At 42.3% G+C, this 120,923-nt stretch overlaps 1 protein-coding gene across 1 annotated transcript; it reads left to right on the top strand.

Moving 5' to 3' along the window:
* Positions 1-30,160: 30,160 nt before the first annotated feature.
* CAST (calpastatin) lies at positions 30,161-119,737 on the top strand (the record flags this gene model as incomplete). The annotated part of the gene is given in 32 exon segments (NM_001009788.1): positions 30,161-30,216; positions 63,901-63,960; positions 71,054-71,119; positions 71,850-71,891; positions 73,265-73,321; positions 73,718-73,831; positions 75,266-75,352; positions 79,198-79,266; positions 80,571-80,669; positions 82,178-82,258; positions 83,827-83,865; positions 84,346-84,438; positions 84,911-85,000; positions 86,036-86,137; positions 90,008-90,091; positions 91,023-91,070; positions 93,391-93,479; positions 93,482-93,486; positions 95,557-95,652; positions 100,830-100,833; positions 100,835-100,931; positions 101,375-101,458; positions 104,029-104,079; positions 104,253-104,324; positions 105,448-105,546; positions 107,141-107,245; positions 109,819-109,911; positions 111,959-112,050; positions 113,366-113,388; positions 113,391-113,437; positions 118,468-118,533; positions 119,567-119,737. Coding segments are annotated over 30 exon segments (2,100 nt in total), but the record flags the coding sequence as incomplete, so codon positions are not given.
* Positions 119,738-120,923: the final 1,186 nt, after the last annotated feature.

Below are 120,923 nucleotides of genomic sequence, written 5' to 3' on the forward strand. Positions count from 1 at the left end.
TTTCTTGGAGGGCAGGTAAGATGGTCTGGTATTTCCAGCTCTTTGATACGCTGTCTAGGTTTGTCATAGCTTTTCTTCCATGGAGCAACCCACAGCTAAATGAAGGCTTTTTGACCCTTAGGAAGCACCCCTACCCCACCATCCCCAGCAAGCCTTTGTCTCTGTATGCAGCAGGAGGGAGTTAAGCAGTGTGCACCAGGCTCCAGAGGGCCCTGGGATCACGTTTCATTACTTCATTGATTTTGCCACAGCTGTCACTGGACATGCAAACGTTGATCTCCATCAGCATTCCCCAAATTGCAGAAGGAAGACCTTCCAGCTGTTTTCACATAAGCTTTATTATTTTCTTAAACAGGTTTATTTGGATATAATTCATAATTTACCCTTTAAAACATACAATTTGGTATTTTAAATATTTTATTATTTTAATATTTATTATTGAAAGTGAAAGTTGCTCAGTCATGTCCAACTCTTTTCAACCCCATGGGCTATATGGAATTCTCCAGCCCCAAATACTGGAGTGTGTAGCCTTTCCCTTCTCCAGGGGATCTTCCCCACCCAGGGATTGAACCTAGGTCTCCTGCATTGCTGGCAGATTCTTCACCAGCCGAGCCACAAGGGAAGCCCCATTTTATTAACTCAATATTATTATTATTTTTAGTATTGAGTACAGAGTTGTCCAAGCATCACTTTGAGGTCATTTTAGAATGTTTTTGTTACCCCCTAAATGAAACTCAGTATCTTTTTTTTGAGGTTTAAGTCTAACAGAGGCATTTCAGAAGCACACTATCTTTTGATGCTCTTTCAGAGCTGAGCTTAGGCTTGCAAAAGCTCAGGTTTTGTCTGTCTTCCTTCTCTTCTAATATGTGTAGAAGTTTGAGCTTCAGCTCATCCTGTGACGTATACCCTTGTCTCTGAGTGTGTCAGGGTGTATCTGGGTAGCACTGGGGAGGTGGCCCCAAATGCTGCAGAGCCAAAGCCTGCCGCTGGCATACGTCCTTAGCTGGGTGGGAGCACAGTGCCAAGCTTCATGGCTTCTTGCTCCTGTTGATTTCCTGGCATGTTTGTGAGATTGCTAGGGCAGAAAACTGGATGCATATTAATGCTGTCTTCTAGAGTGAGGACAAAGGACAGCTATGCTTACCAAATATATAGCAATGCCAGGAAGTGGAAACAGGTTGGAAAATTATCTTTGAAGCAGGACCAAAAAGCCCTTCAGCTGATATTTTCTCTGCCTCTAAACTTCTCTCTTGTTCTCTCATGTGTTTTCATCTTAGCTCCTGGCTTCCAGGGCCTTATCCTCCTAGTGAAATGTCTCCTGCTTTAGGGCTGGCATCCTGCACTTCCTGTCTTTGCTCTTGTCCAGCTCCTAAAACATCCTAAAACAGGATGACACTTTGGTATTGTGTGTCTGATTAATTTCATAAAAAAAAGAACAGTTTTAGAATAGGAAGGTTTTATTGGGTTTTGTTGATTTTTTTGAGTTGTTTTCCTTTTAGAGCATTGGGTTGAGACTTTCTTGATGGGCATCAAAAGTTTTCAGCTAGCTGCTAACTAGCCCAGTCTCTGGCCTCCACAGTATAATCCACGCATGTAGCTGACATGCAGTGTGACTGAGGAGGAGCTCACGTTTCACATCCTATTTCTTTATCAATAAAATAAGCTGCCAGTTCTGTCCCTAGAGTTTTTTTTACTGCTATGGAAGTCAGGGAGACCACAGAGAGGAAATGCCCTGCGCTGGGCTCACAAAGTAGATGCTTAGAACATGTTAGTTTCTTTCCACTCTTAGAGAAAAGTCCTTCCTGGATATTTCAGGTTTGTGGTTCAGTTCCTGACTCCTTCCCTTTTCCATGTTTCTCTCAGCTCATCCCAAACCATCAACTACATGTAGTGAAAGCAGACAAAGGTTTCTTTCTTCACTCTTTGAGACACTTGCTGCAGTTTCCTAAGCTGAATCAAATCTGAAGTGTGTAATTTCCAAACATTTATTCCATCAGCAGAATGGAAAGAATGTGGAAAGTACACAGTTATTCCATGAATGTAGAAATCAGGCACTTTGAATCTCTTTCAATGAAAAGATATAACTGATGTTGTATCATTAATGAGCTACTGAATGGACTTCCCTGGTGACTCAGATGGTAAAGAATCCACCTGCAGTGTGGGAGACCTGGGTTCCATCCCTGGGTTGGGAAGATCCCCTGAAGGAGGGCATGGCAACCCACTCCAGTATTCTGGCCTGGAGAACTCCCATGGACAGAGGAGCCTGATGGGCTACAGTCCTTCGGATTGCAAAGAGTTGCACACGTCTTAGCGACTAAGCATAGCACAGCACCAGCTACTGAATATGAATAAGCGCCAAGAAATGGTGAGGGCAGTGATTCACCACTTATAAAGTTTCCATTTACTGGAAATTGAATGGCATTAGGTAATTCTTATTAATTCTGTTAGAGTTTTGTTAGAGTGAGGATGTATTGTAATTATAGAGGAAAAAGTCCTCAGTTTAAGGACATGCTTGATAAAATGTTTAGGGGTAAAGTCTCAGGATATCTACAGTTTACTTTCAAATGCTGGTACATATGCAAATATATGTAGATTATGTGTCCATAATATATGATGAGATATCAGTATATGGCAACAGTAGTTAATAGTTGTTGACTCTCAGTGGTGGGACTATGGATATTCATTGTATTTTTCTTTCAACTTTTCTGTATGTTAGAAAATTTTTATAATAAAAAGCCAGGTTAAAAAAACTGGAAAAAGTATAATCCTGATAGTTACTAAAAAATGTTGTCATTTCACTATGTGATCTTTTATTTATATTATTATACTTACTCTATTGAGAGCAAATATTTCTTTTAAAGTTAAAAAATGACAATTTTTATAGTACATAATTTTTATAATTTGTCATTACAATTCAACATTTTAAAAAGCATTTGTGTTTTTAAAACCTCATTTTGTAAAACATATATTTATAATAGACATTTTAAGCAAAAAAAAAGCATTTGTTTTATATATATATCCCTCTCAAACTATTATTTGGAAACTATGTAATTGTGAGGGATTTTGAGCATTTCAGTGGAAGCAAGTAACTGATGATGTTGGTTAATCTGGAGGACTGCAATTTTGAAATACCAGGGAATCAACTTTATAAATGTTTTATAGTAAGATATCTATCTACCTTTATTTTAAAGAGAAAACCGTAGGGTTTACCGTACGGTATGTTTACCGTAGGGTAAATCATAATGTATGTTTGCCACCTGAGCAAGAAGCAAAGTGGGACCTTGTGCAGAGCCTGGAGCCTTGCCCAAGACAAGAGCGAGTTGTAGGTCTGTATTCTCGTTTCTAAAATGGGACTTCACACGTGGTGCTAGTGCAAAGAATCCGCCTGCCAATGCAGAAAACTCAAGAGATGCGGGTTCAGTCCCTGGGTCGGGAAGACCCCCTGGAGGAGGAAACGGCAACCCACTCCAGTATTCTTGCCTGAAGAATCCCATGGAGAGAGGAGCCTGGTGGGCTACAGTCCATGGGGTTGCGTGGGCAGGACACACCTTAGTGACTAAGCCACCACCACCTCCTCTGTCCATGAAGTTTCCCAGGCACTAATACTGGAGTGGGTTGCCATTTCCTTCTCCAGGGGTGGGCAAACTCTTGACTAGGTCATCTGGGTGAAACAAGCCCTGTAGAGAGCTTCATTCACCAAGCTACTGCAGTCTGCCTGCTTTTCTGTGGGCAGAAATTCATGAGAGGTTTCTGTTTGGGGAAAAGTTTTCCATTGGTGAAAGTGATTTCTTTCTAGTTTTTATACAAAGAACTACTGAAAGATTTCACACACATGTCTAATATTGCTTAGCCTTTTTATTTTACAAAAATATCTGTTGATATGATTTAAAGAAACATTATCTTGTTTCATTTATTATAGTATGTGTGGTGTAGTTGCTAAGTCATGTCCAACTCTTGTGATCCCATGGAGTGTAGCCTGCCAGGCTCCTCTGTCCATGAGATTTTCCAAGCAAGGATACTGGAGTGGGTTGCCATTTCTTTCTCCAGGGGATGTTTCCAACCCAGGGATCAAACCCAGGTCTACTGCACTGCAGGCAGATTCTTTACGGACTGAGCCACAGGGGAAGCTCTTATCATAGTATAGAGACAATAGATTTACAGTCAGAAAACCAGCTTTGCAAGCTTTTCTCATTTACTAGGTATATGTCTTTGTGAAAAGCACATCACATGACTTTTATTCTTAATTATTTTAATCCATGAAATCACGTGAGCATCTTTTTTTTGTCTCAGATAAAAATGTATATGAAAGTGCCTTGTAAGTAATAAAAAATGGTAAACATTATTATTATTTTTACTATTATTGTCATTCTTTTTCATTTGAATAACAAGTGACCTGCATATCCAGGTTTGATTCCACTGTAGGGAACATGATCGGGTTTTATGTTTCAGTTTAACTAAAGATGACTGGGCTAAGACCCAATAGTGAGCTTTTCATTTTCTTATATTTAGGTTCCTTTTCCCACTTTCTTGCATATCCCACTTGTACAAGAAATAAAACAATTCTTTGTCCTTAATTTTCAGGAACATGAAATATTTTCATTTATCAAAAAAATTCAAGAATGGGAACTCCCCTGTTCATCCCGTGGTTGGGAGTCTGTCTTCCAGTGCAGGGGGTGAGGGTTTGATCCCTGATGGGGACACTAAGATCCCATATGCCATGGGGCAACTAAGCCCCACACCAGCAACTAGAGAGGCCACACACCTCACCTGAGACCCAGTGCCACCAAAAATAAATAAAATAAATATTTTTTAAAAAATTCAATAATCTTCATGGCTTCTTTTATCAAACCAAATAGCATGTAAACTACTTGAAGCTTTTATATACCACATAAAAATACTTCCTTGCCAGTGCAGGAGACGTCAGAGAAAGATGTGAATTGGCTCCCTGGGTTGGGAAGAGCCCCTGGAGGAGGGCATGGCAACCCACTCCAGTGTTCTTGCCTGGAGAATCCCATGGACAGAGGCCTGGCAGGCTGCAGTCCATGGGGTTGCAGAGTCAGACATGACTGAAGCAACCTAACATGCATGCAAAAATACTTCCATTCATTACCAGTGTCCTAGTGAGAAAAACAGTTCTGATTCAGGACATAATGAAATTCTAAAGCCATAAGTAATGAGCGTTGGAGGTATGGTCTTCCCAATGCACGCTTTTATCTTTCTGTGTTGGTAAATAAACAGACAGAACTCCAGAGAATTTCCTCCCTTGAGTTCATGCTGAACTGAGGCTTAAGTAATGGCTTCGGCTCAACATGGTCCTCAGACATCTCATCTCCATGAGGAACCAGATGTAGCCTATGCTGGCAATTTGGGCTTTGAAATTCCAGGAGGCATTTTGTAGGAGACGAGATGCCGGCTTGGCACCACCATCAGATCTGTGTCTGGTTAATTACAGACTTACTTTCTGCATCCTAAATAAATGTCTGTAGCTTCCCTTTATTTTTGAAGGCCACCTATGTCGATGGAGAATTATTAACAGTTCTCAGGAGGAAGATTAAAGGTGTCCTTTTTTATAGTCTGTATATTTAGCTCTTTGGGATTAAAGTCACTATTATATTATGTTGTATCACCTCCCCCTATTAAACGTTATCTCTTTTAATATTTTTACAGCATGTCAGTAGAAGAACCAGTAGATCGCCTTCCAAGTCAGGAGAAAAGAAAGGATCAGATGAGGTAATTTCTACAATACTGAATTTTCATTTTCTCTTGTTTTTAAATTGTGAATTCTATCGTGAAATAAATAATGAGGTAGCAAATATCTCCTATTAAAATGTTTGCAAATTTAGTTTTAACTAAGAGCTGCTTCAATGCTGTAAGAGGAAATCATTAAAAATAAATAAAGTGTTCCTCAGAGAAGAACTATTTCCTCCAGAAATAGTTTTTATTTAGGAGTAGAACTCAGTTATTTAGGGTGTTGTCTTTATAGGAATTGGTGAATCTTAACTGTTTTTCTTTTTTTTTGAACAAAAACATACAGAAGGGAAGCCAAATGCTACTGTTGAAAAGGAAATCTTTTTTTATGAGAGTCATCGCGAAAGGAGAACAGTGATAACCTAGATTAAACCAGTCATTCAGGTTCATAAATAAAAGGGAGAGAAAAGGACTATTTTTATTTGGTTCCATCCTGTGGAAATACTAGTGAAAGCAAGCCTCACTTTGAGATGGGTTGTCTTTGAGTCCGTGAATTTCTCCTTTCACTGAATGATACCCCATTATGTTCACCATCAGCATCATCTGGTCTCCATGGAAGGGTCATGTGAAAGTTCTAGCCTCTGAGAGGCTCCTAGGCTTGCTTCCTTTTGTTGCTTTTTACGTTTTAAATCTCAGTGGAATATTCATCTTCACTCAGTAGAAATAATTACCATCATTCACCCCAGTTTGTAAAAGAGCCAGGTCCTGAAAGGTACCTGGAAATTTAAAAAGCATAAAGTAACCATTTTGGGTTTCCTCTCTTATTAGCATGCTTCCAAAAATCTAGCTTCTCTTTCTGCTTATTTTCTGCAGTTTTGAAATATTCCATATATTTCCGTATATTCAGTATGAAGGGGGCCATTATGACTAGAACTTGCTATGAATTCTGCATGAAGGTTTATAGTCCTCAGCTGTCTACTGTTGTTTACATTACCAACACCCAAGTCAATATAATTTAGATTATTTCTTACCATGCAAACCTGCAGTGAATAGTTTTGTTTCCATGGAAGAAAATTTTCTTTACAAAGTAAAAATAAACTTTTATTAAGGTTTTATCCTGGCTCTTAGTTAAATTATTTAAACTTTTTTTCCATGGGAATAAGCCAACTTTTACTAGCATGAAGATCTATGTACCTAACATCACTCAGTTCCCCTATCAATCCTACTCTTTAAATATATTCCCAGATAAATTATCTACCAAATAGGTTTCCTGTTGAATAAAGAGACAACTATAGTGTCTCTTTATTGTCCAGATCAGGAAATAATGTTTTTAGATGTTATTCTTTATGTTAATATTAATCAAGTTGAAAACATTTGCACAAGAAAGGAAAATCTTCCAGTTCAATCAAGTGACTGGATAGTGACCTAGTTCTAAGAATCCTAGATCTTAGAGGATTATTCTCAACAATTACGTTTTTATGTGGAAGCTTAAATATTATGTCTTGAGTGTACAGATATCATTGGTTAAGGCAGCAGCTGCTCACCCAGTGTTAGATCTCTTCTGATATCTGGACTATAAAATGCCTCATTTTCATTTTTATAAAGGGCTTGGGAAAATTGATAAGGAGTCCTGTTATCAGGACAACCAGAGTAGAATTCGAGACTTCTGTGTCTGTGTGATGACTGTGCTTGCAGTTCTTTGAAAGTGAAAGGCTAAGCTTCCATCTCAGGAGAAGAACGAAAGAATTTTTCTTTTTTTTTAATCAGCAGTTCAAGCAAGTCTGACTTTGTTTCATAACACATCTGGGAAATTCAGATTCACAGCTCTTGCGTTTGTGCCAGAACCTGGTCATCTGGGTCTGTTCTGCTCCACCCCAGCTGGCTGACAGAGAGGAGAGCCAGGCTTTGCCCTGCTCCCGTGACATAAATCACTGCAGAGGTTCAGATAGCCTGAGACTGAGGACTGCTTATTATCTCGCCAAATTCTGCCCATATCTATTTGATAGGGTGGACGGATGTGTAGGTGGAATCATCTAGTGGTCTAGTTATATTTCCAATGTGGTCTGTCTCCAAGGAGTCTCTCATTCTTTATGTCATGGATAACATATTATGGCCCTGGAGACAATTCAAGGAAATCTGTTGGGCATTATTTTTACTCTGCATTTGTGATTATAAAACCATGTGCAGTCTGGACTTGTCATCTGCCCTGCCTACCACCCACAACCAGTTACTATCCTCTTCAGATTACTAGAGAAAGATTTCCTAAAACTGATTCTTTCTCACAAATGCTTTCTTATCTACTGTTCTGTTGAACAAGAAGTAAGATTAAGAAGCTTATTGGGGGGTTTTGGTTATCCATTTTCAAACTAGCATCTACCTCCAAAGGGTAAATAGCTTGTTGTCCCCAAGCATATGCAAACATACTGATTAAGCTTCCAAGGACTAACCCAGGCCTTTGAAACAAAGTCAGTTTGAAAATGTGCTTTCTCTGCTCAGGGGTACTTCTTCAGTGCCTTTCATTTGGAGATGCAAGAAAAAGGGTGAAAGAGAAGGGCTTCGGGAAGATTTAACCAGGATTGAAAATGATTAGATTTAGACAAGAACCATTATGATATTGTCATAGATAAAAATACCTGGGGATGAATGCAGCTGTGTGAATTTCAGAGTTCTTTCTCTCCTGCTACCATTAACGGTTTTTACTTATCTTGAATATGACCCCTATACACCCACTAAGTGATCCTAGGATGTCTGCAGTTATTTAAATAGACTCTTGCAACTAAAATATCATTTGTCATGTTGCATTTGTAATATAAATGCTTGAGGATGGAGTTGAGTAAGTTTCTTTGAAAATGTATGTTTTGTTTTCTGTGACAATCATTAAGAACCTAAGTCCTTCTCAGATGTAGCGGAACTGTAAGACCAAAAGTTGAATGGACTTAAAAAAAACAAAGATAAAATGACTACAGAGTAGGAAAGAGAAAAATGAAAACATTTGGCAGCACCTTTAAATACAGTGGAACAAAGTAGTCTTTCCAAACCTGCAATCAAATCTATTTAAAGTGTTTGACTGACACATCTGGCCACCCTGGGGAAGTGTGAGCATCTTAGCAGCATATTTCCGTGACGTCCTGAGAAACAGAATTTAAGACAAGTGATGCGCATGATCTCACAGAGCCTGTTTTAGGGACTTCAGATTTAATAATGGATATATTTTTATGGGTAAAGAAAGGGAGATGTATAGAGTCGAGATTGTGCCTTAAAGGTATTTGATAAATTCTGTTTACCATAACAGCTTTCGTGGTATTCTTTCCCTCAGTGTGTTTACCTCTCCTCCTTCTAAAGTCCATGAATTACTCCAACATTTTAAAATTTCTAACATATTTTTTCTCTTGATGAGATTAGTCTTTTTTCATCACAAAAGTAATATGTACTTGTGAAAAGCAAAAGTGATTTACCCAGTCTTACCACTTAAGTTGTAACTGCTGCTACAAAATTTTGTGTGTACTCTCAAATCATCATGATAATATAATATGTTCATAGTTATTGTATATACTGATTTTTGTAGCTTTTTAATAATGATGCAGCTCTTATGTATCATTATTGAAACATTTCAATATGTTTTTTCTAAAGAAAATTTGGAAAGTATCAACAATTTTAAAGAAAAAACACTGCATCTAGAATTCCAGCCCCTCGAGAGATGGCCACTATTTCCATCTTTGAGTCCCTTCCTTCATCTTTTTTCTGTGTGTGTTAGTGTTAGTCACTTAGTCTTGTCCTGCTCTTTGCGATCCCATGGACCACAGTCCACCGGGTTCCTCTGTCCATTGAATTCTCCAGGCAGGAATACCGGGATGGGTAACCATTCCCTTCTCCAGGGGATCTTCCTGACCCAGGGATCTAACCTGGGTCTCTTGCATTACAGGCAGATTCTTTACCATCTGAGGCACCAGGGAAGCCATATTTTATGTTAAAGCTGAAATAACAAAGGAACATTACTAGACTAAAAGGGCCTAGACTAAAGATGATAAACAGTGTGCTTTGTGATAGATAAATACTTTCCAATTGAAAGGAGTCATCGTTGTGTGTGGCTTTTAAATACATGGGGTTTTCCAGGTGGCGCTAGTGGTAAGAACCTGCCTGCCAAAGCAGGAGATGTAAGAGATGCTGGTCCCACCCCTGAGTACGGGATAATCCCATCCCTGGAGAAGGATGGCAACCCACTTCAGTGTTCTTGCCTGGAGGATTCCACGGACACAGAGCCCAGAGAGGAGCCTGGTGGTCTACAACCCATGAGGTCGCAGAGTCGGACACAACTGAGCGACTAACACTTCCACTTTTAAATACATAGAAAATCATATTTAAGTACCTTGGCATTTCATATAGTATTTAATCTGGTTATTATTTTGTGCTGTGTGTTTGAGAGGAAAACATGTTTCTTGTTAACAAGTTTTCTGGGACAGTGTTCCCGCCAGCAAGTGATAAAGCCGTCCTTAGCAAATTCTGGAAGAGTGCCACAGCAAATGTTATTTTAAGGGGTGTTAAGTCATTACAATCTCTTGTCCACTTTAATTGTGGGGACTTGATTGTGCTGGACAAGTTCATGTCCCAGTGCCAAGAAGGAGGCAACACTGAAAAGGTGCCCCAAGGGCAGTCCCCATCTGTCTTACCTGGAGATCCAGAACTCTGCTGGATGTCCGATTTGAAAGGCTAAACTCACTAAACTCACTAGACTTCGCTGGTGGCTCAGACGGTAAAGTGTCTGTCTACAATGCGGGAAACCTAGGTTTTATCCCTGGGTCGGGAAGATTCCCTGGAGAAGGAAATGGCAACCCACTGCAGTACTCTTGCCTGGAAAATCCCATGGACGGAGGAGCTTGGTGCAGGCCACTGTCCATGGGGTCGCAAAGAGTTGGGCATGACTGAGTGACTTCACTTCACTTCAAACTCACTAAGGGAAGTTCCAAAATCCTTTTCAATTGCAGTTTCCAATTTTTTTTTTTAATTCTAAATTTTGATTTTTTTTCCCATTAACTAGAATATCTTTAAGATAATTTATTTTTCAGTGAAGACACATGGATGGTGATTTTCTGCATCTGTGTGGATCTAAGCATGCTTTTCTGCTGGCCTCACACAAGATGCTACTACAAAATTGTACGTTTTGGGGTAACAGTTCTGTTCCCTTAAAATTTTCTACCTGTTGCTCCATAGTTTTCTGACTTTTTGTGCTATAGAAAAGATGTCTGAGGGAGCCTAATTGTTATTTATTTTTAGAAGACTTGTTTTTCCTGCTTCGGTGTATTTGTGATTTCTTTTTCTTTTATTCTTACAGTTTTAAAAAATTGCCAGGATGTGCCTACATGTGTGTTTTTCTATTAATTTTTTTCTAGAATGTCTATTATGCAATTATTGGTGTTATTTCAGTTTCTTTTTAAACATACATGTAGTTGTGAGATCAGACACTCATTAGTCACCTGCCTCAGTTTTCTCTTTGACCTTTACCTTTGTGTTCTGCGAGAGTTTCTGAAGTTTATCCCCCATATTTTTATTTCTGCCATCTAAATTCTGCTCCTTGAAACTTCCAATACAGGTTTAAATTTTGCCTTTTCCCCTGTTGCATTGTACCCCTCTCCAATCCAATCTTCCTGCATCTCTCTCTCTGTTTCACTCTGTTGTTTTCCCATCTCCATCTTCTCTCCATCTGTGGCTCTCTACCCAGGCTTCATGGGGGCATTGCCATCTCGTTTCCTATTAAGGATGCAGACAGTCTTCTTTTCTGAAATTTTCTTCTTGTAGTGTATCATTTTATGAGATTTACCATCTCAGTCTTCAGGAAAATGGCGTCTTTCTTGACAGTTTTCCTTTGGTTTTTCATCTTCTCACTTATCTGATTAAATGTCTTTTTTTGGAACTCAGGCAAGGCCTAGGAGGCCAAAGTTTTCCTGCAAACCAGAGGCAGGTGGAGGATGTGGTGAGGGGGTGGGAAGTGGTCTTTCCCGGGAAGCCTCCACAGGGTCCTGCTCAGTGACCGTCAGGGTGAAGATTTTACTCCAGTTTTGGCAATTCCCTGACTTCCTTTGTTGTTGAGTCAATTCCAGCCTCTTCTGTGAGAAGATGAGTAGAACCTGCTGTTGAGATTATTTTGTAGTAGAATTCCTGGGGTGGTCTCCTAATGACTCTCTTTCACGTCTTGAATCCAGTCTCCCCTTTTCTAGCCTCCTTTGGGTATAACCTGTGAAGTAGGCCTTCATTGCAGACTCTGTTCTGTTTATTAACTGTGAGTAGCTCCTCATGAGTTTCAACAGAAGGGCTTGAGGTTTAGGATGTCGGGAGCATTCCGTGTCTCCTCTTTTCTGCAGTTTCTCTGAGTGGTTTCCGGTGCGTGTGCCTCGTTCTGTGCGTATGTCGTCATGACGTACTTTAGGTACTGCTTGCCTTTCAGCGACTGATACTTGTTTACGTAGGTAATAAGAGTTTGCATTTTCTTATGTGGAGCCTGCCATATGGGTCTTCGAGAGCCATCTATGGATTTAAGTTCAAAACCTACGGTTAGAATACCAGCTATTATGTAGCCATTCAAACAGCCTGTTTATCTGAAGACATGTTTTCAGGTTGAATTCTGAGAAAAACGCAGGGACTTTCTCAAATTCAAGACAAAAACTCTTTGCCATCTTGAGACCACGGTGAGAGCATCTTCTTTCTCATGTGCCGTGGGAGCATTGAAAAGCCACACTCCCCACCCAGTTAGCCTGCCCCCAGTCCACGGTGCCCACAGAGGGAGCATGTTGTAGTTGCTGAGAGCAGGCCCTGGAGTCCCAGTGTGTGGACTTGTCCCCAGCTCTGCAGCTTCCTAGCTGGGTGTTCTTAGGCAGATTACTTCGCCTCCCTAACGGTACCTTTCTCATGTGTCCATGGAGACAGTGATAGGTTCTACATGAGTTAATGTGAAGATCAATGAGACCAAGCAAATGGAGTGTCTAGAACAGTGCCTGGGACATGTGACGGTGTTAGCTGCTATTATTATTATTATTACTACTGTTATTACTTTTACTAGCCAATGAGGAGAACTTGTTTGCCAATAAAGGTAAGCCCCTTATTGCTTTAGAGCCAGGACTCAAAGTCTTTTGTTGACTATATATGGCCAAGCCTTTCCCATTAAAAAAGGAAGGAAGTTTGGTAGTTCATTAAGCTTAGTAGTCTTTTTTTGTTTCAAAACAACTCTGTTAACACCCAGAAATATATGCCAGTTGCTAGAAAATACAGTCCCTCTGTAACCAAGAACATGAAAATAATTTGCTGTTAAATTAAGAATCTGTGATATACAAAATGTTATATAAGTAGTAGGGAGTGACTAATAAAAATAGTTATTATTATTATTGCACTTCAGAGTAATGAGCCTAACTGCATAAGATCTTAGGTCCCAGCAAAATTGTCTCTGAAGACTGTACCTTATAGCATAGGAAATTAGAATCAAAGTTAAAAAAATATCAAAGGAATTGAACAGAAGTTAAATTTCTTGACTTTAGAATAGATCTTAAGTCCTGGAAACCCAAGGGACAAAATCAATTAAATATTAATCCTGAAATATCCTGTTTTAACATTTATATTTTTTTCAGTCTTCTCTCTAAGCTTTATTAGCTTCTAAAAGATAATGGAATGACTGATTCAGAAGGGAGGATGACCTAAAATTGTGCCCATAGCAATAAACCTTTATCATTTAAGGACTGAATATGTATGATTCTTGTCATAAAGTCAGTAATATTTTATCATATACCAATGTACATAATAACTTGTTAAGACCTTCCCAAAACAGCTCATTTGTGAAGTCAGAACCTCTTAGTAAGTTGACATAATAAATTAGTCTATTTCAATCGGCATTATTCCAGAACGCTTAGTAAATGTGTAGAGCACTGTTCCTTTCAGTTCAGTCGCTCAGTCGTGTCCGACTCTTTTCGACCCCATGGACTGCAGCACGCCAGGCCTCCCTGTCCATCACCAACTCCCGGAGTTTACCCAAACTCATGTCCATTGAGTTGGTGATGCCATCCAACCAACTCATCCTCTGTCATCCCCTTCTCCTCCCACCTTCAATCTTTCCCAGCATCAGGGTCTTTTCAAATGAGTCAATTCTTCTCATCAGGTGGCCAACGTATTGGAGTTTCAGCTTCAGCATCAGTCCTTCCAGTGAACACTCAGGACTGATCTCCTTTAGGATTGACTGTTGGACTCCTTGCAGTCCAAGGGACTCTCAAGAGTCTTCTCCAACACTGCAGTTCAAAAGCATCAATTTGTTAGTATCATAAAAATTTATTTTAAATTTTGTTCCTCATCTCCTAGGACATTACATGAGATTATGCAGTATTTCTCAAGTTTAAGCATGCCTATGAGTCACCTGGAGACAGTATGAAATATTGAGACTCGGGGGCCCAGATCAGGGTGCAATCAGGCTTTCAGTATTTTTCCCAGTCATCTCAGGTGACTCTTTCGATGGTGGTCTTCTGAGCACATTTCGAGTAACACAGATGATTCTTACAGAGCTCATAATGCAGTTCCTGGAAAATATAAGCTTTTCTTCCTTTTTTTCCTTTCTCATTTCCTTTTCTTTTTAAAATGCCTGCCCACCCCACCCCATCCCTCAGCCATCTCCTGTCTCCATGTCCTGGGGACAGCGTGGCTCCGAAGCACACTGAGGGTACTGGTTTCAAGGAGTCATTGGACCACAAAGGAGGCTTTGGTTGCCGGGAGAAATGCAGAAATGCAAACTCTATTTCTTCCTACTTCTCCTAGGACCTCGTACCTTAACTCTTCCCTCATTCCTTCTGTTGTTGTTGAGTCACCCATTCTTTTCTTTCTTTTTAGTCCTTATTTAATGACTCCTCTTTAGACGATGTTTCAGTTTCGTCTTCCTCATCATGAACTATTTTAAAATATTTCTTTTGAAGCTGCTCAAGCTCCCATTCCATCTTCCTTTTTAACCCTCACTGCCAAAATTCTTGGTTGAAATTATTGAAGAAGAGAATGGGGAGAAAGAAGAGAGAAACTAAAAGCAGATGTTAATAAATGGCTGCCTGAAGGAGGTAGGAAGGAGACACCAGTGAACGAGTCAAAGAAGCAGCAAAAAGGGGTAGGGGAGCCTGGGGGTTGCCGGGTCACGGGTGGGAAGGCTGCATGGAGCGTCTAGGCCGGGGATAGACCCGGCACTGGGGGCTGAGGGAGCTTTCTTGTTTGGAGACTGGGATATCGTCATTCATTTGAGAGCTGTTTCTGTTATGAGCCAGAGGCTGCTGAGTCAGTGGAGATTCTGCACCGATGACTCTTTTCTTCCAGTGTACGTGCATTTATAGTGAGAATCAGATAAAACAAAAAGCTTAAATCAGTGTTTATTTACACAGAAAGAGATAAGTGTTGCCATGTATCACATGGTACAGATTTCTTGGATTGCTTGCCAGGTGTTTATAGGTAAATGGATTCTTTTATCGATTGACCAATATCAAATAAGAAAGACATTATTTGGGAAGAGCTCAGGGATGAATTTTGCACATGTTTATCTTAATCATTAGGACTGTGGACTTCGTGGCTGGTTTTTCACATTAAGGTGGGCACCCCTGTTCTCTTTCTTTTTCAAATCAAGTCTCTGATTCCTAAGCGGTCTAATTTGAGCTCAAGGTACGTAATGTTTGGACTTCAGCACCTTCCAGAAATATATCACTCTGAAGTCTGCAAAATACAGTTTCAAAGAAAACACTTTTCTTACAGGAAACAGAGAGCTAAAGTGATCTCATGTTGGCATTCCAATTTTGGTTTCACTTAGTGCTTGGAGTAAAATGCAATTTTGTTTCTTTTTTTTTTTCTGCTTACCTTCTTAAAACACTGAGTTTACTCAGTAAAGTCTGAAACCATGCATCTATTTCCTTGAAAAATGAAAGTTGACAAGAAAGTTGAATGACTAATTTTTAAAATAATGCATTTAAAAACTAATGAAGATTCCTTCTACCAGCTATATGATGAGAGGTTGCTGAACTATTTGTTAGATAGGATCTGGTGATACCTGCCTAACTTTAAAAATAGGATTCAGGGGACACCCAGTGGTTAAAAGGAGGAAATTTCTCCTGAGGTGCAGTGTTCAGTTGGAATAAGTATTTCTGGTCTCAGCAGTCAAAATATTGATACATTGATGATTTTGTCTTTCTGAATGAGCATATGTTAGCTGTATGTGTGCGCTTTAAGAAAGGGCCTTGGTTTTGACATTTATATGAATTTTCTTCAAGTATTTGAAAACTTACAAATTATAAGGTTAGAAATATTAGAAATATGATTAAACTTTTCTTTTAATGAAGACATAATAATATTAAGAAATGAGAAATAAGCAACCTAGGGTCATAAATAAGAAAAACAATTAAATTTTTTTGACCCAGAAATTCCACTTCTAGAAATTTGTTTCAAATACGTAATCAGAGGTGTGCTTGATGCCTGGGTACCAAAATACTCACCATCGCTTTACGTATAGTAATAACAAACTAGAGAAACAAACATACAGCTTTAATGAACTGGTGAAGTTAACAGCACAAAAATAGTGAGTAAAGCATCTTTAACACCATGCTTTCAAGAACATTTAACAATGGAGGAAAATGTTTATGACAGGTAAAAAAATGACGATGAGAGACCAGTAATTCCATATATTTAACAAATTATGTACATTTTGTATTTGCATAAAAATAGAAAAATGAATGTGGTTGTCTTGAGTGGCAAGATTTTGAGTACTTTATATTCTCTTCTTTATACTTTTCTCTTTATTCTAAACTTTTTTTTTTTTCATTAGAGGGAGAAGAATAATAAACTGCATAGATAATAAAAGGATAATGGAAGAAAGTGTTGTAACAATGATCAAAGCTAAACCTGTGAATCTATCTGCTTAGACCTTAAAGGGAGAAATGTTTTATGTGCCTTTTTCCTTTGGAACCTTCAAGAGATGTTTCCAGAGTAAAGCTGCTGCTGCCACCCTTTGTGTGTGTGTGTGTGTGTGTGTGTGTGTGCACGCGCACATGTGTGTACACATGTGTTTGGCTAGGAGGGCACTTCTTATATATGGACAGAGCATCAGGATTTAAGCACTAAGGCTGCATGGAGGGCAGGGATTGTTAATTATTTTTAGTTTATGGTCCTTTTGAAATCCAATGAAAACTAATTGTTTCCTCTGAAAATGACACATTTTTATGAATAAAAGAATTTTTTTTTAAGTGACATAAAACTTACATAGGTTCAGAGATACACACCATCGCTACTTGGGACAGGGGGAGGAATCTTATTGAGTAGCTATGTTTGGGAGGTATCATCTAATATTTTCCCAGTTGGATTAGTGTTGATGTCTGAAATTCCACCAGTAGCAACTTCCTTAACCTCTGAATTAAGGATTGCCCTCCTGTGCCTCCTTTTTTAAATTGTAGGTATTTGTAGGAGGGATAATATATTAATTATTAACATCTCAGTGAGAAGTAGTTTAATAAGAGAGAAAGCAAATTATGTAAGCACTATCTTTATAGACTTGATAATGGTAGTAAAGAACTAGTGATCATTTGATACTGAACATATGTAGCGGTTACACACACACATACACACACATACTCCTTACAACAACCCCCATTCTCCTAATGAGAAAACTGAGGCACAACTTGATTAAATAACCTGTCCAAGGCCACACATTTATATAATAGTGGACCCCAGGATGGAGCTCATTTTCCAGAGTCTATACTCTTAACTAGTATCCAAAACTGTTTATAAAGTTATCTATTTAAAAAATTCTACCTAATGCCAACTCCATAGACTTTCTTAAGGCTGTTGTCAGTTTTTGTAACTCACTTCCCTGACTCTTTATTGCCGTCTTCCTTCCTCATGCCCTTTTTTTACTCGAAAGATCTTTAAGCAAGGTTAAATCATTCCATTCCCTTGGCTCTAAAATGTAAGGGAGTGTAAGGACAGCTGCGCCCTGCTGGTGGGTAGGAAGTGGGGCCCCAGGGAAACTGAGCCCCAGCCCAAGTAGAGTGGGAGAAGAATGCATCCTCCCACCCCCCGTCACTGCGGCCACCTCAGATGGAGAGGCCTGAGCTAGACCACCCCGACGCCTTCTGCCTGGAGACCATGAATGGCGCTGAGGGATCAGGAAACGAACTCCATGGTGGCCACCATAACGTGCGTTACTAAGACTGTTGTGGACGGGATGATTCATTCAGTGAGTAAATTTCTGTGTAATAGGTTATGAGCTAATCTTAGGGTTTATCATTGTGACCTATTTAGCAGTGTTTCGCAGGGGACTAACATAGCCTATTTACTGAGCTGAGTTATAGTGTTTCTGTAGTGAAAGCAATTTGTATTTGTCCATAGACTACTTACAACCATGGTGTAAAAGAACATTTGTGAATAAAAGTCACAGCCTTATAATTGCTAGTATTGGGGAATCTGTCTCTCCTTGGAAAGAATCTTTTTCTAGATACTATTTTCCAATAAATCATGTGTTTTCATGTGGAAACACAATATTTGCTTTTCATTTTATGGGATGACTTAACTAATGGAACTGACTTGTCAACAAATATGTCAAAACATTTTAATGAGTGTCCTTATCCTGAAAAATACTACATTTCATCAAGCCTAAGACACCACTGATCTAAAAATGCACTGATTAGAAAATGCTAAGAAAGAAAGATAACTATCAATTAATCTCTGACCAAAGCTTTATATTGATTTTAAGATGCATCAGTATGCAATAGGAAAGAAAATGGTGACTTAAAATCATTAAAACAAAATTCAGTAGTAACTTGAAAACTTATGTATTTACAATGTTCATTGTTCAAATAATTCTGAAACTAATTTCACTTTTGCATTCAGGACACAAAACTGTTTCATATCCCCCTTCAATATTTTTTTCATTAAAATCACGATTTTTCATTTTGATAGCCTTCCCATATTTATCAGATATGAATCTGATTAACTTCCAGTAGTTTCAAACACTTAAAATTGACATTCAGAGGATAAATATTTGTTTTGCTTTTAAGGATAATCAGATAATGTGTTGCAGACCATTCAACATACAGGATTTTTAAAACAGCTTAAGCAATTATTTGAGTATTCCAGCTACCAAGGGGCTTCCCTGGTGGCTCAGTGATTAAAAAAAAAAATCTGTCTGCCATTGTTGGAGATGCATGTTTGATCCCTGGATCAGGAAGATGCCCTAGAGAAGGAAATGGTAACCCACTCCAGTATTCTTGCGTGGGAAATCTCATGACAGAGGAGCCTGGTGAGCTACATTCTATGGGATTGTAAAGAGTCAGACACGACTTAGCAACTGAGCACGCAGGCATACCAGCTACCAAGTTAAACCTTTGAGGGCTTTCAGTGTTCATTTAATGCAAAAGTTTTTGGGTAATTGTGTGCTCACAAATCCCATCAAATATAGCATCTGATCTGTTACTTAAGAAATTGTTGCAAGCTGAAGAATCCCTAGTCTGCTTCCTCTGGAGGGCTGTAACTTTGGGGGAAAGGTAGACAAGCTCCCTTCTCACCCTTTGGGGTGAAGAGGAGAATCACTGGAACTCTGTGACACCTTCACAGCAGTGGACGGCACCATGACTTAGCTGGGGCAGAAGAAAACCTCTCACCCTTGGGTTGACTCCATTATCTCTTGAATCTTTGGGGGACGGGAGTCTAAAACCCAGCTTGCTCCTTCATACCCAACTCATCACTCTTAATAGGTATTTACTGAGCTTTTTGTGAGTTTATATTTTCATGCAGTTCGGAAATGTTTGACTATTATTTCTTCAAGTATTTTGTTTTGTCTCCTCATCTCTGTCTTCTTTGGAGGCTGTGGCTGTGCGTGCATTAGCGGCGTGGGATTGCCCCACAACCCAGCGATGCTCTGTTGTCTGTCCTCTAGGCCTTCACTCTCCGTTTCATTTTGGGTTGTTTCTATTGCCATGTCTCCACGTTCAGTAACCTTTTCTTCTGCAATGTCTCATCAGCTCTTAATCACAGTGTATTTTTCATCTCACTTTTTTTTTTTTTTGGCCACGTGAAATCTTAGTTCTCTGACCAGGAATTGAACCTATGTCCCCTGTAATGGAAGTAGAGGGTCTTAACCACTGAATCACTAGGGAAGTCCCTGGGTGGTTTTATTAAGATACTTGCTATTTTTCTCCTAAACATACTTTTAGAAAGCTATTCATTTTGAAGTAATTATAGACTGCCAGAAAATTGCAAAGATAATACAGCTGGTGCGACATCCCATTCACCCCGTTTCCCCACTGGTTACATGGTCTACAACTAAAATATGATATCAAGACTAGGAAACTTGTATATAGTCTATGCCATTTTATTACCTGTAGATTCACGTAGCCAGCCCTGCAATCAAGATACTAAGCTTCTTGCACATTATAGTTTTCCTGTGTATGGAAAAGCCCAAAGTTGCATTTTTCTGCTTCTAGGTATGCCTTGTAATTTTTTATTAGATGACAAACAGATGTGATTTTTATATTGTGGGAGTGCTTTTTGTTACTGTTGCTTTAAGTTTTCTGGAGCTTGGTTCTGGAACATAGTTAAGTTACTGGAGACACTTTGATCACTTTGACACTTTGGGATTTGCTTTTAACCTTTGTTTGGCTGGACCAGAGCAGCTTTTAGAGGAGGAGCCTTTTTCTTCTTCATTCCCTACCCAGTGGTTCTGACTGCTGGCAACACGTCCTGGTCCTGGCCCGCGGGAAACCCTTTGATTCTGTCTCTGCTCCTTCCTTCTGGGTCTTCTTTCCCCACATTCGGGCTCTCCTCACATGCACATCTCTGGAGCTAACTTTTGCAGCTCTCCTCTCTGGTGCCCTTCCCTTGACCTTTGAACTCCCAACTTCATCTCCTCAGCCCAGACAGACAGACAGCCACCGCATGATCCAACCACTGGAAGCTCCGCGGGCAGTAGACGGTGGCAATCACAGGATGTCCCTGGTTTGTTTCCCTTGCTGGGGGACCCTGTCCTTGCTGACTGGTATCCAGCATCTGGAAACTGCTGTAGCATATGGTGGTCTAGGGTTTTCTTTAGTTATTTAAGGCAGAAACACTCCTTCCTTTTTCATCTCAATTTGCTTACATAAGACTGTCACCAGTGTAAAAGGGAAGCAAACCTGTGTTTGCCAGGAGGCTGTGGCCCAGCTTACAAACCGAAGTTCCTTCTTTTACTGTGAAGGGATTTGAGTTGTGACAGTTTTCTCATTTATATGCCTGGTCACTGACTTGCTTCTTTGTTCATTTAGCAATGAGCTTGAGTGTTCTGCAAGTATTTTACTAATATTGAAATGTGCCACAAAGGCTGTTGAAATCGCCTATCCCATATCCTGTCTTGACACCCTGTAGTACCTCAGAAGGAGCCTTGCCACTCCCAGAAACACTGAGGTCATGTTTATTCCTGCGGATCTTGATGACCCTGGATCACCTGCCCACACACACACTCACACACCGTGTGACCCTGTCAACACCTGGGAGGCCTAAGAGAGCCAGGTCCAGAGGGGCCGTCATCTTTGACGACTGATGCACGAACACCAGGACTTGCTGCTCTGGCTCTGGCAGGCCACACTCATCCGGGAAGCCTTTCAGCATTGACCCAGAAGTGGTCCCAGGTTCCCCAAGGCTGGCAGTTATCGGTCTTGCCAGGTGGCGCTAGTGGTAAAGAACCCGCCTACAATGCTGGAGGCTTAAGAGACATGAGTTCAGTCCCTGGGTCGGGAGGATCCCCTGGAGGAGGGCATGGAACCCACTTCAGTATTCTTGGCCTGGAGAATCCCATGGCCAGAGGGGCCTGGTGGGCTAGTCCATGGGGTCACAGAGAGTCAGACACGACTGAAGTGACTTACCGTGCACAGCAGTTATTGAGTAATCGCAGTATCTCTGAGTGTGGGCTAAGATGCATTGCATATATAATTTAATATCATCTCCAGAGTTCCTGTAAGACCAGTCACAGGACATGTTCTCACCAGTCAGAATCGCTGGGTACAGTACTCACTGTATTGAAAAAAAATTAGTTCTGCTCTGAAGGCTGCTCTTGTTCAACCTAACAAAGCTTAAAAGCAAACCTCAAAAGGATCAAATTGTTTCCAGGTAATAGAATCATGACCAGTCCTAAAAAAAAAAAAAAAATCACTTTCTTTTCAATGAAAAAACAATTATTTTTCTATTATATAAATGGGCTTCCCTGGTGGCTCAGATGATAGAAAATCCGCCTACGATGTGGGAGACCTGAGTTCGATCCCTGGGTTGGGAAGATCCCTTGAAGGAGAGCATGGCAACCCACTCCAGTATTCTTGCCTGGAGAATCTCCATGGACAGAGGAGCCTGGTGGGACATGACTGAGTGACTAAGCACATGTATTATATAAATAACAAAGCTCAAAAAAAATTATCAGCAGCCACTAAGACCCATTATGATTTAAAATTAGATGCACAGGGGTTGCCCTGTGTTGATGAGTCTGTCCCACTGCCACTGGTTCAAGGCCTTGGGCCTCTCTCTCCCCCAGAGCAGGGATTTCTAACCTGTGAGCCACAGACTTCAGGCCACACTTCATCTCATACAGTCCTCTCAGTCTCTCTCTGAGATACAAGTAGGCTTCTTTTCATTGCTCAGGTAAGAAAGTGAGTGTTTCAGTTCAGTTCAGTTCAGTTCGGTCGCTCAGTCATGTCCGACTCTTTGCAACCCCATGAATCGCAGCACACCAGGTCTCCCTGTCCATCACCAACTCCCGGAATTCACTCAGACTCACGTCCATTGAGTCAGTGATGCCATCCGGCCATTAGAAGTGCTCATAAACTTGACCGAGGTCTCACAGCTGGCATTTGGTTGCAGCCAGGATTTTCCTGCCAACATGTATCAAACAGCAGGACCATTATTCTAGAGGATTTCGCACTTTTCTATGTAGAGTCATCAGGTCTCAGGCTGGCATGAGGCCTCACTTAAGGGGCCTTTCCTGAGATTTTAGAAGATAGTGACGCAGCAGCTTTGCCTGCCTCTCGGAATTTCATTGTTACTTTGAAAACTTGAATTCTTACTTTGAGACTTGAGTTCCGATTCATTCAATACCCAACCCATTCAATACTCAACTTTTGTTATGAACCACAACAGACATCCAAGAAAGGCATGCTGTTAATTCCTCTCATGTCCTCCTGCAACAGCGGATAGGACGGATATAATCTATGCGTTCTTTATCCATTCTGTCTGCTCAAGATGAGGTGCCCGTTTTATGGGTCTCCTGGCCAGCAGACTCTGAACTTCTTTTGAGATGGGAGAGGCAGCTTCTAGCAGGAGGTATGGATTCATGGTCCGTGGAAACAGGGCCTATGTCTTCTCAGGAGTCTGCACCTGAGCAGGAAAAAAATCACACAAATTCCCTGTAAATGGACCGGACCTGATGTCCTGGAGTCAGAGTCCAATAGAGGCAGATCTGGTATGGATGGTGACACTTCTGTCAACTGTTTTTAAGACTGAGGCCCTATGACAGGCTGGCCTGCCAGGAAGAGTGACTCAGCCACAGACGAGGGGCAGACCGTTCCTGACCGTTTCCTTTCTATAAAACTTAAGTAAAACAGAGACGTGCTCATAAATGTTAGGAGGAATGCGGTTGAATGGCAAGCGAAAATCTGTTCAGTGGCCTCGAAGAAAAATTAGTTGAACTCAAACTTTGAATTATCCTGGTACTGGTGTTCTCATGTAACAGCTTAATTGTTTAGAGACCAGAGCGTGTCTGTGTGTTAAGACAAAGGCAGAATCCTATGGGAGTGAGCTTGTTCTGAGTTTTCCCTTACTGTGAGTAAATGAATTCCATTCTTTCTGAGGGTAGACCCAGCCCTGTCAGAGCTGTGAATGTGCAGACCTAGCTGGGTGAGATACGTGTCCAAGCCAGAGTGGGATTTCTAAGGACTGATGCTGATGGTGAGGGGGTTAGAGGGAGTGAGGGTGAGGAAGACTGCCCAAGATAAGTTCACGGTGATGTGAAGCCAAGGGACTTTTAGAACTTTTCCCATGGAGACAAGAAAGACTCCCAAGGACTAGATGGTAGGTACCCAGAGAAGGCAGGAAGCCAGCCGAGGCTGGAAGAAACTGGTGATCCCAGCCCACCCGACTGTGGGTCGGTCATGAACCCACATCCCTTCGGACTAAGCATCTTGATTCAGCATCCTGTATCACCGTGTTCCATGTATGCCGGTGCCCACCTTGCTTCAGCGGCAGTGACTTCTTTCTGTTCCTCCAGCTTGCTAAACCCAGCCCAGGACCTTTATCCGTGCCTCCCTTCCCCCATGCCACACTTTATGCCTGATTTATTTATAGTCAGATCTCAGTCAAATATCACTTCTTTGTCTATCCTGTCTGAAGGAACCCTCAGCCAGCTACTCTCTGTTACATGACCCTGTTTTATTATCCTTACAACACTCTTCACTCTCTGAAACCATCTTGGTTTTCATTGACTTATTTAGAGTCTGAGTCCTCTTACTGGAATATAAGCAGAACAGGAGTAAGACCTGATTTTGTTCAATTGGTCATTATATCACCACTGCCTAGAATAGGACCAGGCTTCTAGCCAGGGTTCAGTAAACGTCCAGTGAGTAAAGGATGGTGGTAGTGGGTGGTTTAGTCGCTAAGTTGTATCCAAGGCTTGGGACCCCATGGACTGTAGCCTGCCAGGCTCCTCTGTCCGTGGGATTCTCCAGGCAAGAATAGTGGAGTAGGTTGCCATTTCCTTCCTTCTCCAGAAGGTCTTCCTGACCCAGGAATGGAACTTGGGTCTCCTGCATTGCAGACAGATTCTTTACCGAATGAGCTATAAGGGAAGCCCGGAGTAAAGGGATGCGTGAGTCAAATACAGAGAGAACTATGCCATGTATCAGCCGAAACAATGCGTAACAATACAAATCTGAGAATAAGGGGTCCGTGTGTGCTGTGGTATACGTGTGCATATCTAAGCTTTTGTGCTGTGTTTCAAGTGCCTGACATTATTAAGAGCTCTATAAATATTACATAATGGAAGATCTTTTTTTTTTTTTTTTACAAATTCTACTCCTGTTTGAGCTAAACTAAATTGGTCCTTTGTAAACTAGGTAATTCAGTTGTCTCAAAGAACAAAGCAAGGTCATACCCACAGGAAAGCTGAGATATCCATCCTCTGTTGAGTTAAAAGATACTGAATTTAATAATAATTTTTAAATTACCCTTTAAAGTAAACGTTAAGTTTATATACAGGTAAAATAAAAATCATTATGTATGTTAAATTTTTTTAAAAAAACCCCATGTGTATTAAGTTATTTTTAACTTAGTGGTCTCATGACTCAGCCAAAAGTTTTTAATTTCTGTGGGCAAATCTTAGCTAACGGGTGGAGTAGAAGTCATTTACAGATAAATCTGCGTCTGGTATGTGCATTCTCGTGAGAATTGGAGCTGCAGTTAGTGCAGGATTGCAGTGTGACCTTCCCTGATTACAGCTGGGACCACAAGTTAATAGCTGGAGCAGTGGACAGTGATTGGACTTTTCCAGGCTTCAGTCTCCTCACTGGAAATGAGGAGGTTGAAATGGAAAATGAAACAATAATGAACAGCCCCAATGCTATATGCTTGTCTTCATTTCTTATATCCAGTGCCTTACACGGAATCCGTGTTATGCACTATGATTATCAGAAGCTATTTGTTTAGCTTATATTTTGAAAAGAGACTTGTGATATGGATAAAATTTAGGCCATCCCCTCCTTTTACCATCTCCCATATCACACCCAAAGTACTAACTTTTTAGTGAAAGTGTTAGTCGCTCAGACGTTTCCACCCCTTTGCAGCTCCATGGACTGTAGCCTGCTTGGCTCCTCTGTCCCTGGTATTGTCCAGGCAAAAATACTGGAGTTGGTAGCCATTCCCTTCTCCAGGGGATCTTCTCCACCCAGGGATCAAACCCAGGGTCTCCTGCATTGCAGGCAGATTCTTTATCATCTGAGCCACCAGGGAAGCCCTCTTTAATTTCTGTCACATTTATCTAGGATTTTTTTCTTCCTCTGGTTGATGGTAGTGCTTGAATGCTTGGGAGAGACTATTTAGTTTACAGGTGATACTTTGGAGCCTGGGGCCCCTGCAGAGGCCTCTGGAGACCCTCAGACACCTGTTAAAACGTGTCCACCCTGTTGATTCAGTGGGCACCCTGCAGGGCTCTGAGAATGGCCAACCAGTGGACACATAACTATTGGACTTTGAGGACAGCAAGCTGAGTTTCATCTTTTCCGCTTGCTAAGACAGTATTTGCTCTGAAGGGAAACAAGGCTTCAGCTCAAACTTCAGCTCAAATTGTGGCAGACCGTTTCACAAAGTTAAACAATACAAATTTTGCTGAATATCTTCTAAATGTTAAAGAATTCAACCAAATTCTTCTCAATTATATATTTTTCAAAAAGTGTCCAAAGTTGTAAGTGGAAATGTAACTCTTTACGGTGTTATATATTACCTAATCCACATGATAACCCCTCCTATGTATTCAATACTTATAGTACATGCTTCATGTTTTATAGATACTGGATCATAATCTCACCATGTTGCATTATAAACTTTATATGCTTTCTTCTCTGAAATACATAAGTAAAACTCATAAGTAAAAGATACAAGATATCAAGTCCTTGTGCAGAAAGCAACTGTATGTTTCATCTTCCCGCCTTGTTTATTATCCTTTGTCACTTCAGTAGTTATAAGCCACTGCCGCTGCTAAGTCGCTTCAGTCGTGTCCGACTCTGTGTGACCACATAGACGGCAGCCCACGAGGCTCCCCTGTCCCCGGGATTCTCCAGGCAAGAACACTGGAGTGGGTTGCCATTTCCTTCTCCAATGCATGAAAGTAAAAAGTGAAAGTGAAGTCGCTCAGTCGTGTCCAACTTTTAGCAACCCCATGGACTGCAGCCCACCAGGCTCCTCTGTCCATGGGATTTTCCAGGCAAGAGTACTGGAGTGGAGTGTCATTGCCTTCTCCAAGTAGTTATATAAGAAAATACAAAAAAAAAAAAAAAAACCACCAAAAAAAACCACAAGGAAGCACTCTTAACCCCACTATCAGAAAATAACCCCATATGAACTTCAGAGATCATACTATACATGTTAATTTATAATGTGGCTTTTCTTTATGTAAAATATAAGTTCAATATTTTCACTTAATGCAGTGTTCTTCTAAACATGATCTTTAAACAACCACATGACATTTCATCCTGTAGCTGTTCATAGCATGACCTCTTATGTGGGAGACAGTGTAGGTAGGTGACAGAATAAGGTCTGAAACAGACATCTTGCTTTTTATGAGCTGTGACCACGGCCAAGTTATATACTCACCCCATTCCTCCATCTCCTTACCCATAAAATGGGGATAACAATAGTAACAGCTTTATATTGTGTAATTTTAAGATTAACTAACTTGTTACACATGATACATGTTACATATTATATCATGTTATACATGTTATATGATGTTATACACGTTACACATGATGATGCTTAGAGCACTTACAATAGTACTGTAATATATTGTATCATTAGAGCATTATTTTATTATCTATAATTCAATTATCCTGATAGAACAATTACCTGATACATGGTAAGAACTCAATGTGCAGTGAAAATGAAATGAAAGTCGCTCGGTTGTGTCTGACTCTTTAAGACCCCAAAAATAAAGTCTGACACTGTTTCCACTGTTTCCCCATCTATTTCCCATGAAGTGATGGGGCCAGATGCCATGATCTTCATTTTCTGAATGTTGAGCTTTAAGCCAACTTTTTCACTCTCCTCTTTCACTTTCATCAACAGGCTTTTTAGTTCCTCTTCACTTTCTGCCATAAGGGTGGTGTCATCTGCATATCTGAGGTTATTGATATTTCTCCCAGCAATCTTGATTCCAGCTTGTGCTTCTTCCAGCCCAGCGTTTCTCATGATCTACTCGGGATAGAAGTTAAATAAGCAGGGTGACAATATACAGCCTTGATGTACTCCTTTTCCTATTTGGAACCAGTCTGTTGTTCCATGCCAGTTCTAACTGTTGCTTCCTGACCTGCATATACGTTTCTCAAGAGGCAGGTCAGGTGGTCTGGTATTCCCATCTGTTTCAGAATTTTCCACAGTTTATTGTGATCCACACAGTCAAAGGTTTTGGTGTAGTCAATGAAGCAGAAATAGATGTTTTTCTGGAATTCTCTTGCTTTTTTGATGGTCAAGTGGATGTTGGCACTTTGATCTCTGGTTCCTCTGCCTTTTCTAAGACCAACTTGAACATCTGGAAGTTCACGGTTCACGTATTGCTGAAGCCTGGCTTGGAGAATTTTGAGCATTACTTTACTAGCGTGTGAGGTGAGTGCAATTGTGTGGTAGTTTGAGCATTCTGTGGCATTGCTTTTCTTTGGCATTGGAATGAAAACTGACCTTTTCCAGTCCTGTGGCCACTGCTGAGTTTTCCAAATTTGCTGGCATATTGAGTGCAGCACTTTCACAGCATTATCTTTCAGGATTTGAAATAGCTCAACTGGAATTTCATCACCTCCACTAGCTTTGTTCGTAGTGATGCTTTCTAAGGCCCACTTGACTTCACATTCCAGGATTTCTGGCTCTAGGTGAGTGATCACACCATCGTGATTATCTTGGTCATGAAGATCTTTTTTGTACAGTTCTTCTGTGTATTTTTGCCACCTCTTCTTAATATCTTCTGCTTCTGTTAGGTCCATACCATTTCTGTCCTTTATCGAGCCCATCTTTGCATGAAATGTTCCCTTGGTGTCTCTAATTTTCTTGAAGAAAATTCTGCTGTTTTTCTCTAGTTCTTTGCATTGATCACTGAGGAAGGCTTTCTTATCTCTTCTTGCTATTCTTTGGAACCCTGCATTCAGATGCTTGTATCTTTCCTTTTGTCCTTTGCTTTTTGCTTCTCTTCTTTTCACAGCTATTTGTAAGGCCTCCCCAGACAGCCATTTTGCTTTTTTGCATTTCTTTTCCATGGGGATGGTCTTGATCCCTATCTCCTGTACAGTGTCACGAACCTCATTCCATAGTTCATCAGGCACTCTATCTATCAAATCTAGGCCCTTAAATCTATTTGTCACTTCCACTGAATAATCATAAGGGATTTGACTGAGGTCATACCTGAGTGGTCTAGTGGTTTTCCCTACTTTCTTCAATTTTATTATGAATTTGGTAATAAGGAGTTCATGATCTGAGCCACAGTCAGCTCCTGGTCTTGTTTTTGTTGACTGTATAGAGCTTCTCCATCTTTAGCTGCAAAGAATATAATCGATCTGATTTCGGTGTTGACCATCTGGTGATGTCCATGTGCAGAGTCTCGGGCTTCCCTTGTGGCTCAGTCAGTCAGTCAGTCAGTATGATTAGATTGACTAAGGCACAAGGGAAGCCCAAGAATACTGGAGTGGGCAGCCTATCCCTTCTCCAGCGGATCTTCCCAACCCACTAATTGAACCAGGGTCTCCTGCATTGCAGGCGGATTCTTTACCAACTGAGCTATCAGGGAAGCCCAGTAACTCAATAAACATTCATTATTATTCATCATCGTATTCTAACTTCAAAAAACACTATAGGTAATAAAGAACTCAGTAAACATTCATTATTACCCGTATTGTTTTTTGCCTTTTGGAGTCAGAATACTGTGATGAATATCTGTGAAGAAAAAAAGGCTTTTGCTCTTATACTATTATTTCCCTGAGATAAGTTTCTTAGACATAGGATTGCATCTTTGATCCTTGCTGCTGAGTCACCCTCTGCAGGCTGGCTAACGCCTGCTCTGCAGCGCTCAGGGTAAGAGAGAAAGAACGCACCCTGTCCCAGTGAGTGATGCTGTTCTGGGAATGCATGGTGGTGGAAAATGGCACCTCTCCATGTGAGGAGTTTGGCCGTTTTCCAAAACCATTGACTACTGACCAATTGCAATGTATTCAATGCGCTCTTTCTTTTTAATATTTATATAGTCTTCAGGCTAACATAGGAGAAGGCAATGGCAACCCACTCCAGTACTCTTGCCTGGAGAATCCCATGGGCAGAGGAGCCTGGTAGGCTGCAGTCCATGGGGTCGCTAGGAGTCAGACACGACTGAGTGACTTCACTTTCACTTTTCACTTTCATGCATTGGAGAAGGAAAAGGCAACCCACTCCAGTGTTCTTGCCTGGAGAATCCCAGGGATGGGGAAGCTTGATGGGCTGCCATCTATTGGGTCGCACAGAGTTGGACACAACTGAAGTGACTTAGCAGCAGGCTAAGATATAAAAAATAAAACACTTGTTTCACTTTTTGTGTGCTTAGCATTGAGTATATTAGTCTGAATTTTGCTTGAAAAGATATTTGTATTGATAGAAAAATTTGCGCTTGACCACATTGTTAAGGTATCTTCCCCCACTGAAGCTAATATTTTCTTTTTTTTTTTTTTTTTCCAGAAAAAAGCAACAAGCCTTGGGAGCAGTCAGCTCTCCAGAACTCAGGCTGGTGAAAAAGCCCCGGTCACCAAGGTCAGTTATTTCCTGGACATGAAAAGACACCTACTTTACAGATGTATCACTAGTGGGTGGGACTTGTAGGGAAAGCAAACTTGTCAAATATATCACTGAAAATCGAACAAAGTATCATTTCTGGGCTGGTGGGGGAGGTACAAAGCAACAGGCATGACATTTCTTAATAAGGACTTGATGACTTAAGACCTAATAAAAACATTTGTTTATTATTCTTACTGGCATCTAAAAGTGTCCAAAAATATTAATCATTATTTTAAATGTTTATAAATATTTGATTTTTGCACATACTATGAAATATAGTCTTTCTACTTCTTCAGAAAATAATTCAAATTATCTTTATGAGTATTAAGCATAGCAGGCTCTTGCTAAATGTGCTGTATAATTATCTTATGTAATCTGTCACAACCTTATAATTATTATTCCTTTATACTCAAGGAAACCTGGGGTCAGAGAGGTTAAGTAACCTTGACAATATCACAAAGCCAGTGAGATGGAGGTCGGGTTCAAACCCAGGCTTCCAGTTCACAAAAGATCCTGGACCTTTTAAAGTCTGACCAAGCCTTCTTTGGTAGTATAACACTACCAAATTTTGCAGCTTATCAAAACCACTGAAATTTCATCTTTCAAGATAAGCTGTAACTATAATTTAAGCTAGTAGTTTTCAATATATAAAGTAGCTATGCTCCTTCCGCTTTAGCTGGTGATCTTCCAGTATGTCCAGGATTATCCAGACCTTAACCTGTTTCAGGATTGCCTATATGACTATTGAAAATAAGCATTTTTTTTTTTTTCCATTGGAACTGGTAGCTTTCCTGTGAAGGGCTGTGGACTTCCTCATTCATGTATGTTGCTTGCTTGGTGAAGGGTTCATATTTTAGAGCCTCCTAGAGCCTCAGCTGCTGTCCAGACCCCTTACAAGTACCCAAAATAAAACCCAGCTGAGACATGAGAAGAGGCTGCCAGGGTATCTCTGCTGCCATTGCCCTTGTTAGTCCTCAAACTCTCTTGTTTGGAGGTCTCCAACTAAAATATATTTTCTGGACATGTCCTATCTTTTGTAATATTATGACTTTTATTTAACTTGCACTTAAATTATGCCTCTAAAAATTCAAAGCTTCATCAGTTCAGTCGCTCAATCGTGTCCGACTCTTGGTGACCCCATGGACTGCAGCACGCCAGGCCTCCCTGTCCATCACCAACTCCCAGAGTTCACTCAAACTCACGTCCATCGAGTTGGTGATGCCATCCAAACATCTCATCCTCTGCCGTGCCCTTCTCCTCCCGTCTTCAATCTTTCCCAGCATGAGGGTCTTTTCCAGTGAAAAGACCGGTTCTTTGCATCAGGTGGCCAAAGCTTCATTAGCCAGACCTCAGTCTGAGGAGATTTTTAGTGAATGATTTGTACGTGGTTTCCAGAGTTGTCGTTACCTAAACTCTTGGAGTGTCAGTACACTCTCCAGATCTCCTGCCTGGGAAGGGCCTTTACTCATTTCATTCATTCAAACTCTTGGAGGGTCAGTACATGTGGAAAATCACACTTAGGTATTTTTGTTTTGTTTTTTCCCGATCCACCCCCCACCCACCGCCCCCCGCCCCGAATTTAGTGGTAAGAAGCAGTCCCTTTTACATCTTTTCTCTACCCAGGAGTATCATCCACTCATTTCTAGGTAGAATTCTCGTAAAGAATTTGGCAATTCTCCTCAAACCTTGCCCCTGCCTCAGGAAGCTGTGGGAGGGAGCTTAGCTGGGAGGTAGAGAATTTAGCCACACAGTGACTGATTTAGTATTTACTGGCAAACTTGTAATTCTCTCCTTGGCTTCTCCAATCCCACTCTTCTATTGTTCTATATCACTGTGGTTTCCTGACTGGAGTTCCTTCACCAATTTCCTGAATATTGTTTTTTCCAGGATTTAATTCTTCATTCCTTCCTTTTTATATCTTTAACTCTTACAGAGTATTAGAAATATACATATATATACTTATATATGTATACATATATATACATATATGTATACATACATATACATATATACTGAGATATGTGCATACATATACATTTTATATATATATATATACACACACCCTTAGTTTTTTAACTTTGTCTTTTGATAACAGATTGAAAGTCCTTAGTATCATCATCACTTAAAAATGACCATTCCTATGCATCATTTAATATCGTTTGTGACCCCCTAAAGCCTTTTATTACACAGTAAATTATCACAACACACAGGCAAATGATATTCTCCCAAAATATAACAAGACAATAGTAGTATAATTGGTAGTGAGAATTAGTTCTGGTTTTCATGATTCTGGACACATTCAACTCAAAAGTTAAAGTAAGTGACAATTTTACAATTATTAAGAAAAACTTAGTCTGTATTAAAAATTCAGTATTTAAGCTTATGTAAGCTGTATATAGCTGTATGTTAGAGACTGGTTACCATGTATTGCAGAAATTTTTTATGAGAATTCTTACAAAATCAGTAATTATGTGTACAAATAATATCATTTCTGCTACATAGTCCTGGGTTTGGAGGATCCAAAACACTTAAGTGGCATTGCTATTGCTAAGTCACTTCAGTCGTGTCCGACTCTGTGCAACCCCATAGACGGCAGCCCACCAGGCTCCCCTGTCCCTGGGATTCTCCAGGCAAGAACACTGGAGTGGGTTGCCATTTCCTTCCCCAATGCATGAAAGCGAAAGGTGAAAGCAAAGTCACTCAGTCATGTCCGACTTAGTGACCCCATGGACTGCAGCCTATCAGGCTCCTCCATCCATGGGATTTTCCAGGCAAGAGTACTGGAGTGGGGTGCCATAGTGGCATAGATATTTCTAATTCAAAATCATTATTTTAAGGTGGTTAGTGCTTAAAATTGAATTTTTATAAATTAATAATGAGGTCTAATGAGGCTATAGAAATTAGATTCTTATTAAATAAATAGCTGGGATCCATAATCAGTCATGCAGTTGTATTTTACTGAAAGAGTCTCAGGCAACTTCTATTGTAACCACCAACTAACTCTGGTGAGGAAAGCGAGGTTGAACTTGCATTAAGAACGTCTCTGCAGAAAACTGTGGCTATAAGATGTGCTGGGTAAAGTTATCAGTTCCCATTGGAATCCACTCTGACGACTTCACGCTAGAGGGATTCGTAAGGGCTAGCAGGTAGCTCCTAGAGAACTCCAAAAGGCTCCAGCAGAAAGAGTCTATTTCACTTTTCTCCCTGTGGCAGTTCCTCCTCGCCGCCACTGCAGCTCAGCACCTATCACATCACGTTTAGGCCTGGATGCCGGGAACTTGGACACTGCCAGCCTTGAAGGCGGGAAGGCCTTCTAACTCAGACCTACCAGAGGGCGGCGCCTCCACTGGGCTCATTGCCGGGCTCACTCGTGTGAGGCACAGCTGATTGGCCAGTGCGGGTCACGTGTCTTAGCCCTGCTGCAGAGGAATCTGGGGCTGGGAAGGCTCGCACTGTATTGACTGAGCTTCCCTGGTGGCTCAGCTGGTAAAGAATCTGCCTGCAATGCAGGAAACCTGGGTTCGATCCCTGGGTTGGGAAGGTCCCCTGGAGAAGGGAAAGGCTACCCACTCCAGTATTCTGGCCTGGAGAATTCCATGGCCTGTATAGTCCATGGGGTCGTAAAGAGTCAGACACGACTGAGTGACTTTCAATAATGAGGATTTTCAGATGTATTGCCAGCTGCCAGCTATTTACATGGAAAGGAAAACAGGACAACTGCCTAATTGAACTGGAGGGAAAATCGCTGGTTACCACTCCAGTATTCTTGCCAGGAAAAATCCCATGGACAGAGGAGCTGGTTGGCTGGGCCACTGTCCATGAGGTCACAAAAGAGTCAGACACGACTGAGTGACTAAACAAGAACAAACAACAGGTTATGGAGCAACATTAGACCCTTTAAACAGAAGAGGGCACATACAGCTTTGCTCCCAGTTGGAGGGGAGAAGATCTGTGCAAGAATAAGCACCCACCAGAGAATTCCTTCTGTGCTTTTGGTCCTGATTCTGCCAGAAATACCTGTTAACCTTGGTAGCACAGCCCTACTTTTCTCATGCATAATGTGAATAAAGGGCAAGGGGCAGGGAATAAACTCAGCATCCAGTGGGTTGCTCAGGACACTCACGTTCAGCTGACACTGAATGCTCAGGCATCCCAGCGTTCAGTGTCAGCCTCCCTCACAGAACCTTTGGACCACATGTGGTGGGTGAGATGATTCTGTATGTTGTTAAGTAAGCAAGCGTTTTTATTTCAATAGTTCTGCATGTGTTTCAGTGTGCTAGAAAAAGTAAAGTAGAACTTCCAAACTCATGATCTCTTGGATCAGTTCAGTTCAGTTCAGTCGCTCAGTCGTGTGCGACTCTTTATGACCCCATGAATCGCAGCACGCCAGGCCTCCCTGTCCGTCACCAACTCCAGGAGTTCACCCAAACTCATGTCCATCAAGTCAGTGATGCCATCCAGCCATCTCATCCTCTGTCGTCCCCTTCTCCTCCTGCCCCCAATCCCTCCCAGCATCAGAGTCTTTTCCAATGAGTCAACTCTTCGCATGAGGTAGCCAAAGTATTGGAGTTTCAGCTTTAGCATCAGTCCTTCCAATGAACACCCAGGACTGATCTCCTTTAGGATGGACTGGTTGGATCTTCTTGCAGTCCAGGGGGCTCTCAAGAGTCTTCTCCAACACCACACTTCAAAAGCATCAATTCTTCGGCACTCAGCTTTTTTTATAGTCCAACTCTCACATCCATACATGACTACTGGGAAAACCATAGCCTTGGCTACATGGACCTTTGTTAGCAAAGTAATGTCTCTGCTTTTCAATATGCTATCTAGGTTGGTCATAACTTTCCTTCCAAGGAGTAAGTGTCTTTTAATTTCATGGCTGCAATCACCATCTGCAGTGATTTTGGAGACCCCCAAAATAAAGTCAAACACTGTTTCCACTGTTTCCCCATCTATTTCCCAGGAAGAGATGGGACCAGATGCCATGATCTTCGTTTTCTGAATGTTGGGTTTTAAGCCAACTTTTTCTCTCTCCTCTTTCACTTTCATCAAGAGGCTTTTTGGTTCCTCTTCACTTTCTGCCATAAGAGTGGTGTCATCTGCATATCTGAGGTTATTGATATTTCTCCCGGCAGTCTTGATTCCAGCTTGTGATCTCTTGGATAGTTTTGCATAGAACAAGGCTAAGTGAAGTCGCTCAGTCGTGTCTGACTCTGTGACCCCACGGACTGTAACCTACCAGCCTCCTCCATCCATGGGATTTTCCAGGCAGGAACAGTAGAGTGGGTTGCCTTTTCCTTCTCCAAGGGATCTTCCCCATGGAGGGATCAAACCTGGGTCTCCTGCACTGCAGGTAGACTCTTTACTGTCTGAGCCACCAGGGAAGCCAAGGCTAGATATGGTTAAAATGTAAATCTGTTTTTAAAATATTAATACAGCTATGCCAGATTTTAAAAAATAGTGGCTTAGATGGTAAAGAATCTGCCTGTAATGCAGGAGACCCAGGTTCAATCCCTGGGTTGGGAAAATCCCTTGGAGAAGAGAATGGCAGCCCACTCCAGTGTTCTTGCTTGGAGAACCCCATGGACAGAGGAACCTGGTGGGCTACAATTCATGGGGTTGCAATGAGTTGAACATGATTGAAGGACGATAACACACATACACAAATAACCGAGGTTTGGGAAACAAGATTCAGAGCAGTATCATTCTAGGACTTCCCCGGTGGCTCAGAGGGTAAAGCGTCTGCCTCCAATGCGGGAGACCCAGGTTCAATCCCTGGGTCGGGAAGATTTCCTGGAGAAGGAAACAGCAACCCACCCCAGTACTCTTGCCTAGAAAATCCCATGGATGGAGGAGTATCATTTTAATGTGCATATTCAGTCAGTGAGGTTTTTTATTAAAATGCAGATTCTGACTCAGGAAGTCTGTGGTGGACTGAGATTCTTTCTGCTTTTCCAACAAGCTCCCAGTTGCTGCTGGTGGTTTGGCAACTGCATTTTGAGCTGCAGAGATGCTGAATTGTGCTGAATGTGGGTAATTTAGATTACTTGTATCTTAGATTACCTAAACTGATCAGGGAATGAGATTATCTAACAGAGATAATCTGGTTAAAATGCAGATTCTCAGGTTCCAAGCCACAAAAACCTGATTCCTCATAAGGGGGTAAGGCCCAGGATTTTCTTTATTTGATAAATACCCTCCAGTTTTTTAGATTCGGGTGATGTGGGGGCCACGCTGGAAGAAAGGACTAGAATAGGGACTAGAATAGACATAGCTTATCTGGGAGCAATACCGTCCTTCTTCATCTCCAAGGAAAAGAGTCCCTTTCTACCTGTCCTGCAGGATAAGCATCTTCGGAAGTTTTATTTCATAACCATGTAATTAGTAATCTGTACCCTTGAAGAGCTCAAATATACTCACCCTCACTGAGAGAGATATGCTGCTTAACCCTGGAGCTGTGGGACTCAGGGCTCATCCCTCTTGAGAAGCAGCCCAAGTAAGTCATATTGGTTGTTTGAAATGTCACTGATAAGCTGAGGTTAAGAAACAAAAAAGCAGAGAACATACTGACCATGAGCCAAAAAGGAATTTAAGCTACATTTTCATCTAGAAGAATTATGAGGACGGGGTCTTCTCCTCGGGGAATTATAGAATATTAGAGTTGGAAGGGCTTTTCTTTCACTTTATTTAAAAGAAGTAAATGAAAAATGATAATAAATAAGGTGGCTGTGGGGAACACCTTGCAGGAGAAGTCAGTGGGACCCCGCCTGCTTTGATTGCTGGGTGGATGTGGGTACCAGCCTGCCCAGATGAACACTCTTCTGAATGCCTGCTGGCCGTCACCTCTGTCTTGGCTGGACACGGAGTGAGTCACTGCTCAGCTGTCGCTAGTGAGGCCTGAATTTCTGGTCCTTAACTACCCACTGCCACTACCTCCTCCACTCACACCCCCAGCTCCCTGTCTAGAGCCTTTATTGTAACCAATTTATGGCTTTGGGGAAAACTGGCTTCCCATATTTCTTTAAAATTTTGTAAGTGTTTTCCCTAACCCTAATCACTTATTTTATATTTATTAGTTAGAATTCTTCTATTGACTTTCCAGGTGGCTCAGACGGTAAAGTGTCTGCCTCCAATGTGGAAGACCCAGGTTCGATCCCTGGGTCGGGAACATCCTCTGGAGAAGGAAATGGCAACCCACTCCAGTACTCTTGCCTGGAAAATCCCATGGATGGAGGAGCCTGGCAGGCTACAGTCTATGGGTCGTAAAAAGTCGGACACGACTGAGCAACTTCAAGTGCAAGAGTATTCTTCTACAAGGAAAAGCATTTTCTTATCTCTTCTCAGTATCTAAAGGATATTTATTGGTGGGAATGCGGTGGGGAGGGATTACTATCTGTGTAAGATTAAAAGGAAATAGTGACATTTAGCAAAATCATTCCAGACTAGCCAAGGCTACATCTGCCGGCTGATGGAGAAGGGGTAGCTGACCAACAGAAGAAGGAGCAGGTGGCCAACGCTGTCTGTGTTTCAGTTCGCATGCTTTGAGACAAGATTCTCAGGGCGGAGAGGAATTTATTAGTGATCGGTTAAGTTTCTTGATTGCCCATGAATTGGTTGAGTATATATAAAAACACATTTATTTATGGCAGTATGAATTCAGCATTCTTATTTTATTCAGTGGCTTAAAATCCATTCTTATTTTGAAATGTTTAGTCATAATGTATAATGTACACTAATTCAGTAGAATTTTGGTTCTGTTAAACCACTCTTTAGAAAGCAAAATCTGTTATGGGATGTAAAATGTTAATTTACTCCGTAGTTTTAAAAGCGACATTTGGGGGCGTGTGTTCGCAGAGACAGCCTTGGAGCGGTAGACCAATGCCATCAGCGGGTGACCTGCCTCGCGTTGTTTTGTTAGCCAGCCCGGAGGATGCCAGCCCCGCAGTCAGAGCGGGCATCGCCCCCTCCACGAACCGCGCGGGGCTGCGGGGGAGGTGCTGCCCGGGGCGGGCAGAGGAGGGCGGGGAGCGGCCTGCGTCGCGCGTCTCGGGACCGCCCCGCCGCGTCCCTCTCCGAGCGCTCGGCTGCGGCTGCAAACTGAAACCGCGGGGGCCAAGCGCAATCGGGAATGCAGACGTCCCGCAAGCCCGGCTGAAGTCTCCAGGGTCCCGAAGCCGGACGCAGAGTGAGTACTGATTCCGGCCGCTTGTCCCCGAGGCTGCGGCGGCTTCCCGGGCCGGCGGGCTCCCAGAGCCTGGACGTGCGCCCCGACCAGTCCCTTGACCTTTAAGATCCATCTCCTTCCAGTGGGTTCTAAGCTCCCTTGCGTTACTTGCCGACCCCTCCTCCCTGTCGGTGCCGCAGTGGCTGGCTGCTGGACTGGGAATGAATCTCGTGATCGTACAGGGTAGAGTTCCAAAACCAGGGATTTGTGTGACCTGGAAAAAAATGCTGAAAGACAAAAAAGAAAGAGCAGCAGCTCTGTGGATTCGGTTTGGCCCTGTGATCTTTAGGATTAGACCCCGTCTTCTCCCCGCGCCCTGCCCCCTCCGCCGTGGTGACCTCCGTTTTAGAGGATGACTTCACTGTGTGTAACCTCTCCGGGAGCTGGTGATGGACAGGGAGGCCTGGCTGCTGCGATTCATGGGGTCGCAAAGAGTCGGACACGACTGAGCGACTGAACTGACCTCTCCGTGTACCTGATAACATGCTGGGTGTGGCGTGGCCGATGTTGTGACTTGTTTTGGTTCTGTTTCCTTGAACACAGCCTGAGGCAGTGGTCGGATGACATCACAAAGAGCGGTGTTTAGTGCTTGTCTTTCAAGAATGCAAAATGTTTTCGTGGAGATTTGACAATCTCTTCTGCACTGTTAGAGTGGTCCTGTGCCTCAGTTATAAACACGTACCGGGCTGGTTCTTTATTCCCATTTAACAGCTTGAGAAAAGGAGGCTGAGAGTTTAAGAAGCGTCCTCCAAGGGTGGGACCTTGGGACCTCTGACTAGTCACCTGGGGAATCCACCTGTACCTACATCAGAGGCATGGGACTGCCTAATTGGCAGTTCTGGAAAGTTCCTGTTATATGAGATGTTTTCGAGAGGGAAAACCTCTGCATTGCAGGGAGGGTCAATAAGGAGTGGCACCTGCTGTTTAAAGCTGGCAAGTTTATTTTCTAATGAAGAGTGCCTCTTCCTGACATGTTGTTTGTGGAAACTGAATTTAACTTTTGCACGCTGATTTTTCAGTATCTAAAGGATATGTATTACTAGGAATGAGGTGGGGAGGAGATTGCTGCCTGTGTAAGATTAAAACAGAATAGTGACACTTGGCAAAATCATGCTAGACTAGCCAAGGCTACATCTACCCACTTGGAGAAGGGGTAGCTGGCCAATAGCAGTGAGGATAGAGGGGGAATCCTGGTAGAGGCAGCAAGAACCCTTGATGACTGTTTAAAAAAAAAAGTGAACTTTGCAGACTGCCTGATGTGTTTACGAAGCAGTGCCTTCAAGTATAAACGGTGTCTGTTTCAGTTCTCATGCTTTGAGAGAAGATTCTCAGTGCAGAGAGGAGTTTATTAGTGGTCAGTTAAGTTTCTTGATTGTCCATGAACTGGCTGAGTATAATTCTTCTCTCAGCAATGAAGATTTAAAAGAGAACAAGTAAACTGATCATTTGAAAAAGATTAAGGGTAACATGGGAAGTTAATTTGAATTCAGTTCATAAAGTCAGCCGAATATTTGTGTTCCTATTCATTGTTTATAATAACAACTATCTGTAAGGCATCACTACTTCTTAGCTGGAAGTATTTACGTTTCCCACAATATGAACCACTTAATCATTCAGTCCTATTTAAATAAAAAGCCCACAGTCTGTGTTCTCTTGTGTACATAGATATCTTTGTCTCTTCTCTTTACCTCACAGTGCCCTCATTTTAGAGACTATTTGAACCTGGGATATGTGTTTTAGCATCAGTGTGTCTGGCCTCATAAGAAGGAGCTATTTTATCCTGTAGTTTTTTATATATTGAATTGATGGGAATACCAGACCACCTGACCTGCCTCTTGAGAAATCTGTATGCAGGTCAGGAAGCAAAAGCTAGAACTGGACATGGAACAACAGACTGGTTCCAAATAGGAAAAGGAGTACATCAAGGCTGTATATTGTCACCCTGCTTATTTAACATCTATGCAGAATACATCATGAGAAACGCTGGGCTGGAAGAAACACAAGCTGGAATCAAGGTTGCTGGGAGAAATATCAATAACCTCAGATATGCAGATGACACCACCCTTATGGCAGAAAGTGAAGAGGAACTAAAAAGCCTCTTGATGAAAGTGAAAGAGGAGTCAAAAAGTTGGCTTAAAACTCAACATTCAGAAAACATTCAGAAGATCATGGCATCCAGTCCCATCACTTCATGGGAAATAGATGGGGAAACAGTGGAAACAGTGTCAGACTTTATTTTGGGGGGCTCCAAAATCACTGCAGATGGTGACTGCAGCCATGAAATTAAAAGACACTTACTCCTTGGAAGAAAAGTTGTGACCAACCTAGATAGCATATTCAAAAGCAGAGACATTACTTTGCCGACTAAGGTCCATCTAGTCAAGGCTATGGTTTTTCCAGTGGTCATGTATGGATGTGAGAGTTTGACTGTGAAGAAGGCTGAGTGCCGAAGAATTGATGCTTTTGAACTGTGGTGTTGGAGAAGACTCTTGAGAGTCCCTTGGACTGCAAGGAGATCCAACCAGTCCATTCTGAAGGAGATCAGCCCTGGGATTTCTTTGGAAGGAATGATGCTAAAGCTGAAACTCCAGTACTTCAGTCACCTCATGCGAAGAGTTGACCCATTGGAAAAGACTCTGATGCTGGGAGGGATTGGGGGCAGGAGGAGAAGGGGATGACCGAGGGTGAGATGACTTGATGGACGTGAGTCTGAGTGAACTCCGGGAGTTGGTGATGGACAGGCAGGCCTGGCGTGCTGCGATTCATGGGGTTGCAGAGTCAGACACGACTGAGCGACTGAACTGAACTGATACTGAGAAAGTACAATGGGTCTTCACAAACAGTTGTGTTTTATTTTTTTTCTCTGTGAATAGCTTTTAACTAAAAACTGTCAGTTACCCAGTGTTTCTCAACAGAGTACTAATGGCATTTGGGTTGACAGTTCTTAATTGGGCGGGCTCTCTTGTTCCCACTAAATGCCAGAGCGTGACAAAAACGCTGTCATGCACACATTTTAAAATACTCCTTCATTGGATGCTGCCCCCCTCCCCCGCCATGGTTAAGATCAGTCGGTACACTATTTTTATGGAAAGCCATAAATATAATTACTCAGTCCCATTGTTTCCAGTCTTTAAGGGTCCTTTACAGCATCTCTTAAGACAGGTTGACTTCTGAGCAAGTCCATACATATATTTGAACCTTGAAGATTTGGGTGGAGGCTATGTGTAATCCTATTGCTAAAGTGACATTGTTAGCCTTGTGCCCTCCTGTTCACATTAGGCAATAATAATAAATTATTAGCAAGTGACTTTAATAGGTTTCAGAAAACGAACAGATCAACACAATCTGTATTAGATCAGCGTTTTGGCTCAGTGGTTAAGATTCTGCCTGCCAAGCAGAAGACGTGGGTTCTGTCTCGGGGTTGGAAAGATCCCCTGGAGAAGGAAATGGCAAACCACTCCAGTATTCTTGCCTGGAGAATCCCATGGACGGAGGAGCCTGGCAGGCTACAGTCCATGGGGTCACAAAAGAGTCGGACATAACTTACTGACTAAATAGCGCAAAAAAAAAAAAAAAAAATCAGCATTAATAGTTATAACTACACTTATTGACAATTACTGTGTTCTAGGCATATGTCAAGCACTTTACATGATCTGATGATGAGGAAGAGAGGAGGCAGACACCCTTATCATGTCCACTTTACAGATTAAGAGAGCAAGAGCCTGATCTTTTAACCACTGCCCTGTGTTGTTTCTCAGGACATGTTTAACAGCTCTCCATAAAATACTTCCTAAAAAATGAGTTGCAGTGGGTGAAGTTCCCGCACACTGAAGTCTCGTTTGACTATAGCGTCTCATTTGGCTATGGTTACTTTTGTTAGAATAGCAGATTTTTATTCTACTGTGAGCCCTTTGAAGACAAGATCCACATCTTTGGACCACCACCGCATCTTCCATGGTGCCTTCTGCATACTAACTGCTCGATAAATGTTTGTTGAATTGAAAAAGAAGATTTTTTTTTCTCTCAATTTGAACAGAGCCCTAAGATACTATCGAGCTAGTGTAGAGATTTACACTAGGTAGGCAGAAAAGGTAAAACAATATTCGTTTTTGTTCTCTAAGCTGTATGAGCATTTACAGCTTAATATCTGTTAGTCCATTAGCTAAAGATTAGGTAATTGAAAAAGATCCATCAGTTCAGTTCAGTTCAGTCGCTCAGTCGTGTCCGACTCTTTGTGACCCCATGAATCACAGCACGCCAGGCCTCCCTGTCCATCACCAACTCCCGGAATTCACTCAGACTCGCATCCATCGAGTCAGTGATGCCATCCAGCCATCTCATCCTCTGTCGTCCCCTTCTCCTCCTGCCCCCAATCCCTCCCAGCATCAGAGTCCTTTCCAATGAGTCAGCTCTTCGCGTGAGGTGGCCAAAGTACTGGAGCTTCAGCTTTAGTATCATTCCTTCCAAAGAAATCTGAGGGTTGATCTCCTTCAGAATGGACTGGTTGGATTTCCTTGCAGTCCAAGGGACTCTCAAGAGTCTTCTCCAACACCACAGTTCAAAAGCATCAATTCTTCGGCACTCAGCCTTCTTCACAGTCCAACTCTCACATCCATACATGACTACTGGAAAAACCATAGCCTTCAGTAGACGGACCTTAGTCAGCCAAGTAATGTCTCTGCTTTTGAATATGCTATCTAGGTTGGTCATAACTTTCCTTCCAAGGAGTAAGCGTCTTTTAATTTCATGGCTGCAATCACCATCTGAAGTGATTTTGGAGCCCCAAAAAATAAAGTCTGACACTGTTTCCACTGTTTCCCCATCTATTTCCCATGAAGTGATGGGACCAGATGCCATGATCTTCATTTTCTGAATGTTGAGCTTTAAGCCAACTTTTTCGCTCTCCTCTTTCACGTTCATCAAGAGGCTTTTTAGCTCCTCTTCACTTTCTGCCATAAGGGTGGTGTCATCTGCATATCTGAGGTTCTTGATATTTCTCCCAGCAATCTTGATTCCAGCTTGTGCTTCTTCCAGTCCAACGTTTCTCATGATGTACTCTGCATAGAAGTTAAAGAAGCAGGGTGACAATATACAGCCTTGACGTACTCCTTTTCCTATTTGGAACCAGTCTGTTGTTCCATGTCCAGTTGTAACTGTTGCTTCCTGGCTTGCATACAGATTTCTCAAGAGTCAGGTCAGGTGGTTTGGTATTCCCATCTCTTTCAGAATTTTCCACAGTTTATTGTGATGCACACAGTCAAAGGCTTTGGCATAGTCAGTAAAGGAGAAATATATGTTTTTCTGGAACTCTCTTGCTTTTTCCACGATCCAGTGGATGTTGGCAATTTGGTCTCTGGTTCCTCTGCCTTTTCTAAAACCAGCTTGAACATCAGGAGGTTCAATATGAACTCTTTTCGTTTAACTTCTACAATGGGCAGTCATGGTGCAGAGGATACAGACGTGACGCATGGCCCATATAATAAATATAAAAACGCAGCGTAAAAAGTGCTGAAAAGCATTGCTGTCAAGGTGCTATGAAGCAGTGCAAGTTTGAGGGAAGGGGGATGAGGTTAAGATGGGCCTGTTTTTCTGGGAATAAACATTAGTAAAACGAATCCCTTAAAGGAGATCTGTAACCAGTCAAGGCCGGCCTCTTCAGAGATCTGAATACATCCAAGTTCCCAAGCATTGGCTCGCCTCATTCATATTTTCTTGACCCATCTTTCCAGACTTGCCCCTGACTACCAGTGGAATTACTCTGATCTCCCCCCGCATACTTTTCCATGTGCTTTTATGTGGGGCTGAGAGTTCGGATTCATTTTAGGGCTCTCGTGAGATGTTCTTGACAACTGTCCCCTGCAGACAGGATTCCCATCAGATGTCAGTGACAACCTGAGATTTCCGTTTGTCCTGTACAGTGCACAGATTAACTGGAGACTCCATAGCTGCCTGAGTCTGTGCTGTCTGTCTGCCAAACCAGCTTTAAGGGTGACAGGTCGTCCTGTTCATCTTCCTATTGCTTCACAACCCAAGGTGAGATGCAGGGAAGGCAGACAAGCTCACCAACAGGATAACCTGCCCCTGCATTCCAGACACTTACCTCTAAGGGCACATTGTCTCCATTTCGTTTCTGACTGAATATTTCATGTTTGCCAGCTGCCACGTGGTGGATACGTATCCTTAGCAAAACAAGGAAGAAGCTCAGATGCTCATCTGCTCACCCTTTATCATTTTTATTGATTCCTTCACTAGCAATAATTGGCATATTTTAGTTACAAAGGTGCCTCTTGGTCTCTTTTGTTGATAGTATTTGTTTTTTCCCCTTAGATGTCTTTGCAACACTTACAAAACCCGAACAGTTTTATTTGGGAGGATTTCTTATATGTTGGAAAGAAGATTTGGGTCTGCTTTTACTGATTAGTCAAGTTAGCTTTGGTAAACAGGTTTACATGTTGCCAAAACAGAATTATCCTCAGTTCTCTAGGTCCCATGGTACATACTGATCATAATGGCTAAGATGTGTGTGAGTGGTGTTGATTCCGTGGCTCGTCATCATCCGAGTTCTGGAACGTAAGGAGTTTCCCAGGGAGCCCTGCCAATGCACTAGTAATACTAAGCAATGGGGAAGCGGACTGTAACTGAAGCAGGGCTTCCTTAATTGCACAGAGCTGTGTTTTAGCAGCAGGGTCTCCTCAGAGGAGAGAAGTTTCTTGTTTCTCAAATAGAGAAGGCAGTCCAGTGGGATAATCCCAGGCTAATCTACGGGCCTGGGACTCTCCTGACCTGTGTCCTGGGGTTGTACTTCCTCCTCCCCCTTGGAATGCTCTAGTGCAGTGTTTCGTGATATGAAGTCTGGAAAGCATCTGTGTGAAATTCACCTGAGATCCTTAATTAAAAATGGAGATGGCGCAGGTCGCACCTGCCCAGTCAGCATCACTGGAATCTATGGCCCAGTAAGCTTTCAAGGTAAATCCTTAAACCTGGAAAAGTGGAATGAGCGCTGCTTTAAGAAGGGAGTTGGCTCACCAGAGTCGGTCTGTGAGCAGCGGTGCAGTGCAGTCTTGCTGAGAGTTGTGGCTCTTCTGCTGACGGAAGCTGAGACTTCTGAGCCATCCTGAGTGGCCCCCTGAGCTGACCTGATTGATGTTCGTGGCCCTCTGTTGGAAAGAAAGGGCCTGAACCTCTCCTCTTTCACTCAAAGCTGGTATAAGAGAAGGCACTGGGGTGAGTATGCAGGCATACTCTTTGGACCCTGTCATGGATTGAGCTCCTCCGTATAAATACCTCAGTGAGCTCTTGATCCCTCCAGAGTGGTCTAGAATAGAGTTGCGGGGGCAGAAAGTTGCTCCTGCAGAGAAACCAGAGACTCAGCCTCCTGCGTGTTGTTTCCTCATTAGCTGTACTAAGGGTGGCCAGAGTAGCAGAGGGAAAATTATTTGTATGGTTTTCAGTCGTGTAAGTCTTTTCTGTTTCCTTCTTATCGTGGAATAGGAAATTCTGTTTATATCTAACAAGGCAAATAAAATCGTCTAATATAATGCCATTACCATGACTTGTCATCATCAGATCCTGGGATATATGCTTTTGGACATGCTTCTTTTCATAATATTTTGTTTACAAAGATGCATGAGGTTCAGAGGGCTTGGTCTACAGCAGGGAACTGAAACTTGTGGCCAGAATTTTTATCTTCCAGAATTCTCGACTTCTCTTTTATACTCACCATCTCTTGATTTATCGCTTTATTTAATTAACGTTTTAATGTTAAATTTTATACAGTATTTCTATGTGTCTAGAACAGAAAGGGGCTCTTGAATCAGAATTCAGATTAATTTCATTAAGCCTGCGCAGTGTTTTTAAAACTTTTGAAAGCCTTTAGATAATAACTGCATGCTCTATTTTGTCATGAAGCCTCCTACCCCCTCTTCATCCTAGCCTGATACACTCATTCACATCCCCCAAAGTATATTTTCATTTGAGTGTTAGAATCCTGATCTACAGAGATAGACAAATACTATGTTTCTGAAAATTTTTCAGAAAAAAACTCCACTTTTTTCTTAAATAAATCCTTGCAACTGAGCTGTATACTAGATGTGTGGATATGTGTAGCATTGAGTTCCTCTAGTGGGCCAGAGTATCTGCCTATAAGATGACAGCACTATTGAGCTTGGCGAAGCCTATATTCTACATTTTTCTGGCGTAAGAAAGATGTACACTATAGATATAATCCCAATTATCAATTGTCCTCAGAGTTTTCGGTCATGAGACTGGAGAAGACAGGTACTTTTGGGGTATTACAGGACTGTTTTTTTAGGGAGCATCTATGCTATTTAGTAACCTGGACTGGCCATGTCAGCACCACAAATCTTCCTTTCAAAACCAGCTGGAAAGTACTTTTGAAAAGTAATTTTGTGAATCTGACTCATTATCTAATGAATTCTGTTACCTTTCTCTTGACCAAATGAAAGCAGGAAGAGACTTAAGTTTGTTACCGGAAGAAAAGTGCCCATGGATAACAATAGATGGTTTTAATAGAAAATAATGGCCCTTCCACCAACTCCCTATAATGCCATCTCCTTTAAAACTACCTAAAGCAGTCATTCTCAATGTCAAAGAGTTTCAGAATCCCCTGGGGGGCTTACAGCGTTTTAGGCTGTAACCCTTCCTTTCTCTTCCGCCTGCCTTATGCTTTTGGACAAACTCCTTTGTAAGTTTCTAAGTGTCCATTCCTGCCCTGCCCCTCCCCACACAGTGCCCAACAGTGGTTCTGCTTCTGGGCTAAAACACTGAAAAATGAATTGGCTCAGTTCTGTCTGACTCTTTGCAACCCCATGGACTCCCTGGAGCCCACCAGGCTCCTCTGTCCACAGACTTCTCCAGACAAGAATCCTGCAGTGAGTACCCATTCTGTTCTCCAGAATATCTTCCGACCCAGGGACTGAACTCAGGTCTCCTGCATTGCAGGCAGATTCTTTGCCACCTGAGCCACCAGGGAAGCCCCCAAACCACTGAGCTAGGTGTTAATCGACTATGACCGCCGATTCCAAGACCCTCCCTGAAGCAGAGAAGTATAACCCTGGTGCCCAGAACGTCTTGTTAAAAATGCCAGAGATAAAAGCCAAAAACTGTCGCTCCTTGATGAACCATGGGAAGAACATCTCCAAGTTGGCAAGCCTGTCCTGCAACAAGCTGGCGAGCATGCTGGGGAGCGCTTTGAGTGCCAGGCAGCTCTGTGACTTCACTCACACCTCCTATGCAGAGGTCCTGTCCAGAGGGAAACTGGAAAACTGGGCAGTGCTGCCTGTCTTCGAAGCCTGTGATCGTGCTTCTCAGCTGCTCTTTGCCTGCCCTCCACCGGGCTTTATTAATTATTAGCCCATGGTAAAGAATCTGCCTGCCAGCGCAGGAGACACAGATTCAGTCCCTGGGTCAGGAAGATCCCCTGGGGAAGGAAATGGCAACCCACTCCAGTATTCTTGCCTGGGAAGTCCAAAGGACAGTGGAGCCTGGCGGGCTATAGTCCATGGGGTCACAAAGAGTCAGACACGACTCAGTGACTAAACAACCAGCAAAGGTGTTAATGCTTGACCTGGCACAGCGCCCAATAGCTTGATATAACGTTCATTGCCAGCAATCATTATGTATAATTTTAGTATAAAATGATTGAATATGTATGGGTTCCTGCATATTTCATGTAGTTTCACTGATTAAAATTAGTGATCATTTTTCCCGATCAATATTATAAAATTATATCATCTTCTATGTGATGTCCTACTGTAACTCGAGTTTTAACTTAATTGGCTCATTAGCTAATTATTGTTAGAAATTTTAGCCATAAAGTGTCCACACATTATTAAGAAACAGTGTACCCCCCCTTGTTGAAAATGTTAGGGAAAGGCTCCCCTCTTTGGGCTGTTGAGTTTGAGTTCTTCCTTGGTTTCAAGCATTTTTTTCAATTATTACAGCAATGAGTGCTGAATTATTCTCAGATAGTGTTCTTGTGGTAGGATTCCTAGCCTGGCAAATTAGAACTGTCTCATTCTCTATAGTCCTGTGACAATCATATTCTTACACCTCTACTTGAGTTTCCAAAGACTGAATGTGATGAACATTGATCTACATATTTGCACTTAAAATCTTGGCCAAATACCCCAGTTGATTTCCAGTTGAACCAGTGATAAACCGTAACTTTTCTCTGTTGTGTGTAACTTCTCCACATTCTTCTACTGAAGATTTGGTTACTATTTAAAAGGGAGAGACAACCGATAGGAAATAAATGATTGGGACATTCTGATAATCTGTAGATAATTTTGGAATGCTGTGGGAGAGGGGTTAGGTCCAGCAGTATGTCTGTAGTTTGGAGAAGCTCTCCAGGATCTAGATAAATGGAAAATAAATGAAAAGAAGAAAACCCAACTGTTTATTAATTTGTTAAACAACTACTGTGCTAAGTGATTTATGGATTTCATTTAATCCTCTTAAGAGTTGCATATTTTGCAACTAGGTAAATGGGTATTAGGACAGTTTTTAAAATGAGAAGACTAAGGCTTAGATTAAATAACTTACTCTGGGTCACATAGATAGCGAGGTTCTATTTGATTCCAATGCCTTTTTCAGTAGACCAGTCTTATAAAATCCTAGACTCAGTAGTTTATATTCAGGCACTTTAAATAACTGAGAGAGGAATTTGTATCTAAATTCAGAAAAGCACTAGAAATTATATTATGCCCTCAATATTATGCTCAACATCTTAATGCTGTGGAAATTCTGATTGATTAAATTTCCTGCTTCTGTGAAAGAGTGTATTGTGCACTGATTGGAATTAGCAAAGAAGAGTTTTGTTGACAGAGTTTCTTCGGATGTCTTGAAGGTGAAGGTGAAGCTGCTCAGTCGTGTCTGACTCTTTTCGACCCTGTGGTCAGATGTCTTAATGGGCAGTAAAGAAGGAATAAACTACATATCTGAATATAGGGAAATTTAAGGAAAAAAAAAAACAACAGGTAAAATACGTAGTGAAAAACATCCTTCTGGCGTCGGAATGCAGAACTTTTGCTTAGACTTAAGGATAAGCAGCACTGTTCATATTTTTACAAACTTTTTACATATTTAAAATGAAACCTATTTAAAAATCAATTCTATTCTACTGAAATTTTTTTTTAATTTTCGGGGAAAGTGGGATGAAATGTGGAAGGTATTGATTATTCCCACTGTACAGATGAGGAAACTGAGGCACAAAGCAGTTAGGAGATTTGTGCAAGGTCATACAGCTGGTAGCAGAGCTGGAATCCAAACTCAAGTGGTCAGCCTCCACAGCTGTTCTCCTGACTAAATAACATTACCTCTTTAATATTTGCAAAGATTAAGCTTGCTGTTAGTGTACATTTCTGAATTTGTTTTTCTTACGTGGTTTCTAGAACAATGTTTTATTTCACCCTGCATTTTCATATTCATTATTTGGAAATCAGCTTGGAGAAGGGAACTTTGTACTAATTCCTGTCAGTTAAGTCTTCTTATTAAGAACATGCTTCAGGGAGAAGCCAGCTACAAGAACGGCCGTGTGACAGACTCATCTCTCAGCCACCATGCAACTGGCTCCATCTGTGTGTTTCCTTATAGGTACCTTCTCAGTTTCGTTAAGAAACACTTTGAGCCTGTCATCCCTGTAGAGATTGAGATGGGCCGTTGGTTTTATTACACAGCAGTCCATAAAAAGTTCTCATTTCTTTCACTCTTTGTTAGTTTTGTGCCTAAGGAATGAATTTGAAAGCACTATGAAAACCAAGCTGAAAGGCTTTCAGGCAACTGTTCACCAGAGCTCAGAATTTTTAATTCTTGTACAATAATCATATCACCAGTAACCATATATGCTTCAGATGAGCTCATAATCTTTTAGGATAAATAAGTGATGCATTTCAACCCAAACAAAATTTTGTCATGTAAAATAATATTGCCCTTTCTCTGTAGGATAAACAGTATGAGACTTCTCAAAGCAGTGGTCACCACTGAAGTGCTTCACCGTTCTGAGACTGAGGCGAGTCCTTCAGTCATGTCTGACTCTTTGTTACCCCATGGACTATACAGTCTGTGGAATCTCCAGGCCAGAATACTGGAGTGGGGAGCCTTTCCCTTCTCCAGGGGATCTTCCCAACCCAGGGATGGAACCCAGGTCTCCCAAATTACAGGCGGATTCTTTACAAACTGGGCCATAAGGGAAGCCCAGGCAATTGGTATTTGTAAAATGATACAAATTACTTTTGTTTACTAACTTATGATATGCCAGGCCTTATGAACACACCCTCATTAATTCCTCACTACCATCTTATGAGGTAGATGTCACCTTTATACCATTTAACAAATAAAAAAACGCAATCTTGGAAAGCTTAGTACTTCCCTGTAGCTCAGATGGTGAAGAATCTGCCTGCAATGCAGGAGACCTGGGGTTGATCCCTGGGTGGGGAAGATCCTCTGGAGAAGGGACTGGCAACCCACTCTAGTATTCTGGCCTGGAGAATCCCATGGAGAGAGGACCCTGCAGACTACAGTCACAAAGAGTCAGACACGAAACTTTAAGCAACTTGTCTGAAGTTACACAGATAGTGTGATTCCCCAGGTCTATGGGATTCTAGAAGCTAAACTCCTATGTTTCCCCTTTGAACATCCATCACTGGGTACATTATTTAATAAACTTTACGTATTTATAGCGTATCATATTAGAGTTGCAGGACTCCAGAGTTCTCAAGCCTGACAGTTTACAGATGAGGAAACTGTGTTCTAGACAGGTTAAGACTTAAGTTCAAAGAACTTGTCATGGGCTGTCTTCCTCATTGTTCATTATGTCACTTCTAATCTGCTTAAATTGCATGACTCACAAGCTTAAGAATGTCCTAGCCAAGCAAACCTTTTCTAGGGGAGGGACCACAAGAGGAAAGTAAGCTGTCTTTTCCGGGTCTAACTTCTCTGGCTTGTTTGGGGCAGCCAAAGGCAGACATAGTTGGAATTATTCATGTATCAAGTAAAGTAACCAGGCCCCCAAAGGCATGAACACAACTTAAAAAAAAAAAGAAGAAAAGCTGCATTTCTCCTCTTTGATGACGAATCCAGGCTGCGTGGCCTGCTCTTTCCTTGCCTACAAAATAATCAGCCCCAGAGGGAGGGAAGGGGAACTCTGGAAAAGTGGGGCTCACAAAGCAATGAAAATGCAGCAGTTGGCTTAGGTACCGAACTTCATGCCTTTTGTGGCTTTTTTCCTAAGCGTTTGGGGTGCTCCTGTGTCGCAGCTCATAATCAGGCACTCACAGGGTGTGGCCAGCTGTTCTAAGGTCTCTCGGGCTTGGATTTCGATCACAGATCAGCTGTGGCCACTGTCCCGGTTGCCGGGCAACGTGTGGATGTTTATTTTGAGGTCTGCCCACAGGGTTGCATCAGAGGCCAAAGATGCATGTGCTCTCCACTTCCCAGAGCGAGTAGAGCTCAGGCTTTCTATTTTTATCTTAAGGCTGTGCAGTCCCTTTTAATATATTTCATGAGTGTATAGCATCCTCAGCCTGGACAGAATCACTTTCTGTTTCCCCCAGGCAGTGTTCAGGTCGCCTCATTTTGCCATGTTCTACTTTATCCAGCCGGTCAGACTCCGGACTGATGATCTCTGGTACTTCCCCGCCTCTGAGTCTTGCTCAAGCTGTTTTGTTCATCTGGAATGACTACCCTGTCCCTGGCTCCAACTCTTTGTTTTCTAAAACTGAAGTATTTCGTTTTACTTTTTGAAAGTAGGGGAGTCAACTTGTTATAGCATAAAGCTTATGGACCTTATTGTCAGTGTCTGTGTTCAGATCCAAGCTCTACAGCTTCTCAACTGTGAGATCTTAGATAAGTTACCTAACTTCTCTGAGCCTCAATATTCTCCTTTGTAAAATGCAAGTAATAATGATTGGGTCCTGGGATTTATAAAGATACTCTGAAATCAGATGCCCAAAGCACCTGCCACAGTTCCTGGCCCATGGAAGGTTCTATAGTCCTCACCTACCTCCCGATCCCAACTGCCATGAATACTAAGTAAATTGTTCCCATCTCCTCTGTGACGTTTTCCCAGCCATCTTCAAACCTGCATCTCAGAAATACAGTCTACCTCTTCTGATTTCTTACAACTTGGTGTTGTACTTAGGATCCTCTCACAGTGGACCTGGCCTCATATTGCACACGTGCGGATGTAGAAGTTGGTGCCCTAACTAGGTCTCCTGGCACCAAGCCATGTTCTCCCTGAAAGAGATGGCTCAGCTTCATTCATAAATGACCCATTTCATGGGAATCATATTTTTTGTTAGGATTAAATATCATACTTTGTTAGGTAACTGAACTGTGGTTCTCTTGAGAAGCATCATTATTATGGAAAATAATTAAAAGCATTGTGAGACAAGATGGTATGTCATGGTGTGACAGCAGGGCAAACAATAGACAGTTAAACATCTGAATATTCATTTCCTAAAGTGAGTAGTCCATCCCCATAAACGTGTTCTCACTGGTCCCTGAACGGTGTCTGTGAAGAACAGCAGTGCTTTCTTTAGAAAGCCCCTCATGGGCCATCTATTGTTTGTTCCAGGTGTCTCACAGGAAGCAGCTAAGGGTTTGGTTGTGTGCCTCTGAGTATTTTTTTGAAGTTATACAACTGCCGGGTAAGGCCAGTAAGGGTATAGAAGACTAGATGTTTGTTTTCCTAACTTGTTTTCTGACCTGTGCTTTAAACAAAACTTCTGGTGATTGAATAAAACTAATATAATGTTGATTTGAGCCATCACATAATACTCATGTTTATTCAGGTACAAATTCATACATTAATTTATTTAACAAATACTTATTAAGCACCTATTGTGTGTGACATTTGGATATGTGTAGCTGCTGAGACAGGCATGGTCCCTGGCCTCATGGAGTTCAAGTTTGGGTCTCTGACAGAAACTCTGAAAAAAGAAGTTTTTAAAGAAAATCTATGATTTTTTCTTTCTTTTTTTTTTTTTTTGAGATGAATCATTAAAATAAGAATCTCATTATAGTTCAGAAACAAATTATACATTTCTCTCTTGTGCATCTAGCAGACCTAACTAAAAGTTAGTTACTGATTTGTCAGAACTTCTTAGTTTTAAAATTTTTTAATATTTGTTTTGTGCTTTGCTCAAATTGCGCTAGTATTTGGTATCTGACTCTCTCACAGTAACCCTGTGGAGTACATGGTATTCCTATGTGGGAAACTAGACGCTTTTCAGGTTTAATTGACTTGCTTGTGGACTCATGGCCATAAGAAGCAATCAGATTGAACATTTCTTCTGATTTATTAACTATTTTCTTGATTTTGATTTTAGCTTTCTTTTTAAAAAAAGCAAGGTATTAAAACCTTACTTCATTCTTTGTTTAAATGAAACTTTGACAATTAGTAAATGGAAACAAAGATTGGAATCAGCAGTGGATTTTGAGCTCCTCTCCGCTACTACACACTATGGTAGGCACCTTGAGGAGTGGAAATGATCTCTGTCTCTTGGTCAGTGTACAGCTTTTTTGATAAGACATGACTGATACATAGAAGAGACTCAGTAACCCTTGACAGCATATAAGATTAAGTGTTCAAATAAGAAGTACAAACATATAAGGGAGTTGAGAAGATAGGAGGAACTGAAGCAGATATAGGTGTTGTATCTTGAGCTAAGTCTTCAAGGGCAGGAGGAATCTGAGCAGAGAAAGGCTTCCTTGCCATGGGGATGGCAAGTTGCAAGGCTCAGTGGTGGATGGGAGCTTGGTGGTGATGCTAACACTGACTAGCCTTTGTTCAGCATTAGTCACTTCCTGTGCATTGTTATAATGGGTTGGTATACATTAGCTAAGTCTTAAAACAACCCTGTAAGGGAAAAACTGTTACTCTTCTCATTTTACAGATGAGGACACTGAGGCACAGAGAGGTTAAGGAACCTGCTTGAACTCGCACATGAATTCAGTGTTGGCTGAATTTCCACCAGTCTCGAGTCCGCTCTCACTCTCTTAGCCAGTGAGTGATGCTGCCTGATGAAGTTCTCCTAAAACAGGACGGACAGCATCCTGGGGCAGGGGAGAGTGATGGGAAGATATGGTACAGGGCATAGCAAGAGGCGCGATGGAATCAGCAGATGAGGTCGAATACGAAGAGTCTGAAGTCCAGGCGGAAGACATTGAACCTCATCTAGGATGGCGGGAAACCCCCAAGAGCGTAGTGTTTCATCAGAGTGGGAAGCTGATGTGCATTTATTTCAGATAAATCAGGCAGTGATAGAAGGACTGGGAGCTGGAGATTGGGGTGGGGTTGGGGGTGGGAGAGAACAAGGCATGAAAGCTATAAAAAGGACTCGATATAATCCAGGTGTGGGAGCTGCCTGATGACACCAGGAGTGTGGGCAGGAAACCAAAGCAGAAGGGTGGGATGGTGCTGAGCACTGGAGGCAGCCCTGTGCCAACTCCAGCTGATTCAGAAGAGGCGAGTTTCCCCCATTACATCATTGGGCGACTCCAGAGGCACGTAGTATTACTTGCCTTTTGCAGATTAGGGTGATGGCTTCTGGGAGAATAATTAAGGGCTGGAGCAGGCGTTAGAGCCTCCCTCTTTCTCGATTTCCTCCCTTTAAGGTAAAAATAATGTTTGGTAATAACGCAAGGCTGCTGTTAAAATGTTGAGAACTGTTCACAGAGGAAACGATAAAGTCATGGGGATTCTTGCATCTCCAAGGACGCAGGAATATGAGAGAGAAGGCAGAGGGTTGGTGACTACATACTAAAGAATGCAGGGCAGAATGGAACCAAGTGGAAGAGGCTTCCAGACGGAAACAGGTCAGAGGGCTGGGCATTGGTCCTGCAGTTCTCCAGGTCACAGTAGCCCTGGAGGAAGAGGATGGTCAGTGATTCAGAGTGAAACTGCAGATGAACTGTCAGGTGGGGAAGGCTGGCACGGACTTGGGCCAGCGATCTTCATCACCTCTCCAAACAAAGGCAGCTGGGGTGTGAAGGGTGAGTGGGCATGCTGACAGTGAGGGGTGGGGAGAGGAAGCCAGGTCTGAGGCGAGGCGTGGCCTTTGACTCATCTGCTGGCATTCCTCTGTGTGTGCTCTCTGAACTGAGCTGGGGGCAGGGAGGGTGATCAGGGGGAGGTGGAGAGAGTGGAGGGGAGAGACTGAGGGTCCCTGTGAACCCTCTGACAGTGTCCAGAAAGAAGCTGATAGGAGCCCGCGCAAGTGAAAAGACTGCGCCATGGGAGATGGAGACGTAGAGGGCCAAGGGATTGACGTTTTCATCAGCCGCACTTCATGGCAGAGAAGTGGATGACTCAGCCGTCTAGGACACCGCCCCTTCTGAAGAAACCCTTGCTCTCTCAGCTGGGACCCAAGGGTGAAGCCACTCACACCTAGCATCGCAGGATGGTGGACCTCACCCCGCGTCTTGCTTCTCTTCTCCTGCAGCCTCACGAGGCACCCTGCAGAATCTAGGGAAAGCCTTCGACAGAGACCTGCCTTGAGTGAGAGTAGGGTCAGTAGATGAGTATAGCCAATGCTGATCTTTTGAACGGACCCCAAGGTGGTGGAGGACACACCTTGAGATGCAATTATGTCATTATCTGTCTGTATAAGGGACTATTTACAAACAAAGCTAGTGGAGCTGATGGGATTCCAGCTGAGCTATTTAAAATCTGAAAAGATGATGCTGTTAAAGTGTTGCACTCAATTGTTAGCAAATTTGGAAAACCCAGCAGTGTGCCACAGGATTGGGAAAGGTCAGTTTTCATTTCAATCCCAAGGAAAGGCAATGCCAAACAATGTTCAAACTACTGTAATTGGGCTCATTTCACACACTAGTAAGGTAATGCTCAAAGTCATTCAAGTTAGGCTTCAGCAAAATGTGAACAGAGAAACTCCAAATGTACAAGCTGAGTTTCGAAAAGGCAGAGGAAGTAGCATTTATTGGATCATGGAGAAGGCAAGGGAGTTCCAGAAAATTATCTACTCTAGTTCAATGACGATGCTAAAGGCTTTGACTGTGTAGATCACGACAAACTGTGGGAAACGGTTGAAGAGATGGGAGTACCAGACTGCCTTTCCTCCCTCCTGAGAAACCTGTATGTGGGTCAGGAAGCAACAGTTAGAACTGGACATGGAACAACTGACTTGTTCCAAATGGAAAAACAATATGTCAAGGCTGTATGTAGATTGTCACCCTTCTCATTTAACATATGCAGAGTACATTATGTGAAATGCCAGGCTGAATGAATCGCAAGCTGGAATCAAGATTGCCAGAAGTATCAACCTCAGATATGCAGATGATACCACCCTATGGCAGAAAGTAAAGAGGAACTAAAGAGCCTCTTGATAAGGATGAAAGAGGAGAGTGAAAAAGTTGGCTTGAACCTGAACATTCAAAAAACTAAGATCATGGCATCTGGTCCCATCACTTCATGGCAAATAGAAGGGGGAAAAGTGGAAGCAGTGACAGATTCTATTTTCTTGGGCTCCAAAATCATCGTGGATGGTGACTGCAAACAGTCGATTCGTTGAGAAAGACCCTGATGCTGGGAAAGATTGAGGGCAAGAGGGGAAGGGGACGATAGAGGATAAGATGGTTGGATGGCATCACTGACTCAGTGGACATGAGTTTGAGCAAGCTCCAGGAGATAATGAAAGACAGGGAAGCCTGACATGCTACAGTCCATGGGATCACAAAGATTCAGACACAACTTAGCTACTCGAAAACAGCAGCAGTAAGGTATTTTGAGAAAGCAAGTGGGGATTAACGAAGATGGATGGATGCCCACTTTGGACTGTGGTGGTTTGGATGTTGCAGTGTCAGGGCTGATGCTAGTGAGATGTACCTGAAAGAAAGACATTTAGGATTTGGATATTTGGGGAAGAGAAGCATCCCAACCAGTTGCACTTTTGTGAAGAAAAAAAAAAAAAAAAAGAGTGAGGTGTGCTCTGATAAAGGGATGGGCTCGCTGCCTGAAGGAGATGTTCTGTGCTGGGAGATGGTTGGGATTGGAGACTGGGGGTCTTTAAAAGCAAGAGAAAGGCTTTCTGTGTGATACAGCGGTTTACAGGCATCATGCCCCCTGCATCTACTTTAGAGGGAGGCTTGAGAGAGATAGTGGGAAGACTCATGTGGCCAAAATGGGTGAGAGCGCTAAATGGCTGTAGTCGGGGAGACCTTTGCCAAATACATGTGAACAAGAAAATCAGTTTCTATTTCTGAAGGATCTGAAAAGCCCTTCATATCTCTCATCATTTCCAGCAGTAAACTTCCAAAATCCTTACTGTAGCAGGTGAACAAATCTAAAGAGGTTTTGTTGAATAATGCCAGAACATAAGAAGCCAACCTGGGTAAGTGCAGGAGTAAACATTAATTTTTTATGGCTGCAGTTACTTTTTCTTAATTAATAATTGCTCATTTTAATGGTATTTGATAACCCAGTAAGATTATTTCAGGTGGGCCTGCAGCTTACATAGAACCAAAACATTTGCCCAGTCCCATAGGATTTTCTCCATACCTGTTAGAGCATTCAAGCTGTAGCTAAACCTGCTTGATGTCTGTTGCACCGACTGCTTATTGTCTGTTTATGATGAACTTTTTCAAAGCTGTGATGGCGACTTATTCATTGTGTATCCTCAGCCCCAGGCTCGTTGCTTTTTAGACAGTTGTTGAGTGGGTAGTTGGAAAATAATTACTTTTTCTCTGCTGTTGCCCTGATTTATACATTAATTTAAGATTATACATAATAACACTCTGTATGTATGTCAAGAGATTTGCCTGGGTCATTTAGGAGGGAGAGCACGGTTATGGCTGCACTTTAGTCTGATATACAGTCCTGCTCCCTTAGAGAGATTTTGGTATTTGAGCACTCCCATGGATGGAGGAGCCTAGTAGGCTGCAGTCCATGGGATCACTGAGGGTCGGACATGACTGAGCGACTTCACTTTCTCGTTTCACCTTCATGCATTGGAGAAGGAAATGGCAACCCACTCCAGTGTTCTTGCCTGGAGAATCCCAGGGACGGGGGAGCCTGGTGGGCTGCCATCTATGGGGTCACACAGAGTCAGGCACGACTGAAGTGACTTAGCAGCAGCAGCATGGCTTTAAATCTGGATATCCCTTGATTGCAGGAGCCACTGGGTTGTAGATCCTGCAGCAGAGGCAGTGGTTTAGAAATCACAGCTCAGAGGGGCCGCCCCACCTCTGGGTGATGCCCGCTTATCCTTCAGTCTCCATGTCAATTGTTGCATCCTCAGCCTCACCTGTCCTAACTGTCTCCTCTGCTAGATCTGGTTGCCTTAGGCTGTGTTCTCATTGGACCCTGTGATTTTCCTTTATAGCACTTACCACAAGTAGTTACTAAAGTGACTATTATCTTTTTAATTTATTTTATCGAAGTATAGTTGATTTACAGTGTGTTAATTTCTTCTGTACAACAAGGTTATTCAGTTATACATAGAATAAAAATTAAACGCACCACACTTAGCCAGAGTTGAACCAGCCCTTAACAGGGTGGGATTGTTTTCATTTCCAGCCCCCATGAATTGGTTTTCCTCTTTTAGTTTCAAAATATTTAATGCCCTAGAGGTGGGATAAAACTTTAAGGAAGGAATCTATGCTGAAAACAGGTGCAGCCAAGGCTGCAGGTCAGTTCCCATTACAGTCTGCTCCATGCTTATTTATAGGCATTCCACGGAGATTTTACTGTTCTTGGTGAGCCTTTGAAGGTCTTCTCCTTTCTAGGATTTAAGGATCCCATCCAGCTATTGCTTAATAAACCAGTGAGGCACACTAGAAAACCCAAGACTATGGAATTGCAAGAATGTTTTAATAAATTTGGATGTTTAGAATAAGTGACTATTCACCCGAAGATCTGCAGCTTAAAAAGCACTTTCGTGTCAAGTGTTTGGTCTTGGGTGGTTTTAGATGGCTGAGGGAAATCATCGAAGGAGTGGGATATAGCTAAGTGGAGCTTGAGTTTGAATAGAAATCTGTACAACCAGTTATACCTGTGGGAGGACAGTCATTAACATAGAGATAGTGAAAGTGAAACTGTTAGTTGCTCAGTTGTCTCCGACTCTTTGCAGCCCCATGGACTGTAGCCCACCGGGCCCCTCTGTCCATGGAATTCTCCAAGAAAGAATGCTGGAGTGGGTTGCCATTTCCTTTTTCAGGGGCTCTTCCTGACCCAGGGATCAAACCCTCGTCTCCTGCATTGGCAGGCAGATTCTTTACCACTGAGCCACCAGGGAAGCCAAGAGGATATGTTAATTCCCACATATTAAAAAAAATTATCACAGAAGACTAAATATTCACAAATTTATTTGCTAGTTTGATGGGGGACAATCTACTTTGGTACATCCTCTAGTTCTTTATCCTGAAGGGAAGGTAAGAGAGACCGTGCGTGCCTGCCACAGTGGCCAGGTATATGTATGTGTGTGTGTGTGTCTGTGTGTGTATGCGTGTGCTTTGGAGTGGGGGTGCCCCATTGGTGCCTAAGGGTGCTCAGGAATAATTAAGTTTATATAACTGTGTTTGAAAAATCAGTATAATAAAGCTTTGGGCCTTGATCTGTCAATTGTGGCAATTTAACTGTAAGCACCACTCTGTTCAACATTAAGTGAGGTCAGTAGGAGAAGTGATCATGTTCATGGGCCATGGGTTACAGTGGGTTCATGCAGTCACCTTGAGAGTGGTGTGGAGCTGGGGACCAGTAGGCATGGTCACATCCTGCCTGGGGACTCAGCCTTGGACGTGGCTCCAGGCCAGCCCTCAGGCCCGGGGCTCCGGGTGCTGTTGGTAGAGAACTGGTTGGTAGAAAGACAGCCAGTTATTTAAGAAGGCAGCTGCGCCAGATGGAACCCCTGGACTCTAAAACCCATTGGACTCACATGTTAAGGAGGTTTACATGAGCCTGAGTTGGAATTCTCAAAGTTACTAACCGTGTGTTTAATATTAGCCAGTGTAATACAAGTTAAGTACTAGAGTACGTAGTTCTCAGTACCGTGCACGTTGCCTGCTGGGGTGATTAGATTGCAGGGACTGACACCACACCACTAGGAAAGGGGTTTCTTGAATACTTCAGTTACTGTTTATCCCCTTTTGCCCTCCAGGGAGGAGTCTGTTTTGCCCTCCACTTCTGATCTGTTAATTTGCTTCAGTTGTGTGTGACCCCATAGACGGTAGCCCACCAGGCTCCCCGATCCCTGGGATTCTCCAGGCAAGAACACTGGAGTGGGTGGCCATTTCCTTCTCCAATGCGTGAAAGTGAAGTCTCTCAGTCGTGTCTGACTCTTAGCGACCGCATGGACTGCAGCCTACCAGGCTCCTCTGTCCATGGGATTTTCCAGGCAAGAGTACTGGACTGGGGTGCCATTGCTTTCTCTGAGTTCTGATCTATGTGAGTCTATTTCCCAGAGCTGTGCCTACTCTTCTGTCTTGTATAATACCTTAGAAATAATGCCCTGGCAATTTTATGAGCACCTAGAATGTGCCAGGCATTTTACCCACATTATCTCAAATACATGCAACCCTGCAAAATAGGTCTTATAGGCTCCATTTTATATATTTAGAAAAGTTAAGACCCAAAGTCACAGAGCTAGTAATGGTGAAAGCTGACATTTGAGCAAAATTCTGTAAGTTTCCAAGTCGATGTTCCTTCTGAAAATAATACAAACAAAAATTACAATGATATTTTGTTGTTCTTCAGCTGCTCAGTTGTGTCTGACTCTTTGCAACCCCATGGACTGCAGCATGCCAGGCCTCCCTGTCCATCACCAACTCCTGGAGCTTACTCAAATTCATGTCCATTGAGTCAATAATGCCATGCAACCATCTCATCCTCTGTCGTCCCCTTCTCCTCCCGCCCTCAATCTTTCCCAGCATTAGGGTCTCTTCCAATGAGTCAGCTGTTCGAGTCAGGTGGCCAGAGTACTGGAGCTTCATTTTCAGCATCAGTCCTTCCAATGAATATTCAGGACTGATTTCCTTTAGGATGGACTGGTTGGATCTGCTTACAGTCCAAGGGACTCTCAAGAGTCTTCACCAACATGACAGTTCAAAAACATCGATTATTTGGTGCTCAGCTTTCTTTATAGTTCAACTCTCACATCCATACATGACTACTGGAAAAACCATAGCTGTGACTAGATGGACCTTTGTTGGCAAAGTAATATCTCTGCTCTTTAATACACTGTCTAGGTTTGTCAGATTTTCTTCCAAGGAGCAAGTGTCTTTTAATTTCATGCCTACAGTCACCATCCACAGTGATTTTGGAGCCCAAGAAAATAGTCTGTCACTGTTTCCATTGTTTCCCCATCTCTATGCCATGAAGTGATGGAACTGGATGCCTTGCTCTTAGTTTTTTGAATGTTGAGTTCTAAGCCACTCTCCACTTTCACTTTTATAAAGAGGCTGTTTGGTTCCTCTTTGCTTTCTGCCATGAGGGTGGTGTCATCTGCATATCTGAGGTTTTTGAGCACTTAATTACCAGGCAGCAATAGACTTCAGTTCAGCTCAGTCCCTCAGTCGTGTCCGACTCTTTATGACCCCATGAATTGCAGTACGCCAGGCCTCCCTGTCCATCACCATCTCGCGGAGTTCACTCAAACTCACATCCATCAAGTCGGTGATGCCATCCAGCCATCTCATTCTCTGTTGTCCCTTTTCCTCCTGCCCCCAATCCCTCCCAGCATCAGAGTCTTTTCCAATGACTCAACTCTTCGCATGAGGTGGCCAAAGTACTGGAGTTTCAGTTTCAGCAGCATTCCTTCCAAAGAACACCCAGGACTGATCTCCTTCAGAATGGACTGGTTGGATCTCCTTGCAGTCCAAGGGACTCTCAAGAGTCTTCTCCAACACCACACTTCAAAAGCATCAATTCTTCTGCGCTCAGCTTTCTTCACAGTCCAACTCTCGCATCCATACATGATTACTGGAAAAGCCATAGCCTTGACTAGACGGATCTTTGTTGGCAAAGTAATGTCTCTGCTTTTCAATATGCTATCTAGGTTGGTCATAACTTTTCTTCTAAGGAGTAAGCGTCTTTTAATTTCATGGCTGCAGTCACCATCTGCAGTGATTTCGGAGCCACAAAAAATAAAGTCTGACACTGTTTCCGCTGTTTCCCCATCTATATCCCATGAAGTGATGGGACCGGATGCCATGATCTTCATTTTCTGAATGTTGAGCTTTAGGCCAACTTTTTCACTCTCCTCTTTCACTTTCATCAAGAGGCTTTTTAGTTCCTCTTCACTTTCTGCCATAAGGGTGGTGTCCTCTGCATATCTGAAGTTATTCATATGTCTCCCGGCAATCTTGATTCCAGCTTGTGCTTCCTCCAGCCCCGCGTTTCTCATGATGTACTCTTCATATAAGTTAAATAAGCAGGGTGACAATATACAGCCCTGACGTACTCCTTTTCCTATTTGCAACCAGTCTGTTGTTCCATTTCCAGTTCTAACTGTTGCTTCCTGACCTGCATATACGTTTCTCAAGAGGCAGGTCTGGTGGTTTGGTATTCCTATCTCTTGAAGAGTTTTCCACAGTTTTTTGTGATCCACACAGTCAAAGGTTTCGCATAGTCAATGAAGCAGAGATAGATGTTTTTCTGGAATTCTCTTGCTTTTTCCATGATGCAGTGGATGTTGGCAATTTGATCTCTGGTTCCTCTGCCTTTTCTAAAGCAAACTTGAACATCTGGAAATTCATGGTTCATGTATTGCTGAAGCCTTGCTTGGAGAATTTTGAGCATTACTTTACTAGCGTGTGAAATGAGTGCAATTGTGCGGTAGTTTGAGCATTCTTTGGCATTGCCTTTCTTTGGGATTGAAATGAAAACTGACCTTTTCCAGTCCTGTGGCAACTGCTGAGCTTTCCAAATTTGCTGGCATATTGAGTGCAGCACTTTCACAGCATCATCTTTCAAGATTTGAAAGAGCTTAACTGGAATTCCATCACCTCCACTAGCTTTGTTCGTAGTGATGCTCTAAGGCCCCCTTGACTTCATATTCCAGGATGTCTGGCTCTAGATGAGTGATCACACCATTGTGATTATCTTGGTCGTGAAGATCTCTAGGTGAGATAAAACCAAGGTAAAGAGTTAAAAGTAAGTATGCTTTAAAGGGACTTCCACCATGACTCATTCAGTAAAGAATCCGCCTGCAATGCAAGAGACCTGGGTTCCAACCCTGGGTCGGGAAGATCCCCTAGAGAAGGGAATGGCAACTTACTCCAGTATTCTTGCCTGGAGAATTCCATTGACAGAGAAACCCGGCAGGCTACATTTCATGAGGTTGCAAAGAGTCGGCCACAATTGCGTGACTAACACTACTACCCTGCTATGGTTAAAAGGAGCTGGAGGACAAAGCCGGTTGTAGGTTAGCTAGAATCAAACTTCCTGTTTCTTTTCTTTCTAGGTAACTACTTCCTCTGCTTCAGCCAGCAAGTCTTCCAGTATGAATCCCACAGAAGCCAAGGTATGGAGAGTCTTCAAGGGTCAACTTGGGTGAATGCCCTTCATTTTGTAAAGCAAAATGAATAGAGACTTTGACAGATAGCTTGTGTGTCCTAGGAGACCTACACTATGGAAGTAAATATTTTCTTCTTAATTAATGAGGGTCTTTGAAAACTCAGCTTTCCTTTCAGTATTTCCTTCAAACACTATCTATATACTTATACATCATTTTAGAATATCTAGAAAAGTGTAGTCAGTGAGAGTTCTTTTGGTTCTAGCCTAGAGTTTTTTTAATTGTAAGATAATTTCTCTAAGTACATTTATCAGGATATAGATAGAAATATAAATTCTTAATGTCTTACTGAAGCGGTTTTATTATCCTAACCATTTAAAACGAAATCCAAGAATGAGAAGGTTTATACTAAATGAACATAGAAAGAAGTGACACAGATTCTGGTTATTTCAGGTGCTTTCTGAAGTTTTTTTCTGACATTTGAGTCATGTGGGTCACCATCTTATTTATAAACCGTTGTTGAGCTCTTGGGGTGTATTCTGATAATTTCTTGGGATTTCAGAATTAAAAATAAAAGAATGGCCTATGGTAGGATTGCCACATAGAATAACAAGCTTATTTCTAAAGAGTTGGCTGAGTGACCAAAACCCTCTCACCTACTTACCATGACTTGAACTGAGTTTCTCGGGAATGTTCTAGGATGGAAGATTAAAGAGGAAGCATTTTTCAAGATGCTCTCAACTAATTCTAATGAGCTAATATTCTTCAGTGCCTTTAAGAGCTACCCCAGCTCCATTATTATCAAATTGCCCTTGTTTAAAATTACCAACATATTTTTGCTTTGCGTTTTTCTTGTTACTTTACTGTCCCAAGTAGAATCCTATGCCATAATTTAATACTGGCACCATATTTAGCACTATTTAGTAATCCTGTGGCATTATCTTGAACTGTATTTAAAGGAGATTGCAAATATCTTGAAACACACTGTCAAACTCTAAGCCCTTATCCAATGTCATTTAGCACTCATTTTTATATTTAAATGTAAAGTTATGTTTTTATTTAGTAACTAATTTCTTAATTTTTTTCAAAATACATGTTATCTGATTCATGATTAACCACCAATTAGGTGTCACTACTTATTTATACCAAAGTGAAGTCACTCAGTCGTGTCTGACTCTTTGCGACCCCATGGACTGTAGCCTACCAAGCTTCTCAGTCCATGGGATTTTCCAGGCAAGAGTACTGGAATGGGTTGCCATTCCCTTCTCCAGGGGATCTTCCTGACACAGGGATTGAACCCAGGTCTCCTGCAGTGTAGGCAGACGCTTTACCCTCTGAGCCACCAGGGAAGCCCAAAGTGCTATACCAAACTTAACCTTAAAATTTATGCCAAGCTTAACTTGTGAAGTCTGTATGCAGGTCAGGAAGCAACAGTTAGAACTGGACATGGAACAACAGACTGGTTCCAAATAGGAAAAGGAGTACGTCAAGGCTGTATATTGTCACCCTGCTTATTTAACTTATATGCAGAGTACATCATGAGAAACGCTGGGCTGGAAGAAGCACAAGCTGGAATCAAGATTGCCAGGAGAAATATCAATAACCTCAGATATGCAGATGACACCACCCTTATGGCAGAAAATGAAGAGGAACTAAAAAGCCTCTTGATGAAAGTGAAAGAGGAGAGTGAAAAAGTTGGCCTAAAGCTCAACATTCGGAAAACGAAGATCATGGTATCTGGTCCCATCACTTCATGGGAAATAGATGGGGAAACAGTGGAAACAGTGTCAAAAGTTTTTTGCGGGGGGGCTCCAAAATCACTGCAGATGGTGACTGCAGCCATGAAATTAAAAGATGCTTACTTCTTGGAAGAAAAGTTATGACCAACCTAGATAGCATATTGAAAAGCAGAGACATTACTTTGCTGACTAAGGTCCATCTAGTCAAGGCTATGGTTTTTCCTGTGGTCATGTATGGATGTGAGAGTTGGACTGTGAAGAAGGCTGAGCGCCGAAGAATTGATGCTTTTGAAGTGTGGTGTTGGAGAAGACTCTTGAGAGTCCCTTGGACTGCAAGGAGATCCAACCAGTCCATTCTGAAGGAGATCAGCCCTGGGATTTCTTTGGAAGGAATGATGCTAAAGCTGAAACTCCAGTACTTTGGCCACCTCATGTGAAGAGTTGACTCGTTGGAAAAGACTCTGATGCTGGGAGGGATTGGGGGCAGGAGAAGAACGAGATGACAGAGGATGAGATGGCTGGATAGCATCACTGACTCGATGGACATGAATCTGAGTGAACTCTGGGAGTTGGTGATGGACAGGGAGGCCTGGCGTGCTGTGATTCATGGGGTCGCAAAGAGTCGGTCACGACTGAGCAACTGAACTGAACTAATCTTAAAAAGTACCAGAAAATCTGATCTTTAAAATGGTCTTAAGACTATAGAAACAATATTTAGCCCCTGCCCCCAAAAAATTCTCACTGAACTTAGAGTCCATGAAAATTAAAGTAAGGAGATAAAAAAGAGAGCCAGACATATGGGATTTCCTTTTATTTATTATTTTGGTTCACGTTTGACACAACGCCTCATTATAATTCATCCCTGCTGACTCTCGGCTTAAGGGCCGATGCTTATTTCAAGTGTGTCCTGTTTTCCAGAGTAAATGTCAGCAAACGCTTCAGCCTTTGCTGAGCGTGAATCATGAGAATTCTTGGCACTCCTGCAGACGTGGACTGAGGGAAGCGAGGGAGGAACAAGACTAGGATGCCCAGTGGGTGACTCAGAAGCACTCTTGGCCTTGATTTTCTGTCCTTGGTGGATTTCAGTCACAGTGTTCTCATCAATTGTCTTATCTTCATGTGCTTCTTTAATTTTTTTTTAAATTTTAATTACTTTTCATTTGTATTTTATATTGTAGTAGGCTTCCCAGGTGACTCAGTGGTAAAGAATCTGCCTGCCAGTGCAGGAGCTGTAGGCTTGATCCCTGGGTCAGGAAGATGCCCTGGAGGAGGAAATGGCAAACCACGCCAGTATTCTTGCCTGGAGAATCCCCTAAGGAGGGTTAAGCCTGGCGGGCTGCAGTCCATGGGGTCGCAAAGAGTCAGAAACGACTGAGCGACTGAGCGCCCACACCCACAGTTGATTGACAGTGTTGTGTTAGTTTGTGGTACGCGTGCTTTTTCCATTTACTGCAGAATAGTGAGCAGTAGAGTTCCCTGTACTATACAGAAGATCCTTGTTGGTTCTCTATTTTAAATACTAGTGTGTACAATCCCAAACTCCCAGTTTATCCCCCCTCCTTTCCCCTTTAATATCCAAAAGCTTCTTTTCTGTTTCTGTTTTGTAAATAAGTTCTTTTGTATCATTTTTGTAAGATTCCCCATGTAAGAGATACCATGGTATTTGTCTTTCCATGTCTGAATTAGTTCACTTAGCCCAGTAATCTCCAGGTCTATCCATGCTGCCACAAATGGCATTGTTTCATTCTTTTTAATGGCTGAGTAATATTCATATATATATATGTTTTGTTATCCATTCATCTGTTGAAAGACATATAGGTTGCTTCCGTGTGTTGGCTATTGTAAACAGTGCTTCAGTGAACATTGGAATACACGTATCCTTCTGAACAATGGTTTTCTCTGGACCTGTCCCCAGGAGTGGGATTACTTGATCTTATGGTAGTCCTTTGTTTAGTTTTCTAAGGAACCTCCATACCGTTCTCCATCATGGCTGAGCCAATTTAACATTCCCACCAACAGTATGGGAGGGTTCCCTTTCTCACACCCTCTTTAGCATTTATTGTTTGTAGACTTTCTGATGATGGCCATTCTGACTGGTGTTAGGTGATATCTCATTTTAGTTTTCATTTGCATTTCTCTAATAATTAGTGATGTTGCACATCTTTTGATGTTCCTCTTGGCCCATTTGTGTGACTTCTTTAGAGAAATGGCTATTTAGGTCTTCCCATTTTATAACTTTTTTTTTTTAAATATTGAGTTGCATGAGCTGTTTGTAAATTTTGAATATTAATCCCTTGTCAGTCACATCATTAGCAAACATTTTCTCCCTTTCTGTAGGTTGTCTTTTCATTTTGTTTGTGGTTTTCATTAATGTGAGAAAGCTTTTAATTAAGCCCCATTTGTTTATTTTCATTTTTACTCCCATTATTCTGGGAGATGGATCCAAAAATATATTGCTGTGATTTGTGTCAAAATGTGTTCTGCCTATGTTTTCCTCTGAGAGTTTTATACAAGTATCTGGTCTTGTATTTGGGTCTTCAGCCCATTTTGAATTAATTTTGTGTATGATATTACAGAATTTTCTAGCTTAATTATTTTACATGTAGCTGTCCAATTTTCCTGGTACCACTTTTTGAGGAAACTATCTTTTCTCCATGGTATAGTCTTGCCTCCTTTGTTGAGATTAATTGACCATAGGTACATGAGTTTATTTCCGGAATTTCTATCCTATTCTGTTGATTTGTATTTCTCTTTTTATATATTTCTGTTTTTGTAGTTATTTGATGACTGTAGCTTTGTAGTATAGACTGAAGTCTAGAGGCCGGATTCCTCCAGCTCCATTTTTTTTTCAAGATTGCTTTGGCTGTTTGGGGTCTTTTGTTTCTCCATACAGGTTTTAAAATTTTTTGTTCTAGTTTTGTGAAAAATGCCATTATTTTGTAGAGATGGCATTGAGTCTGTAGATGGCCTAGGGTAGTATAGTCATTTTGACAATTTGATTCTTGAAATCCAAGAACATGGTGTATCTTCCCATTTGTTTATGTCATCTTCAGTTTCTTTCATCAGTGTCTTACAGCTTTCAGAGTGCAGGTCTTTTGCCTCGTGAGGTAGGTTTATTCCTAGGTATTTTATTCTTTTTGATGTGATGGTAAATGGGATTGTTTGCTCAATTTCTCCTGGTCTTTTATTGTTGATGTCTTGAAATGCAACAGTTTTCTCTGTGCTGATTTTGTATCTTGGAACTTTACCAGATTCATTGCTGAGCTCTAATAGTTTTCTGGAATCATCTTTTGGGTTTTCTACATATAGTATCGTGTCATCTCCAAACAAGGGCATTTTTGGGTCTTCTTTTCCAATTTGTATTCTTTTTATTTCTTTCTCTTCTCCGATTGCCGTGTCTTAGACTTCCAAAACTATGTTTAATAAAAGTGGAAAGAGTGGACATCTTTGTAGTGTTCCTCATATTAGAGGAATTGCTCTCAGCTCTTCACTGTTGAGTGCGTTGTTAGCTGTAGGTTTGCCATATATGGCCTTTATTATTTTGGGGTGTGTTCTCTCCATGCCCGCTTTGCTGTTTTTCCCTTGATGCTTTCAATATTTTCTCCTTGTCTTTAATTTTTGCCAATTTGATTGCAATATATGCTTAGTTTTTTGTGGCTGCTGTTGTTTGATTTTTGTTGCTGGCTGTTCAGCGGTTGTGATTTTAGTGCGTCCATGAGAGCTCATGTCCTCCCACTCCATGTCTTGTCCCCATCTCCCTTCATATACTTCTGATATTTGGCTTATAACATTTATACTAGCTTCCTCTTGGGGATTTTTGCAAATTGTGTGAGCATATTTCTCTAAATATTTTGAGCTTTTAGAGAAAAGGTGTTAATGTAAGATAAAGCCTGTATGAAATCTTTGTCATGTTCGGCACCTTTAAAATGAAAGTCAGTCTGGCTGTACGCAGTATGTCTGGGTCTCAGTTCTCTCTCTTGTCCCTCACACTTGTCAGGCATACTGCTATGTGTAGGGTGAAAGGTCAGATCATTGTTAATCAGGGGAGATCCCTTAGAGATTCTGTAGAGTGGACACTGGAGCCCGATGGCTTGGCTTTTATTCCTGGTTCCATGCTGGCTATAATATTGGAAAACTCCTCCTAACTTGATTTTAAACTTAATTAAACTTAATTTTTATTTTATGTTTGCGCATAGTTGATTGACAGTGTTGTGTTTCAGGTGTACAGCAAAGTGATTCTTCATGTCGTGAGATGGGGATGATGGTGGTGATAATAATGATACTCACAATACCTTTCTTATAGGAATATTGTGAGGACTCAGAGAGTTTAGAACAGTCCCTTGTACTGAGGGGCTATCAATAAACGTTAGTTATTATTGTCATCGTTATGTTCATCAGCCTCACCGCCACCAAAAATAAACTTAAGAGATGTGTTAGTGATTACTGATTCAAATGTATATTTCATTAGAAGCTGCTTGATTCTGTGATTATACATTCTTTCTTGTGATTATACATTCTTAATTGTATTGTAGAGTTCTTCCATGCAAAATATTGCCATAATGCCAGATTACAAATTAGAAAGTGTTGATAGACTCAAACCACTACAATACCAGCTGGCTTATTTTCCTTGTTAATCATTTAATAGATTTCATTTGCATAAACTAGAAAAAGCAGTGTTGCAAGTATAGAAACTCAATAACAAGGATCCAGTTTGAAAGGAACCAAAATTTTAAATTTTAAAAACATTTCTTTGTTCATGAACTTTGTTTCCTTCCCAAAGCAATGTGTGCTGACATAAAAGGGTTTGTTATGTGAAGAGCACATGTACCTTCATTACTGAAGCATAAGACCTGATAAATTAAGAGGAGTTTTAATCACTGTCTTCAGATAATATAGTAAAATATAGAAGTCTGTGCTGATACCACCAAGCACATAAAAAGGAAGGAAATAGCAGGAAGCATCAGGCTTCATTTTTAATCTCTTCTTTTGAGAAGTTCATAAACTGTTTCAGCAAGTTTTATTCTTGTTTTCCTTTCCTCCCTATATGGAGAAGGGATGTGTGCACTTAAGGAATTGTCTTTTTTGACACAGGTAACTTTTGGTTGGGTGAAATTGTCAAATGCTCCACTAAAGAACCTGAATCATAGCCAGCTCTTCAGAAGCGTTCCTCAAACTTGAGATTTGATCACTCAATTTTTACTGTGCAACAAAGAATCTATGCGCTGTTTGATCAAACCGTTGTAATATTGTGCAGACAGCGTTTCAGAAAACTTTTGATAAAACCTTTAGCTCTGTTAATTCGTGTCGCTTACCTGACTGTCAGATAAAATAAAGTCACACTTGGGGCTGTGCTCTTATATTAGGCTATTCCAGGCAGCAAACAGCTGGAAGGACCGCATTCTCCTAACAAGAAGAGACACAAAAAACAGGTGATGTGGTTCATTGTACCAGGGGACACGTATGTTTACTAATGGTCACTGCAGCTGCTTAGCATGAGCTAATAATTTCAGTTCACCATCTTCTGTAACGCTTTGGCCCATCACAGACTTCTAGTAGGCTTAGTTTACCCATCACTCGCATTCTGGCCCTAAAAATAAACTCCACTGCTTCCAATGTTCTCAACACTGTCAGCATCCCATTCTTGTACCTCATCAGCTGAAACCTGTGCTGAATATTCCACTCATAAAGAGGTCAGTCATGTTAGTAGCTTTGAGGGGTGAGGGGTTTTATTTTTATGTGTGAGCTACAGTGTTCATGATAACAAATCTCTACGTATCTGTAATACACGCAGAAGTAAGATGCAGATTTCCATCTCAGTCGTAAGAGCAGACTGTTAATTGATGTGCTTCAGTATTTATCTAAAGAGTTACAATTCCGGGAATTCCCTGGCAGTCCAGTGGTTAGGACTTTCTGCTTCCGCTGGAGGGGACACAGATTTGACTCCTGGTTGGGGAACTGGGATCCCACAAGCCATGTGGCATGACCACATAAATAGCAGTTACAGTTCCAAGAGAAGCATAATAATCTTACCTCACAACACTTACATTTATAAATACATAAAACTTATCTTTTAGCTCCCTTAGTTGAAGAAAATATATGATAAACTTTATAAACTCTGTTTATTTTTCCTTCCCTTCTTTTTCTTTCCTTTGCATTTAGGCTGTAAAAACAGAACCTGAGAAGAAGCCGCAATCATCTAAGGTAAATGATTTAAGTCAACTAATGAATTATTGGAATTCTTTGAAATAATAATGAATAGCCAATTTTCTACATTGGTTGCTGAATGGTAAAAAAAAAAAATTGTCAGCTAACTAATTTTGGATTACCCTTTTGAATATGATTATATAGAGTGGATATAAAATAATTATAATGTTAACTATATATATATAGTTAAGATGAATAATATTTTATAAATGAAAACAGTTTACTTCAGAAAGCATTTTGTTCAAATCTAGGTCTTCGTTCTAGCTGAAGTAATTAAAAAACAGGAGCAAAGGACAAGAGACAAAGGGTAATGAGTATCTGATTAATGATGAGACATGGAGAATAAAGGTTTCTATTGAACCCAGCACCTAGATAACTTGAAGATGACAGCCTCTCCTCAGAGGCCCTGAGTTTACCGTGGTGGTCTCACCTCCGTTGGTGGACTAGTTATTGGTTGTTTAGGATACAGCTCTCACTTGCCCTTGGGAACAGCTTCCCTTTCTTTCCTGATGCATGGCTGTCTAGACTGAAAGCCGATTCCCGTCTGTGTGGAGACGGACCCCGGAATGTCTGCAGGTGGGGCAAGTGTCTCTGTTCCGTAAGGTGCTGTGCGTTACTTCTGTCAAGCACACTTGAGCAGTTACTCAGATACGATCGCAAGGTTTCCTGTCGGAAAGCACAAACGCGGTTTGGGCTGGAGTACTTTAAGTGCAGGCAGGGGTGGCGGGCCAGGGTCATCTGGGTAAAAGATGAAGCTTATGTGATTCTGTGTAAGACCTCTTGGTGGCCCCTGTAGACGTATAATTCAGCAGCTGGTGGAAGTTGTCTTCTATTCCAAATTTAAATGTTTTTGGTTACCCAGCCTCGAGAGAATTGGATTTCTGGTGATACCTGTCTTCTCTACTTGTAACACAGAAAAGATCGTGTAAATCATTTAACTGAAAAAAATACAGTGTTCATGTCCTATGAAAGGAGGGGTTTTTTTAAAGTTAATTTAATATCTAGAGTAGGATCCCCCTATAAACAAACTCAGTGTTCAGAGTGATCTTTTTGATATTTCTGTGGATGGACTTGCAGTTACCAAATGATCTACATGAATTGTGATAAACAGCCTATAATTTAGATACATACCTATGTGAAAAGTCATTCCAGATGAAATACTACATTTTCCATTATTTTTTAAATAATTATCATTTTCAGACTGTTGGTAGGATTATTATCAACCAGACATCAACAACCACTTCTCTCACTGGGCCTTTCCCAAGAGAGGCAGAATGGTCTAATTGGGATCTTTGTTTCTGAGCTTATTTGCAAAATACAAAAACAATGGCCTAGAATGTAATTGCAATTTTATCTTTTGAAATTGACAGCCGTCTGTGGTTCATGAGAAAAAAACCCAAGAAGTAAAGCCAAAGGAACACACAGAGGTAAATGATCATTATTAGGACTTGACATCATAAGATGAAGCTTTTTTTTTTTTCCTTATTTTTATGAAGGATAAAATTCTGAACTCTCATCTTTCAACACTCAAGTCCTACCTAGAATGGCAGTTATTTGTTTTTCTGTTAAAATGGCACCTCTGTGTGGCATCAGCAGGCATTGCAATTTGTTTGTGTGATTCTTGCTGAATTTGGGAGAGAAGAATGGCATTGTTTCAAATTTTGTACCCAAAGTGAAATTTGTCACACGTATATCATACTAATTTAAATTCTCACAATTGACTACATAAAACACAACTGTTATAAATTGCTTTCTACTCCTCAGAGAAAAGTAGCAATATGTGACATATTGTTAACCGTATGGGGGTGTGTGTGTGTTTTCAGCCAAAAAGCCAACCCAAGCACCCCTCAGATACAAGAAGCAAGCATGCTCCTAAGGAAAAAGCTGTTTCCAAGTCAAGCGAGCAGCCACCATCAGAGAAATCAACAAAACCAAAGGTAAATAAAGCAGACAGATAGATGAAAGAAAGAAAGTGAAGTCTCTCAATCGTGTCCAACTCTTTGAGACCCCATGGTTCCCCCAGGAACCTGCCAAGTTCCTCTGTCCACGGAATTTTCCAGGCAAGAGTGCAGGAGTGGGTTGCCATTTCCTTCTCCAGGGGATCCCGACCCAGGGATTGAACCCAGGTCTCCTGCATTGTAGGCAGATGCTTTACCAGGTGGATAGATGGGGAAACACTAATGTCAGCTAGGGGATAAGATACAGATCCTCTGCCTATACTGATGTGTGCAGGTGACTCTTCGGAGCTATGCCAAATGTATCTGGTATAGTCAAGATTTGGTGTTATCACTTTCCTGGTGTTGCAAATAGCCTTGAGGGGACCTGGGACTATGTAAGGCCTGAGGAGGGCATCAGATGGGTCTGAGGGATGTTCCATCACACCCTGCCACTGCCCAGCAAGCAGTGCCCAGTTGTGACCTTGAGGGAGCAGGCTCTGGTGTCTTACAGAGAGGAAGCTGGGAGTTGAGGCTGCCTCCTGCACCCCTCTCCTCATGGTGGTTTAGTTGCCAAGTTGTGTCTGATGCTTGCAACCCCATGGACTGTAGCCCACCAGGTTCCTCTGTCGGGATTCTCCAGGCCAGAATACTGGAGTGGGTCACCATTTCCTTCTTTAGGGGATCTTCCCGACCCAGGGATCGAACCTGGGTCTCCCACATTGCGGGCAGATGATTTACCGACTGAGCTATGAGGGAAGCCCTCTCCTTATGGACTGTGGGAATTCACATGCCCTGCGTGATCTGCTCCTTACCTGGAGGTCTTAGAATTTTGTGGCTCTTACTGGAGACATCAACTTACAGAGCCAAAAAAATTAGAAAAATATTCTGTATTTCCAGAAGTAACAGTAGTCATATATAAGAAGAATAAGCATCCGTGAGAAGAACTTTTTCATTATGAGCTCTTGGAAGACCATATATCTCGTACACAACAATATACCTTGTATCAGGATTGCTGTGTGGCCCACCAGCTACAGCCACTTGTGTGTTCTATTTGGCTTACCATAATCAAAATGAATTTCAGTTAGCTGCCAACAGTCACAGTCAGAATAGTTCACATAAAATGCCAATGTCTAGCTTCTCTTGAAGAACTGGAATCGCTGGCAGCAGTGGGCCCCCATGGCAACACTTGACTGGCATCCCTGCAGCCTGGTGTGAGCCTCCCCGGCCCACTTCACCTGTGTGTTTTACCCACGTGGCCTCTGTAAGCTCTGGAGTCCAGCTCTGTGTCCCCCACATTGCATCATGTCCAGCAGAAGCTAGTGACCATTTCTCTACAAGATGTCCACGAGGGGAAACGGGCTCCCTGGTAACATTTGAAATGTATGATCTTGAAAATGGGCATTCAAAGTTAACTTAGTTCTGTCGATCTTTCAGACCAAGTCACAGGACGAGATTTCCGGTGGTGGAAAGAGCGCTGTTCCTGCTGTTGCAGCTGCAGCATCTGCCGAACCAGCTGACAAGGTGAGCACACGTGACGGATATGGCGTGTGCATGGGCCCTGACGCTTGTCAGGTCTGTTTATGAGAAACATATGCTCAGCGAAGACCCGTTCTCCCCAGGTTGGCCTCTGTTTAACCATTCAGCGTTCCAGCGCTGTCATACCCAAATAAGCCGTCATTCGGTAAAACTGAACACGCCCTATGTGACATTTGATGAAGAGGAGCGTGCGTCTAAAGAATAAAGAAGAGAGCAAGACACCAAAAATGAATTTTAAATTCCTGTATTGAATACAGTTACCGAGCACCTGCCATGTGTAAGGCCTCGTGTCAATACCAAGAAAATTAAAATGCAGCTGGACTCAGACCCTGCCAGCAGGATTTATAGGTTTGGGATGAAGCACATAAAACTGCCATGAGCATTTGAATTAGCATTACTCTCAACATTTCATATGAACAGTACCTTCTTGAAGCAAGTAAATCATGTGTGGTCACGGCACCTACATGAATTGATAGGGGAGGTTTTCGAGGGAGTTTCACAAGCCCTCTCAGGAGTATATGTGCCCTGCTAGCAAATTATGGGCAGCTTCCCTGGATCCTTTGAAGGAACTAGCCCAAGAGTGTAAGACAAGAAATGGTCTGCTGTTTCTACTTAGAGCTATACAGAGTTAGCAGTTGGTTAATAATCAGTTTGGAAGTCATCTTGTCTCAGAATTGCTAGTACTTATTTCTCTTAAAGCCACAGGTAACTAATTGCAGCAACAATAAGATGGAAATGAAAGCAAAAAAAAAAAAAGTAGCATGTTTATTTTCCTGCTTCTCAAAATGGGAACTGTTATCCCCCTGCAGACTAGATGGTAAGGAAAGTCATAGGATAAAAGTATGGCCCATCTCACTGAAACATCCGTTTTTCTTAGATTTTGAAAAGGAAAAGGCACGCTTATTTTTCTCCAAACTAACACAGATACCAGGTGGCATGATGGCAAAATTTACATGAACTTTAAACGGAAATACTCAAATTTTAAACTGGTTTGGTTTTCCCAGCAGACCCCCTGTATGTACCTTGAGACTCCCCCTCCCGACCCCAGGGTACACCTCACTCTTATGTTGATGAGAGATGCCTAGATGCTACAGATGGAAAAGTGGATAGATTGAAGGTGGAGGATTGGATCTCTTGGAATCGATTTAAAATGCACTCAGAATTTGAAAATGTATGCCACACATTATGTAGCCAGGGTTATCTATAAAATCAAACAGTAAAGTTAGGCAAGGTCTGTATGGGATTCTGCTTGCCTTGGCTTGTGCTGGGGCTTGGGGCAAATTATTTCACTTTTCTTTGCCTCTAATTTGTCTCCCAGAATATGAGGTTGACGAGACCTGCGTTTTCTTTTTCAGTCCGCACCGTGTGTGAAGCACTGTGGACTGCGGTCTGGCTCTGCAGGACACTGGGCTGCAGGCTGGCCTCTCTTTTTTTGAATGTGCTCTGCTCAGTCATGTCCAGCTGTTTGTGGCCCCATGGACTGTAGCCCACCAGGCTCCTCTGTCCGCGGGGATTCTCCAGGCAAGAACACTGGAGCAGGTTGCCATTTCCTCTTCCAGGGCTTCTTCCCAACCCAGGAATTGAGCCCGAGTCTCTTGTAGCTCCTGCGTTGGCAGGCGGGTTCTTTACCACTGAGCCACCTGGGTATCCCTGGCCCCTCTAGTGTGCTTGGGGCTGCATTCAAACAGATTGAAACAGGCCCCCACAGGGGGCTGTTTGTGGAGACAGGCATTCTGTCTGATTTGGAGAACCCGGGAAGACTTTGAGTGGATACGGTCTGAGTAAGTCATGAAAGGAAAGCTGGGATTGCAGGCTTGCAAACATAAGAAGAGAGAAAAATAGAAGTGTGATCTGAGTACAAAGGGCATTCCAGTGTGGGTGAAGCACTGGAGACAAGAGTAGGAGAGTAAGACCAGAAAGACAGGTCGAGGCGCTGCTGAGGAGCACGCTGAGATGCATTAATCCCCATGGCAGTGGTACAGCTGGCAGCAGGTAAACACTGGGGCTCAGAGAACAGATGGAGCGATACGATGGGATTAAAACCAGGCTGCAGGAGGATTAAGGGACCGCAATGGCTGTGATGAGACAGCATAGAGATTGGAAAGAGGGAGGCTGGTCAGGGGCTGTTCCGGGGAGTCTGAAGTCAGCCTGAATTAGAGCTAGGATAGAATCAGTGAATAGGGAGCAAGGCAGGGGGTGTTGCAGAGGTGCAGGCTTCAGGCTTTAGCAAATGATGGGCAGCAGTAAAATCTCAGATGACCTGGGGCCTCAGCGTCTGAATGGTCTAGGTTGGCAACCCTAAGGTGAGACAAGAGAGCTGGGTACCGAGCCAGGTACTGCTAGGTTTGTGTCAGTGCAGAGTCAGCACCCATGAGGCGAGCATCTTCTTAAGCAGTGAGCCGGGACCTGGTTACCACTGACGGGTGGACAGAGGTCAGAAGGAGGGGAATTGGTGGAGGCGGAAAACGGATGCCTGCCTTTGGACAGGCTGAACTGACGTTTCTGAGATGTCCCAAGAGAGAGGCAATTCGAACATCACTTTGGAGCCCAGGTGACGATGGAGAAGGAGAAGCGGGCTGCAGGGAGAGAGTGACACTGAGTGAACACCTGCGCGAAGCTGTGGATGAATCGAGGAACTGAATTCAGTTGCCAGGACTTCGGTTCACCCTGGTGCCTGCACAGTATCTTTAATACAACAATCACAGCACCTGCTTATGCAGGACTTCGGAAGAGCTTAGCATGTGCCCAACCACCGGCTTTCACACTGTGATCGATTAATTAATTGAACCCTCACAACCCCCTGAAGTAGGTGCAGTGACTGCCCTGGTTCTCACACACGGGGATACAGAGGTTCAGAAGGAGACATGACCTGCCGGCAGCCTCTTGTAGCCAGTGTGTGTGGGGGCTGATGTGCAAACCCAGAGCATCTGAGCCTGTACACTCCGCCTCCAAGCTCTACTGCGCAGATTGCAGAGACCTTCAAATAAGACAGTTTTCCCACAGTCTTCAACCCAACGACCTCGCCATTTAGTTCCTGCCTGGCCCCAAAAGCATCTGGCCCCTGACCCTAGAGAATGATTGCCTGGGCCCAGCAGCACAGCAGAAACATGCAGAGTGTGCGGGGCGAGGGGCAAAGCAGAAGATTTGCCAGAGTGGGCAGAGAACCGAGGCCACAGGTGCCAGCATGGAACCAGGATGGTGCTGTGAGATGAGAGTCAGGAGACGGGTGCTTGGCAGAGGAACGGAGGGAAGATTGTGTCTGGGTAAAGGCATGGGAATCACAGGTTAGAAAGTTGTTGGCAATTACTGATGGAGCAGCTGAAGCAGTGGTGGGAAGGGCATTCGTTTCGCGGAAATGAAGGAAAGAGTGTGTGATGATTTGACAAAATGAGGGGTGTGGAGGGCTTGATGTGTGGGCACAAAGACCGAGAGTGCAGCACCTAGAAGCAGTGGCTGCCTTGTGATAAGAAAGAATTCATGAGCGTTGCAAAGACTAGCTGTGGGTCCTGGGAGAGGCAGCCAAGAGCAATGAAGAGATGGTAGACCTGGATTCAGATCCTCGTGCTGTCCTTTACTGAGTGACCTGAGAAGTGGCTCAGCCTCTCTGAGCCTTGTTTCTTGCATCACTAAATGAGATTAATATCATTGTTGTTATTACTTCCGCTGTTCTGCAAAGTATTATATAACGCATGTAGTGTCTGGCACAGAGCAGATGTCCAGTGTATGATCAATATTATTTATGTTATAGTATACTCACTTTCAAGTATGTAATATTATTAAACTTGATGAAAGTATATGAGGAGTTTTTATCTCTTTCTCAATCCCACCAGAATAAAGAAAGTAAATTGTTAACATCGGCCGTGCCAGTTGAATCCAAGCCAAGTAAACCTTCTGCAAAGGTATGAAGACAGCAGGGCATTTTTGCATAGGTATTTATTCACAGTCTCCGTGTTTCTCATGATCCCATTTCTCGAGGGCAAGCAATATGAGGTGAGGGTAACTTAAAGGACCTTTTTAATGAATTGTTGTTTGAAGCTAATGTAACTGGGTTGGAAGTGTGACTTTTTTCGTGTATGTTTGTAACATTTTATATTGTAACCCTCTGTTCTGAAAATTCCAGTAACATATCGAGGAATTTACATTCCAGTTTCCCTCCTGCAAATGTACTTTCTTTAAACAGAGGTTTAAAGAAATCTAAAGAATGCCAGGTACTTCTTTATTCTGAAATTTCCAGTTGAATCACCCCAAAGCTAACAGACCCCAGATTCTATTACACAGTCTGGTGAGTTCCTGAAGTTATAGTAGATATATGGTAGTTGCAAAAAAAAAAAAAAAAAAAAAAGAGTAAGCGATCATTTTTAAGCTGCATTAAATAGTTAAGGGTCTTTCTTCAACTTGTTATTTTTCCCTTTAAAAGCAACTTAGTCTTCACAATGAATCATTTAAAACAAAATAGCAAGTTGTTTTATTTATTTGGCCGCACTGTGAGACTTGTGGAACTTCCCTCACCAGGAATGGAACCCTTGCCTTGCAATGCCCCCTGCAGTGGAAGTGCAGGGTCTTAACCGCTGGACTACAGAGGAAGTCCCACAATGTATGATTCTTAACCTCAGAAATAGGATGGAGTCACTGTTTCTTTTACCATTTTAAGCCCATATCGACAGAATAAACTGTCACTTCTTATAAATTTAACATCCCTTTCAGGAAATTTCTATTTGTAAACATCCTCAGACAAGCAAGTGAACAGAAAACCACAAATGAAAAAAAGAGCACAGGGCAATCCATTTTCGAGATACATTTTATTTGGAAGAGGTGGAAACAGCTGATAAAAAATACCAAGCATTTCCCCTCTTTCATGTAGCAACATGATCATCAGTCTTTGTATTCTGTTTTCTTCTCTCTTTTGACTGTTGGTACAGTGGTCTGGCAGCCGTAATGAACCATGTGCTTGCTCCCCTAGTTAATGCCTTTAGGCTTACTGACATTGTGATTCTTACTTGAATGTGGCTTTCTATCTTGCCAACCTAGAGTCTGTACGCTGGGACTTTAATAACTTCTATTACAGGCCAGATTTTAACCGTTTTGATAGCTGAAGAACTTTTGGTGTTTGGTGTTTTTCTACATAGACTTTCTTTTGGTAGTTAAAATGTCAAAGGGAAGGATGTTTAGCAAGTAGCATTTACATATCTGCTCCGTTTTCCAGTCAGACATGGATACTGCTCTGGATGACTTAATAGACACTTTAGGAGAACCTGAAGAGACAAAAGAAGATACCACAACATATACTGGACCGGAAGTTTCGGTACGTGATCTTGATGTCTCTAAAGATTCATGCCTAGTGAGTAAGAGGGCTAGAAGGTCATGGCCCTGATGCACACAAGGATGCGCCGTGCTCTGCCACTTGAAGAGAAACAGGATGTTGTTGGTGTCAGTGATAGCAAATGAACATGAGTTTGTGGTTGGAAACTGTCCCAGGGAGCTATGCAAGTTGTGTTGATCAGCAAACACTGATTGCTTGTTTCTTCTGAGACTATAGCTGGGATGTGCTCTGTTGAGTCACAAAGACTTATTTTCTGTCCTCGAGGTTTACGTCCTCATGGTTTCCAGATATTTCCATCCTGTGACTTGAACTTATTCTGATTTCTAGATGTTTTCTGCCCTCAGTTCATTTCTATTCCTGGTTCACAAAAAGCATTATATATTCTTTGGTATTAAGAAAGATATTCCATAGATTGGAAGAAAATATTGCAACAGACACAACAAAGGACTTGTTTCTAGAGTTTATCAAGAATTTTTGAGAGTGAGAAAAAAAAATCCAGTATAAAACTAGGAGAAAATTTGACCAGTAGACACATGAAAGTCTCTCTAGTAATTAGGAAAATGACACTGAAACACAGAGGGATAGCCCTTCACACTTACCTGATTGGCAGAAGTGTAAAAGTCTGACACGTGACAGAGGCTGTGGATATCGCATGAATATAAGCATTCCCTCTAACCAGCAGTTCCACGTCAAGACAGATTCCCTGGAGGGGGCCTTGCCCAGTGTGTAAGGAGTTACAAGAATAGGTGAAACATTTGGAAATAATTTCATTCAACAGGAAACAAGATGACGACAAGTGGAATGCTTTATGGTGGTTAAAATGGTTTGTTCATGTATCAATATGGTTTCATTACAAAAGCATAATTTTGAATAAAAAATAGTACATTGCAGAATGACAGTAGAATTTGATCTGATACCATTTATGTAACACTTGAAAACAGGCAAAGTAATGGTGTATATTGTTTATGGATACCTACATGTGGAATAATTGTTTTGAAATATACTCAGCTTTATACTGATGGATGTGATAAAGTTTGGGGTGGTGGCTATCTCTGGAAAACAAGGAAGAAAAATTGGATTACAGAGTGCTAAAACAGAGACATCACTCTGACTTTTTTTCATTACATAAGAAATAACTAGGTCTATTGAGTTGTATAGAAATTCACTGTTATCAACTGCTCTTTTGTAGGTATAGAAATATTAGATAATACAAATTATTTAAAAATAAAATGTATTTTATATAGGAATCAAATTTAATATATTGGTTTGACTATTTTATAGCATTATTTATGGGTTAAGCCAATTAATATGGGCAAGTATCTGTAGAAACATAAAATTTCAGAGTTGCACAAAGTGCTGGCTTCTTAATGATTTGTATTTAATCTCAATGGTTCCATAAGTTAATAATGCAGTAGTACTTTGATTTAAGAGTTATGTATACAACATTCTCAGCTAAAATCCCTATATGTACTTTTTTTGTTCCCCCCTAGGATCCAATGAGTTCTACCTACATAGAGGAACTGGGTAAAAGAGAAGTCACACTTCCTCCAAAATATAGGGAACTTTTGAATGTAAGTTAAACAGTTACATATTTACACCTTATTGTTTTCTCTTTAGGAGAAGGCAATGTTACCCCACTCCAGTACTCTTGCCTGGAAAATCCCATGGATGGAGGAGCCTGGTAGGCTGCAGTCCATGGAGTTGCTGAGGGTCGGACACGACTGAGCGACTTCGCTTTCACTTTTCACTTTCATGCATTGGAGAAGGAAATGGCAACCCACTCCAGTGTTCTCGCCTGGAGAATCCCAGGGACGGGGGAGCCTGGGGGGCTGCCGTCTATGGGGTCGCATAGAGTCGGAAACGACTGAAGTGACTTGGCAGCAGCAGCAGCAGTTTTCTCTTTGGAATTATAATTTTTATAACATTAATATATCCAGTTATTTTAACTTAGATAAAATAAGGGGCTTGTGAAACTATCGTTACTCTGAAGCTTACCGCATTAGTTTGATGGGGCTGCCATGTCAGAGTGTTACAGATTGGATGGCTTAAACAACAGAAACTTACTGTCTCACGGTTCTGGGGGCTCAAAGACTGGAGTCAAGATGTGGGCAGAGTTGGTTCTGCTTCAGGGCCCTCTGCTTGGTCTCCACATGTAGATACCTCCGTGCGGAATACTACATCTTCTTTCCACGTGTACACATCTGCATGTCGTCTTTTCTCTATGTGGATCTCTGGGTCACTTCCCCCTTTTATAGGAACACTGGTCATATTGAAATAAGACCCATCTTAATGTCGTCATTTCACCTTAATTACCTCTGTATTAAATTAAATACCAATTCATGGCAAATAGATGGGGAAACAGTGGCTGACTTTATTTTTCTGGGCTCCAAAATCACTGCAGATGATGATTGCAGCCATGAAATTAAAAGACACTTACTCCTTGGAAGGAAAGTTGTGACCAACCTAGATAGCATATTAAAAAGCAGAGACATTACTTTGCCAACGAAGGTCCGTCTAGTTAAGGCTATGGTTTTCCAGTGATCATGTATGGATGTGGCAGTTGGACTATAAAGAAAGCTGAGTGCCGAAGAATTGGTGCTTTTGGACTGTGGTGTTGGAGAAGACTCTTGAGAGTCCCTTGGACTGCAAGGAGATCCAACAAGTCCATCCTAAAGGAGATCAGTCCTGGGTGTTCATTGGAAGGACTGATGCTGAAGCTGAAACTCCGATACTTTGGCCACCTCACGCGAAGAGCTGACTCATTGGAAAAGACTCTGATGCTGGGAAAGATTGAGGGCAGGAGGAGAAGGGGACGACAGAGGATGAGATGGTTGGATGGCATCACTGACTCGATGGACATGGGTTTGGGTGGACTCCGGGAGCTGGTGATGGACAGGAAGCCCTGGCGTGCTGCGGTTCATGGGGTTGCAAAGAGTTAGACACGACTGAGCGACTGAACTGAATTGAAAGGCCCTATCTTCAAATAGAGTCCCATTCTGAGGTTTTAGGGGGTGGGACTTCAGCATGTGAGTTTTGGGAGGATACAGTTCAGCCCATTGCATTCACTGAGGTATGCATTTTGCTGACAGTAAGGATTAATCTTGCCTTCTCAGCATCATCAAACTAATATTTGTTTCAGAAAGAAGAAGGGATCGCAGGGCCTCCTCCAGACTCCTCGGTGAGTTTACATAAATGTCTTCCAAGATCAGATTTAACATTTTTCATGTCTTTGGTTGGGGGAATAGTTATCAATTCTGTATTTTTGGATTATGACTATCAGATGAAGTTTCCATGTATTCAGAGGAAGAGGGTGGGGATGGGGGTCGTTTCAGTGCTTGTTTATTTCCTAATTAGTTTTTTTTTTGAAGGAAAAAAGAGTGGGGCAAGAAAGTTTTAGGACAGAATAAATATTATTAAAAATAGGATGAGAATATCCTCCCAACATAGTAACAAGTATGTTGAGAGAAACAGAAAAATAATATTCATTGAGCATCCAATTTCCTCCCAAACATAGGCTTTCATCTGAGTTATTTCATTAAGTATCTCCTTTGGTAGTCAAAGAACTGCAGGAGTGCATTCACCATTTGCTGGGTTTATAATCTGTTCTGGCACTTGAATGATTCCCATGTGTGACCCGTCATGCTGCCTGTTTCTTTAGAAACCCCTGGGGCCCAATGACGCCATCGATGCCTTGTCATCAGACTTCACCTGCAGTTCCCCTACAGCTGATGCAAAGAAAACTGAGAAAGAGGTATTGTTTTTAATGCACTCAGGGAAACTTGTTAGAAACTACCTCCCACTTTAAGACAACAACTTTTTTTTAAACTTTATTTTTGACTTCGCTGGGTCTTCATTGCTGTGTTCAGGCTTTCTCTAGTTGGGGCAAGCGAGGGCTATTCTCTAGTTGCGATGTGCAGCCTTCTGCAGGTGGCTTCTCTTGTTGCAGAGCCGGGGCTCTGGGTGCACAGGCTTCAGTTGTTGTGACTTGAGAGCTCTAGAGCACAGGCTCAGTGGTCGTGGCTCACAGGCTTACTCCACGGCATGTGGGATCTTCCCTGGCCAGGGAGCGAACCCGTGTCCCCTGCGTTGCAAGGCGGCCTCTTAACCGCTGGCCACCAGGGAAGCCCCAAGATGCCAAGGCTTTTTACTTCTGGTTCTTACCGTCTGGTTAATACATTTCCTTCATCTGCCAGTCAAACCTTCTTTTGTATTTCATTTTTCAGAAATCTACAGAAGAGGCTTTAAAAGCTCAGTCAGCTGGGGTGATCAGAAGTGCTGCTCCACCCAAAGAGAAAAGAAGAAAAGTGGAAGAGGTATCAATAATTACTTCTTTGAACTTCAGCACGGTCCGCTGGATAGCAGTTTGCTTTCCTGCGGCTGATCCAGCTGACTTGGGGAGAATCGTAGTAGTGCATTGTACCCGTAGACCTCCTTTGTTCCCCTCGGGCCTGCGTGGCATAGTGAAACCAGTAAGGCTTATATTGGTCAGGCAGGCCTTCTCTGTTTCTACAGATGCTTATGGGTGATTTTGGCACACGTGCCTTGGTTGTGGGAGAAGACTGTCTCACTGTTACTCTACACAGAAGGGCAGGACCCCAGAGATACCACTCTCTGGGGACATCAGATCTTTGACTTGATTTTCTAAAGGGCCTGGAGTCCTGTGACCCTCAAAGGGAGTGTTGCTGCAGTTACTCTGTTCACCTTGACCACAGTCAGCTATAACGTGATTCTCAGGAATCCTGAGAGGTGGCCCTGCAGCTCTGGGCTGGATGAGAAGACCTGCCCTGTCTGCAGATCACCCAGATACTGCAAGGAGGAGTTTTCTGTGGGTGCTGCTCTGCCTCTGGCTCGTAGGGTGGCCGTTTATTTTTTATCTGGAGGAGTAGAGAGCACCACACCCCTGAGAGTGGGAATTCCTACAGCCGTGAGCCACTTCAGGCCCCCCTGCTTCCTGGGCTCTGCTGGGCTAAAGGACAGGGTTGTCAGAGTCATTTTTAAGGGACCTCTGTTTAGAAAAAGAAAAACAGTACTTTGATATGAGTATCATACAATTATTACTCTATGTGCACCTCTCGCTTGCTACGAGGTGAAGTGTACCCCCGCACAGGAGCACCGTTACTGTGCAAATGGGTCCTATCCCATATTTCCTCTCACCAGTAAGTTATTTCTTTTGCTTTTTTTTTTGCTGGGTTTCAAGTAAAACTGCCTTCCCAGAGTCCTTCCTCAAGCCACAGTTCACTCTTAGAGATTTACTGACAAAACGTGAATGTCACAAAGAGGTAGGTGGCTTATCGAGGTTGAGGAGAGCATCTCGTTTTTCACGTACAGAATTCTTTGTTTCTCCGCAGGATACCATGACTGAGCAAGCCTTGGAGGCCCTGTCTGCCTCCCTGGGCACCCGGAAGCCAGAGCCAGAGCTCGACCCCAGCTCCATTAAGGAGGTCGATGAGGTACTGACCTGGGGGCTCACGTACAAAGCCTGTTAGTCTTGCAGCTTACAAGGTTGCAAAACTAATGCCCAACACATGTTTAGAACTTTTGCACCACTTTTGTTTTTATTAGAGATCTCAAATGAGCTGTGCTTTGTTCGGCCTTACTTTCAGGCTCTGGCTAATTCAGGTATTTCATTGCTGGGGAGTTAACAACCAGGAAGGATATTTGAGTGTTTGTCTTATAAATCATCTAGAATTGTGATGCTTCACATGAACAACTAATCTCCTTTGCCAATTCTTAAGTGACACCTGGCTAAACAAGATAACATAGAGCTGGTGGGCTGGTGAGAAACAGGTTTGTCTGCTCGTATGGAAATTAGAAATCTGTCTTTGCAAAAGGGTTCTAGGTACTTCTATTTATAAAGAAAGAGGGGAGATGGCTGCAGATGGGGGTGCGAAATCCTTTATATAACTCTGGGGAAAAATGTTGAAACCTTGTTGCCAATTAGAATAAAGTCAAGCAATAATTGCTTTATAACTAAAATGAATGCATGTTTAGAGTATGGAGCTAGGGAGTTGCTCGTGTTTGGTAGAAGAGAGTTTTCTTGTTGTTTCAGTTTTTAAGGGATTGTTGAGTCCTTTGGGGGGAGAAGAGGAGGGGAAGCAGAGGGATGTCCTGGGGGCACCCTTGGCCAGGCAGTGGTGGGGAGACCCTCCGGAGCACCTGCCTCCCAGCTCAGTTTTGTCACAATGCGGCAGCCTCTGCTGTCACTTCCTGTTCCGGGTCTCCAGGGGAAGGTGGGTCTTAGCTGCTTTCAGCAGCTCCCCCGGAGTTTGGGACCGCCCAGTCCCCAATGGGCCAGTTTCTATCGTCGACCTTCTTTGAGGACTCACAGGGCGCCATCTGGCATGAAAGGCTTTACGATGGCGAAGGCAAGGGAGCGGGAGAAGCCACCCTTGTCCTCCAGGACCAAGTAATGTACGGGGAGAGGGGGAGCTTGGATTGCAGCAGGGTGCGAGGGGGCACAGCATCTCGAGGAAAGGGTGGTCCTGGCAGGACCCTGGGGGTCCACCACTGAGGGCTCCGTGGCAGCCCGCTAAGGGCACTTCTGGCTTGGGGCTGTTTGATTAGGGTGATTTAAGGAGGTGATAATTTGGGGAGGGAACGTATAGACATAAATCCCAGGATGAAAAGACTCTTAGGAGTGATTAAAATCAGATGAGTAGATGTAAAACAAGTTATGTCAAAGTAAGTTTTAAACAGTTTGAATTTACGGATGTAGAGTAATTAAAGTGGTAGTCACTCTATCTTGTCTCTTTGCGACCCCATGGACTGTAGCCTTCCAGGCTCCTCTGTCCATGGACTTCTCCAGGCAAGGATCCTGGAGTGGGTTGTCATTCCCTTTTCCAGGGGATCTTCCCAACCCAGGGATCGAATTCAAGTCTTCCACATTGCAGGCAAGTTCTTTACCCTCTGAGGCACCAGTTCAGTTCAGTCACTCAGTTGTGTCCAACTCTTGGCGACCCCATGGACTGCAGCACGCCAGGCCTCCCTGTCTATCACCAACTCCTGGAGTTTACTCAAACTCATGTCCATTGAGTTGGTGATGCCATCCAACCATCTCATCCTCTGTCATCCCCTTCTCTTCTTGCCTTCGATCTTTCCCAGCATCAGGGTCTTTTCCAAAGTCAGGTGGCCAAAGTATTAGAGTTTCAGCTTTAGTATCAGTCCTTCCAATGAACATTCAGGACTGATTTCCTTTAGGATGGACTGGTTGGATCTCCTTGCTGTCCAAGGGACTCTCAAGAGTCTTCTCCAACACCACAGTTCAAAAGCATCAATTCTTTGGCACTTAGCTTTCTTTATAGTCCAACTCTCACATCCATACATGACTACTGGGAAAACCAAAGCTTTGACTAGATGGAACTTTGTTGGCAAAGTAATGTCTCTGCTTTTTAATACCAGGGAATGTGTTAAATTTCCTCCAGAAAACTAGCAAACTCCTAAAATTTAAACAAAAAGAACAGTTCCTTTTCACTCTTTCCACTAGTTTTCCTTTTTAATTATATATAAAGTATGAAGATTTTCGAATCCTCTGGAAATCCTCAATCCTTACATTGAATCCTTATATTCACCTGATGGTGAATTCACTACTTTGGGTAGTCTGCTGTGATAACCCCATAAAGATTGGTATGGTATAGGAGTTCACGGCCACTTGAGCACATTCTACGCCAGGGGGTGCTTCAGAGGGGAGGTCCATGCCTGCTTGACATTCTCGTAAATAATGCGCCATGGCATGTTTATTCCCTAGTGACACCTGATTATTAATCTCCCCTGATTCTAGGGCTTCCCTGGTAGCTCAGTTGGTAAAGAAGCTGCTTGCAATGCAGGAAACCAGGGTTCTATCCCTGCGTCTGCAAGATCCCCTGGAGAAGAGAATGGCACCCACTCCAGCACTCTTGCCTGGAAAATCCCATGGACAGAGGAGCCTGGTGGGCTGCAGTCCACGGGAGATGCAAAAGAATCAGACATGAGTTAGCGACTAAACCACCACCGTTTCTAATGCAGTTAACTAGTCTGGAATTATGTCAGTTCAGGGATGTTTGTTTTCATTGCCTATTGAATACAGACCACGGTGCAGACATTTAAGAAATATAAAGATCAAAGAGGAATAGAAAGGTATCTAGCTGTGCATATGACTCACTGTTCACAAGTCCAAGTCGGGGCACAGTCCTATACGGGTGACTCTTCCATGAGGACTGTTTTATAGCTGGAGACCTCACAGATCCCTGAACTGGGGAGAACTACGGTGTAATACGACATCCACTATATCCTGAAATAGAATATAACTGGAAATATTTTTTTTAAAAATCCTTTCATCCCTTAATGACGGTTATTATTCTATAGAACAATGAAACTATAATATCAAAGCCTAGAAAAAGTACCTGGCTTATTAAAAGTGCTCATTAAATATTTTAAAATTAATCAACTAAGCATTCGATAGAGAACCACGATCTTAGGCTGAGACATAGATGGGAGCAATAAGGTGAGCTAGAATCAGCTAAATACCACCCCCTCCCCCCCCCACACACACACACATACATACACACACGTTTGTGCCCAGTAGCTCCTTGGCTTGTGATTTAAATCCATGTCTTGATACTGATACAAATTATTACATAGCAGGAAACTTCACATTACCCACCAGTAACTTAAAATGCAGATGTCCCATCCTGAAAGCCACTGATTTGCTATGGTAGCCCACGCTTATGTACATGCATTCGGTCGCTCATGGTTCAGTAATCCAGTGAATCTTGGTGGTACTGAAGGGAGTTCTTTTAAAAGAGGTAAAACCAGTTATCCATGGATCAACCAGATATGTGATGGGATGGCTCTCCCATTTCTTATCTGTTTAACACTGAACAAGTTTAACACTCCTGAGCATTGTTTATTTTTTTTCTCCCCCTTAGCTAAGTACCCCATTGAGTATGACACATGAAGGCTGTAAAATCATTGCAGCTAACTTGTGCACTCTTCTTAACTTTCTTCAAAGAATATTTATTTCATTTTCTCTGCTGGTCTTTACAAATCAAGAGAGCTCGGTAAGGGTTCTTAAAGAAGTAGCCCCATTTTCTTCAGCCCCTCAGCTGAAGAAACTGAGGCAAAGAAAGTCTGGGTGGCTTCCCAGGGTCACGGAGACAGGGCAGGGACGCCTCCCTGGGACTCCTGGCTGGCTTGTTTCTCCTCTACCTCTAGTCTCCTATACTACCTTCCTCCCAGCCACTCATAGGCCCTTTAATCTAATTGGGTCTTCTCTTTGACACCCATGGAGTACATAAAGTGATGTCTTATTTTACCTTATTTTTTTTCCTCTCCACTTTCCTCAGGCAAAAGCCAAAGAAGAGAAAGTAAAGAAATGTGGTGAAGATGAGGAAACAGTCCCATCGGAGTATAGATTAAAGCCGGCCACAGTACGTTGCTCACCTCACTGCGTGCCAGCGGCTCGCTGCTCCTGCCCATGGTGCCCTGTCTGTCCCCGGGAGGCTTCAGGGCATGTCTGGCCGAGTTCAGATAACAACTCTGGAAACCCTGAAACTTTTATTTTCTGTCCTGAACAGTTGGACCCTTTAAAAGAGGGTTTCCTAAGTAGTGACCGTGTGTGATCACTAAAATTCCCACAAATTCAGGTGGTTCAGCTATTAACCATGCTTGACATAGATCCTTAACCTTGAAGCGGAAGGAATAATTGGGAGTTTATATTGTCTCTAACTGCCAATGGATAAAAGCACATAGATCTTGTAAGTGGTAGAGAAACGTATAATGATTTACCAGTGTCTTCAGTGCAAGTGGGTTTGGTTTGGTGTGAGGAGACTGGACCTATCCCTGTAATTATCTTTATCATTTATCTTTGAAATAATGCACATAAACGTATGATGGGAAATAGTTGTAATGCTTATATATGGAAAGTATAAAGCATTTTAAGAAATATTCTATGAAATGTCCAAACAGCTAAAACAGTTTTATAGGAATGAGATCTACTTCTTCACCCTGGTTGGAGAATCAAAACCTTTTTTTCAGCCTTTCTTTGATGAAGCTGCATCTTTCTTGCCAAAGAACCTTTTAAAAAATTCTGCTTCCCTATCCAAAGATGGAAATTATTTTCTAGTAACTTTTAAAAGAAAGTACTCGCATTGAACTTTATAGCATTTGGTCTTGATTTTTATAACCCAGCTCCTTATTCTGATACTTTATTTTAAAAATTAATTTGAAATACAAACTCACTCAACCATATCAGAAAAAGACAGTCTCTTCTCATATCCTGAAATTTCAAAAACAAACTTAATGGAATAAGAAAGCAAAATTTTTTGTTTCATTTAAATGAATTTTCAATGTCATTCACAGGATAAAGATGGAAAACCACTCTTGCCAGAGGCTGAAGAAAAACCCAAGGTGAGGAAATAAGTTTTTTTCTGAAACTTAAAAAAAAAAAACAATACAACTGTAAGATATAAACAGATAATTTTCATAGACCCGATCTCACTGTGGAGACTCATATGCCAGCCTGGAATTAAGGAGAAAGGAACCTTTGACAGCAGCATTTGGCCATTTCACGCATTTTAATGATTATTTACATCATGAATTAACTATTACAAGTTTACAGGTGACATTCATTGAACATAGGAGCTGATATCAAGAGGGCCCTCAAATTAGGTCATTAGCATTTACTGTGATCCTAATCTTATTATCAAATGCTCTGATTCTGTATTACCTTTACTTAATTTGGTATTAACTAGCATAGTTACCTGTCATGATGATACTAAACAACTACATTTATTAGTCACTTCCTGATGTTCAAGCTGGTTTTAGAAAAGGCAGAGGAACCAGAGATCAAATTGCCAACATCCGCTGGATCATCAAAAAAGCAAGAGAGTTCCAGAAAAACATCTATTTCTGCTTTATTGACTATGCCAAAGCCTTTGACTGTGTGGATCACAATAAACTGTGGAAAATTCTGAAAGAGATGGGAATACCAGACCACCTGACCAGCCTCTTGAGAAATCTGTATGCAGGTCAGGAAGCAACAGTTAGAACTGGACATGGAACAACAGACTGGTTCCAAATAGGAAAAGGAGTATGTCAAGGCTGTATATTGTCACCCTGCTTATTTAACTTCTATGCAGAGTACATCATGAGAAACACTGGACTGGAAGAAACACAAGCTGGAATCAAGATTGCCGGGAGAAATATCAATAACCTCAGATATGCAGATGACACCACCCTTATGGCAGAAAGTGAAGAGTAACCAAAAAGCCTCTTGGTGAAAGTGAAAGAGGAGAGTGAAAAAGTTGGCTTAAAGCTCAACATTCAGAAAATGAAGATCATGGCATCCAGTCCCATCACTTCATGGGAAATAGATGGGGAAACAGTGGAAACAGTGTCAGACTTTATTTTTCTGGGCTCCAAAATCACTGCAGATGGTGACTGCAGCCATGAAATTAAAAGACGCTTACTCCTTGGAAGGAAAGTTATGACCAACCTAGATAGCATATTCAAAAGCAGAGACATTACTTTGCCGACTAATGTCCGTCTAGTCAAGGCTATGGTTTTTCCAGTGGTCATGTATGGATGTGAGAGTTGGACTGTGAAGAAGGCTGAGCGCCGAAGAATTGATACTTTTGAACTGTGGTATTGGAGAAGACTCTTGAGAGTCCCTTGGACTGCAAGAAGATCCAACCAGTCCATTCTGAAGGAGATCAGCCCTGGGATTTCTTTGGAAGGAATGATGCTAAAGCTGAAGCTCCAGTACTTTGGCCACCTGATGCGAGGAGTTGACTCATTGGAAAAGACTCTGATGCTGGGAGGGATTGAGGGCAGGAGGAGAAGGGGACAACAGAGGATGAGATGGCTGGATGGCATCACTGACTCGATGGACGTGAGTCTGAGTGAACTCTGGGAGTTGGTCATGGACAGGGAGGCCTGGCGTGCTGCAATTCATGGGGTTGCAGAGTCAGATACGACTGAGCGACTGAACTGAACTGTGTGCCTGACACTACAGTAAATGGTGTTTGTGTGTTATCATTTTGAGTACTCTATTATTATCTGCATTTGACAGGTGAGGAAATTAAGACATAAAAGGATCCTGTAAATAGCCCAAAGTCAAATAGCTAGGAAGTAACAAGACCAGGGCTCAAAACTCAGCCTGTCCATCTCTGGGGCCGAGCTTCTGAATTACATGCCATCTCTTAGATTAGGGCATGTGGAGATTTTGACCAATGACAGTAAATAAACAATACCACTTCTCTGGAAGGAACTAGGGATAACAGAACTTTCCTGCCAAAACCCACGTTCTCATAGAAAGGGAATATATGATCTATGTTTCCTCTGACTTATTCATTACGGAAGTCAGTAGGAAGTAGAAAAAGCAATCACATAAAGAAAAACCATGCAGCTCTTCACTGGAAATGGGCAGTTTTATTTGAACAAAATTACTTTGAAATTGAAATATCAGGAAAATTTTAGCTGAATAAACCTTTAACATTTTTTGTGGTATTCTGGTGTTTAGCGTTCATTATTTGTTGTGTGACATTTCTCTTATATTGATAAATGAAATGTATGCCCTGTATAAATTAGCTTTGGGTTTTAGATCCTAAAATGCAACCTAATATATGTTACCTAGAAAAACTTTTTCTCTAGGAAAGCGTTTTTCTTCTATCAAAGTAAAAAATAATAATAATTCTTTTCATACTATATCATATTCCTTATATTGCAGCCCCTGAGTGAATCAGAACTCATCGATGAACTCTCAGAAGATTTTGACCGGTCTAAGTGTAAAGAAAAACAATCTAAGCCAACTGAAAAAACAGAGGTATGTTTCTAAAACTTAAAATCTCCAGTTTTGGGTGTTTTCCAGTGTTTTTCTATGATCTTGACAATGCCGAGACCAAAAATGTTTTAACAGGAAGCAGTTGATGAAAAGGCCCATTTTGCCATTCTCGCATGCCGTGTTCGTCTTGCCTGTCCATGGATGTGCTTTGTTTTCCCAAGCTGACCCTGATATTCTTGCAGTTTGAGTCCTGTAATCAAGTATTCCCTTCAGGAGAGCCTTCACACTAATGCTTTTCTTTTCCTTCTTGCTTCTGTAACTGACTACTTAAAGCTGTCATGACTTATCACCTCAAGACGGCCGTGGCCTCTGTCTTTGGTCTCCTTCCAGCCCACCCCATGTGTCCACTGGCACTATTCTTTCTCAGGCATGTTTGTAGCCATAACATCCCCCTGTTCCAATGCCAAGAGCCTCCCCAAAAAAGTTCCTGCTTGTTTATTTGGGTCTGGAGAAGGAAATGGCAACCCACTCCAGTGCTCTTGCCTGGACAATCCCATGGACAGAGGAGCCTGGTGGGCTACAGTCCACGGGGTCGCAAGAGTCGGACACGACTGAGCAACTAAATGCGACCACCAGTAGCTTCCTTCCCCCATCACTAAACTCTGATAGTAAGTACTTATGCATCTTCAAACTTTTCTCATGTGGTTCCTTCTGCTTGGAATAACCTCCAGATTCTAGATCAGCTAAAATTGTAGTCAGCCCTAAAAGGCTTTGCTAAAATATGGCCTTTGTCTCCTGAGTGTCTCCCAAACCTTACCACACTTACAACTTCTAAGAAGCAGAATACAACACGCCAGGGAAGTCTGTCATGCTTTCTTTTTATATCCCTGTTGGGACATTTGTTGCAAACAAGGTTTTAGCTGCTTTGGTCTTTAATTCTCACCTGTGTACATATTTTTACATAGTAAATTTCTTGAAAGAAGAGATCATACACTATTAATGATCGTCTGGTAAGCACCTTGCATATAGGATTTGCTTCCATAAATGTCTGGAATAAAAGCAACCTGTTTGAAATTTTACTCTTGTGACAAAATGATAGTGACTCTCAAACTTCAGTGCGCATCAAGATGACCGGGAGGGTTTATCAAAGCACAGACTACTGAGCCCCACCCCCGGAATTCTTGATGTAGTGTGTTAAGTTGGGGCACAAGAATCTGAATTTCTAACAAGTTCCCTAGCAGTGCTGAGGTTGGTGGTCACAGGACCTCATTTTGAGAACCCCTGAGATAGTCTTACTACCTTGCATTTGTACCTAGCTATTTACAACTTACAGGGTGCTGTTAGATATATGAAAATGATATATTTGAATATTGCATAATTGCAATATATATATAGTACTGCTGCTGCTGCTAAGTTGCTTCAGTCATGTCCGACTCTGTGTGACCCCACAGACGGCAGCCCACCAGGCTCCCCCGTTCCTGGGATTCTCTAGGCAAGAACACTGGAGTGGGTTGCCATTTCCTTCTCCAATGCATGAAAGTGAAAAGTGAAAGTGAAGTTGCTCAGTCATGTCCGACTTAGCGACCCCATGGACTGCAGCCCACCAGGCTCCTCTGTCCGTGGGATTTTCCAGGCAAGAGTACTGGAGTGGGGTGCCATTGCCTTCTCCAATATATATAGTACAGCCATATAATATTATGTTACATAACATTATGTATTATATGTTGGCAAGTCATCTAAATAACGACAGTTGATAACAATCTTTGAGCTTTCTGTGTTGCGACGTACTATGCAAAGCACTTAGCATGTTTCGTCTCATTCAAGGCCTTGAGATGTAGGTACTGTCATTGTTCTCATTTTGCAGATATGGAAACTGTGTCTGAGAGGTTAAGTAACCTACCTAAGGTAAGAGGTAAAACCAAGTTGAAGTAGTGGTAGCTGGAGAGGTTGAACGTGCCTTGAGTTATTATTCACTGCTCAAGATCCTTAGGCATTCAAGAAAATCATGCTCATGGCGGGTAGGGTAGCAGACCATATTGTTGGTTCATTGTTGTCCCATTTTAATAACTGGGTATTACAGAAATCCTTCATTGTGTCTGCTGCTTTCTGCAGGCATCCCCGGCCGCTGCCCCCGTGCCTGTGGCAGAGGATGTGCCTCGGACCTCCATGTGTTCTGTGCAGTCAGCTCCACCCACAGCAGCTCCAGCGGTGAGTGACCCTCTGGGCCTTGAGAAATGCATTGAGAAAGCAGTGTTCTTCCTCCCCTGCCCTTCCTGCTGTGTATTACCAGTGTATTACCTTGTTCTAACAAGATAAAAATTAAATCTTGGATAGCTGTACTATCTCCAGGGAGGATAATACAGCTCCAGGGAGGAGCTGGAAACTCAGGCTAGATTTAAATGTTTACACTATTTCAGGTGGTTTTGCTTTTAACCTCTTGACATGCTTTCTAGCTCCTTAGCTACTGTGGATAATCATGCTTCTTCACTTTCCTGTGTCTTTCAAGCTGATTTGGAGCCCCACCAACAGCCAGACGTACTTTTTATTGACTGTCCTGATGCAAAAGTCTGCAGCTTTATCATCAGTTCAGTCACTCAGTTGTGTCCAACTCTTTGTGACCCCACAGACTGCAGCACGCCAGGCCTCCCTGTCCATCACCAACTCGCGGAGTTTACTCAAACTCATGTACATCATGTCGGTGATGCCATTCAACCATTTCATCCCCTTCTCTTCCTGCCTTCAATCTTTCCCAGCATCAAGGTCTTTTCCAATGAGTCAGTTCTTCACATTGGGTGGCCAAAGTATTGGAGTTTCAGCTTCAACATCAGTCTTTCCAGTGAATATTCAGGACTGATTTCCTTTAGGATGGACTGGTTGGATCTCCTTGCAGTCCAAGATGCTCTTAAAAGTCTTCTCCAACACCACACATTTGGCGCTCAGCTTTCTTTGTAGTCCAACTCTCACATCTGTACATGACCACTGGAAAAACCATAGCTTTGACTCCACAGACCTTTGTTGGCAAAGTAATCTCTCTGCTTCTTAATGTGCCATTTAGGTTGGTCATAACTTTCCTTCCAAGGAGCAAGTGTCTTTTAATTTCATGGCTGCAGTCACCATCTGCAGTGATTTTGGAGCCCAAGAAAATAAAGTCTGTCACTGTCTTTATTGTTACCCCATCTATTTGCCATGAAGTGATGGGACCAGATGCCATGATCTTCTTTTTCTGAATGTTTTAAGCCAACTTTTTCACTCTCCTCTTTCACTTTCATCAAGAGGCTCTTTAGTTCTTCGCTTTCTGCCATAAGGGTGGTGTCATCTGTATATCTGAGGTTATTGATGTTTCTCCCAGCAATCTTGATTCCAGCTTGTGCTTCATCCAGCCTGGCATTTCTCATGATGTACTCTGCATATAAGTTAAATAAGCCAGGTGACAATATACAGCCTTGACGTACTCCTTTTCCTATTTGGAACCAGTCTGTTGTTCCATGTCCAGTTCTAACTGTTGCTTCTCGACCTGCCTACAGATTTCTCAGGAGGCAGGTAAGGTGGTGTGGTATTCCCATCTCTTGAATAATTTTCCACAGTTTGTTGTGATCCACACAGTCAAAGGCTTTGGCGTAGTCAATAAACCATAAGTAGATGTTTTTCTGGAACTCTCTTGCTTTTTTGATGTTGGCAGTTTGCTCTCTGGTTCCTCTGCCTTTTCTAAATCCAGCTTGAACATCTGGAAGTTCTCAGTTCACGTACTGTTGAAGCCTGGCCTGGAGAATTTTGAGCATTACTTTACTATCGTGTGGGATGAGTACAGTTGTGTGGTAGTTTGAGCATTCTTTGGCATTGCCTTTCTTTGGGATTGGAATGAAAACTGACCTTTTCCAGTCCTGTGGCCACTGCCAAGTTTTCCAACTCTGCTGGCTTATTGAGTGCAGCACTTTCACAGCATCCTCTTTTAGAATTTGAAATAGCTCAACTGGAATGCCATCACCTCCACTAGCTTTGTTCATAGTGATGCTTCCCAAGGCCCACTTGAATTCACATTTCAGGATGTCTGGCTCTAGGTGAGTGATCACACCATTGTGGTTATCTGGGTCATGAAGATCTTTTTTGTGTAGTTCTGTGTATATACAGAATTCTGTGAATACACAGAAGAACCTTTATCATCATGACTCCTTTTTTCTCCCAACTGAATGGCGACAGATGGACTCACTTCCTTTCCCTTTCTTCTTTATGTGTCTCTGACTTTTTGACTTTTGTATGAAGTATGCTATTTAACTGGTTGAATCTGTGTTCTTCTGTTTTCATTAGCTGATAGATTCTGACTCAGAGGATACCAGCTGATGGAACTATGTTTCCTTACTATAGACTTAGTGAATCTACAGGCTAAATACCTAACTTCTGCTAGATGCTTTGCAGTATCTTCTCATTCAATTTTCATGAGGACACCATGAAGTCTGTTCTGATCATGTCTCTCTTATTAATGAGGAAAATGAACTTTGACTGGACCTTGAGCAATTCACTTCCCCCTTCAGAACCTCAGCTAGATTTAAGATAGGGTCCTGCACCCAGTCCCCTTCAAGCCTGGTGTGGATATGGGCCAGGTCTGATGCTCACAGTTCAGTTGGATCATTCTCCTATGGAAAAAGGAAAGCGGGTGAAGAAACTCCTCTCCTGGAGGAACTTGGAAAGGCTTGCATGTGGAGGACAGGATCCTGCTGAGAAGTGGGAATAGCACTGTTTCCTGGGGAGACCAGTGAGCCCGGGACAGGCCAGCACAGAGGTGTGGAGCCCTTGGGATACTGGGGTCTGTGCGTTTAGTTGTTTGAGAGAAGAGGGCCTTGGGGAAGGTGTGGGATGTGTGTCCTGGGTACCCCGAGTGGGTGCCCCCTGCCAGGGAATCCTGGGTGCCATCGGCAAATCCCGTCACAGTCTCCCTCCTGCCTTGGACAGGATGTGACCTCCTTTTTTGCATGGGAGATTCTCAGGGTACCCTCCAAAAACTATGACGTTGTGGGAGTCAGGCCACAGACCAGAGTGGTAAAGAACAGAAGTGGGAGAGAGAATCTTGGCAGAGACTGTGCAGGGAGTAGGCACAGAATCAGTGATTGGAATCAAAAAGACAGTAGCCAACATTCCAGTGCAGAACTCTCGTACCTAAACATATGGCCGCTACCTGTCATGCTGAGTGTGACTGCCAGGGCTTAAGAGCAAGTTAGCTCCTTTCCAACTTTACCTTGACTGTAGAGAGCCAAGCATTGGAGAGGGGGAAAAAAAGAGCGCTGGATTTTCCATTCTCTTACCCCCACTCCTGGGCCTCTACTCCACCAACTCTGGTTACCACGGTTGCGGAGTTTCTCACCACTGAGGTCACTTGGCATTTCTGGGGTTGTGACGCCCACAGGAGCCAGAAACAATAGGCATAGAATATGATAAGGGTCAGAGAACTCCAGAGAGGCTGGAGGCTGAGCGAGCAAAAGCAGACAGTAAGCTGGAAGGGCGGGGATGAGTGTCTGCCGTCTGCATTCTTGTAGAAGAAGAAAGTTTATTGAGCACATCCGGAGATTTGAGTTCTAGTTCTGAACTTGACAATGGAAACAGAAGCCTTTGTTTGTAGACCTGTTTCTAGATCCGTTAGTTATTAAGACTGCTGCTTCTCCTAGCTTTGCTAATGCTGTTTCACTTATTTCTTGAGCCAGAGGACACAGAATAATGCAGCGTTGGTTTCCAAAGATTCTGCAGCAGAGACTAGAAAACAAAAGTGTGAGCGAGTGACTGGGATCAGGTAGCAATGAGATCGCTTCGGTTAAGACTTGGGGACCCCAGCAACTCTTGGTTACAGTATCAAGCAGGTTGAAGACATCAGGGATGTTTGTTGTCCTGAGGGAGAAAAAAAAGTCTATGGAGTTTCCAACCACTCGGTTCAGTTCAGTTGCTCAGTCATGTCCAGTGCTTTGCAACCCCATGGACTGCAGCAGGCCAGGCTTCCCTATCCATCACCAACTCCCAGAGTTTACTCAAATTCATGTCCGCTGAGTCGGTGACACCATCCAACCATCTCATCCTCTGTCATCCCCTTCTCCTCCCGCCTTCAATCTTTCCCAGCATCAGGGTCTTTTCCAGTGAGTCAGCTCTTCGCATGAGGTGGTGAAAGTATTGGAGTTTCAGCTTCAGCATCAGTCCTTTTCCAATGAATATTCTAACCACTAGATGGTGATAAATCCCTTCCCACTTAACTGCCCTTTATTCCCTGGTGATCTTTTGTGGTGCAGCTTAGCAGCAGAACAAATTTTCTTACTTAGGAGGGTAGCTAAGCTATAGAAAACAGAAAGACGCTTTTACTCCAATATGTACTCCGTGTGAGGTCATATATCTTTTACGATAAGAATAATCTTTGAGACTGTTTAATTCAGGACCTTTCACACTTTGGATCAAGATCAACTGTGGGAAATTCATCAATTCTGCAGCCCACACAGTAGCAACAATGGTTTAGTCAATGGTCCTTATCCTTGATACGCATGATGCATTCAGCTTTATAGTCTTCATTAAAAATAGGCCTGACCACCACCTGCTAAATTGATTTAAGCACTGCTCACGTATGGATCGTGACCTATGGTTTGAAAAAAGACAGCTCTAGTCCTATCTTTTAGCCCAAACATAACTTATTCTTTATTTTCCCTTTATGCCATTTACATTCTGTGTTCATCCAGTTTTTTTTGTTTTTTTTTTTTTTTTTAATAACAGTGTGTCCAGTGTTATTACTGTATCATAGGGAGCATGTTTCATTTTCATCGGCTGGACCACAGGCAGGCTGCTCTCACTGTGTCACTCAGATTAGTAGGTCACACAGACCATCATCTGAACTGGCATGAGTCCACTCTGACCAGTAGAAGCCACACAGAGAACACAGGCTTCTGTGCCCACAGGCTCAGCCAGAGCCATCGCCTCCAGGGCAGGCCTGGCTGTTTCAGTGGGAGAAAGGTCCTCTCGAGGGCTTTTCTGGGCCTCTATCCTGTGCCATCTCTAGGACAGGCGCCTGAAGATCACATCTATTTCTTCTTTCTTGGCTTTTGGCTTCTCCGTGGTCCTCCCCATTCAGTGAACTGCCCTATTCCTGAACCAGAGTGCTGGTTAGATATTATAAGCTTCTCAGTCCCAGCTTACAAATTGCACACTCTTAACGTTTAATGTAAGAAACTTGCCCTCATTTTTAACCGGTCAGGTGTTTTAAACCTAGATTCTAATTCTGTAGATTTTCCAAATTATTAAAAGATGACATGTGCTTCTTATCCAGGCCTGAAAGAAGGATATGCTCATCTGAGTTGTTCATTGTAGTCTCTTAAAAGGCGTGGTTAACCATCTACTTAGTATACCCGCTGATGTGCTTTCAGAAGGGCATGGTGCCAGACGATGCTGTGGAAGCCTTGGCTGGAAGCCTGGGCAAAAAGGAAGCAGATCCAGAAGACGGAAAGCCTGTGGAGGATAAAGTCAAGGTAATGGCAGCTCAGGAACTTCTAGAAAGGAGCTATCATTAAAAAAAAAATTCCTGCAACACCTGGCCGGCTGGATTCCTCTGTTACGGTGTGGGTCCTGTTTAATGAGTGAAACCAGAGTGAGCACCAGTGTTTAGGTGTAGCAGTGGATGGCTGGTGTGCAGAGATCGGAGTTCTGAGTCTCACCTTGTCCACCTGGTTTCCATTGCCAAGGACTAAGGCGGGAAGTGGTACTGCCTGCCGCTCCTCACAGCTGCCCTTTAACCCGGCAGGCTGAAAACCAGTGGTGTCTGAGCCTGCTAACCCAGGAGGATACAGCCTCAAAGACACAGTTGCTGTGGGAACCTCACAATGGATTCACTGACCCCGGATTTAGTCACTCAGGCATCCACTTTATCAGAGAACGGTGTATTAACAATGAAAACGGTTTAATTTTTATTCAGGAGAAAGCCAAAGAAGAGGATCGTGAGAAACTTGGTGAAAGAGAAGAAACGATTCCTCCTGATTACAGATTAGAAGAGGCCAAGGTAAACAGGCTGGGATCTTGTTTCTAATTTATTTTCACTCATGTTGAATTTCATAGACATGGGACATGGGAACAGACCTGGGATATGAAAGTCGTGTTTCTTAGTAGTTCAGACATCAAGTAGTATTACTTGACTAATATCCTGTTAGCACACCTGCTGTAAAGCTAAAATATTTGTCAATGGCCTCTCATTCCTTCCTTAGGTGAAAGAAGTCTAACATTTTCTTGTCTGATAACGTGGTTTGTTGCAATACCAGAAATAAAGAAAACTCAGGAAATCTTTATACAGATAGATAGGAAAACCAAAGAAAAGAGAAGTTGCTCAGTCGTGTCCGACTCTTTGTGACCCCATGGACTGTAGCCCACCAGGCTCCTCTGTTCCTGGGATTTTCCAGACAAGAGTACTGGAGTGGGCTGCCATTTCCTTCTCCAGGGGATCTTCCCGACCCAGGGATCGAACCCAGGTCTCCCGCATTGCAGGTAAACGCTTTACCGTCTGAGAACCAATCACCTCCTGAGGAAGGATTTACAAAACTTAGATATGAGTTGAAAAATAGGCTATTTGAAATTGTATTATAGTGAGCAATACGGCCTTCCTTGGTGGCTCAGATGGTAAAGAATCTGCCTGCAATGCAGGAGACCCAGGTTCAATTCCTGTGTCGGAAAGATCCCCTGGAGGAGGAAATGGCATCCCACTGCAGTATTCCTGCCTGGAGAATTCCCATGGACAGAGGAACCTGGCAGGCTACAGTCGGTAGGGTCACAAAGAGTCAGACATGACTGAGCGACTCAGTATAGCCAGTGATAAATTGACCCATTTCCTTTATTTTGAATATACAGATTGTACAGAATAAGTGATATGAGAGAGAGCACTACTTAAGAGAATATTCTACCAGACTTCATGAATGAGGCAGGAAAATCAAATTGATACTTTGTATTCATCGATTTGCGCTAGTCCATTTATGTGGCAAAGATAGGAACTGTACCGAGCGCTCTCCCTGATTGAAAGTTTATTACGCTGGTCCCTTTAGTCTGCTTCCTTTCTGCACTTCACTCTTCAGTCAAAATTGTGGCATTTCTATTTGTTTGGGCTTGTTTGTTTATAAGGTTCTTAGACCATGTGGCCTGTAAGTACCTGTCGCGTCTGTAAAGCTGGTCAAATGCCTGCAACTCTCTTTAGAGTATGAGGTTGGAGGTTGGTTACTTTCTCTCTCGCTTTGCAGCTTCTAAGAATGTGGCCGATTAGCTTTCCTGACCACTTTATTCTGTGGTTGTTTCCTCCTCAACTGTGAATCTCACCCATTATGAATTACCTATGGCTTCATAACATGTCCAGGTGCTGGTCAGTCTCGGGGTTAAACCTTGTGTTGTTCTTCAACTGCTCCCATCAGGCCCCCTCAGGAGAGTCAGCTCCCTGAGGTAGACTGTAGGCTTCCCCTTCCAAACTCGGGGTGATCTCAGTGTGAGTGTGGAGCAAGTGTGCCCACATCCCCACTCCTGTGTGCCCCTTGGGAGACTTGCTGCCTTGCCAGCTAAGGGGTGGCAGAAAGCGCACCCCGGGCTCTGTTCCCCTCCTAACTGGACAGTGATCAGAAGGTCCGTGAGGACTCAGAGGATGTGGAAATGGGGGAAAGCACTTTGAAAAAAGGGAAGCTGGTGATAGCCTTGACCTCTGCATCTCCTCGAATGTTAACAAAGCAAATGAAAACCACCTTGACCCCTTGTTATCGGGGGAACTGTGCAGTTGACCCCGGAGCGACACGGGTTTGAATTGCCTGGGTGCACTTCTGTTTGGACTTTTTTCACTAGTAAACACTACAGCATCGCACCTTCTGTGGTTGATTGCATCCACGGATGCGGAATTGAGGATACCGAGGGCCAGGTGTAAATTACACGTGGATTTTTTCAGCTGCTTGGGACGTCCGTGCCCTAACCCCTGCAGTTTTCCAAGGGTTAACTGTGTGAACAAACAGAGAATCTTGTGCTTAGACATTTTTGCATGTGTAGACAAATGGGATTTTACCATTTATTTATAAATCGCCTTTTAATAATAAAGAGCTCCAAATGCTTTATTGATTTTGTCCCATTGCTCAGAAGTGGCACTTAGGGTCATTTGAAGGTTGGCATCATCTGAACTGTAGGTTTTGAGCATCACAGCCCTAGGGTGGATTTTCCCAGTGCTTGGTATAGGTGCTTGGCACAGAGCCGGTGCATAGTGGTTGGATGCACTGCCTCTAAAGTTACCCGGCTTTCCCCAGGCCAGCGAGGGTCTCACCCCCGTGTTCCCTCAGTGTCCTGTGCCACACCCACAGCAGCTGTTGTGCGTGGGCTTCTGGAGTTGGCAAGCCCCATTAGCAGCCCCCGTGCCTAGGGGATGTCTGTCAGCTGTTTCTTGACATGAGCTCATCAGAGCCTATTTCCTGGTGAGAGAATCTGTTTCCTGGAATGAGGAATCGGCTTCATAATGCACATCATCAGATATAACCTGTCAACCTCTTATGCTGTTTACAGAGTGCACACTTAGAATACATGTGAGATGACTCAATGCCATGTCTTTCTCCACCTGCACAGGATAAAGACGGAAAACCACTGCCGCCAAAAGAGGTCAAGGAACCGCTCCCAGTAAGCAAGCCAGTTTTTCTCTGAGTGTGTCTTTCTCCTTTAGTCCTGATGGTTAATTTAGGAAGGGCAGAGCTTTCTGTGTAATGAGCTGATCAGCATATACACAGTAACAGTACTTTGGAGAGGAGACTGATGAGGTAGTGTTTGCTGACACGTCTTCTGGTTCTTTGCAGCCCTTGAGTGAAGACTTCCTCCTCGATGCTCTGTCCAAGGACTTCACTGTCCCCTCAGACACGTCATCGCCTGTAAGTCTCCTGAGAGTCCTGGGTTTAGTGCCTCACTTTTTAGGGTAGCAGAAATAAGTAGAAACTTATGACTCAGAATCTGACATGAGAGATGAGGAAACAGTGATGAAATTAGTGGCCCTCAACCCATTGTGGACATTAAAGATGTATTCCATCAGGAAATATTGGTCCAGCACAGTGGATGTTTTCAACAGTGTAACTAATCGAACCAATGGCATGCACTCTATCAAACTTACACGTGAAAAGAGAATTTAAAATTGAGCTGTCCAATATATTTGAAAAATAAATGCATAAAAATATGAAAAAAAACTGAAAAGCTTTTTTTTTTTTTTTTTCAGTATTTTTAGGGAAGATTAATCCAACTCAGTGCCAGGATTTATTATACAGCAATGTTAAAAAGTAAAATTCTGATTCAGAAAGCGAAGCCAAAAGCCAATGGGAAAATAACCCATCAATGACAGATTTAGTATATCTTTAAAGTGAGAAACGTCATTATTTCAGAAAGATTCTAAAATAATATGCTATTTAACATTAAGAAAAAAAGGATACAACCGAAACCTCATCCTGTATGCCAAATATTAAAGCAATAGTAGCACTTATATTTTATACCTAATACATGAATTAAAAATAGGATAAGTATCTAATTTAGGCAAGCAAGGCTATTGGAGACAGGCATACCCATTCATTGCTTTTAGCAGCATGATTTTCTAGCCGCTTTTAAAGAGAAGGTATTTGGTACAATACAGCTAGCACCATAAAGAGAGCCACTTCTAAAATTTACTCAGAGCAACTCATTACAAAGGGCAAAGCTAAAACACTTCCATCAACCTAAATGTGCAACAAGAAATGTATAAGCCATAAAACTCTTAAACAATTAGCTTATTGAATATTTAGGATAATAAGCAGGAAGAGAAAATAGGAAACTGTATAAAATCATGCTTGGAGTAGAAAGTAGAATAGAATGGCTCTTAAGCTGCTGTGTTGCTGTGCTTCCATTCGGATCAAGAGAACAACCATCATAAAGCTGTCCCGAGGGTTTTATTTAAGGAATGGCATTGTGGGCATAATTTGCTACAACATATTATGAGTCAGACCTTTTCTTGTTATTGTTTTCTTACAAAAGCAATTTGAAGATGCTAAACTTTCAGCTGTCGTCTCTGAAGTGGTTTCCCAAACCCCAGCTCCAACCACCCAGGCAGCCGGTCCACCCCGCGACTCTGCGGTAAGCAGCATGGCTTATAAGTACTTGGTTTTTGAGCAGCAACTCGAGGGTCAACAAAATTGTTACCACAGTCACCTTCTGTTTCAGAAGAAGTAAGACTGGCGAGAGGGAGATGACAGAGACTATCTAAACTGATTAAATAAAACAATACAATACCTGTGAAAGTATTTTACACACAGTGAAGGAGCTTAATGTATTGTTGCTTTATTAGAACTGAAGTGCAATAATGCACATCGTGTATATATTCAGGTTTTTTTAATTGTTTAGCTTTCTTGGCAATGTTTCCTTCCTTTATATTTTTCCTGATACAGGCTGTAAGTACCACTCATCATTTAACCTTAAGTTTACTTTAAGGAATTACTCAGTGTTTGAGCTTCTCTCTGCCCACCAAATCACAGACTCCTGGTAGAAAAGCATTGTTTTCCTCCCAGTCATACCAGTAAAAGCTTGTCATTTTCATGCTAGCAATGGAAAAACCTCAGTGTCAATATTGTTTTAATTATTTGCACGTTCTGAGGCAAGACTGTGGGACCAGTCTTGTCCTGACCAATACTTTTCCTGACTTCCTTGATTAATTTTCTTTACGGTACCAAATTATACATGATGCGGGAGACCATGGCACATCAGAAGATAAAGAGATGGCCCTGAACCAGACCCCCAGCTCCTTGGGTTGAGATGGAAGTGCTTTGTGAGCTGGAGATGAAGTAGCTTGAGTGAAGTCAGCTAGGCTCCCTTTCCTTCTGATGCAGCAGCACAGCTTGCTTCCTGCTGCGCTCTGAGATTCTGGGTGAATTTTCCTCCTGTTGGGTCAGTCACGGGATTATCTGAAAATATCCAGAGGCACAAAAAGCAAAGCCCAGATCTGGCTGTGGGCGGCGCCACCATTAGCTGCTATAACCCTGGGCTCTCATGAAGCACTGAAAACCAGTAACATGCCCTCTCTCCACATGTCTGTGTGTATGTCTGTACACACACCCACAGTGACAAAAGGCCCTGTGCAACAGGAGGAAGACTCATGAATAACCAGGCTGCCGTTTACACGTCAGTTCTTAATATTCGGAGTTTAGGAGTCCCTAGAATAGTGATCAAGGCTATTAAGAAACATCCACAATCAAAAAGCCTTTTTGGCCTTTCACAGAATGTTTTAGAATGATCCCTTCCCCATCACTTCCTCCATCAGAGTTTTTAGTTTTAGTTAATATTTTATTTGAAGCTATCATTAAAACTAGGTATAAAGCTTTATTTACAACAGTACACTTGGGAATCAAAGAGTAAACGTAGTGATTTTGCGGGGAACATAATATTACATGTATTGAAGGCATCATAAGACTTCTAGAAAATCAGGCCAAGAACCCCAGCTTTTTAGGAAGGGACCTATTTTCTAGGAAGAAAAAGGCATCTAGGGGTGGGGCAGGGTAGACAGGTGCAGAGAGGTGCTAAGTGAAAAGCAAGGGATGAAGAGCCGGCGCCTCTGCCCACCTGCCCCCTCCCTGGGGAAAACCCACGCGCTTACGGAAGTCTTAGAGGCACTGTTGGGGCTGCAGGTGACCTACTGCGGCTAACCAGTGACTAATTCAGATTTACTTTTTAGCAGCGTGACAACAAAGAACTTGACGATGCCCTGGATCAACTTTCTGACAGTCTCGGGCAAAGACAGCCTGATCCAGATGAGCATAAACCTGTAGAGGATAAAGTCAAGGTACAAGAAAAAAGCCATTTAAAGTGAAAGTTTTTATAGCCCTCTTTTTGTGGTGGGTGGGGGAGGGGGAGCGGTGTTAGTTCTAAAAGCTCTTGTAGGTCTTCATAGACCCATAGACCCATTCAACTTCAGCTTCTTCAGCGTTACTGGTTGGAGCATAGGCTTGGATCACCGTGATATTGAATGGTTTGCCTTGGAAACGAACAGAGATCATTCTGTCATTTTTGAGATTGCATCCAAGTACTGCATTTCGGACTCTTTTGTTGACCATAATGGCTACTCCATTTCTTCTAAGGGATTCCTGCCCGCAGTAGTAGATATAATGGTCATCTGAGTTAAATTTACCCATTCCAGGCCATTTTAGTTTGCTGATTCCTAGAATGTCGACATTCACTCTTGCCATTTCCTGTTTGACCGCTTCCAATTTGCCCTAACATTCCAGGTTCCTATGCAATATTGCTCTTTACAGCATTGGACCTTGCTTCTATCACCAGTCACATCCACAACTGGGTACTGTTTTTGCTTTGGCTCCATCCCTTCATTCTTTCTGGAGTTATTTCTCCACTGATCTCCAGTAGCATATTGGCCACCTACTGACCTGGGGAGTTACTCTTTCAGTATCCTATCATTTTGCCTTTTCATACTGTTCATGGGGTTTCAAGGCAAGAATACTGAAGTGATTTGCCATTCCCTTCTCCAGTCAGTTTTCATTCCAATCCCAAAGAAAGGCAATGCCAAATAATGCTCAAACTACTGCACAATTGCACTCATCTCACACGTTAGTAAAGTAATGCTCAAAATTCTCCAAGCCAGGCTTCAGCAATACGTGAACCGTGAATTTCCAGATGTTCAAGCTGGTTTTAGGAAAGACAGAGGAACCAGAGATCAAATTGCCAACATCCGCTGGATCATCAAAAAAGCAAGAGAGTTCCAGAAAAACATCTATTTCTGCTTTATTGACTATGCCAAAGCCTTTGACTGTGTGGGTCACAACAAACTGTGGAAAATTATTCAAGAGATGGGAATACCAGACCACCTGACATGCCTCTTGAGAAATCTATATGCAGGTCAGGAAGCAATAGTTAGCACTGGACATGGAACAACAGACTGGTTCTAAATAGGAAAAGTAGTACGTCAGGGCTGTATATTGTCACCCTGCTTATTTAACTTCTATGCAGAGTACATCATGAGAAATGCTGGGCTGGAAGAAGCACAAGCTGGAATCAAGATTGCTGAGAGAAATATCAGTAACCTCAGATATGCAGATGACACCACCCTTATGGCAGATAGTGAAGAGGAACTAAAAAGCCTCTTCGTGAAAGTGAAAGAGGAGAGTGAAAAAGTTGGCTTAAAGCTCAACATTCAGAAAACGAAGATCATGGCATCCAGTCCCATCACTTCATGGGAAATAGATGGAGAAAGAGTGGAAATAGTGTGAGACTTTATTATTTGGGGCTCCAAAATCACTGCAGATGGTGATTGCAGCCATGAAATTAAAAGACACTTACTCCTTGGAAGGAAAATTATGACCAACCTAGATAGCATATTGAAAAGCAGAGAAATTACTTTGCCAACAAAGGTCCGTCTAGTCAAGGCTATGGTTTTTCCAGTGGTCATGTATGGATGTGAGAATTGGACTGTGAAGAAAGCTGAAGACTGAAGAATTGATGCTTTTGAACTGTGGTGCTGGAGAAGACTCTTGAGAGCCCCTTGGACTGCAGGGAGATCCAGCCAGTCCATCCTAAAGGAGACCAGTCCTGGGTGTTCTTTGGAAGGATTGACGCCAAGGCTGAAACTCCAATACTTTGGCCACCTCATGCGAAGAGTTGACTCATTGGAAAAGACTCTGATGCTGGGAGGGATTGAGGACAGGAGGAGAAGGGGACGACAGAGGATGAGATGGCCGGATGGCATCACTAACTCGATGCACATGAGTTTGAGTGAACTCTGGGAGTTGTGACAGGGAGGCCTGGTGTGCTGTGATTCATGGGGTCGCAAAGAGTCAGACACGACTGAGCGACTGAACTGAACTGATAGCCCTGACTTGCCTGGAGTCAGGCTTCCCTGACTCAGCTGGCTCAGCTGGTAAAGAATCCACCTGCAATGCAGGAAACCTGGGTTTGATCCCTGCGTTGGAAAGATGCCCTGGAGAAGGGAATGTTAACCCACTCCTGTATTCTTAACCTGGAGAATTCATCACTGACTTGATGGACATGAGTTTGAGTACACTCCAGGAGTTGGTAATGGACAGGGAAGCCTGGCATGCTGCAGTCCATGGGGTCACAAAGAGTCGGACATGACTGAGTGACTGAGAATAACTACTTAAAAAGCTTATTTCAGTTTTAAATACAAGTAGAAAATTCATAGGTGTGGAATGACAAACAGAAGCACTGGGTTTGCCTTTTTTTCCATCAACTGGAAATCTGTTAACATTTTTGCTCTAAGTTGCTTATAAAACTTAGAGGGACTATATGTTGCCTCAGAAATATCCTATAAGTGCTGAATGTTGCATTTTCGAATGGGCTAGATGAAGATGGAGCAGAATAGGGATTCTGTATGTTCACTGTTTACAGGAAAAAGCCAAAGCTGAACACAGAGACAAGCTGGGAGAAAGAGATGACACCATCCCACCTAAATACCAGCATCTTCTGGATGATAACAAGGAGGTAAGTGAAGGTGGTGTCCAGGGTGGAGCTATGCTCCAAAGCTTTTGAGATTCCAACCTCACTTGAAATGAACAGAACACTGTAACAATAGCATAAAAATGGAACATGACTGACACATTTAATCTGTCCCCACTGAGCAGGCTGTCTAGAATTCTGTTTAATATTTATTTGAGTCAGTATCATTGGATGTTTACTGTGCTGGGCACTGTGGCGTAAAGAGAATTGAAGAATGTTCCATCACTCACTGATGCTTAACAGTGATTCTGAGGCAGGTACACAGATGAATTCTCTGCAAGAAAAGGCTATAATAACAGTGAATGTTATTTGTAATTTTACCTGAAGCAGAGTCTCTCTGTTGAAGCAGAACAGAAAAAGAGCTAGGATGGAAATAATTCATGGGGCAAATACGATCCAAGGGCTGCTGTCTCTCTTTCTTCCCCGACACCACTACCACCAGCGCTGTTGAGAGTGAAGACTGGCAAAACCATATTCCCAATTGAAAGCTCTGTTGCTCTATCTCAATACAGCAACAGTATTGTCAAGAAGTTTATCTGTTTTTGTGGCTTTCCTGGTCAGCCTGCTGTGTTCCCTGCCCCTTCCTGTTTGGCTTCTAGATGTTAAATAACCCTTTCCAGATCTGTTCATCAGATAAAAACAAGGAAGTCCAAATGACAGCTTCTCTTTCTGCACTGATGATTTGTGAAGGGTTTGACTGTGTAGAGTACTATCAGCTTCACTGTCTTCTGTTACAAAAATCAGTTCCCCTCGCTTGCATTCAGTATTCATGACAGCGCTTGTGCACCCTGCTAGAATGCCCCCTGCTCTGATGGTCCCATCTGACCCTGTTGTGTTCTTTGGGAAATGTATTCATTAGTGTCCTGGCCTTTGCCGATGGGAAAAATCCCTGATGAGTTGTCCTTGTAATCCTCACTGAAAAGCAATCACCTATAGACCATTTCAGTGCCCCAAATCCTTTTGAAGTGTAATAAGCTGTAGTAGATAGGTATATGGTAAAATAGCAAATAAGACATAAAAGCACAAGTTACTTTTTGTGATGCTTTAACTAGAGTAAAGCAGTGACAGAGTTGCTACAATTGTATTTCTTTCACTTCCAGGAACAGACTCATCCTTGGGTTGTCCCCAAGGCTATTGAAATAGTTATGAGGTAGTCATTGAGCAAAGCTGGCGAGGAGATAATACGGACCCAGGTTTATCGGTTATGCAAAGTACACAGTTGTCCCTTGGTATCGGGGGGGGGGGGGGGGTTAGTTCCAAGACCCCCAGAGACTAAAATCTGAGCGGACTTTAGATCATCTCTGCATTACTCAGAATACCTAATACAGTGCGGGTGCTACATAAGCAGTTGCTAGCATGTGGCAGATTCAAGATTTGCTGTTTGGAAATTCCTAGGATTCTGTTTCCCCAAATAGCTTCAATCTGCAGAAGCCACAGATGCAGGGGGATGACTGAACTCCACTGGATAAAAGATCGTGTAAATACTGACTTAGGCCTAAGTAAAACCTTTACAAAAACAATCTGTTTAACCAATTGTCTGCTTTGTTTCTAAGGGCACACCCGGGAAGCCAAAGGCATCAGAGAAGCCCGAGGCATCAGAGGTAAATAGCATAGCTGTGTATTTCCAGAAAAGGACGTTTTTAACCTCTGGCTGCAGCTTTCACATTTTAGAAATCTAAAATTCAGCGAATGCCTACCCTGTGCTTGGTCTGATGCCAAGGCACGTATATGAGAGTATATTATTTCTGTCTTCCCAAGAGCCACTCACCATAGGCAGTTCCATTTTCCAGATTAGACATCATAGCTCAGAGAATACTAAGCACCTTGTATAACAGAGTGGAAGAAAATAGAGCTGTCAAGATTTTCCTGTTTTAATATCTCTTTTATAATAGTTTGTTGGGAGAAGAATGTCAGCAAGGCTTTGCTTTAAACAAACACATTTTCAGGGCTGTGGGGAAATGGCCCACAAAGCATCTTTCCTTTGCTTTTCCAAAAAGCAAATCTTGATGGTTATTTCTCTTGACATCTCAGAAACCTGCAGGTGCCCAGGACCCCATTGACGCCCTCTCAGGGGACTTGGACAGCTGTCCCTCAACTACAGAAGCCTCAACAAACACAGCAAAGGTACTGGGCTTTTTCTTCTTGGCGTTGTTTTTTTTTTTTTTTTTAATGTATCTCTGTACAAACAACACACACACATATTATATAATTTTATACCATAAAATAAACTGATTAATGCCCTAGAAAACTTGAAAAAAAATTCTACTTCCCCCAAACACCATTATTTGGTGTTATTTCTTGTCTTTTCACATATGTAGGTTTTACATAATTATACTTAGATTCTACATATAATACATTTCTTAAGAGTATATCATAAATGTTTTCCGTGTTGCTTTATAAGCTGCATAGCCACCATTTTCGATTGCCACGCTATATTGGCGTGTAACAGTACTGCTTTATCTGTGATCATTTAAAAGGAGAGCAGTCCCTCCCTGTATACACCGTGCCCCTTGTCCTCTGGGGTTTCATCCCCTTTTCTGCCCTGAGCAGCTCTCCTCCTTACCCCTCAGAGACCGGTTCAAGCATCAGCTGCTCCAGGAAGCTCTCCCTGCCTGCTTCTCCCTTCCCAGGTCAGGGGCTTCTCCTCTGCCATCCCTGAGCTGTGAGTTACCTGTCCTGTGGGCCTCGCCCCACTGAGCTGTGGGCTTTAGACAGCAGTCATGTGTCCAGCATCAGCAAAATGCCTGGTGCATAGCAGAGGAGATCGAATGCGAATGGAAGAAAAAGTGTAATCCACCAAATAGAAAGAAAAGTGAAATGAGTGTCTTCCATTGTTATTTTCAGAAGAATTAAAATGCACATGGTTTCAGCGGGTATTAAACATATTTCCCAGTCACTGAATTGTCAGTCTTCCCTATCCTGCGTGATTTAATTTCTAGATCACATCAGTATCCTATTTCTCAACTCCTGGAACCTCATCAATAATGCCTTTTTGGTGAATGGACTTTACTTTTGTATGTGACTGGCCCTAGCTCACTCTGGTTGCTTCCAGAGTTGTTAGATTATTCTTAGTTAGGTTATTCTTCCATAACTCTGAAAGCAGTGTCCTCTTGGCACATAGAAATCAGCCCTGATAGAACCAGGCTCTATTTTGATGAGCAAAATACAGTCTGAGTGCATCATGAAAATTGGCAGGACATCAACGTGAGTCACCTTTTCCTCATTTTTTTCCCTTCTTACCTCCCACCTTGAATACCTCTGTGTGTGTTCACTGTGGTTCAAAAAGTCATGACTGTGAAATACTCAATTTTCCATTATTTAGTTAAACTGGAGATTCCAGGCTCCTACAAAGAAGAGTCTGGATCGATTTGCTTGCAGCAGCAGTTAATTGCTAGATGGTGTTGACCGCAGCAGCCTCATTACATTTCCTCTGCTCTAGGACAAAGACAAGAAGCCTGCTTCCAGTGACAAAGCACCCAGGAATGGCGGGAAAGCAAAGGATTCCACAAAGGTAAGTTCAAAGCTCGGTTGTGTCTGACTCTTTGTGACCCCCATGGACTGTAGCCCACCAGGCTCCTGTATCCATGGGATTTTCCAGGCAAGAGTACTGGAGTGGGTTGCCATTTCCTTCTCCAGGGCATCTTCTTGACTCAGGGATCGAACCCGGGTCTCCCACACTGCAGGAAGACTCTTTACCATCTGAGCTACCAGGGAAGCCCTCACCAGAGCAGTAGATAGATGACAAATGAGCTTGGCAATTACAGGGAATGGTGCGTTCTTAGTCATTTACTTTCTGCTTGGGGTCTGTTTAGAATAAGACTGTTTTTAAGCACTATCTATACCCTGGCACATCTTGCCAAAGAAACTGAAGTTTTAAAGATGTTTGTTTTTTTAAATTATTTATTTTAATTGGAGGTTAATTCCATTACAATATTGTAGTGGTTTTTGCCATACATTGACATGAATCAGCCATGATATATATTATTTTTAAAAGTAATCGATACTTAAGTGTCAATATTACTTATCAATAATCAGTATTCAGTAAGTATCAACTTACTGAAGGAACAAAGATTCCGAACACAATTGAAGCGTCCTGTGTTGCCAGCCCTTGTCACACAAAGACCCAGTGTCAGCTGTGCTCGTCTGGGGTGATCAGAGGCCCTCTCCCTTCATCAGCCCCAAACACCTTGCACTCCGTTGTTGCTACTCTCCCCTACTGTGTGCAGAAAGCCTTGCCTTCTACTTAAAGAGAAAACTGAGGGTGCCTTGCAGGAAATAACCAAGACCCCCTTCCTATCTTCCTCCTAACAAACCCACTCTCCCCTCCTTGCCTGCAGCCTCTTCTGTCTCTCTCTCTCAAGGGGTCACTAACTCTCTCCAGGCTTCCCTGGTTGCTCAGCCAGTAAAGAATCCGCCAGCAATGGGGGAGACCAGGGTTTGATCCCCAGGTTGGGAAGATGCCCTGGAGAAGGAAAAGGCTACCCATTCCGGTATGCTGCCCTGGAGAATTCCATGAACTGTGTAGTCCATGGGGTCCCAAAGAGTCAGTCTCACTGAAAGGACTGATGCTGAAGCTGAAACTCCAGTACTTTGGCTACCTGATGCAAAGAACCAACTCATTGGAAAAGACCCTGATGCTGGGAAAGATTGAAGGAGGCAGGAGAAGCGGATGACAGAGGATGAGATGGTTGGATGGCATCACCGACTCAATGGACATGAGTTTGAGTAGGCTCCGGGAGTTGCTGATGGACAGGGAGGCCTGGCGGGCTGCTGTCCATGGGGTCATAAAGAGTCGGACACGGCTGAGCAACTGAACTGAATTCTCTCCGGTTTCTTTGTCTCAATTCATTTCCTTTGTATACAAACATATTCAAGCTCTTCAGCAACTCAAAAGCCCTATTCCCTCCATCCCTTCACCTCCTTGGAAGATTTGTCTCTGTGACCCCTGCTCCCACTTCTTGAGCTCTCCCTGAGAACAGCAATGACATGCTGGTTGCTGTATTGTTTCCTTATCAGTCCTTAGTTTGCTTGTTCTCTCGGGGTGTGCTTTGGGGCATTAGATTTGATGCTGTAATGACTGAGACTTCGGGATGGGTGAATATGTTATAGCTTCCCCCCCCCCCCCCCCCCAAAGACCCAGACTAACACTTCCTACCTCATGTTTCCACTTGGATAAACATTGACAGTACGGATCCGTATACATTATTTCATCAAGTCTAAATCATCACCAATTATTAAGAAAAAAATCAACAGTTTGATTACGATGTTAGTCATCATAACAGCAAATTAAGACATGTTAAAATATGTGTGTGTGGCAAAGGAGATGACACCACCAGAGAATGTAGTTTCTATAAATCTTGGAATAGGAAAGTAGTATAGAGACCTAGAGAAGCTCTTAGAGCTTCTGAGATCCAGTATACTCACATTAAATACTAGTAGTCTTTCCTCCCAAGTGGTATCTGATTTTTCACATTGTTACAGAAAGCAGAACTGAGGCTAATGAGTGGATCTGGTTTCTCAGAGCTAGGCGTTAATGCAGCATGGCACTTTCAAAGTTTCCTATTATTAAAATAACTCAAACTGTGGTTAGGAAAGGAATGAAAGTTGGATTGGACAAACAACTTCTGGGCCCCCTCCAATTCTAAAACCATAGTACTCAAATGGTTATGACTGTTAATTCCAATTATAATGAGAAATAAAAGATACAGATCCAGAAACAATAATCCAGCTGCATCTAAACTCTTAAAAAGCAAGACAGTGAGTTCTGGTTCAAGGTGGTGATGCAGAAAAGATTAGCTCACCTCGTACCATGGAAACACCAGATCTACAGCTATGTCTGCAACAGTTTCCTCTAGGAAAAATCTCCTACAGTGATCTGAATGACTCCTATCCATCGGGCCAATAAAAGAAGACCAGCAGAAGGTAGAAGAAGGTAGAAGAGGCTGGGACAGACTCAGCATAAATCCAGTCCCAACACAGTCAACTCACCATCAGAAGAAAACTCAAAACTCAGAGCTTCTCCTGAGGAGCAAACTAGGTTGAACCCCCACGGCAGTACCCCAACATTTAAAGCCCACCTGAGAAATAAGCACACAAACCTCTAGCTTTGGGAAGCCAGTGGAGCTTGTGTCGAGAAGGCCATAACAAACTGAGGCAAGGTTCTTCAAGGGCTCTTGAGCTCAGATGCACCCGTTCCCCCCACAGAGCAATCAGAGCTACAGTTCTTAGCCGGCCATCGTCCCCAGAGTGCTGCACAGGCCGCAGACCAAAACACACCCCAGCTTTCTGTGTAAGAGGCCTCCTTGCTTGTCCTGCAGCTCCAGTGTAAGGAGCAGGCTTCCGATTTGGCAGAAGATGCCCAGATGTGCTCCTAGGAGACATAAGCTGGGTGCTCACCACCATTGAGCTATTTCTCCATCTCGCTCCAGTATCTCCCAGAAAAGGGGGCTCTGACACTTACCTAGAGGCCAAATTTTTGTAACTGCCCCCCAGAGGGGTACTTCCTGATCACCTGCTGTGGCCCTTCAAGACAATTATGTCTGTATATTGAACCAATGAAAATAAAATAGGCTGAGAGATAATCAAGAGTCAGGGCAGGGTTTAACAGTAAAGTTCATCTGCTACACGAGGCTACTCCTTCAAGGCTGGAAGAGGTGGCTATTTTATCTAATGCACACGGACCAACACAGAGTCTCAAGGAAAATGAAGAAATGGAAGAATACATTCCAAATGATTAAAACCTCAGGATAGAAACCTTAATGAAGCGGTTTACCTGATGAGTTCAAAGTAACAGTCGTAAGGATGCTCACCAAACTTGGGAGAAGAATGGATGAACACAGTGAGAGCTTTGACAAAGATATAGGAAAAATACAAGAAAGTAACAGATGGTCACAGAGCTGAAGAATACAATAACGGAACCAAAAACACACTGGAGGGGTTCAGCAGCAGACTAGAAGCAGAAGTAAGGATCCAGGAACTCAAGGACAGAGCAACGGGACTCACCCAGTCAAAGCAGCCAAAAAAAAAAAAAAAAGCCAAAAAAAGACTTATCAGACAATATCACACAGACCAACACAGATGAACATTTGCATTATAGGAGTCCCAAAAGGAGAAGCAAGACAGAAAGAGACAAAGAACTTATTGACATAAATAATGGCTAAAACCTTCCCCAACCTGGGGAAGGAAACAGACATTCATAACCAGGAAGCCCAGATGCTTTCAAATAAGAATCCAAAGACACCCACACCAAAGACACATTAAAATGTCAAAAGTTAAAGACAAGGAGAGGAATTTGAGTGTACCAAAAGAAAGACAACTTTTTACATACAAGGGGCCTCCGTTAAGACTCTCAGCAGATTTTCAATAGAAATTTTGCAGGCCAGAAAAGGAGTATCATGATATATTTTCAAAGTGCTGAAAGAAAAAAAAATGCCAAGAATATTCTCTTCTTAGAAAAACTGTCATTCAGAAGAAAAAAAAGTTTTCCCTATAAGCAAAAGCTAAAGGAGTTCATCACTATTAGACCAGTTTTACAAGTACGTTAAAAAGACTTCCTTAAGCTGAAAAGGGTGCTAATTAGTAACAGGAAAACAATCAAAGTACAAATCTCACTGGTAAAGGTTAATATACAGCAAAATTCAGAATAATTTAATGTTGTAAAAGTGGTATGTTAATCACTGATAAAGCTAGTATGAAGTTTAAAAGACAAAAGTAGTTTAAAAAAATAGCTAGCTATAATAATTAAGGGATACAAAAGATTAAAAAGATATAAAATGGACATCAAAAACATAAAAGATGAGGGTGATGAGTAAAACTGTAGAGCTCTGGAATGTGTTCAAACCTAAGTAGTTGTCAACTTAAAACATAAATGTAAGCTGTTATATGTAAGCCTTATGTTAACCACAAAGTAGCTACATGAAAACCTTTGGGAGGTACATGAAAGAGAAAAGAGCCCAGCATACTACTGTAGGAAGTCATCAAATCACAAAAGGAGAGAGCCAGGGAAGAGGGAGCAAAGAACTACAGCATATCAGAAACAGTTCACAGAATGGCAATATGTACATACTTATTAATAAATACTTTTGAAAATAATGAGCTAAACTCCCCAGAATACAGAGAGGCAGAATGGATAAAAAAAAAAAAAAATGACATGTCTATATGTACTGCTTATAAGAAACTCACTTCAAATTTAAGGACAGACTGAAAGTGAAGAGATGGGAAAAAAATAGGCCTTGCAAGTGGAAACCAATTATGTTGGCCTTCAAAGAAAAACAAAACAAAACAAAACCAAAGTCTAGAGTAAAACATTTAGAATCACTTAAGGTTATTTTTAGTTTATAAACTTCATGGGGAAGAATTTCAGTGTTTGGGCTAAATAAAATACTTTAAAAGGACTATCTTATTTTTCCCTGCTAACTGCCGTCTTTTACCTTTTTAAATCTGAAAAGCATTTTTCCTTATAAAGCTCTTCTGGTTGATCAGTTTTGGTTACTCAGTCCAGAAAATAAAGAACTCATGGATGGTTTTTGCTTGTCCTTTTAGGCAAAGGAGGAAACTTCCAAGCCAAAAGCTGATGGAAAAAGTACAAGTTAAAATTCACAGTATTTGGTAAGTTGGGTGTTTGTCACAAATGAAGACCACTGTACCTTCTACCAGCCTGTGTGTTATAGGTGAGAGAAACTAAGTCCATTTCTTGAGTATTTCATGTTCTCTTTATGCTATTAGCAATGAAATGGACACTGCAAAAGCTGTAGAGTAATTCCCTGAAAAGCAATAAATGGTGCTTCCAGAATGTTTAAAAACATTAATCTTGTAAATAAAAGCTGTTTAAAATATTAAGCCAGGCTCTTAAACAAAATGACCATCTAAGTCTAGTTGACTCTTTGAAACCCAAATGCTCATGACTGCAGGTTACTGTGGCAAAGCAAAACTGACAAGTTACATCTTATGGTGAAATGGCCTCATGATCTAGATATTACCCAAAACACTCGTCGGGTGAGGAGAAGGGCACACCTACGGTCTGCTGGTAATTACAGGGTTTTGAGAATAGGGCAAAGGAAAAGACTGATAACTTGTGATCATCTTAGTTTTAGAAAGTAAAGCCCTGATTCTACTTTATGGTAACTGAAGAGCTGGTTTGGATGAGGGAGACTCTGACATCTGTCTTGAGACCTGCTGCTGCTGCTGCTAAGTCGCTTCAGTCGTGTCCGACTCTGTGTGACCCCATAGACGGCAGCCCACACCAGGCTCCCCCGTCCCTGGGATTCTCCAGGCAAGAGTACTGGAGTAGGGTCCCATTGCCTTCTCCTAGGCCCTTATTAATGTCAAAGAGAAGAGGTCTTATTCTAAATGACAAAAGCATATAACTACTTGCTGCAAAAAATCTAAAAGAAATAACAATGGAGATTAAATTGGATTGGGCTCTCTCACCATGATTCACTTTTATTTCCTATAGAGGAAGGTATACTGATTAGAACTGCTCCAAAGATTTTCTCCAAAATTTGAAAAAAAAAAAAAAGTTTTTCTTCTAATTTTCTACTCTAATATCTGCTTATAGTAAATGCCTCCTTAGATTTATTATGCCTGTAATAAAATAACATATCAAATGTTTCACTGGATTTTCTTCTTTGACTTTTTCAAGGTTCTGCATATACAATCTGCAGCAGGTAGAAGAACGTCTGAAGAACAAAAGGCTTTGACAACAGAAACAATTCCTGGGTGGCTTCTAGACAGTGGTATTTGTTGAGTCTTTTGACATCCTAAACATTGTCTGTTATTCTTTTCCTGAAAAGAAACTGAATTTGTCTGGTTCACCTGTGTTATTCTACTGAGCATTGATAAACTTTAAATTTTTAAAAATTGTCTTCAGTTGGGAGAGAAAGGAACTTTATATTTCTAAGAGATCTATTTGATAGTTTCTTAAAGCAGCACACATAAAAGGGAAACCCTTTGCAAACTTTTGCACATTCTCCCCACAGTGCCTGTAAATCCCATTAGTATTTTCAATTTGCACTTAATTATTTTTGTTGTTAGCATTTGGAAAACGGTGCCTCGCGTGTTCTTCAGTGTTCTGGTTTCTCATGGCCCCTTTCCTCTTGGACTTTTGAACTGTATTTGATGTTTCTTTGGGTTGTTGTTTCTAAGTCAGTCATAAAATGCTATGCATTGTGCACGTCTCCTCTTGAGCTGCTAATCAGAGACCCTGGACAGACCAGGAAGCGTCACACCCCACCCTCCCCTTTCAGGTTGAACTTCTCTTTGTCAGAGGTTAGGACTTCCGCACCTTGTCCGCAGAGACCCACCAGGACATGACTCAAGTCAGAAGAGCAAAATGCAGACTATGTCACTGCATAGCAAGTTTCAAGAATAACAAAACCTAATGCTTAGAATACTCACGTGGCTTGATCTCTGCCGCAGTGCTGCCTTAAGCTGGGCTTGCCATCCTCTCTCTGTGAAAGCTGAACAGCAGCTGTTAGCCTAGAGCCCCTGCCACACCAGTCTCACACTGTATAGCATGTGGCTTAATGGAAGTGGGTTTATTACCAAATACAGAAACAAACTTCTGCTTAAAAATAAAGAAAAAAGATCTTTTTACCGTTAAAAAAAATCTGTTTTTTTCCCCCCATAGCCATTTAAGAACTAGGGAGGGTCTGATATCCCACAACTTGGAATGGTTTCTCATATTTTTCTGAATGGTTGATGAACGTAGCACTGATGAAATTAAATGATCAAAATCCCATCTTCATTTTCTGAGAGTGAACTTAAGAAAAGATATCAAGTACACATCATAAAACTGATATGGAATTCCTGGTTTCAGTGGGTACAGCCTCCCTTCACATCTGTTTAAACTATTTCTTAGGACTTGGCAATTTCACTAAAAATAAGTAGTATCACTGATACTGTCTAATGGGGTAGGAGGCAAGCAAAATAACAATACTGCTTATAATGGGTATCTAATTCTATTAATACTGTCTAACATTTTTCTTTAAAAATCATGC

This window comes from Ovis aries, chromosome 5 (assembly GCF_016772045.2).
Source record: "Ovis aries strain OAR_USU_Benz2616 breed Rambouillet chromosome 5, ARS-UI_Ramb_v3.0, whole genome shotgun sequence".
Taxonomy (NCBI): Eukaryota; Metazoa; Chordata; class Mammalia; order Artiodactyla; family Bovidae; genus Ovis; species Ovis aries.